Source organism: Micropterus salmoides, unplaced genomic scaffold (genome assembly GCF_014851395.1).
Source record: "Micropterus salmoides isolate LMB-PRFRI ecotype aquatic unplaced genomic scaffold, ASM1485139v1 Ms_hic_scaffold_21, whole genome shotgun sequence".
Taxonomy (NCBI): domain Eukaryota; kingdom Metazoa; phylum Chordata; class Actinopteri; order Centrarchiformes; family Centrarchidae; genus Micropterus; species Micropterus salmoides.
The window spans coordinates 19730275-19837179 of NW_024041262.1; the positions used below are offsets into that span (position 1 = coordinate 19730275).

Below are 106905 nucleotides of genomic sequence, written 5' to 3' on the forward strand. Positions count from 1 at the left end.
AATACATCTGTGTTTTATCAGAGGAAACAGACACAGATTTCAGAGAGGATGTGGTTCAAAATATACCTCATAACCACAAAAAAAAGATTTTTTGGACCCTGTATTTAACTGTCAACTTATATTTGATATCTGAAAATGTATTCCAAAAATGTTTTGTGAATGTTTAACTGTACATTTAATGTAGGAATATACATTTAATTTTGTAACATATCTCTTAGCAAGCAAAATATATATTTAGTATGTTGTATTATAAAGACACTGGCCTACTTTCATTAGAAAAGTGTATTTTATTGATAGGGTTAGAGTGGCATGAGACTTGGCACAGGAATTAATTTCAAAAAGGTGATGGAAGAAATTACACAAAAATACATCTACATCAAAAGGTCATCTTCATTGGAAAAAAGCAGTGATTAGAAACACATTCAGGATGGGGGAAAAAACATTTACATATACGGAGATAAACCTGAATATTATTTACATGGCAACAGATTACAGTATGTACACAAAGCCAGAACTGGAAGCAAACTGAAGCTCACGGGAGCTTTATTTTTAGGGGAAATACTACTAGACGTTCGATGTGAACAGTCCCAGGAAAGAATGGGGTGATTTGGCAGAGAAATAAATTTGAACAGTGCCTGGAAGTTGTCCTTGAACAAAAGATTACCCCCCTACAGTCTCTGACAAAAGTATTCCAGTAGCCTTTTTGTTAAATTTTTCCTACAATTTCAAAATATATTTTTAAAAGGGAAGTCCTAAACAGCACAAGATTGAGTTTTCAGAGACTGCTAACACAGATATTCCCACATGACAGGTTACATCTGTATCTTACCATAACAATATTGGTTACAGTATATTCAGACGATCCAGAGCAAACATCTGTACATCTATTAACAGACATTCATTATTCAGGCAAACAGAGGAGGTCTGTCCCTTTACAAGACATCCAATAACAGATGAAAACAGAGAGAGAGAGAGAGAGAGAGGGGGATTTTGGGTCAATGTTCAGGGGTCAAAGCCAGGAGGATACAGTACCAAATCCCACCCAGCTAACTGTACTGAGGCCTGTCTGAGTCTCACTGCTCTGTCACCAAGATAAAAATGAGATTATTCAGTAAATTCACCAACAATGACATCAGCATTAATGCTGGTTTTGATTCAACCCTGAGAAAACAGTGGACTGCATGTTCACTTGCGGGCACACCTGCCTAATGTGCCAATGAAGGTAATTTTCTTTAAACAACCAAAAATATAGGACAACTTGCACGGAAACTTACTTATTTGTTTAAGACAGCTAAGACTTTAATTCTACAGATAAACAGGCACAAACGCAGGATTTAAACAGTGATTAGGTCTCCTTAAGACAAATGAAAAGGCATTACAGGTTCAGTCTCGCATTTTTCTAACATTTTTCCATAGGAGAGGTGCCAGTGCTGGAGCCACTTTCTACATCAAATATTTAACCGTTCCGAGTGTTTTGCATCATCAAAGAACTGGACCTTGTCGCGGCAAAAACTGGCTCTACGTCGGCACTGTCAACCTGACTAGGACGGGAAGAGGGAGGAACGGTGCTGCAATATGAAAAGGAAATAAAAAAGAACAATTGTGCAGTCTCCAGATCATCAGCAAGTTGACAAAACCTTCTATAAACTACAGGGGCTTCGAAACAACGTTCACAAAGCAGCACTGGAGAGTGCAACACAAATAATGGAGTGATTTTGGACTAAATTAATTCAGTGCTTGGACACAAGACAAATCAACTCTTGCACAGCTTATCTTGATGCATTTTCACCATCTAACTGTCATCTGCTTACATGTTAAAAAGTACTTATTTCACCATTTCTGTATGTGTTGAGTGGTAAGTTGGATATCTGGTTCAGAGACCATATGCCCGATTTGTAAAATGTTTTGCTGGTTTCCACAGCCAGGCACTGACATCGGCGCCAGCACCGGCACCTTGTGAGTTGAAAAGGCCCAGACAGTCTTGTGCTGTAAGGCAGCGCTCAGGTCAGAGGAGAGTCTCAAGACGAAGCTGCAAAGATCAGATGCTGTCAACAGCTGTTATTTTTTTTAAATCACCACAGTCTCTCCTACTGACTCGTTCCCCTACCAAACCCTGTACTAACAAGAAGGCCAACTCTTCAAAGAGGAGAGTAAAAACTAATATAAAAACGGCTGAAGAAGAATGCTGACGTCTATCGGATTCTTCTAGGGCTGGTCTCTCCCGTCGTCAGGAGCGAGGGGGTGGTTTGTCCCCATTCAGGTCCTCTATTTTCACAGGTTTACAGGGGTCATTGGAGCATGAGCTGTTTGAGGTTGTCATGGAGGATGGTGTCCTTGACGTCCCGGAACACCAGCCTGATGTTCTCCGTGTTGATGGCCGTGGTGAAGTGGTGGTACAGGGGCTTCTGGGTGGCGTCGCGTCTCTTGGTTCGGAAGCACTCCACCATGAACCCCTGGATGTCCGGCAGACTGTGCTCCGGCCCGGTGTATTCAGGAAAGTAGTCCTTGAGCGGAACGCTCTTCACCTTCTCCTCCAGCAGGTCCGTCTTGTTGAGGAAGAGGATGATGGAAACGTTGACGAAGACGCGGTTGTTCACAATGGTCTCGAAGATGTTGAGCGATTCACGCAGCCGGTTGGTCTGCCTGTCCTCCATTAGCACCTGTTAAAGACAACACATTGATTTAATACAATTTCTACTGATAGTTTTAGTGCTAGATGTAATTAAAGTAGTAATTAAAATTTAAGTAGCTGCAGGCAGACTGTCCGTTGCACGGCTCAGCGTGTCCAATCCAATAGCCCTTCTATAAAATAGCTGTGTTACGCTATGAATACTAGTTACAAACTGTGTGGTACAAGATATTCAGTCAGGTTTGCAATTTTTAGTCCCTAGCGGGTCAACTGTTGTTTGTTAGCTGAACCATGCTAGTCAGGTTACCCTGTTGATGTATAGCCCATGTAGTGAGTTAGTACAGTGAACACAAATCATAAAATGACACATTTAATCCTACTGTAAAGATTATATACAATACAGTGGCCAATGATCTATTTCCATTTAAATGTAAAGATTCCTGTAATGGTACCATCTTTTAATAATAAAAAAAAAAAACACTTAAATAACATTTATTCATTTATGTAATTTGTACCATAGAGCACAACTTGCACATGTACACAAAACAGTTTTATTTGTGTATAAATTTACAACTCCTCCAAAGAATAAGAGTGCTTATATAGACACAGCAAAGACGACTTATCAGAAAGTCACCAAACATTATCTGCTAGAAAAAATTGATTAATGCTCCACTTATCAGGCTGTTACAAGTGTGTGTGCGCTTGCTTGTGTATGAGACGGAAGTTAGCCGGCGTGTTTTCACCTGGTCGTATTCGGAGGAAGAGACGAGGAAGAGGATGGAGGTGACCGAGTCGAAGCATTCAAACCAGCGCCTCCGCTCCGACCGCTGCCCTCCCACGTCCACCATCTTGAAGGGAACGTTCTTGATCTCAAAGTCATACTCGTGGATGCCCTTGGTGGGTTTACGGGCCAGCAGGATGTCCTGTTGAGAGGGAAGATAATCCTGGAGGAGGGACGGAAAGACACGGTGAATGTACATGTAGAGAAGATGAGTGTTCGATAAAATAGAATTTGTCAACAATCACAAGATGACGATGGAAATTTAGCTTGTAGACAAACAGAATAGAAACAACACAAACATATGAAAGCTAAAAGTAGCATTTGCATGAAATTAGTAGGCGTATAATCAGGTGATCTGTCTTTACCAAAACATTACTTCAGGTCCTCAGGTAATCTTTTGTGCAAACTTTATTTAAACTATAAATAGGTGGATATTGGTTAAATAAATACATGAATATGGACAACCAATTACGGTCTTAATCCAAGTCTAAGGCTTTCAAGCGTGATCAAGACAAAGAGCTTAAAAAAGTTTGTGATTGTTGAGAAAAATCACAGTATAACATTACAAGGAAACACTTTTTAATATTTGCACTTTGATCTTTTGAAAACTATCATTATCATTATGAAGTGCACTCGTAAAAGGTACAATATCATTCGTTTATAACTGGCTTATCTCAAATCTGGTTCCACTGAAACCTCAGAGTCTTAAATGGAAGCTTAAAGTCGAATGTAAATGTTAGGAAATGTCTGCTGGAGATTGGAGGGAAGCTTGACTTAAGGCTCAGACATAAACATTATTATGTTCCACTGCTTCAGTACTACTGGATGAACTCTTGTTAAATTTAAATAAATATAATGACAATATTTCCTCAAGGTACTCTCAGTCACTGTTTGTGGGTTAAAATAAAGAGTTACTCCAAAAATATGTTATATACAATATATATAATATTCACAGGGAACCGGTTTCACTCAAAATCCTCTGGATCTTAACGTAAGAGTGCAAAAGAGTGCACATTTATAGACATGTGTATACATATAACAGGCAAAGCTACTTAAAGTGAAAGTAAAGGAAAAAGTCATGAGCCAAATAATCTAAGGGATTGGAAAATGTAACATGTATAATCTCGAAACCATTACATCTGAAGGTACGGTGATGCTGGGAATGTAATGAATGTAATGGTATAAAAAGGATCAAAGATAGGCTCTTATTTATTTGGTGGTTGGTGGTCTAAGTTTTTTTTTGTTGTACATGTCAATGTTGTTAAAAATCTCTTAAATAATTTGGATGACTGTAAGGGATGGCATGTATGTTTGTTGGAAAAACTGATAAAATTATTCTTCAAAAAGTAGGTGGATATTTGGCAGCAATTTGAGGAAAAAAAAAAATCTGCCCTTTCTGCTAATTCTGCTAATATGTAAGCAGGTTTCTGCAGGGTTCACCAAGTTAAATGTAAGACTTTTACAGTTTGAAGAAAATCGGAGGGGATGGTGTGGCCACGAATTATGTTTTTACTGTACATGTTGTACTGCAGCTAGCAGTAGCAACAGTGTAGGTCTGACAATACTGACTGAAACCGCACTAAAAAAAAAAATGATTGAATGGCCTCCTGCATCAATCCCACGTTTTACAGGCGTATAACATCTTCTCACAGCCTGCAATCAAATACAAAAACCCTTTTAAAACTAACATTATTGCCTTTGAAAATATAAAGAAAGAAAATATTTAAGACTTTTATAAAAAAAAAAATAGAAGGACTTTTTAAGACCTTGTAAGGCCTTTTATTGAGGAAACTAAATCAAATTTGTAAGACCTGCAGATACCCTGTTATAATATCCACTGACTTACTATGTACTTCTACTAACAATACTGAGGTGATGCCAGTTTTCTCACGGCAAAGCGGCCAGCTAATTGGAGCTTTCCTTGCCCAAATGTCAGCATTATCTTTGGTGAACAACCATTTTAGCTTTTGGCAGCTAACCTTAAATTGTCTAGACATGTTGCAATATTAACTATAACATGTACACATCTGATTATAACAATCAGTGCAGGCAGAAACAACTTACCGGCTCGCCAAGCTTATCCAGATTATCCAAGAAATACTTCACTGACTCACCCTGCGACAGGACAGAGGGAGGAATTTCTGTTAATTCTACACAATTTATGATATTCAGTCATTTTAATCAGAAACAGCACCGTTTTACGTGCATTACTCATTTAAGAACTGCTGTTATTGCATTCAATAGTATACATTTGTTGCTGAGGCATGGAGCCACCACAGGACAAAATCTGCCTTTAGCCACCACACACACCCACACAAACAAACAGGTAATTTGTTTGTGTGGGTGTGTGTAATCTGTTTGTTTTCTCCTCCAAAACTGTGTCTGCCCGAGAGCTGAGTCTGCTCTGAGCAGCAGGATGCAAAGTGTCTGGTATTGCAGTAGACACGTGTTTGTAAGTGTGCCTTTGATGTATACAGAAGTGTGGCTAGATCTGTGTCTGTAGGTATTCTTTTCGAGACTGTTCTGACGCTGTTCATGCGCAATTAGTGCAAGCCCGAACATGAGGCTGCCAAGACCGTGATGCATTCCTTTATCTCTGCGCGTGTGTGTGTCTCCTGTACTCAACATAAACCCAAAAACTGACTGCAAAAAGCAAAAGAGATTATAGCTGGGACCCGCAGTGTCTCTACTGTCACCCACCACGCCATTATCAGGTGATGGTTTTGCATGTATTTTGCATCACTGACACCGTAAACTAACCACCCTTGCGTCAGTCGTAGTTATTGTTAGGGCTGTATTTGTGAGTGCCATTTCCCCCCACTATAAGTTTCTGTTTGTAACCTTTGATCTTTCAAAAAAACTAGCTTGACCTGAAAAACCTGTGTGTGTGTGTGTGTGTGCGCACACACGTGGGAAGTGCGCGCAAGGCTAAGATTACACAAGGGAGGGGTAAAATGGCGTGGCGCTAAGCTAAACCCATAGAAAGAAGAGCTGCCTTTCTGTGAGGGTGATTTCAATTCTGGCTGCCCTCAAGTAAATGAGCTCAAATCTGAGGGGACTGGTGGTTTTGAAATCGTCAAAAAAAAAAAAAAAAAAAAATCAGTCAGATAACAAAAGGAGAAGAGAAACAGGAAGATTTCTCTGAGCTTTTTATATTCATTACAAAGCATGACAACCCCTGCTGCTTAAAGGAGTGGCTGTAAAAGCAAAACTGAAACATAACATTACATAATGTCAGTATTTCAATTGTAGCCACATGACACTTAAGATATAGGATGAAAACTGTGATTTGTCAGCGTGTGTTGCGACATTGATAAAAACCAATCTCATGTGAGAAGAGATGAAAATGTTTATGGCTGATTTAAAAGAGCCAGTTTGTGAACTTTTTACTACGCAAAGTGCTTCAGTCTGTACATGTGCTTTTTTAATGACAATTGCAAGCAAGCCTGATGTCGCGTGTGATTTGTGATGCAAATACATAAAGGGCGTGGTCAGATAACAATGGATTGTATCTGCCAAAAGCAGAAAAACTAATTAGCCCTCGCTAACAGGAGCTGGGAAAATTTAAACAGCTCCCAAAACAACAGCTCTTCAGCTGCTGCGTCTGGTTTTTCTGTGTTTATATTTCAAAGGGATAGCGCAGAGAGCTGCAGGTCTAAGATTAAATATCAAGGTTTTATATACTACAAAGGGCTGCAATAAAGGATTCTTTGAACAGTTTGAAATGTCCAACTATTCAACGTACTATAACTCAAGACAAGGAAAAGCAGAAAATTCTCACATTTGAGAAGCTGCGACCATGAAATGTTTGGAAATTTTTGCCAAAATAGCTGCTGATTCATTTCCTGTTGATTGACTAACTAATTAATCGACAAATTAGTTCAGCTGTAGAGTAATCTGTGTAGTCCGGTGTCGTGTCACGCATACACGGACTGTAAAAAAGGAAGTAGATTAAAATCACCAAATACGAAAAACTTGTAAGGTGAACCAACAAACCAACAGTAAAATATTATATAACTAAATATAAATATTTAAAAATTCTATTAATATAAAAACAGAGAAAAGCAGCAAATTCACATTTGACAGACTGAAATCACCAAATGTTTAGTATCTGTGCTTGATAATTACTACATTACTGCTTAATTATCCCCATTTCTATATATTTTTGTACAAACCAATTGCTTAAGTGACAAATTGTTTCTGCACTAACATTAATGATCAGCAATAGGACAGATTTAGAGGGCACAGTACGGATATATTGACCAAAACATGCAATAAACCAGCAACGATTTTGATTATCAGTTAATCGTTTGTCATTTTTCAGCCAAAAAAATTCACTTTGATGATGGTCATTTGAATATTTTTGTTGGTCTGACAAAACACGCTATTTCAAGATATCAGCTTGTATGAGACATTCTTCACACCAAAATATAAGAAAATAATGTTGTAGCAGCCCTACATGCACACCGAATGTACGTTTGTCCTTGTGCTCGAGGTGTGAGTGTTTGTGCACCAACAACGTTGAGTGGGAGAGCTGGGGCTCTGTTTGTAAGCATAAAGCTGTTTAACTACAGATCAACATTCCAGCTCTGATCACTCTTATTCCCAGTTCTGTCTGCACAGCCAGCTCACACCGACAAGCTGAGTGTGAGGCTAACAAAACGCCATTGAGAACAGTTCAGCCTTATGCAACTCACAGGAACATTTAAATTTTCTGCTTTTGTCTCATTACTGAAAGCAACTTTGAGAAGTGTGTCCCCTACGCTCTCCTCAGTGAGGGTTCCTCAACTGCAGGACAATGTGTAAAGTTCACCACATGACCTGACAGCTTGCAGAGAATTAAACAAACGCAAGGCAACACAATTTTTTTGTTGTTTGGTTTATCGCAGCAGGTTGTGAAAGTAATACCAAGAAGCACAGAAAAGTCCCAGTAAGGACTCCTGAATTTGCTGCCAACCACAGCTCTTATTCTGGTGTAAACGGCAGTGTGATAAGAACATGCATGCTGACAGCCAAGACATAAGGAGCAGGGAGAGGTGTAAACAGGAAGCTAACTCAATCACATGTCTGACCGCTCAACAGAAAGAGAGAGAGAGCGCGAGCGAGCCAGAGCAATAGATACAGGGAGAGAGGAAAGGAGGATGAATTAAATAGAAAAATGGTTTCACTTTCCATTTTCACTGCCGTTTCCCCGCCTTTCAACTCACTAACCCATTTCGAAAAATTTGGTGATTGAGAGCTGGGTACCAGAGCCACATGAAGAAAAAATTCTTATCAATTGTGTGGGCTTGTACAAAAACTGGGGCACCATCATCTTTCAGGAAAGTGTGTGTGTGTGTGTACATCCACTTACCAGCTGAAACTCCCTGCGGCGGTCGTATGCATTCTGTATACCTGAGTCCTCCCACAGAGCTTTGATGGCAGGCATGTACTGCAGGAAGACGGACTGCTCCAGCTGCCCGCTGGTCACCTTAGCCGACCGGGTGTCGAACGCCATCATGGTGTCCCCATGCCGGCTGTTATCCGGGTCACCCCATGGGATGTGCAGCTTCTCCCGGGCGTCCACCAACACACGTACACCTGGAGAGGAAGTGAAAGGATCAAGAGTGAGAGAGAAAGAGGCCCAATTGTGGTTACTTAAAAATCTAGCAGGCCAGATACGAATGAACCAAAGGGGAAGAGACACAATACGAGCAGCCTACCAAAAATAACACAACACCGGTGTCTGACAAACCTGAGTGATGTAGCAGGATGTAAAAAAAAGAAGCTTATTTAAAAAACAAACAAATATTTGTACAAGAGGACTGATTAAAAAATGTGACCACGTTACTGTGATTAAAACTTCTGGGACACACACACACACCATATTACCCTGACCTTGCAAATAAATACATTTTTTGAAGCTTTTAATATTTTATATTAAATTTTTGTGTGTCTGTGAGAGAGTATTAACTTGACTTTTTATGTCGTTTTTAAGTCCCTGTTTACCTAGTATACTCCCTGTACATACAAAGAGTGGACAAACAGGAACACATCATAACGCACACTGGTTGGTGGGTTTACCCTCCATTAGCTACATCACTAGGTTAGCTGTTCAGCCACAAAACTTGCCTCTAGCTATTTGATACTGCTGGCTTGCATGTATGACTGTGAGACAAATTAAAACGTTAAACATATAAGGGCTATAAAGTGTTAAAAATGAGATCTAAGAAGAAAACGGTTCGTATGGGTGTGCCGACAGGACTAACGTTAACGTTAAACTGTTTATGTGTGTCCTCTCACACGGCGCTGTGCTGAACAGATGTGGTAACTTTCCCATCCATTTTAAACGCCTTTCAGTCGCCCTCTACTCTCATAATGCACCTGCACTCAGCAGCGAGGTTACCTTTGATTACGTTGCTGTAAATTGTGCCTTTGAAGTCCTCACGGGCTTGCTGGTCGAAGTCCTGGCCGTGGATGATCCGCATTTGTTTGAGGAAAGTCGACTTGCCGCTCTCGCCAGCGCCGAGCAGCAGGATCTTCACCAGCCGTTTCACGTACGTTTTCTCCCGGGAGAGACATCTGTCGATCTCTTTGGACTTTCGGACCTGTTCTACCTCGCCGGTGTTGAGCAGGCAGACAGGTAGACAAACTTTTAACACGGACCTGGTCGGCAGGAAATCCGCCATGTTCGCACAAACTTCATCGATGCTAATTTGATGCGCGTTCACGGGGGCGCAGGCACGGGACCAAGCCCCTTCCCTAAACTCAGGAAGTAGCGCTGCAGAGTGTTTACCATCAATCTCAAGTGGCTTTAAGCTTAGCTGTTTGTACCATGTTGACTCACACAAACATAACGTCTAATCCTTAGCTATGTATTATCATGACACATCAATACAACTATATGACTTTCAAACAGAAATATGTCAGTTGAAGTATGCATATAGGTAATTATCAGTCTTAACGGTCTTAACGACGCAATTATACAACGACAACTACAACTAAAACGCTCAGATTTATGGACACGTCTAACTCTCTACACTGTTTTTAAATGACAAGACAATCTAAAATGTCTGAGTTCGCTAAATTTATAAAACAAATCGGACTTGACTGGTGGCCACACTGGTGATACCATGTCGCGCCCTGCTGGTTCAGCTTGGTGTTTTGCCTGATAGAAAAAGTAGCTCTCTGATTGGTTGATTCCCCTTTCCCATTACGTGTGCTGCTTTCAAAGGCTGTTGGAAGTGTGAAAATTTGTACCTGAACGCAAGAAAGGTGCAGTCAGGAAATCCTCTTTTTTTCCACAAGTAGACCTCTTTATGAGTCTTTGGGTATTTATGAAGGGAATATAACAGAATTTTTGTGACTATTTTAAGAATAAAGCGTTTAATTTTTTATTATTTCGGGCTTTTATTTATAATGTTATGCCATTGATTGATTTTGTGCATTCGTATGGTTGTTTTTTAAATAATAGAAAAGGCATGATCAAATTTGATTGTAACGTCCACATGTTTGCGAAAAATGAAAATGTAACAGCATAATCATGATTTCCAACCTTCCAAGTAGGAGCTTATGGGGAACACTTGAATGCAGCATCAATATCTATCATTGCACTTCCCTCCTAGCATCCCCACACGACACAGGTCTCACAGGCGACAGTAGCAATTTATATTTGTGTATATGTGTGTGAGACAGTGAAAAGCATCAGATACCATGACTATTAGAAACACTCTCCGGGATCATGGACAGAGGTATCGACCACGGATGGCTTGCCTCAAGAAGGTAGGCTATATCCTTTTACATCAGAGGTGATGATCACAGCCCTGCTCAGGCTTGTAGACTATACATGCAGACGCACCTATAGATAGGTATCTGATGTGAGTTATCTAAGGCAATGCTTTGGTTGTAGGGGTCTGCTGTAACCTCATAAAACCTGGTTGTATTGGCATTTGCTCTTATAAACTGCATTTGCCTCTAAAACTGTCTGTATGCTCCACAGGTCCTCAGAGGAATCCTTGTTTCCTGATGTTTTTAAATGTATTTCGGTTAGACATTTTTTGTAAAACAAAAAACCTCACAGGTACCATTCGGCCTACAGAATTCTTTGAATAAAACAGATCACAAACATGCCGTGTTTCAATTAAGCATGCAGACTATACATTTTAGTTACCAGACTGATTCAAATTAGTGAGAAAATTTTATAAGAACCAAGCATTCATGTTGTAACAGAATTTCAAGACATTAAAATAACAAACAAATGTCATCTTGGTTTCAGTGCATGCTCTATCTGTCTGTCATACTAAATGTTGAGTGTAAGACTGTGTTTTGTTTCGACCATTTCACAGTGATAAGGTCATTCACTTTAATAAGCATTAAGCCTGGATCAGTATCAGCGCCTCCATCTACACCTAGCAGCCGCTGGTAAGAAGTTAATCCAGGGACTGTAGTATTGGAAAACAACAGCCCGGTTCTTTGGCCAGAGAGAGGCTCCATTCATCATCTCACATTTCAAATTCATACACTTCAGGAGCTGGACATTTATCAAAGTGGAATAATTTTTTGCATTGGAAAGAAATGTGCAGGAAGTAATTAAGACAAAAGCTTTTCCATTAGAAAAATATTTTATTTGGCCCAGATGCAGCACTCACAATGTCTCTCCAGGGGAATACTTTCATTTCCAGGAAAACTTCGTGTTTTGGTCCATGAAAGCCCACTTTGGTCCAGCTTAGCCTGGGGCTTACAGCCTCTCCAAGATGACTTCAAAGCACAAAGCCACTTCAAACAGGCCCAGGAGTCATCTCTCTCTCTCTCTCTCTCTCTCTCTCTCTTCACACACACACTTTCACACAAACAAACTGAATGAATGTACTACATGATTTGTTGCTTTCCTGTACACACCTGAGCTGTGGTTTCAGATGATATGATAACTAATAAACTGTTTAGAGGGCAGTGACTCACCGCAAAACCTCCCACACAAGCCAAACAAAAGCCATGAGATCAGGGCATGAAACAAACTCTCTCATCTCACCTCTCGCCACGTTTCAGTGCAGCGGTAGGGTTCAGACTGACTTAATAAAACTACTAATGTAGTTTTTGGACTAAGAATCTGAATTGTATTGTTGAGAGAGCTGGTTAATAGCACTAAATCATAGAGGATTTGTCTGATAGGAAGTATTAATTATAAGCTTTGAGCCTTAATATCACAGGGGTGCAATTTACCTCAAGTTCTCAAATGTTCGAGAGGCAATTCGATTTTTACAAATATTTAATCAAGCAGAAAACAGTTAACAGTGATGTTGTGCATGAGGAAGATAATACCATCGTGTCCTAGATAGTGAATTATTTTGGAGCAGATTTCATTCACAAATCCATCCAACCTGCTTTTTTTCCTCCACCCCACACAGACACACACTCACAATTAGTTGTCGTGGTAACCTCTTCTCACCCCTTATATAATATATTCCTTTGCAGGCGGAGAAGGTGATGCTGGAGATGCAGGACCCCAAAACAGGAGTGAAGTCGCAGCCTCAGAGACTTGTTATCACAACAATACCGCATGCTATTACTGGTAAAGAGGATACATATATACATGAACAGGAGTACACACCTGATGTTATTCAGCAGCTGGCTGAGTGATTGCCTGCATAGTCTTACTGGAGGAGACCAGAGCTCTGGGCTCAAACTCGAGAGCTACAGATTTAATCTCCATGACAACCCCTGCGGTCTCGGAGTCAGGGAGAGGGAAAAAAAAGAAGGAGGTGAAGGAGGAGGATGATGATTGAGCGGGTGAGAGGAAAAGTGCAAATAACAGGGAGAGAAATAGGAGAAAAACAAGACAGAGAGACAGCAAGGACGAGGAGGAGGCGGAGGAGGAGGAGAAGAGAGAAAACCTTAACTTATACGTCATTTGTGAGCTTTGACTACAGGCAGGTTCGCTGCTGAAATAGTGAAACAAGCAAACATGCAAACTGCTTCTCTTTTCTGTTCCTTTGCTTTCTTCTTGTCTCCTTACATTTTCTTTCCTTCTCTCCTCTCCTTTCCTCTTTACTTTCCTTACCTTCCCCTTTTTGACTTTGCTTTCCCCATCTTGCCTCGGTTTTCCTTTCCTTTCCTTTTCTCTCCTCTTTTGTTTCCTTTGTTTCCTACCCTTTCCTCTACTCGTATTTATTTTGCTTTCTCTCCTGTCCTCTGTGTCTATTTTCTTTCCTTTCTCTCCTGTCCTTTCCTCTCCTCTTGTATCCTTTCCCTTTCTTTCCTTTCTCTCCTCTGCTTTCCTCCTTCCTTTCTTTTCCTCTCCCTCTGTTCACTTTCCTTTCCTCATCTTGCCTCTGTTTTCCTTGTCTCTCCTCCTTTGTTTCTTTCTCTCCTGTCCTTTCTTCTCCTCTTGTATCCTTTCCTTTCTCTCCTCGCCTCCTTGTTTCTTGCTGTGCTTCCTTCACAGACCCCCGCTCTTCCTCCTCTTCCTCCTCCCATCTGTCTCCCCATATTAGCTGTCGAGGCTTTCGAGATTCGGCCGTGGTGTATCAGAGAGGGGTCTGGCATTTAGAGTCACACACCAGCCTACCTATGGACACACAGAGAAAACACGTATTTCTTGATGTTTGCTGTGAGAGCTGCTTTTGTAACCGGTGGTGCATATGTTGTTACTTCTGACTTCCACCTTTTCTCCTCAGGTGAAGACATAATTGCGTGGTTAGCAGACAGATTCCAGATAGATACACAAGGTGAGAGATGAGGCAGATGACGTCTTTCACATATGTACATGATTTATAGAGTATGGTAATTAAAAATGTCTTTTTTTATTAAAAATCTTGTTTTTATGATCGTGTAAGGTGTTAATGAATGTGATTTCAAGTTAATATCAGCAGAAATGCCACAGCTGCTGTTAAAGTCCCACTTTCTCTGTATCTGTTGTCTTCAGAGGCGAAGAACTTTGGCTCTATGCTCGTGGCGTTAGGATACATCTACCCTCTACAAGACCACAAACGCTTAGTGATCAAACCAGATGCATCCCTCTACCGCTTCCAGGTAAATGCTCCACATTTCTTCAGAGTTTTTATTTGCTATTAGCGCTATTGAGCAATGTTTCTACAAGTGGCTCTCCAGTTTGTTTTTGTAAGAGGATGCACAACAGTTGAACAACTAAGTTGGTGGTGGTGACGTGTAAAAAAACATAGAAATGGGCCAACAAAGGCAGTGCAAGGTAACTTTTGTTTGTTAACCCTTACCCTAAAACTCACTGACTGTTAAAATATGGGCTGTTATAATAGGGTATTGATGCACCGATTTTCTTTTAGCACATTTAAATCTTAATCATGCCCAGTTTATTAATGAGGTGCAAGGACTGAAGTTTTGATACAATGTGCGTATTCAATCAAAGCTGGATGTTGATGAGTAAGTCAACATTTGTTGGCTTTGAATGACTTGACCATTAGCAGTTAGGGACCATGGTACTCTCTCTTTGTAGCTTCTAATAATATCATTAAGGCTGTAACTAATGATAATTTTCATTATTGATTAATCTGTTTATTATTGCTTATGTCTTTAAAATGTCAAGCAATTGTGCAAAATTGCCCAACCAACAACCCAAAGAAATTCATTTCATGATGATACAAAACAGATCAAAGCAGCAAATCCCCACATTAGAGAAGCAAGTACCAGTAAATGTTTGGCAATTTATCTTGATCAATTACTTAAAAAGTGAATCACATGTCAAAGATTTTTTGTTGTTTGCAAATATCTGCATAACTGATCTGCCGGTAAAATATTTTATTACCATTAAAGGATGGAAAAAAAGGCAGAAGCAAGGAGAAGAGTGTTTGCTATTGTTCACTACTCATTTTGTGACGTAAAACCCCAGACTGGTCTGGTTTTGGTTTCCTGAGCAATGACATATTAACCTAATTTAGCTTCTGATCTGTAACAAACAAATCCAACTTTTGTCTTTTGTTCTTTCCAGACACCGTATTTCTGGCCCACACAGCAGTGGCCTGTAGATGATACAGATTATGGTGAGCGTGACTGGTGATGTACACATTTTATTTCACATCCTGTTACCAACAGGTAACATTCTGTATTTCTGTTTCCTTACTGAAGCAATTTACTTGGCGAAAAGAAACATACGTAAGAAAGGCATCCTGGAGCTGCATGAGCAGGTGAGAATGAGACTGAGTGACCCACAAGTGTTTTTGTTTGCTGGCATTTACTGAGGTGTTATGTTATGTCCTCAGGAGCAGTATAACCGCCTTCACAAGTGGATGAATCATAAATGGGATTTCATAGTGATGCAAGCTAAAGAACAGTACAGGTGGGCGTGAAAGAAACTCAGATACACCCTTCGGTTTTAAGATCAAGGAGGTGTTACGATTCTGTGTGTTTTTGTGTGGTTTTAGAGCTGCAAAGGAGAGAAAGAAACCGGACCGTGTGGTGTTTGAGTGCCAGGAGAGGGCCTACTGGGTGGTTCACAGACCTCCGGTGAGAATATAGACACACACACACACAGATTGTTATCAGACTTGTACTGCACACAGAGGATACAGCTTCCGCATATCTGAGTCTGAGAATAAATTGCGCTCACCTCTTTACTTCCCAGGGTATCTAATTATCTCTACCCATGATGCCTCATTAACATTAAATGTCCAGTCAGAGGAAAAGGGCATGACTGATTAATATTTCACACTGCGTCAGAGAATGTGGTGCAGCGGTTAGCACCTTGTCCTTGCGACGGTGAGTTCAGCCTGTTTCGTGAGGCTGGATTACTGACCAGGCAAGTGGGCAGCTGCTTCCTAGATCTCAGAAGACCCCAGGTTGACCACCATTTGGAAGAATGTGTTTGGGATGACATTCCACTAAAGCAAAGATCAACTGACACAGTAAGGACCTTAATGCAGGTCCTGAATTTCTTGAAGCCCAGACGTTTATTATTTCAGGTTATATTGTGTTAATGTATTGCATATTCCTAAATAAATTTGTCTAAACTATTTGACACACAGGGAACATTTGTTGGTTTCTGCTGTTGCAGGCAAAATATAATGCAGCTGCCATGAGTCGTCTGCTGTTTGCACTGTACTTAATGGGCACTTTTAATAGGTACTTAAAGCGAGCTTGTGCAAAACTGAATTGCGACCAGCAAAAGACAATAAGTGACAATTACAGGATCATGGTACATTCTGAAAACATAGTTTTACAGAAGCAAAAGTAGAGAATAGTCATAAAGCCAGTTTACTTACCAAGACATATCAGTTACAGCTACCTATCTAATGTTTGCTAACATTGGCTAACTGGTCATACCAGACTTAAGGCTGTAGCAGCAAAACCCCTGAGTTTATTGAACTGAACAAAAGGCTTATGAAACAAGATACAACATGTTAAACTTGGCGCTTGGTGTCTGGTGCCGGTAGGTGTATTTTTGAACTTTGCAGACAATGAGGCTAGCTGTTTCGTCTTGCTTCAAGTTCAGCTAATTGTCTTGTGGCTCTGCTTCTGTACTAAACATGCAGAAACAGAAACTTGCTTTTAAGCACTTAATTTTTCTTTCCGAGAAAGAAAAGGGCACTTCTTATAACATTTGTTTGTTACAAAACAAAAAACCTTGCACAAATGGTGTTTGCATTCAAACTATATAGAAATGTGGATGTATGTTACACTTGACAGAGACTGTCAATACTGTATACGGATTCATCCTTTAGTTCTCAAAACGTCAAAGTCAGCTTTCTATCTAAGATGACAACATAATCCAGGGACAGACTTATCCTGCATATTGTCATAGTGGTTTCAAGTCACAAAATCTTTAAAGCCTCTGCTGGAAACAAACAAATTACTCAAAGCTGTGTTTGTAATGTCATACAGTGAATCACTTTTTACACGTGACTGGCCTCTTGATGTGTGAAGTGGTCAGGAAAAGTGCTACACATTAGCAGCCTATGATTAGCATAATAAAACGGCCATCTGCTTTAATTAATTAGTGATTTGGTAAACACACATTGTGAAATCTTTTTGTTGTTGTTGATGTGTGTGTGTGTGTGTGTGTGTGTGTAGCCAGGGACAGTGAGTGCCATGGACTATGGACTGGACCGACGAATAGATCCAAACGCAGATGAGGTAACAGGTGAGTCTCTGCATGACCTGTATGAACATAATTCCTGCCAATCGGCTTATATTCAATAAGAGGCTTTAATGCTTGGATCCAGGTGCAGTAAAGTCAACTCATCTTCCCTTTCCTTTTCTTGTCTGCTGTTTCAAATCATTTAAAAACTTAACAAAAATCTCTTATCTTCTCTTCTGCAGGCATTTCCCATGGCTCTCTTTTTGTATTCAGAATTTGAAAGGGGTTACACCTACACACACACACACACACACACACACACACACACATTTATATTTGACATAATGCAATTTTACAACATTTTACAACTCTTTTATTGAGGTTTTCAGAGTTGAAAATAGGACACATTTGGAGGTGCAAGATTTTGACAAGGAAGAAGAATGCTTGGAATAAAAAATATCTCTGGTTCTGCTGCGAAGACGAACTGTCCATTGTGAATCTGACATTGTTGTAGTGCAATGCTAAGAGTACTCTTTTAACCATAAAACCAACTCTTAACCCCTTAAACAGCCCTTTGAGGAAGTAAGAATTACCCAAAAATTTTCTCACTTTCAATGTCTAAAACTCACAATGGTCCTCAGAAAGATAGTACAAGATCACATACACAAACACACAGACACCCACTGCATGTCCCTCTTTGTACATGTAGATTTTGTATTTATTAGATTTTTTTGTGAAATGACATATAATCTGTAACATTTTATGAAATGTATAATATATTTTTGCAGGAAAAAACACCCGACGTTTACGAGAGAATCGTGAGTGAGATTTTATTCTCTACCCTTTCTCTGACTTTTCCAATATTTTCTTTCTCTCATCCTGTTTGTTTCTAAACCAACATTTGTGTTGTTAGTGATCCATAGAGATAGATCTGTTTTTCTGACATTTTTATTTTTTATTTTGTTTCCTGTCATCTCTCTTCTGCCTCCTGTAGATGATCTTTACTCAGCAGTCCATCATGAGGCCCAGAGTGAAGTCATCTGTATCCATTGGCGCGTAAGCTACTCCATCATATTCCCACTCTGTTTATATCTGTGTCAGTCACTTCGATCGGTTGCGTCATATAGCGTATATCTGAAAATAGCATGCACACGCTTCACTTTATCTCCACTGACCTGCAAATGTTCGACAGGTGAAAGTCATGCACAGGTGAGATTTGATGAGCAAATGTGACACAGATACAGCAACTGTAGGTTCTGTGACTTGTTATCAGCCGGCTAGCATCTGGCAAGCAATAAAGGCTGCAAAACCCAGTGACAATATAACAAAAGATATGATAAGACAAGCCTTTATTGATCCCCAGAGGGGAATTCCAGTTGTTACAGCAGCCAAGGACAGAAAAAAGTACAGATAAATAGAGAAAGTAAAAAAAATAAAAGTATATAAAACAAAAATAAAACCTGAAAGAAAAATTGAAGTATTGTCTATACAAGAGCAATTAAACTCAAAATTACAAGGCAAGAGTGACATAGTGGTGTTATTAGGTAATGATACTTAGTGTTTGTGTGTATTAATATAGAAATGTAATATAGTACATAATGGCATAAAACGGTATAACATATTAACATAATATAGTAAAATATAGTATGGATTATTTAAAATATAATATAAGGTGAAATGTAGTAATATAAATATAAAAAATGTAGTATAGTATAATGTATAATATATAATAAATAATTAATATACAACTAAATATATAGTGCCAGACACTGTGGAAATTGTGTGTGTGGTTTGGGGAGGGAGTGAGGGAGGAACAGGGTGATTGGCATAGTCCGTGGTCTCCACCGCTGTGGTACAGTCTGTCATCCAGGATGGCTTTGATCTTGTCCCTCTCCATCCTCCTCATCACCACTGCCTTCACACTCTCCAGTTCCAGCCCAACCACAGAGCTGGCCTTCCTTACTAGCTTGTTAGGTATACCATGTGTACATGTTTTTAATTCGGTGAAAGAAAAAAAAAATCCTGGATTGACACCTCAAAAAAGATCCCTTATCCATTGACCCGTGTCTTAACTTTCTGCTAAATTTCAATAAAATTATGTTGGTATCCTGCTAGGTAACAAATCATTACATCAAACCCCAAACTGGTCTGGTCACTAATTTACCACTGCTTGATCAATTGGTAATCCAATGATGCCTGCAAGGTTACTCTTGTGCACAACATGCTGCTAACATTTATTAGTGTGTACTTAGTTGGTTAAACTCCTGGTTTAACTCCTGAGTATACAGACATAACTAGACATTATTAAAAAAATGATATGGACAGTTGTCTTTTTGGCTGCATCATTGCCTGTAATCTAAATTATTTTCCTCTGTTCTTGCAGATTGGTGAAGTACTGTGCCACCTATATCAGCCATGACCCTTTCCTCTCCAAGTGTCTTCCCAGCAACCCCTGGCTCACTGATGACATCACATACTGGACTTTGAACATGCCCAAGTGAGTCCACCGAGGAAGATACATAATTTATATTATATTCATTGTGATTCAACTGACTGTTAATTGTATAATTTAAAAGTACTCATTCATTTTGTTCAGTTTGATGAATGTCTTCCTCTGTGTGTGTAAAAGTGTGGAAATACCAACTAAAATGCGTGTGGAGAGGTGGACGTTCAGCTTTGGAGAGCTGCTGTCAGACCCTCGAGGACGAGATGATTTCAGACTCTTCCTTAAGAAAGAATTCAGCGGTACGATGTTATAACTAGATCACGTAAAAAAAATATATAAGTGGAACAGCACTGATTGCAGAAGTGTTATTGTTGCAAACTTGCTGTAATGTAGATTTATTTTTGGTCACACAATGTACATTTCTCAGCCATTTGAAGGGGCTAAGAATAGTGTGGCAACTCTGTTTTCTTTTCTATTGTTTTCTATTCTATTCTTAGGTGAGAACTTGGCATTCTGGGAGGGGTGCGAAGATCTGAAGTGGGGTACTGCTGCGACGATGAGAGAGAAAGCAGAGCAGATCTACAAGTAATGTCTTAATTTATTCTCTGTGTAGAATATATTACTCTTCTCTGATGAATGTTGATAACAGTTCAATCAGGAGAGCCTTAATTTGAGTGAATGATAATAATTTATTGACATGTGTACAATGAATATGAGAAATGTGAAAAGCCTTTGGCAATTAGTGCTATTAAAGGGGAAGGTGAACTCCAATCATCTGATGAAGGACTGTGAATGAAGCATGAATATAGTCTTCCTCGTTTATCTCACACTGAGCTTCCATAGAGGGTGGAGCAGAAAAAATGAGCAACTATTGTGATAAGTTATTAATCGTGTCTGTGACTTTTTTAAGCAGAAGCAGTGGAATACATTTTACATCATTATAAACTGAATATCTTTGTGTTTTGGGCTCTTGTTCAGGACATTTGAGAAGCTTTAACATTTAATCGACTAATCAATTAATCAAAAGATGAACTTATAATGATTGTTAGTTTTAGCCCTACTTGGAAATAATTTGGCCTCATATTAATCGCAATTTTAATTTTAAAAAAAACAGTGTCCATAGTGAACTGCAGCTGTCAAATTGGTGTTTTTGATTGCCGATTAAATGATAAAATATAAATAATATAAATTATAATATTATAATATAGATGTCATTTTACATTTTTTATCAGTTGTGGGAATAATTTTGCCCTTAATTGCATACAAGACAAGCATGCTACAGAAGCTGCTTTGAGCCACTTTATGTATGCAATATCAGTAGTGAAGGAAGTATTCAGATCCTTTACTAAAGTAAAAGTTTTAATCTCACAATGTAAAAATACTCTTTTGAAAATGTTACATACGTACAAGAATACAAGTGTAATCAGGAAAATGTCCCCCGTGAGTGTTATAATATTATATAATTTGATTAACTACTCATTAAGTAAGCATTTTATTGTTGCAGCTGGTTGAGGTGGAGCTCTTCAACAACATTAAATAGAGCTGTAACTATTGGTTATTTTAATTATTTAATAATCTGCATCATTTTCTTGATTTATTAATTGAGTGATTGGTCAGTTTGGTAAACTTCAGACAAAGGACGATGAATCAGCCAATTTCTTCAACTATAATTTATAATTAGTACACTTTAGATTCATCTATAATAAAACATATTTTATAAGCTCTTCATATGTTCATTATTTGTAAACCAACTAGTAACTAAAGATATTTTTAGTAGAGAGAAAAAAAGCACAATATTACTCTCTGAAATATAGTGGGACATAAGTATAAAGTGGCATGAATGGCACCTCAATTTATCCAAATAATAATTACGTGAACGTACTTCCAGCATGGATGCTAGTGTTAACAGTGTTTCCTCCACTTTCCTGATCTCAGGACATTCTTGGCACGTGGTGCACCCCGATGGATCAACATCGATGGAAAGACCATGGAAATTACTGTGAAAGGCCTGAAACACCCACACAGATATGTCCTGGACGCAGCCCAAACTCACATCTACATGCTCATGAAGAAGGTCAGTAAACACACCAGTAGGTGGGTTTAAACATAGTGGCGGTGTTATAATTCCTGCAAGCTTGTACTCACCATCACTATCACCAAATGCTACTGATTCATGAGTTTGTGTGTTTTTTCCAGGACTCATACGGCCGGTACATGAAATCTCCAGTGTTCAAGGATACAATGAAAAAGGCCATCTGTCCTGAAGAGCACAAGTTCTCGTAAGTGACAGTTTTTAATTCGCACATTTTTGCTTTTAATTGATGGGACAGACGATGCAAAGCTTTTATGTTCTGCTTTTATTTGGAAAAATAAAGTACAGCACTTACACTTACTGACAAAAGTCAGTCTGAATTTGTTTATTTCAACCAGCCTGATAAGAACAAGCGCACAGTCAGTAATGACACATCATAGAGGAAAAGAAAGCACTGACTATTCACTGCAAAGGATGACCTAGGAGTGACATTGGTCTGAAGAATCTAAGTTTATGTCATCATTCTGGCTGATATTAGTGTCCCTGTAGCTTCCTAAAACTTAATTTTCACCTTGTCTTTCCATTCTCTTCTCTGTGCTGCTCCATCTCACTATCCTTCACTTCCCTCTTTGTCATCTCTCTTCTTTTTCCACACACTCTTTCTTTTCTCCATCCTTCCTCTCTTTTTGTGGTCTCTCAGTGATTCCCAGTTGGAGCAGAATGCAAAGAACAGACGGCCCAGTCTCAGCCCCATCATCCTACGGCAGCAGGAGCAGGAGCAGAGGGCCAAGATGGCCGCCAATGTTGACATCACACAGGTCATGAGCAAACTCAGCAAGCAGGGCAAGGAGGCGCCTCCTCCTCCTGGTCCTAATAAGAAATGAACACAAACATTATGTTCAGTTATCTTTCAGATAAATCGGGATTAGGATTTTTATTTTATTTTGTTTTATTAAATTATTTAGTGGATTAATTTAGACACCAGAGTTTATTTGTTAATGATAATGTTTACATTTTAATGCCATTTTAATTTAGGTTTAAAGCTGCTAAAATCAATGTTTTTAAAATAACATTAGATCAAATGAGTTTATGTTGTTATGTTTATGCTGAAAGGGGTTGCTGACAAGCCCATTATTATAGGATTATAACCTTAGGGAGGTTAAGGAGCTTAATAGCATCTTTCAGCTCATTCTTTTGGTTTTAATGCCTGCAACTTTACTGTTTGCTCATTCTCTCTGCTTTTATAATATTGTTTTTGGCTGCACCAGGCAGCTGTTTTCTGTGGAAAAGTCCTAAAAACCCATTATACACTACATTCTCACACAGCAGACACGGTGTGCAACTAGCTGGTGAATACAGTGCAGCATTTAGCAGCTAAAGCCACATATTTTTCTCAGATGTTGGTAGAGGCCTAACACAGAGCTAAAAGGAGAGTGTATATTGGAGCTACATTCAGCAGGCATTCAGAAACATGACTCCAAATAATAGCTAGTGTTGTCTCATGTCTGCTGGATGTGTAAATAAGAAACTGTTCATTATCTGAAAGGGTGATAACATGTTAGCTTGTTATTGGCCATAAGTGGCCAAAAGTGGAACTGTTGCAGGTTTAATGATATTCAAACATCCACAGACACACATATCCATACTAATGTCAAAGACTCATACAGATCTATTTCCAATGTGATGTTCAGTGGAAGAAAATTCTTTGTTGGCTGTTGTTTCTGCCTCAAATTGCCACAAAAAAGATCTACCAAACCTGACCCTTTAAACCGCTGTCATGTTGATGTTTGTATTGCTTAAGAAAGCACAAAAAAAATAAATAAACTTGAGTCATTGGGAATGGGAACGTGCAAAACTGAATATGCAGTCGTAATTTATTTACATGGCAGTAAAGCCATTGCTAAATATGCACATTATGCAGTAGAAGCTTAAAGAGTAAACTAATATGAGAGTATTTTAAATGGTCACACAACTTAAAAAAAACAATGCACAAACATTTTCCCACTTACCTGTCATAGCCATGCTGCACACACTGTCATTTTGGTTTCCATGCACTCGCCCAGGTTTTGAAAAATTTGCCACGAATAAAATGTTTTTACCTGGCAAATGTCTCCAAACCCTGGACTAATAAAATCACTATGAGAAGTAGTGGTTTTGTCATTTAGATGAAGTGAGCCTTTAAACACATACTCAGTTACACAGGTGTCCAAGTCATGTTCAGAACTGCCTACAGGCATTAAACAAATGGCCATGTTTGGGACATCTGTTACCAACTGTTACATTTCTGTCCATACGTTGAAGCTGGTGTCTGTCATGTTATTTATCAAAATACACGTGTTGTCCATCTTCACTCATAGACTGTATGTTTATATGTGTATTAGTATACTACTGTATCTTTTCTTTGTCATCAGTCATAAGCTAATAAAACATCCACAAAGCACCTCATGTTTATGTGTTTGTTTTAAGTTGTCATTTATTCACGGTTTGCATGCCGTTTGGTTGTCATGCCGCCCGTTCATCTGGACTTTCCTTAGGCTGTTGGCCTCATCTGTTTGAAATGATTGATGATGAGTCTGTCCTGATTATTGCCAATGATACTGGACAAATCTTTAGAGACAGTTTGTTCCTTCCTTCCTTCTTTTTCCTGCACTTCTTTCTGTCATATCTTTTAATGTTTTCTTTTGCTTTTCCCCCTGGATTCTTTTGTCCTATGTTTCTTCCTTTTCACCATATTTTTCTTTTTTTACATGTCTTTCATACCCTATTCCCACACCCCCGCTACATTAAAAAAAAAATTCTCCATATTTATTTATTTCATAACATGTCTGCGTCACACCCATACAAAATGCTAGCTGGTTATCAGTACAAGTTTTCTTTGGCAAACAGTGAGCTTTCATCAAGGCTTTACTATGAACCGCGCTCTTTACCCTTAATTGTGGTTATAAGAAGCCCCATGATGTTCATAAACACAATAAGAGCAGTTTTGAGCAACTGTGATACTTAACCTTGAAAATGTAATTTTGCGAGACTTATGTCTTATGACTATTATAATGAGCGGTAATACTGTTATAAGGTTTACGGCAACAATTATGATACATAACCTTTGTTCTTGCCTCGCTTCATCGGCTTCCAGTAAAACACAGTTGATTTCACATTGTTCCTAATTACATAGAGGTCCTTGCACGGTCTGAACCCCGCATATATAGCTGAATTGGTGAGCCCCAATACCAGCTCTCAACCACTCCAATCATCTAATGAAGGCTTTTTATTGGTTGATATTTTAAATCCAGAGGTGACGATGCTTATTTGGTTGTAGCTCTTAAACTCTGGAACAGTCTTCTGCACTCTATCAGTTCTGCTGAATCTGTGCTTTGTTTTAAGTGGCTGCTGAAAACTCATTTTCTATAAGTTAGCCTTTTTACAACCATTCTCTGCGTTTTGTTTATTTTGGTCATATGCTTTAATCTTTGTCTGTGTATCATGTATTTGTATGTGTAAGTTTTATCCTATATGTGAAGCACTTTGTAACTGTGTCTTTTAAAAAGTGCTATATAAATAAAAGTATTATTATTATGCATGTGATGTAGGTTTTTAAGTTATATTAGATTACAAAATAGTCTATATTATATATATATAGTCTATATCTATAGAGGGAACCATCTGCTGACAATTTTCCACAACGCATTTTTTTGGAGTGAAACCCTTCTCCTGATGCCCTCTGACTTGTGTGTGACCCTTTAACCTCACAGCTGTGCCGCTTCACCACACCTGTCCCCCACCTCGTCGTTTACTCTGGCATCTCTGACTTCCCCTCGGCCAACGCCTCACCCTCTCTCCCTTTCCTGGCACAAGCCCCGGCTTGTCCGTCCCCCATCAGCATGGCCTTGGACAGCACCTCAGCCTCTGAGCGGCGAGCGGAGGCCAGTGAAGGAGAAAGCGAGGGGAACCCTGAGGCTAGAGCTCCAGCTGGTGGAAATGTGTCTAAGTCTCGTATGGCCCTGTCTCTGCGTCGCCTCCTGAAGCGTGGCTGCACCCCCTCCACCATGTTTGCCAGCTTCTCGCCTAAATGCCACTCTTCTGCCGGGACAAGTAGCCGCATACAGCCAATCAGCCCGGATCAACCTAGTCAGGCTCCACCCAGACGGATTGCCAAGTGAGTGTGGGACAAACAAAAACAGTCCTGAATGAAAAATCTACAACATTCTCTCTCTTACTGCCTGTCAGAAAGTTGTGTTTTTACAGTTGTCATTGTTTCAGGCCTAATCCAGCATTTTAAACTGAACAAAACATGCTGACTTTCAGCTTGAAGATTGTTAAGGGTTTTCACATCCATATGGGGCTTGAGTGTAGGAATAGTAGTGTTTTTTTTACATACTCCCAGCATTTTATCATAATGTAGCAGGACAGTGATTCTGAACACAGAAAAAAGGCAACCAAAAGTTGTTTTTTTGTCAAGTTAGTCCAGTAACCTCAATGCAACAGCAGTCAAGGAGAAAGGAAAAAGTGAAGATGGCTGAACTTTGAAAATAACATATTCATTAAAAAAATGTTTCTCCATGTGCTGGATGTATAAATAGACAACTGCCTACTAAATAGTTAGCCAATCAACTTTATTAGGTGATAATGTGTCCATGTTGTGTTTTCAGCTTGGTTCACTGCCCCCAGTGTCCAGTAAATAAACAATAATAAATGAATACTTTTTAAATGTGATGACGTTATTTAAGTTCATATGTGAAATGGTCCAGTTACGTTCTGTCCATTTAAAATGGGGGAGTATAAAACACACCATTTATCTAATGTGGATGTAAACACCCTCAAATTAGTTGAGCACTTTCACCTAAAAGCCCGTTGTTGTTGCTGGATTAGAGCTAACAACAGAAAAGTGTCACCATCCTATTGCTTTCTGACAGTATTTTAACTGACTATGGATATCAGACATGCGTCTCACTAAGTCCTTTCTGCAACCATGCGCAGTTTTTTCCAGATTAAAGTGGATATTCCTCCTGAGTGCCGCATCTATCCCATAGAGTCTGAGGATGAGGAGGACGAGAACAGGGCTGCCTCTCGGGGAGAAGTGGGAGCCAAAGAGATCATCTGCCCCTGGGAGAGCCTCACTCCACAGAACGGGACTGGCTAATAGGCGGCACTTACACAGGTATACAAAGGTGGGGTTTTGAAATCTGTGTCTGAGCAGGCAGATTCTTCCTGTGTTCTGACAGAGATAGAAGATCTCATACAGAGCATAACAGGGTCAAATATCAGTGATTATCCTGTGGCCATATTCTCACCACCAGGCCACAAAAAAAACAATATAAAAGGACTGACACAAAACATTGACACACAAGATGGAACTAGGTCTACATCAACTTACCGGGAACTCCTTAAAGGGAACCTATGTTTTTAGTGTCAAACACTGACTGCCTGTAGGCCTGAAAGGACCCAGTTTCATGTCTGCTGCAGCATAATCCTCTTCTCCACTGTCTACACTTGTTTTTTCAAAACAATCTAAACAATACAAAATATATGGCTGAATACACAGGGTTTGTACTTTCACAGATTAATATTTTTATAAACAAATTCTTTGATTTTACTCATAATCATGACAGTTACATAAAGTTACTTAAAATTAAAAAGATTGCTGAGATCCCCTGATTACCTTCTTGATGACAGACTTGATGCTTATTCAGCTTCTAAAAACTATTCCCTGCTGCTGTCATGCTGTGTCCTCCTGCTCTGCTCTTCTCTCCAACAACAAAAATAAACACATGGATCGTCAAGAAGTCAAGGTTAATGTTACATTAAGTAGAATAAAATCAGAACAGGATTAGAATTTAATATTTTAAATATATCTAAATGTTGTTTCGAGAGCAGCAGCATAATGTTTACAACAGCAAAGTCACTACATACTATAGGCCTACTCAGTGAACTGCCAACAGGCCTCCCTGGCTTTGTTGGATTTGGCCGTTTATGTTTCTTTACACTCCACATACTCTGACATTATTACTGTGCATTCTTCTGGATAAAATCCTCTGCATGTGCCATTATGAAAAAACTCTGCCTGTGTTGCCTAACGCGCCCCTTTTATGTTAATGTGCACAAACTCCAATTAAGTTGACATAGAATCAACTATATAAAACATTTTATTCACTGTCGTAAAACCGTTTAACACCAATGTAGGCAGTCAGAGTTTGTCAACGTTGACTTTCCTTGATAACCCCGAGTTTAATCGAAGTAGGTTAAATCCTTTTTGTAGTACAGGGATCAGGAGTAGCCTATTTAAGCAGGAGGCTTGATGAGCAGTTTGCCAGCAGATGTGGAGGAGGAACAGGTGCCTGGACATGTAAACCACACCCACACAAGGAAGGGGGGAAACAATGGAAAAACACAGGAGAACACAGAACATGTCCTGCCTGCAGAGCCAAAAAACGGATGAACGGTGACATTTATCAGAGCCAACAAACTCTTCCTCTGGTAGTCAAAACCCTAAAACAAACACTGAGGACATGATCTTGGTGGCACTGCAGTTGTATTCAACCATAGTTTGACATATTTAGTATTTGGAACAAACCTACATATTACAAGCCTAAAGGCAGTTAAGTGTTTGATACCCAAACTAGTTTTAGTGGAGTGTTCCTTTAATTACAGCCTTATTGACACTAACCCTCACTGATGTGAGCACCAGCTGAGACAGCTGTTTAGACTGGATGTTTGGTTTTGTCAGGGTGTACGAACATCTAAGAGCATTTGAAACTTGAGCTCTAATAGCTTTCAGTTTCAAACCTCAATCTGTTTTTACTAATGAACAGTGACCCAACAGCAGCCCTCACACACCTGAAATTTTTTGTTTTATTTGGCCTTAGACGTTTCTACAAAGCAGGCATATAGACATTTTTCCACATTCCACAAGATAACAAAAATTATAAATGAAAAGAAATATACAAACTAAAGTATTTTTGTGATTGCCAATGAGTGTTAATAAAAGTAATGATCATAAATTTATTGTACGAAATGAATGTTTACATTAGTTTAAAAGTGATACGCCAAAGCAGACAGACATATCTGGACTGTGCACATGTCTGCTACAAATATAGATAATGTATTTACATCTGTTTTCCGAAGTAGAGAAGTGTTTCTTGTGCTGCTAAAATAGACTTAGATGCCTCAACCCCAATTTACTTACCTCTTACACACATTATGTGAAATGACTGAATGGATGTGGTTCAGGTCAAATGAGAGCAGCTTGTCTACATGTTGCTTACATGTGAACTCCTCGTGAACAAAGAGCTACTGTAATGAGGATCAGCTAAAAGTTTTGTATTTGGCTCCACTTACACTGTTATGTACACTCAGTGTAGAGGTTGTATACTGCCCTGAGCGAGGTGTTGATATTTTTCTCACGTGTCTCTCCATTGAGGTGTGTACAACATGAATTAATTGTCAGAATGTATTATCTTTACTATGTTTACAGATGCAAGAATGTGAAAAATACCTTAAATTTGTTGTATTTGATTTGTACATTTCATGGCTTGTGTCAAGTGCCTCAATAAATGACTGTCTTAACAAAACAGCTCACTCTTCTTAATGAGATGTTGGTACATGTTAAAGGGCCAGTTCACCCAAAGTACATTCTCACTTATCTGGACATAAAGATAGTTTTGGTTGTATTTGTTGGTCTTTGGGATTCCTGCCTCCAGTTTGTGGCATTCAAAGTATAAAATAAAATCAGTTTAACAAATTCAACAGCAGAAAAATCTCTTTCCAGAAACACACACGCTGTAAATTAATCAGCGCAGTACACTTATTGTGGAAAGACACGTTGAATTAAAATGTCAACCAAAACTATCCAAATGGCTACATAGAGGTAAGTGAGAAATTAAGTTGTTGTTTTCATTTTGGTGAACAACCCCTTTAATGTCAATTTATTCTCTATGTAGTCTAAGTGTATCAGTTCTATACCACATAATTGCACACATGATGTACTATACTTATTGGTTATTGAGTTTACTCTTTTGCTGTTAGCATACAAAGAAATCTACATAGCGATTTGATTAACATGCTTAGTATGTAGTATGTTCACAATAAAAATGTTACAATATACATTTAGTGTATATAAACTCAAAAGAGACAATATGCAGACTAATGCAGTCAATTATTGAGTGTGCTGTTGATGCACAAAAGAAATGGAGGAGCTGCTCAAAAAAGCAAAAACAATGTTAGGAAAAACATTTTTATGTTTATTTGTGAAGTTTTATTGGCAGTAACATTCAAAAGTCACAATGAGTCACACATATTGTATAATTTCCTGAACATTTTTTGGCTTCTGATAGGTGGCATGGCAGAAAAAGTCTGAGAACCATTGCTGTATAGAATTATTATTGTACTTGGGACATTGTGTGACTTTGGATTTCCACTGACAATTAAACTCCATAAAGAGAAAACAAATTGTTTGTCTGAAGATTTCATAGTTACACATACATAACCAACTCATGGGTGGTTAGGCGCTTTAATTATTTCTTCTTCAACTGAAATAAATTTCTTGATTTGCAAAAACATTCCTCTCTAGCCTCAGTATGTGGTGATGACAGTAATTAACCAGTAGGTGGTGCTATAGCAATGGCAATGGGATCAATTGTAACACAAGCTGGCTGAATCAAAGATCCAGGTGGTTAGTTCACAGAAACTTGAAAATTTAAAAGAAACAAACTGGATTTACTATTTATCAGAACATTTTTATACATTCTATCCTATTATTATTTAGATTATGTGGAATATTAATAAACAGAGGCCATTATGCTGATGGAACAGAAACATGTTTGAGTGAATTTGACTAGCTCCCCTGATATCAAATTTCAGCATAAACCTAACCATGGTCAAAATTTTGCCAAAGGTGTGAACAGGACCGTATTACAATCTGACGTTTTTGTATATATAAAAAAAGCATGTCTGACTGTAGTCAACATTTCTACCATTACACATCTCAAAAACTGAGAAACACCCTCAATGAGGTTACTGTACTGAGGCAGGAGCAGAGCTTTGATCTGTGTGAGTGTGTCTTTGGTGTCTCTGAACAGAACCATCCGATCGCCATCTCACAATACCCACACAGGGAGATCCAAACACAGTCCATTCATACATTAGCTACCAAGGAGGAGGGATTTTATGCAACACACTTAACATTCACCTGAGCTGTGCATATATTAAATACATTTGTGTGGAAGCATCTTTTAATTAAGCCCTTGGTGTTTCATGTTACACCTGAATGAGCTTCTTATGTACACCCTTATCATGGCTTTTTTTTTTTTAAATCAGTATTTTTCTGTCACGCAGCCTCAGTTTGAGAACATTTGTACATTTTGTCTATTACCTGTTTTCTGCCTATGACTCTTTGATTTCCCAGTTATCTTTGGCTGGAATTATTGGACACCTCAGGAGCCTGTGTGTGCTCCATTGGATTCAAATCAGCATTTTAGAAGGATATTGCAGCCAAACTTAAAAATATCAGATTCTATGATCAAAATTGCTGCTTAGATACTAAAAAGACAAGTGTCAAAAAGGTAGCTGTTTACCTGTGCTAGACGTGAGAATAAATATTAGTATAGCTATAACACCAGTAAGATGTCTTTGATACATACCTGTAGGGTGGGTGTCCTATAAGGATTGTTGGGTTACACATTACTTCTTAATTCATTCTGTAAGTTTACAAATAAGGTTGTTTTATTCTGCTGTCAAACAGAACTCAGAAGATCACCACCTGATGAATTTTATGTCCAGTATTTACTTCTCTATCTCTATATCTGATTCCTCATATTGTACATGTAGAACCTAAACTCCCCCCCCACCTGCCCGTCTTTGATTTGTGTCGAACAAGCGTAGTACCACTTCCTCTTTGCCTGACTTGAAACAGGAAAACAAAGCCATGTAGCCTTTCATGCCAACACAAACACACGCATGCGCGCACACACACACACACACACACACACTTACAGGCACACACATAGTCTCCGCAGACATAAACATGTGTCAGCCGCCGTGTATGACCTCGCTGTGACATGATGAATGACCAAATCAGACGCTTAATGAAACACAGTACCATCACCTGCTGCTGCTGTTTTCTATGTATGCATTTGTGTGTGTGTGATCATGTGTGCCCAGGACCTCAATCAGAATCACAGGTGACCTGGTATCTCACTGAGCCTCCTAGGTTTGACAAGAGCAGATAATTACCAGTGACCCCCCACCTTGTAAAATGAACCAGGGAGAGAAAGCGAGTGGTGATGAAGAGGAAGACAAGAAATGACCTTGAAGTTTCAACTATATTTATGTCACCTCTTATGGCCTTCTCTTCTAACCTCCTTACGTTTCTCCCTCTGTGTTAACCTTTATCCTCCTCACACCTTCTTTACCTCCTCTAATTCTTCTTCCCTTACTCCGTACCTGGGGGACTTTAATCACACTCTGCTGATTCAACGCAGTCATAAACCTGCCAGCAAGCCTGTGAGGGTTTCACATGCTTGTGAGACTCACACAACATGTGTGAGACTTAGCTGAGTTAATTCCTCATATACAGCATTATTTTTTTTGAATTAGGTAACACCCAGTGAGACTGAGATCTCATTTTCAAGGGAATCCTGAGTACATAAAAATATACATTTTATGTACATATGGACCAATGCCACATCTCACAACATTCATAGCAACACCTGAACTTTGATGGACACTTAAACAAACACACAAGACTGTCCTTACTGGAGAAATGACAGCATTGGCTGTTTGGTCAAACACTTAAAATCACTTGTGTTTAAAAGCCATGAGTGGGGTTTAATTTCCTAACAAATAGTAAGACTTAATATTTTCATTCTTTTTTTGCTATTTTAGGGAGAGGTATCTTTAAGCAGGAATATATTGCACTGTAAACTTTTGTAATGGATTACCGTGTAATTCTGTCACTGAGTAAATGTCTAGTTGACACAAATAACCACTTTTTCAGATTCAGAACAAAGATTTATGCTTGATAATATGGCTTGTAAATATTATGTTAATATTTTTAGGCTTTTTTATGCAATATATATTTTATGTTTTCTCTAAAATAGCATATTGTACATTCTCAAATACTGAAAAAATAGGATGATCTTGTAGAATATGATGAATTGCTGTAGATTAAACTACTCAACAGTATGTAATGTAGTTAAAAATCTTTCCCATGTTTAAATATCTACATCAGTAAAATGTAACATACACATTAATGCAGCAGTAATGTTAATCCGAAAACATTAAATGCAATAGTAAAAGGCTGACAGGGACCATTTTACTGTATAATCACTACTTTAAGTAAATGCTGCAATAATACTTGCATACTTTTACCTTAGTAAGGTTTAGGAAGTTATTGTAATAAACTTATGGTTTTGGAAGGGAATAATAAGAGGGTAACTGTCCAACAACAAAAAGGCTTTCTTTTATACCATATCAAAAACGAAGGAAGAAGGAGTATGATGTTGTTATAGCGCCACAAAATCTCTAACAGTGGTCACAGGTCAAGGTCAAAGGACGTCCTTTAAGAAAAACCTACCCAAAACCTTACATGTGAAAAAGAGACACTCTGTCTGATTGTCTGACTTTTACACATCCTGCATCCTGTCTCCATCCAACAGCAAACATTGCTTTTGTTTAACATTGACCTTGATCTTAACTTCAAACAAGTAGTTTTTGTGGATTAACCTTACCAATCATAACCTGGTTAAATAAAGGTTAAATTAAAAAACATAGTTAACAGATGAGAAAAAGCTCATTTGGGTTGCATGACAAATGAATATTGTTGTTTCTGAAATGCACACAGCCATAAACACACACAACAAACTGTAATCCAATAATAATACCATTAAAGCCTAATGAAAGGCATCTGAATGATCACCAGTGACTAAATGTCACATTCATTATCCATTTTGAGTTCACTGGGTGAGGAGTTCCACATATTGATTCCTTGAACAGACATAGACAGCTATCCAAAGGCAATTTTACAAAAGGACACCATCTTGTTCATAGATACACCCAAAGTTACTGAGCCTGGAGAGGTTTCACCATGTCACTGAGAGCCTCAGAAGCCTGGTTATGTAAGCTTTTATGCATAAGTTTAAGATATCCTTTAACCTGCACGTGCATTTACATTTATTCATTTAGCTGACGCTTTTACCCAAAGCGACTTAAAATTGCTTTATATGTCAGAGGTCGCACTCCCTTTAATTCTTCTTCTGTTTCCTCAAACCTGGGGGACTTTGAGCCCCAAAGAGAGAAAGATGTCTGTCCAAAAGAGATTTATGCTTAAGGTTTATGCTCCTTGTAGATGCAGCCTGTGTTACTGAGCCAGTAACTGCCGCTGACCTGGTTATGTTTTTAAGATAGAAGTCAAATGTTAAACTTTTGTTTGACAAATGCAAACCATTTCAAGATACAGTCACCACAGTGGGTACAATCAGTGCCTCAGACTAAGCAGTACAATCAAAATTGACGCGACTCACCTATGATGCATCATAGTAATACACCGATCGATTATATTGAAACAAAAATGGTCTTGTTACGTTGTCAAAGGTTCGGCCGATCCATCCATCGTCAACTGCTTACAGGGTTGCGGGGAGCCAATACAAGCTGACATCGGGCGCCAATCCATCTAAGGGCCACACATAGACAAACCAGTCACTCTCAAACTCACACCTAAGGACAATTTAGGATAACCAAACCGCCCCCAGACGATCTAATCCAGTAAAAATATTTAGTTCAAAACACATTATTCCATCAATAAATCCCCAAGGACTGCTGCGGTATCGTTTCATATTTGCCGGCAGACATGGCTCGTATGTCATTATAACCGTAAGAACTCCAATTTGAATGTAAACAACTAAGATATCTTGTATTCAAATTAGCCGCTGAACTCTGACCTTTCGAGTGACACCAAGTTCGACCCAATAGGAGCTCAGATGTCCGTTTCACAGCCTACAACAGCCAACAAGAGCCCCTATTATTTCCTGGGTAGGCTGAGCCAGTTGCAACCAATTGTGCCGATGACTGGCACTTCGTGTAGCCAATAAAATTCTGAAAATAACGATATCCAGCTTTAAGTAGGAAGTTCATTATCTACCAGCAATAAAACACATCTGCGTCGAGCTACCGGCTAATATAATAATATGGAGCTATGCAGCAGCAGCCGCCTGCCGCCAAGGGGAGGTGCTGTTTTAGAAAAAATGCTAAGACATACACTTAGAAAAACCTGTGTAAAATATTCATTTTTCATGGTATTGGTTTGAAATTTAACTTGGACTAGGTAAGGCGTTATGCTGTGGCCCTACAATGTTTTCCAGCTAATAGTTGTCTGCACTCATGTGTTAGCAAGCATTTTCAAGCGGAAATGAAAAATATATTAGTTTAAGTGTGTTTAAACTTATATTAATCAATTCCAGTAGTACTTACAGTCATTCTGACTTTTGGGTTAGACACTTTCAGAGAATCCCAAAACATGCATATACTCAAAATTGTTCAAGAACTACATTCAGTTTACTTTGATGTGCCTTGAATAGGCGTTTTGCATGAATTTTACAGGAATGTTAGTTTACTTAAATAAATAAAAGAGTGTATGTAGCTTCATAGAATGCATAATGAAGGATAGGCAATAAAACTATGATTTACAAATGTATACATAAATTACCTTAAATATCTGCTGTATCTAATTTAATACACACATTTTCAACTCTATTTTACTATAAAATAAGTTTAAATATTAAGTAACTATGCAGTACTTCAATCCAGTAAATATTCATATTGAAGTATCCAAAACAATTGTGAATTGAATATTTTTCTCACCTTAATGCCTTCAAAACTGGCAAAAGTTTCCTTGCAAAGCCACCTGTAGGACAATCTCCATTTTTGCTGTCTCAATTGAAGAACCTATGTTAGATGAATTTCCCCCTTGGTGGATTATCCGTGCATTCCATGTATCAGGTTTTTTGGGGGGAAAAATATCACACTAATGATGTAGAGGTCTCTACACTCTAAAACAGGGTTAAAAACAAGAACCCAGTAAACTATGTATGGTAGATTAAAAATGCTTACATAAAAACAAACCAAACAAAGACATAAAGTGAAATACAAAGCACATTGTATATGTACTTTCTTTGTATGTATGCATTTACTGTCATAATTAAATGGAAAACAACACAATTTAAGCTTTCATCAGTTGTAGTAATGTTAAGGCACTGCAAACTTCATTCCTCCAGTAGTCTCACATTTAGTCCCTCAAGTAAATCTAACTATCTACCTTGCGGACATCTTTAAGCATTAGCTTTCCCCCTTCTATTAAACCAGTTCCCATAAACAAATGCTAGCTATGTATCACAAATTAGCATAGCAGTCAAAACTTACTGTACAGCTTCCCACAGTCAATCATCAAAGCAACTAAATGTACAGTCATGTCATGGCTGCCATCAGCTTGTGCCAGCAATTATAAGCTCCACCCATGGTTCAAACAAGCCCAAGCTCTAATTGGACAGTTGATTGGTTTTCATTTAGGCATCGACCATGAGGGTCCAAATCAAAAAAGCTCCATTGCACCTCCTCATGAATCAATATATAATATATAATACCAATACCAATATCCGTCACAACCTGAGCGAAATGACTCGTTTCACTATCAGAATGTGATCCACTCAGTCGATAACATTTGAAACGGCTTTACCAGCCGCACGTATACAGTTTTACCTCCATTGACGTTAGTGGAGGGCTAAACGCTGCAGCGCTAGTGCTGACTAGCGTTTGGGGGTGTAATTGCAGATTGACGGACACACAGACGCACAAGTATAAATGCCTGGCTACGGCGTAGCTACGCATGTAGACCCTACGCAGGAGTATAAATCAAGCTTGACTGGTAGGGAAACTCAGCTACTTAACCTCTGTGGGATTGTTTGCCAGGATCATCAATACCGCTGGTTTGTTAGTGCTCCTAGCTGTGGACAGTCACCATGGTCGTTAGAGCCACCCGTGGCCAAGTCTGTACGACAATCGTTGGCATCTTCACCTGAGGCCAAGGGGAAATGCTTGTTCAGTTTCCTGGGAAGTGATGAAAGGACAGCATTGTTAGTGGGGGATAAGTGGTGGTGTAGACCCGCTCCTCTGTTCAATGACGGCTTAACCCAGGTGTAGATGGCTTCCCTGACACCTCTTTTAAAACCTCCATCTTCTCTGTCTAAAATGTGCTCCTGGTGATCCTCAAACGAGTGTCCTCTGTCCTTCGGATGTAAGTAAACTGCTGAGTCTTGACCTGAGGATTTAGCCCTTCTGTGTTGAGCCATGTGTTTGTGTAGTGGTTGTTTAGTCTCCCCAATGTACAGTTCTATGCATTCCTCACTGCATTGGACCGCATACACTAGATTGCTTTTTTTGTGTTTGGGTGTGCGGTCTTTGGGGTGTACCAGCATCTGTCTTAGTGTGTTCTTGGGTTTAAAAAACACAGGGATGTTATGTTTGTTGAAAATAAATCCTCCTGAGTTTCTCTGATATGCAGACACTCAAATTTGCAGACTCCTTTCAAGTGTGAACTTGATGTTACTGTCCACAGAGTTGATGTGTTCCGTGAAGACTTGCACTTCTTACCACAGCCAGGAGCACTAACGAACCAACGGTATCAACTATTCTAGCTAACGATCCCAGAGGTTAAATAGCTGAGTTTCCCTACCAGTCAGTCGGAACTGAAGAAGTCTCTTGGAGGAGGGACGAAACGTCTAGTATCTTCAACCAAGTCCAGTTACCCTTGACCTCAACCTTCGTTGGATAACTATGACCTGGATGACTGAGAACCTTCACAGACACAATGTATTTCACTTTATTTATTTGGTTGATTTGAGTGTGTGTGTGTTTAAAGGTTCAGTGTACACCTTTTAGTGGTATCTAGTGGTGAGGGTTGTGAATTGAAACCAGCAGTTCATGGTGCAGTAACGTGCTCCTCAGACTGTCCCATTTCCCGAGTTGTGAAGTCGTTCTTCCAACTTCAGTGTGTGTTCATGTGCCCTTAAGTCGGAATGTGGAAATCATCATAAACGCTACTAAAAAGATGCGCTGGATTAGCATTATCAGAGCATATAAACAACTCGCAGATATCTAGTTCACTCCACATGGACATGAACCATTATAACCATATTACTTGTTTGCAAAATATGTATATGCAATATGTGATTTTTCACGAATCAAAGTTCTATGTACTTCTTTCCATGCCAATAAAGCTTAATTGAATTGGAAATTTTAGAGAGAGAGAAGAGAGAGAGAGAGAGAGAGAGAGAGAGAGAGAGAGAGAGAGAGGCAAGGCAATTTGGTCATGATCATGACTGGATGTGGTGAATTTCAGGCAGATTAAAACTGTAAAATCTCAGCAAAGCCTAAGGGTAAAGTTTCTCAACAATAACAAACCAACCAACCACTGTCTCTTTCCTCTCACACACACACACACACACACACACACACACACACACACACACACATCATAATATGCACAGACATGAACATGCATTGTACACATATGCACACACACAGGCACATTTATTCACGTCCACGCTTACAATCTTTGCCTCATGAGAAATAATATTAATACCTTGCAAGCTTTAAAATGTCAGCTAGTCTCAAACAAGGTGCACAAGACCCAATTTATTTATGGATCTGACACTTCTCATGTCTTTCTGCTCTTGAGCTATTTTTGCTTTCAAAGTGTGTTTTTATAAGGAGCAGGTGGAGGAGGGATGGGAATGAAGATGTGGACAGACAGACTGACCGAGTGCTGGGAAAGAAGTGTGGGCCAGCGGCCAAAGAAATCAGCCAGTGAAGCCCTGAGGAGTTGGTATTTTAACCCACACTTGGGGTAAAATGTCCCTTAGGATTATTCTTCCATTTCTGACACATGGCTGTGATCAAAGAGTTGCACTGGATGATAAAAATACCACAAATGTGGGCTAATCACAAATCTGCATTCAGCCCTGATGGCTGCTTTCTAATATGAGCTGATGGAGTTTATTCACTCGCTCTTCTGTCTACTCCCTTTGTATTTTCTTTCTCACCCTCTGTCCTCCTCTCTTAGTATTCAGCTCCACAGTCACACACACATTAGTTCAATCTCCAGAGCTGTTTACTCATTGAATGATGATTGCCTGTTTAAATATCTGTCCACACCAGTGTACACAGCTACACACACATACACACACACACACACACACACACAGTTCCATGTCTGATTGTATCCCAGACAGCCAGTAACATCAGTGTCCACCTGGCTTTAACATCTAGATAAACGAGAAAGAACTGATGATGCACTAATTCTCACACATTTACAATTAACCTTAGAATAGTGTACTGGAATAGTGGAATTACATCCATCCATCCATCATCAACTGCTTATCTTGCGTACAGGGTCGCGGGGGGCTGGAACCAATTTACAGCTCGTGGTACACACTAGACAGGTCGCCAATTAATGAAATTTCATATTTGTCGGATTAATAGTAGGTTTAAAATGTTTGTGTTAAACACGTGTCTTAATGTATTCTGAATCAAATGTGATTTTATTATAGTGCCTTCATGCTGCCTTAAATGGAACTTGTTATATTGTAATTCTGACTGGATATTCAATTTCATTATGTGAATTACTATATATTATGCAAGTGAAGTGCCCCTAACAACAACCACCACATTACCTTAAGTGTCATTTTAGGAATGACAAATAATTTCAACAAAAAACAAATGATTTAAAGCTGCTCTAATCTGTACTCAACCTACACGGCACCAAACAGCAGACAAAGTCTGTGATTAGCTGTTGAACATAGTGAAGCATCCAGCTGCTAAAGAGCCAGATATGTTTCTCAGAAAACACTTCTGTTAACTCTGAGCCATGAGAAAATTTCCATGTATTTTTTTTTTTTTTGCAATTACTAACAAAATCCTAAAAAAGATGGTTATGGAGACAAGTAGTGAAATAGTATTGATTGAAATTACAGAAATTATACCAACAACAGCTCATTCCCATTCCTTGGAGCCTGCAAGAGAAGGAGGAGGAAGAGTGTTATGGAGAGGAAGAGGATTCTGCATGCGTGGTGGTGTAAGACAACAACAGAGATGACCGAGAACTGTAGTCTCTGATGACATGAGGGCTACTGTGATTGACCAGGTAATCAAGCATGAGCTGTCATTGAAAGAGACTGGTCTCAGTGAGCAGCCATGTGGCCCGCTCAACAGTCAATTGTCAGAATCTTCCAGTGAACCAAGAGGTAAAATATGTATTCTGAAAAGGCATAACTGCATATTACCAAAATAAAAATCTATTGCTTGTGTGTAATTCTTGTATTTCGACTATTTCTTTTAGAAAGTCATGGAGCTGATGTTACCGTGTGTGCAGTGATATCCTCTGATGGAGTGCTGCTACACAGATGCAAGAGACCAACCAACTATCTTTGTTTTGTTTTTTTGAGCAAGCATTTACAGAGCTGACTTTTGTTTTCCTTGCAATTGTCATTTAGCCTACTGTAGTTTATTTTTGAGTTACTTAATGGCAAAGATAAAGCACAATGAATCTTTTCATGTTTACCTGTTGCATTTCGATAACTTCCTGTTGTATACTGTTGTAGATTCTATAAAGACTGTATTTCATAATAGGAACTTTATTTACTATAAAATCAGACAATGTACACATTCCTTATACTATCAACAATTATATATATATACACATACACATTTATTTACCTTTACCTTTTATCTAGCTTGTTAAAACAAGTAAAAGTCCAGAGCCACAATCATATCATCATAAAAGGCACCTTCTGAGCAACAGGTTAACATATATAAATCAGTTTTTTTGTTTTTTTCTGAACAGGTATCAGTAGGTTTCTTTTATCAGGGAGCAGCATAAACAGTCTATGTTCAGTAGCAAGTGTCCTGTTCGAGTGAGGTGAAGTGCTCGCCTCACGCACACGCCCGCCTGCTGTCGAAGTTGAACTGTCTTGAACTTTTCGTATGCGATGCGAAGCACAAATCAATGGAAGAGAAACTGATCCTCGCTGTTTGTGAGTTTCCAGAATCTCTTACTGTTTACTAAATAGTTATCAGGACACCAACAGGAGGTAATTCACGTGGCAGACTCAGCATCCCTGCAAAACTAGAGGTACTATAGCCTATAATTTTAACTTAAGTTAAATAGGCTATTCATAGTTTTCACGTGACGTCACATTCCAAGGAAAACGCTCCCATGGAGGGCAAAAAAAATGTTATTTACACTGCCTGCCAACCAATAAGCAAGTAATACACTGTTACTTTGAGTTGCTGGAAATGCTGGATAGTTGTTGTACTTTCCGATGCACTAATTGAGGAGGAGACAAGCCTGAGCTGTGCTAGGTGAGGGATTCCCCACAAGGTAGCCTAAACGTAAACATTACCGCTGCCCGAGCGGCGGCAGGGACCTGGCGGTTTTTAAGGCTATCCTAGGATATGCCCAACACTCGCAGTTTGTGTTCATATCTTTCTTTTTCATAAGTTGAAAGGGGATCCAAATAAAATTTGACTGCTTTTCCGGCTTCTCTGTGGGGATACCGCTATGTTATGTTGGTCTGTTGTTTTGCCCTCCACGTCACGCATGTCACGTGACTAAAAACTATGAATAGCTGTGCAGCACACACAAGCCTTTGCCATGGTTACTCTCCGTAGAGCGCCTGCCATTAATTCGCGGAGCGCTTGTCTCCCTTTCTGATCACTGGAGCAAAGCTCAACCCCGCAGGGCCAAGCGACTACGCTGGGATTTTAAGAACGTTCTTCCCCAATACTAATCAGCATGCAGTGTGTAGCTTTCCACTTCACTATGGCATTTGATCGCTTATCCTGCTTTTGTTTATCTACTTCTCCCACACGCTGCATCCAACTTAGTCTGCCAACGCCTCCCTCCTCTGCTTGTTGGGGTCAGTGATTTGCAGGCTGATCAACACCCCACCCCTCCCGTGACCCATGGTTCGACTGTAGGCCTATGTGTATTCAGAGCCAGTCAGCAACGGACTTTCAAAATAATAATAATAATAATAATAATAAATACTGCATTAACGTGAGCTAAAATAATTGCCTAATTAATGCCTTGTCACGATAATAACGTGATAATGTAAGTCATCAATGTCACATCATCAGCATTTCTTATAAACATGGTAAATTACGATCCCACTTGAAAGCACCATTATGATCATTTCTCAGAGGCCCCAAAATCTTAATGTTTACTGACGACTAGGCATTTGAAAATTAAATCGCTAAATTCAGTCTGCTGCGCAACAGCCACAGTGGGACGGCTGTGAATGTATTTGTAAATGGGTAAGTGGCACATTATAAAGTGCTTGATAAAAATACTTTGTAGGCTGTATGCAATCCATATACTATTTCATTTAGCTTTGAGGTTAAGACTCCTGGTAATCTGAAAGAAGTCCTAGTTCTACCAGTCCTGCTGAAAATCAACATCCCAATCTGCAGCTCTTTAATGTGAAATGAGAGCCAAAATAAACTAGTGCCTAGAAAATCTAACATGTAGCAACCCAAAGAGACCCAGATATTTTTCTCAGGAGCTTGCAGACCAAACCAGAGCCAACACCAGAGTAAACATTGGATTTCAATGCTAATATAGAATGACAGTCTTTCTGTTTTAATGGTTTAAAGTCACTTAATGCAGCTTTAATAGTTGCTTGTAGTAGGGTTGCCCCCTAAATGGTGATCATTTGTTGAATCACTGCACCTTTTTAGTTGTTTAGTTGCATCACCGTACAATGCAGAATAACAGCATGGCTGGCTGTAAACTGGTTGTTGATACTGCTGCCCACTGAGACTGACTCTTCAGCCGTGGCACTCTCAGATTTTGTAACTGAACTCAAAAGTCAATCCCAGTATCTTTTTTAAAATAACTTAATTGATAAATTCCACTCAGACAGCTCTTTGCACTTCTGAAACAGCTCTCATTAAGGTTTCAAATTATCTTCTGTAATGCAGGTGAACATTTGATTTTAAATGCTACTAGACCATAGCTATGCTTTCAACACAGCTGACATTACAATCCTAATCAACTGGAAAGAAAATATCTAGTGGATATGTTCCTGTAATAAAAAGTCTGAGTCTGGCTCTCTTCGCTTGATTTTTGGATGCATTGTTTTTGCATTCTTCATTTGGGGAACATAATATTTAAGGATCATCGCTTTTAAGTATAAAACTGTTTCTAATTGCTATGCAGATGACAAAGCTTTGTGCCTAACTGAAACAAAGCGATGCGGGCAACCTCACTCACTCTGTGGCTTGTTGTTTCTCAGAGAATAATTACACATACACTGTTGACGCGTGCTTATGAGCTTGCCCAAGGCTTGTGTTCAGAAAAGACAAAAATACAGAGAAAGTTCTACAGTTTCAAGACAATTATTCATTATTTAGTTAGAGTAAATGTAATAGCTACACAGTGTACTCCAAATATTATATATAGATACCAACCTGTTCAAGAGCTCTTTCCAATTAACCTTTTCTTTTCTTTCTTTTTTTTTTTTTTTTTTTTTTACAGCAATGGGGGATCGTGGAGCTCTATACATGGCTCTGGATTACCCCTGTCAAACCAATCATTGCTGGCTGACATAAAATACATGATTACCAGTGTCGCCACAGACATCAGATTTCAAAACTCTATGTATTGTAAATACAGGGAGATTTACCTGGTCGTGATAGGTTTAACATCATGTGAACTTGTTTGGTAAGGGTTTGAATGTAATTGATGTTAATTTAGTTTCACACTCTAACTTTAACCTAAAAGACAATTTATTCTTCATCTTTTAGTTGTCTTGTTTTGTTCTGTGAATTCACTTTTAATATTTACTCATCTTTAATACTTGTTACTTCTTTTATTTTTGTTTTAGTCCTTAATTTCAGTGATGTTGCTTTGCACCACTTCACTGGATTTATAGGTACAATTTTTTTATTGTGAAAAATGATGGTCCATTAGCTCCCATGCTTGAGGTTGAACTCAATTCTTAAGGTTATTTTTGTCTGTTTATAGACTGAGTCAGAAACGATTGTTGATATGAGACTACAGCACAGCAGTATAGTTAATGTTGGGGTGTCTTGGCTCTGACCTCATTACTCCCTGCAGCATGGATGTGAGCCTATACAGAGAGAGATTGGGGAGTGATGATTGCAGACAGATTCCCCCAGAAGGCTAGAGTCAGAGTGTACAGGTGGATGCTGGGTGGAGGTGGGGCTGATTAAAAGCTAAGCGGCAGAGATACTTGCAGAGAGCAATGAAGCAGAGGCAGCAGTGGCAGAGGAGAATGAGAACAGAGCATTTTGGAAGTAAAACCAACAGCATTACTTGTTTGCTGTTTTTTATTTTATATTTGCCTGACAAGGACCTCTAGTGGACAATTGTGACTCTTGACTGTCTGGAGCAAAGGAAGTAGCGAGGTGTTGTTTAGGAAATGTACAAGGTCGGGACCCAACAGGGTGTATGATTTTCACACAAAAGACAACTGTTTACATTCTTGTTTATGTAGTGTTTAGCTTAACCATGACCACAATCTTTCTGTAACCATTTTGAAAAACTAAATCACAATCTTTGCCTCACCTCAAGTAGTTTGTGTCTAAACTTAACCTTATCTTAGATAAGCACGAAGACTGGGAACGGGGGGAAACAGCTAGCCTGACTCTGTAACACAATCAGCCTACCAACACCTCCAAATCTCACTAATTAACACGTCATGTCTAGTTTGTTTAATCTGTACAAAACCCAAAGTGTAGAGATGACAAGTTTTTTATATTTTGTCACAGATATGAGATATGTCATGTTAATCAGTGAGCTTTAGAAGTGCTAGTATTTATTTTTTACCTTTGGACCAAGCCAGGCTTGCTGTTCCTCCTGTTTCCAGTCTTTATACTAAGATAGCTGCATATTTACTGTACAGATATGAGAGTGCTGTTAATCTTCTCATCTAACTCTTTAAATAGACCCCCATATGGTAAAGTGTGCATTGGATATGTGTTGCAGAGATTGGAGTATGTCACAATTCAGCAGCAACACTTGAGCTGACTGCCTTAAGGTAAGCCATTGAAGAAAAAGCTGCACAACTAACCCTAAAAACTGCCTGACCTCCGGCACAAAAACAGTTGTCACAATTGTCAACTAGGAGGATGATTCACCCAACATGCCAAGCCCTTGAGGAATGTTCTCTTGCCTGCGGTCTGAATGGCCACAATGTGAAGCGCTGTCCATGGTGCTGAATCCTTTGCCAGTTGGATCGGGGCTGCAAATAAAGATTATTTTCATAATGGGGTCATCTGTTGATGATTTCTGTTCCAATAAACTAATTGTAAACTATGACATGTCCAACAAGTGACTCAAATATATAATAATTTATATATATATATATATATATATATATATATATATATATAAAACCTCCTTGACAAAACTGAAAAGTCAGTCAGCAAGCTTATCCCAGTAAACATAATTTTGTTTCTCACCGAATCAATCTGAGTTAATCTGTGGATCGGGCTGCTGGCCGGAGAACATATGTTCCCTGCTGGCTGGTTTACATTTACTTTCCAGCTGCTAAAAGAGATCCTTTGAAACATCTGTCCGCTTTTGTCTGTTTCCATTCATCAGAGGTATCACTGTATCTACTACACACATCCCAAACAGATATAGACTCCTCAGTCACACATCTCACATCTCAAACACTCTATTTTAACACTCGTCTGTATTTATAGCGCTGTGTTAAAAGGCCTGTCACCTGACCAAGCTGCATGGTGAGGAAAAAGAAGAAAACAGCTTTTATTAGGAGTGATGGTAACAGAGCTCTTTAAAACTATGAAACGCCTGTCCGACAATGTGAGTGAAAGAGGGGAGGAGAGCAAAGTGAAATTGTTTGCCTCTCCTTCGCAAAATAACTGTCACAAGTAAGCCATGAAGAAAGGGAAAAAAATGAGAGGTAATCAGACTTTCTTTCTTTCTCTCTCTCTCTCTCTCTCTCTCTCTTTCGCACTCACTCTTATGCATGTCAACACGATTCCAGTCAACATTACTTAAAAACCATGTGTTTTCTGCAGAACGAAAGGAGTGAGAATTATGATTTGCTTTTCTCTCCTGCTTTTCAGCTTACTCACAGGCAGATGATTGCCTTCCCAATGAGCACTCTGATCCGTGAATGACATGGACAGCTTGCAATACTGAGAGACACATAGGGGTGTAGCACTTCCAAGTTCATTGTCACATTTACTCTGTCTCTTTGGCTTTACTGGCTCGTGTGTTTACCCTGTCAATAGCCCAAGGCAAATGTGGTGTTTGTGGGCTTGACTTTGCGGCTGCAACCAAAGATTATTTCTTTATCGATACACTCCCTTGCTGCAAATAAATAAAACACAAAGCACAGTTTCCAGGGGACACTAAACATGGATAAACATTCCAATAATTGGTTCAAAGCTAATGCTAATAATATCACCATAAATACAAGAATCATGAGAAGATGTGTTCAAAATAATCTTAAATCATTTTCCAACACCACTTGGCTAGACGTTAGAAAGTTGCATGTTTTTTTCCATTTTCACGCAGCGCATTTATTTATGCATTTAATGTATTGTCAAATTGATGAATGTGTTTTTTTAAATTTGCTTGTGCTGCATACATAAGTACGTATTAACATACCCAAAGATACTCATTTTGCAATGATCTAAAAAACAAAAACAGCTAATTCTCACATTTGTGAAGTGGGAACCAGTAAATGTTTGGAATTGCAAAGAAGTTGGGAAACTTGTGAAATAAATCCTACATTTCCCATAATGCAAATCGATTCAGACACGGATCATGAAGCACATTTTAGATGTGGCATGATTGCATACAAAAGTCACTGGAAAGATGTAAATGAGCACATTGCTAGGCGATGCTAACTGAAGTGAAGAAAACGTTTCAACTTGACAGAAGAAAATTCATGCTTATCCTGGGACTCTATGAATACATTTTATAAATGTGGTTACACAAGAGGATGAAAAGGAGAGAGACCTGAGGTAAACAATAGAAAGAATTGATCTTCACACAAACGCACTCCAAACACAGGTATGGTGCTAGCCATAGCTAATGTCTGTACAGCTGGTTCAGCAATTTGGTTGAACAAACATAGTCTATATGCAAATAACACAAGGCATACATTTCTAAATAAAATCTGGAATGCTAAGCTGAGATAACCCTGATGATGTTATTTTCTGACCTCTTTCTGAACCACAGGAAACATTAAAGCTGAGTAGTGCTTCTTATGATGAGTAAGCTGAACTTCCTGTGTAAAACTGGTGGAATTCCCCTTTGATGGATTGTTTCAGCACCAAGTTCATTGCAATATTTGTTTTGTTTGTTGGTTAGGCTACGGCATGTGTGTCTTCTGTCAATAGTCCAAAGTAAATGTGATGTTTGTTCCATATTGACTTGGTAAAAATGTATTCACAGTGATAAACAATGGGCAGACCCTGGGGGGTGGGTCCTGACTGGAAAAAACAATACTATTAATGGGATTCATTCATGTAACAACTGGTAAAGTGAAAGAGAAGAAACAGGGCAGCAATGGGGAATGAAACAGCACAGCAATACAGTGAGGTGATTTAAGGAAATGAAGGCAGGATATGTGACAGGATGAAGGTGAATAATACCGAGAAAACGGGAGCAAAAGTGGGCTGGGAGAGGAGGAGGGGTTGTGCTGAAGTGAGTGAGAGGGAGGAGAGGAAGGGAGGCAGGCTAAATCCTCACACCATTATTATCAGGACTCACATGCAGCCCTTTCTGTGATGGAGTGAAAGGAGATAGAGAGAGATAAAGAAAAGATGGAGTTAAAGAGGAAATGGAAAGCAGGATTACTGGTGTGACAGCACCGGCAGATGAACGGCAGCGCAACGGTGAGGGAGAGAGAGAAACTCTGGTGGGAAAAAAAAACAAATCAGTGCAACAGGATAAGGACCTGCTAGTGCACAGCCGGCCCGACCCCGCAGACCTGCCATCTGTCTCGCTGTTCTCTCCGTGTTCCCGACACTCCGACCATCAACCAACATCTGGATCACCTCACATCCATATGGGAAAGAGGGCGAGGGGGGCCAAAAAAAACAAATCTTACTGTCCCCTCATCCTTTTTGATCACACAGGACCTGAGAAGGCACATCATCACCAGGGGGATCCCTTGCTGCGGAGTACCATCACCACGGGGGCTGATAACTGGACCGAAGGAGGGAAAAACTTTTGCTTCAACGATGCAGAGGCGTGCGCAGGACCCCTCTTTATCTGTCTGTGAGATTTTCTAACTTCCCATGGATCTGTTGTGTCTCTTACCCCCGAGCAGGGTGAGGGAAAAGGAGACAGAGGAGGTGGAGAGGGGGAGGAAGGAGGAGACGGCGGGGAAGTGTCATCGCCGCTGCTGCTGAAGTGTTACCGGCATTTGTGCTCCTCTGCTGAAGAGGCATTTTATCAATCTTCCTCCCCCTCATTCCCTCCTCTCCTCATCCACCCAGCAGGGAGTCTGAGGGATACAGACAGAGAGCTAAACACTGTGGCTTAATGCACACAAACACACACGTTCAACGGCTGGCTGCCTGTCTAGGGGCTCCTGCACCTCTCGTCTGCTGTCACCCTCGTTTTCCCTCACTTTCCGTTTCCTCTCCTTTTCCATTTTGATGTCCTGTCTTCACCTTCATGACCACTTGTAAATGCGCTCACTGTGACACACAAAAATAGAGAGAAGTGAGAGAAGGGTGAAGAAAGTGAGGAGTTAGAAAGAGAGATTTTTGGAGGAACAGGGAGATCACATATGCTCTCTGTCACGTTGTGAAGTCCTCCAGGGGAGTGTGCAGACATCCAAAGCTGCCAAACACACATCACACACACACACACACACACACACACACACACACAGTCACTGATAACTCACACACACTCACTGTCACACAGAGACATGGTCTAAATGCGTACTCCTACAGGTGCTGAGAGGGGTGATAGGCAGATGAAAACCGGGTGAATAGGAAAGAAACAGAAATAGAGAAAAAGACATTTGGAGGATAGCAGCCGGTGGTGGAACGATGGAGCAGCAGGAGTTCAAGTTGGATGAAGGCAGAAAGCTCAGGTAAGTGTGTCACACACACTCTCTCACTCTCACACACACAAATACACATTCCTTCACAATCTTATTCTGTCAGTTAACCTGATCTGTCAGGAATTCATAGTTTTCATATATAAGTGAGGGTGGCAGAGCAATGGACAGAGACATAATAGATAGATATTAGAATAAGAAGCTCAGGGGGAGTGTGAGCATAGACACAGTATGAGTGCAGTCATACTTTCTGTTTTCATAAGTGAAGAGTTTCCTCAAGAGAAAGCTCCCATCTGCTGCTGACAGAAACAGAACAGCCAGTTGTTACTATAACAGGAACTACTGTAAGAGGACACATTAGCATTTTTCACTCTGAGGTTTAGGTTTAGGCAGTTAGCTGCTTGTTTGGAGTGTGCATGTGTGTGTGTCCACAATCCCTCCATACCTGCACACACGCTTACTCAATATGACTCATTTACCTGTGGGTAATGGATGTTACAGTTGCAGTGTATTGCTGTCGCATCAGTTACGTGGTGATGCTGATTGATTTGTCCCATAAGCTGTACATAGGTCTCGTTTTTCTCCATTAGTGACTGAAGCTTTCTGCTCCAGTTTACATATATCATGTTGCAGCAGCATGGACCACAGTTTCATTAACATAGACCAGTGGTTCCCAATGTAGGGTGTTTGGCCCTCCCAAAGGGTCCCAAGATGACTCAAAGGGGCCTCAAGATGATTAAAGGGACAGTAGAAGAATAAAAAAAAACATTTAATCTCTAATGAATTTTGTCTAATTCCTGTGTCCTCTTCTCTTTATGGCTTCTGAAATGTTCTTCTGAGGTTGCAAACTGTTGCAGTTTAAATATACCATGCAATATGATATACGTTGCAATATCGTAGTTACATAGGGACATCCCACCATGGGTGAAAAAAAAAATCTTTCTGTCTACAACACAGACAATCGGGAATATGTGTGAGTGAATGCATACTTGCACCATTTCATGTATGGATTTGTAAGTGTTTCAATGTCTGTTTTAAGCAGGTGAGGCAGCAGATTGGGTGTCACTGAGATTTTGCTTTACGTTTGATTGGAAAGGAGCCAAGCCCCCTGTCCCGTCAACGTCACTCATATTGGCTGATACATCCAGCCTGCAACGATTTCCTGTAAAGCTGTCAAATCTTTATGTGTGAGAGCGGGAACCCACAGAGAGATGGAGCTGCAGTGTTAGTGGCTAAAACCCCAATTATGATCAATTTTGTGGCAGACGCAATGTGATATGATTCATAATAAGCTCAGGGGTTAAGTATGACACACTCATTTATTAATATTGAGAGTTTAATTTGTATGTTTATTAGCTGTGTGTGTGTGTGTCTGTCTCTCTGTGTGTGTGTGAGAGTTGGGGCACAAATGCATAGCCTACATTAGCATGTACTTGAGAGAGCGCGATACACCCAGAACTCAACTTGTCTTCCACAATTAATCCATAAGGAGGAGAAGAACAGAAAAACAGGAAGAGAGGATGGAGCTGCTCCTAGTTCAGGCTCTGTGGTGTGTTTAATGTCATACACAACTGTTAATGTAAGTGTTTTAATGATGGCTTCATTGGGATGGGTGATCGAAGTTGAGTAGTCTCATTTATCCAAAGTGTGACTGAAGTCAGGAGTTTTTTCCTAGAGTACTGACACGTATTAAAGTTCATTAAATTTTTGTAACTGTACTAGACAGTGTCGCCCTGATCTATGCCCGTAGTGGTATGTGAAGGAACATACAGTTTACACATCCATTACTCATAAAGTTTGTTAGTGCAAGGAAGTTGAAAACGCGAACACACCAATAAGAAGGTGAAGTCTGATAATCCATGCTATGTTAACCTGCTAGTTTGCTAACTTAGGGTAAAATTTTTGTATCAGAGTGTTTAAGCATATTTAGCTGCAAATCCTTTTTTTGAATGCATGACTCATACTTGTAACAGTTGATTAAAATATCTTCCACTGCTGGTGACTAGTGACTTATATCAAAAGTGAGCATACTGGTGAAGCCTCCTGGCACTTGAAATGCTTAAAATCAAACATTAATTAGGAATTTCCAACATTAGTCAGTATAACAGTTTCAGAAAATAAAATCGCTGCTCTAGAATAAGTTTTCAGACTGGAATTTGTTGGACTGATTTAAAGTCCATTATAAATGAGGCTCTAGAGAATCCTGATGTTTCAAGCAGCTGTCAGAGCGCTGCGCCTGCAGTATGTTCATGAGAGGAAGGCCGTCTACTACATTAATACTAGCCCTCTAATTCAAGCCCCCTAATTAATGCAATCAAATCACTTTCATAGGTGCTGTGAAAAAACAAGGTTCAAGGCAGACGTTGATAATTCTCTGGAGATGATGCTCATCCCATCAACTAGATCCTCTCTGCACATTTCCTCTCCACCCCCCGGGGACTCAGCATAGGGACTCCATCATATCCCAGCTAAGTAGTTAAATGATTGAGCATTCACTACTGTATACGTAGTGTATGTCCCAGGAGGTATATGATAATTCAACAGTGGACAGACTTAAGCATCAGCTGAATATGTGGGAACAGGTTTTCTCATAATGGACCTAATGGTATTGTTTAATAGTGGCATATATGGTAGACAGTGTGTTTGTTCTACAAATGAGAACTCAATTATTAATCAATGTTTTTCTTTTAAAAGAGTTTGAGGAAAACTATTTTTTTATTCTCTTTGTAGGTACCTGAAAGTGCAACAATAATGAACAAACAAGAGTTTGGGTTTATTCATATGCTTCCACTTTAAAGCACTGGATGCTTTTGTCAATGTTTTTGGCTAGTGAACACTTAAATCAAGGCTTGCTACAGGTTGCACAAGCAGAGAAATGAAAGAATAATGAGGATGTTTTGTTGGATAAACCTTCAGAAGCTAAGAGGCTGAAAATATTCAGTATTACTTGAGTAAAAGCTCAAAAACGAGGATGAATTTGTGTAGCATTTCTTCGTTTTCTGATTTGATGCCCCTATCTGCAGGACAACATAATTTGTGCTTTCCAAAAATGTTACAAATTACTGTTTTAGGTGAGAAATCAATATTTAAGGTCTGGTTATGTTTAGGGAAAGATCATAGTTTGGGTAGAAATAAGTACATAATTAAGGTTAGGGAAGCATCCGGGTTTGATTTAAACTTGCTTATTGAAAGGGTAGGGGAGCTTTATCATCATGGTTTCAATTATAAACTTGGTAAAAGTTATAGATCGATCATGATCATGCTTAATAAACAACATTGACCGTCAGTCGGAACCAGGGCATGAACAGTTGTTTCCAGAGTTAAACATCACCTGACCTCCTCATTTGCTCCTGATGGATAGGAGTCATAGTTACTAAGATTAGGCTTTCCCGCTTGAATGTAAACATTTTGGCCATCTGCTGAAACAGCTGATTCTGTTGTTTTTCTAGGGCAGACAGTCTCCAATTATGAATCAATGTTGTTCTTTTTTCCCATTGTTATGAATTAATTACATGGGGGAAAAAATCATATTTTTACTTTTTGGAAAGTGCCACATATTAATTGGCTTTATACTTCTTTCAAAGTCTACTTTCTAGCAGGGTACACCAATGTTTTGGGCTCATAAACACTTAAATCAATGCTACACAGAGTTCAATGGTTCAATGATTTTGCATTTTTAGGATGTTATGTTTGATACAGGGGTGGCGGGGTGGTGCAGTGGTTAGCACTGTAGTATGCATGTTCGCCCCGTGTACGTGTGGGTTTTCTCCGGGTGCTCAGGCTTCCTCCCACCATCCAAAGACATGCAGGCTAGGTTAATTGGTGTCTCTAAATTGTCCTTAGGTGTGAGTGGTTGTCTGTCTATGTGTGGCCCTGCGATGGACTGGCAACCTGTCCAGGGTGTACCCCGCCTTTTGCCCAATGTCAGCTGGGATTGGCTCCAGCCCCCCTGCAACCCTGTACACAGGATAAGCAGTTGATGATGGATGGATGTTTGATAAATTTTCAACGTTTATCCCAACATGGCAGAGCTGTACTCCATCTGTAAATCTCCATAATAATAGGAAACCGGGTGCACGCACTACCACACTCAATCACGTGATCGCACACGTGAATGTAATTTAGGAAAATAAGTGCATATGTGATTACAACATTTTAAAAAAATTTAGTGTGATGTTTTCCCTTATATCCCTCTCTGTCTGTCTTGTATTTTTTCCTTTATTTAGTTTTTAAAATTCTGTTAAAAAAGATAACATGATAGTCAGCTTACTGTTGTGTGCTGTGTTTGTGTGTGTGATTGCAATTTAGATACAACACATTGTGGTCTGTCCCCTGTGTTCACGACGTCCTTTCTATGTCGTAATCACACTCTGTTATATTGCTGCTAATCTGGAGCAGACACGCCCACTCTGTCACCACACACACACACTGCTAATCTGAGGCCCCATTATGGTCCCCTTTTTCAGAGATTACACTGTTAAATTAACACTTGACCTTCTCTCCAGTCATATTCATCTGTTTTTATGTATTGCAATTGTCCTCCTGTTTCCACAATTACCATTTTCCTCCACCACTTACTTACCCTGGCCACTTTGTGTGTGCTTGTACAAATCACCCATACTTAAAACTCATTGCTTTTCCCGCATTACTGTCACTTGCGTAGTACCGTCTGCAAATGCAGAGAGCTTAAATTCATAGTAACACATCACAAACAAGTAAAATTCAATAAAGATATTGGAAACTGTTCCCTGTTTCCTCTGGCAGATGAAAAAGAAGCAGTAATTTACAAAATGATTTGAGTCAACAAATTATACTTCATAAAGGAATTGTGGTAGCGCAGCAGTAATTTATATGCACATACTTATTGCTGCATAAACCACTAATTTACAATCAAACCTAGATGTAAAAATTCTCTTCATGATCTTCTTTTTTAGACAGTAAGTGTAATTATTCTGTGTAAGTTTGCAGCTCAGTTATAAATCCATCTCAAAATATAAACATATTCTAGTCCATATCCAGACTTTAATCATGTGAAGATACACTATCTCTCTCTCTCTACAATATTAATCAAACTCTATAACTCGCAGATTGTAAAATTAGCTATGTACATGCCCGTGGTTGGTAAATAAAACAGTGGGTTGAGGATTATATGTGTTACATGTTTTATCTGCTTTAGCTGTATATATAGGTAAGATATCTATCGTGCGATTTCTTTTGTCTTTTATTCCGCAGATTATTTAAAATACAATTGTGTGAATAGTGTGTAAAATACAATTGTCTCACATCTGCCACTTACAATCTGTGCCTTTCAAAGTTTTTCTACGTGGGTGTGGGTTTGTTTTTAATCTCCACCTAGGACAAGTGGGTGGCGGGTTAACGGCCGCTCTGTGCAAGAATCATATAATGATTCATTGGAGACTGATCAAATTATCTTGGGGAGTCAGAACAAGCAATCACAGGATTTACAAGAGAAAAAGTGTTCTGCTATGAGGAAAATCTGCATGACCTCCCTGGGGAATCTGTGTAAATCATATTTCAGATTTTGAGATGTGGTTTTACATGTACCCTCCAAATAACCCCTGTCTATATGAACTTGATAATACAACTAAAATGGCCAAAGGTTAAAAATGTCACTATGCAGACGACACTGCTCAATACAATTCTAATACACAAGTTGTTAACTAAAAATAAAATGTGACTTTTGAAAATGCAGTTATCTTAAAGAAAATGGAATCAAAATGTCTTTGAATTGTGGAACCAAACATCTCCTAAAAGCTTAACAAAAACACAAACATATCAATGAAGTTATCCTTCATAAAGCCTGCTCCATGTTTTGACTTAAGGTTGATCTATCAGCAGCATCTAATGACAAAGACAGATTGTCTTTCAAAGGTTTAAACTGTATATTTATTGCTATGTGCACCCAAAGCCCAGCAGCTTAAAACCTTATTAAGGTGAATGATTGATATGCCGGGAGCATGAACAGTGAGGAGGGGTGGGACACATTTAACCCAGTGTTGCTTTGAAAGGAGCTTTGATTCAAAGCTGGGAGGTGCTGTTAATTATCAGGGTGTCTCAGATGAGACCGACACTCTGTATAAAACTCCCCACTATATATGTGTGTGTATGTGGAAATTTTTATTTGCCATAAGAAAGCTCACTTGCTTTTATCAAAGGTTTAGGTCGATCTTCAAACAACAAATTTGCTTGAAGTGGCTAGCTGCATATGCAAATGTTGATGGTATACTTAGTGCTATGAGTTATATGGCCCATTTTAAGTGATCCAACACTATGCTCCTGTAATTTTATCGTATCCAATGTTTCTAAATTTTTTTTAGATTACAATAGAATACAACCTGCTATGTAGTCTCAGAGGACTGTCAGAGTCTACCCAAACCAGAGATGCTCACAAGTCTTTGAGCTAGAGTCCAAGTCATGTCTCAAGTCTCTGAGCTAGAGTCCAAGTCAAGTCTCAAGTCTCTCATGGTTATTACGAATGATGTATCACCTGCTGCGTTCAATCCAGGTTGCGTATAAAACTGCATAGCTATAAGGAATACTGTAACTGTAACCTGTTTTTCATTTACAGAGCACAACCATGTAATGCGCAATGCAATTATTGACGGCTTATTAAATACTGTAAGTCAACACACTTCCCAGACACTTAAACCCAGTGTAACGTCAACTAAATAAAACTGTGATGTTGCATAATCAACAATAAACCAGTAACCTGTTTTTAACTTACAGAGCACAAGCATGTAGCCTAATGTACAATGCGTCTACAATTAATGACTTATTATAAGCTTAATTATAAACTACTGTAAGTCAACAAACCCTGTTGACTCTCAAACCCAGTGTAAAGCAACAATAAAGCTGTAACCTGTTTTTAACTTACAGAGCACAACCATGTAATGTGCAATGCAATCAATGACAGCTTAAACTACTGTAAGTCAACACATCCCCCAGACTCTCAAACCAGTGTAACGTTATAACTAAATAAAACTATAATGAACAATAAACAATTTAATCAACAATAAACCTGTAACGTCTTTCTAGCCAACGGTAATAATTAACGTGATGGCAGCCAGCAGGGCCTAAATGATTACGTTAATCGACTACCACAAGTTTGGCAAGTAAACCAACGCTCATTCATCTTTTCATAACGAACGACAGTCGGAGTAAACCTCTAGTAGGTCGTAAATGAAGTAAGAAGCAAGCTAACATTAGATTGCCAATGCTGAGCTGGTGGTGTGTACTCACCACAGGTTACTAACCTATTTGCGTTCAGCATTTCTTTGTTTGGGTCTTGTTTTATGAAGTTTTAACGCCAAAGTTTATAATGAATGGCACAGCAGCTGTTTGTTGTCCTCTCTCACGCAGCAGATGCTATGTGTTACGTAGGCAGGTTATAGATAACGGAGGGAGGGAATAACTAACCAATCCATGGTGAAGTAAATAATAATAAAAAAAAACCTTATATAAAAACACACAACTCAGACGGTTACATCCCGGGGGCATCCAGGGGATGTGGGACTAACAATTTTTCAAATTAACAAATTTGAATTCCCAGGGTGGAAAGTCAAGCAGGTGACACAGGCTCACATTTTAACAGAAAGTTATTAAAATCAGACAGCAAAACGGAACAACAACCCGTAGGGACTTTAATAATCACAACAAAAGTTATGGGGGGTGTCATAATGTCACTGAGACTAGGGCTGTTGTGGTGAAGTAATTTCCCCCGTGGTAATATGTTGGGGCTCAACAGCGCGGTTTTTGGTATTATCGCATTTTTCATCAATTAAGTAATTTGGTGCCATATAGCATAGTGAGAGGATCTCGCATCACTGCACAGTGAGCCGTAACAGCAGCTTTATGGTCGGAGCATGCTAGCTGCTGTGTGCCAAGCAAACTCATTTTTGTGGTTTGACTGTGGCTTTTTCACACGTACCATTAGCTATATTATTAGCTTCAGGGTATGTTTATCAAGTCAATTTACATACCGCAGCAACACACACACACACACACACCGTCCGACGTAAACCGTCCTTGAACCATTACAGAGCTTGTTACGGTTGTGGACCTGAACATTGCGGTAGTTGCGGTGCTTGCCATCCTCCACGGTAGGCTTGACCAGTAGCACGGTAACATTATTTAAATTTTGAGGTTATCGTGACAGCCCTAACTGAGACCAATGAAGATGAGGAGCAAAGGAGGAATTTCAGTGACACAAACACAAAATCTGTAGTAGGTCACAGAGCTGTTAATGCATGATACAATCTTGGAAAATGTATGTAAATTTCTGGGTCTTTCATGTTGCGATGTGTTGTTTCGACAAATGTTTCTAATACTGAATATTTGTACTGACTGTAATCACTGATGGAAAAGTAACATCTAGTACTGTACTTGAAGCAACATTATGTAAGATTTGGTGTGATTTTACACCTCTACTGTTTCATATTGTAATTTACTGTTGTTATAAATAAGGACAGCTGTATGCGTGGATTTATTGTTTGTACATTTCTTGATCGAATTACATGATATAAAAAACTAGAAAGTTGGAAACTATGCTTACACAGCCAAACATCAAGCAAGTGCGACACAAGACATTGAGATATTACTTATTAATCCAACAAAAAGAATGCCACCTTGGCATCTGTCTTGCAGCCTTTTTATTTCACGAAGCTCTCACAAATTTCCGGGAGCCTCTTGCTCAGTCACTCTCTTTTCTTAGCTTCCTCCTTCCTCTTTGGTCTCTTCGCCTCTGCCATTAGCTAACGTTATGCCTGCTTGCCCCGCTCCAGCACGACACCAGTGCCGCTCTCCACCAGCAGCAGCATAATGTTGCTTGAAACTAATACGTTTGCTAACATCAACACAAGATTTGTCGGATAAACCTCTGTTTGTGAAACCACTGGCTGATTTTGCTTGATTTGACAACTTTGCTAACACAGGCAAACACAGATTGATCCCCCTAGGGGATATTCACAAGGCCACCCATCACTATATAAAATAATCAAAATTAGCTACCTGCTGTAACATAAAAGTTATGTACACGTGATGGCATCAAAAATGTGAATCCAAAAATATAACAAATTATTAAGTTTGTTTGGTGTACACTTTTGTACTTTTACTTTACTTTATATTTTTTTTATAGTGAGGTACTGCTACTTTTACCTAAGTAAAAGATCTAAATGCTTCTTTCAACACTGTTTGTAGTGAACGTAAATGTATTAAACTTATGTACACAACATACCGATAACACCAGATGGTGTATGTATATTTAAGGCAGTACCATAAAACTGTGTTAAACTTGCCTTGAAGTGCAGTCACAACGTCTGTGATTGGTTTGCGGTATCCTATCTTCTAAGGAAAAGTGGTCAGTGGTTCAGTAATTACAAAATAGTCATCCAATTGGCTATGACAAGATGTGAGCATGTAATTAAATTTAAATGAAAGTCACCAAAACTAGAGCTTTACATTTACACAACTAATTAATTTGCAGATTTCAAAAGCAATTAGTGTAGCATCTTTTTCACTTCTTGTATTTCTGTGGGTAGGTCGATGACATCACAGCATGTGGTACGAGGCTGGCTGAAGTAATGCAATTCCAGCGATGAGGGTCGAGGACCTGTGTGACATTTTTGGCATCCTGCTTGCACTGTGTGTGTGTGTATGTGTGTGTGTGCTGAATCAGCCATGCGTAGAGATAGAGAGGTGATTACAGTCATGACACTGGGGGTTGGATTATGGAGGATTACATGCACGCAAACTTGCACACACATACACACACAGTTTTCCTCATGACACAAAAGTCTAAATGCAGGTCTAATACTATCATACAAAAGGGTCAGAGAGAGAGACAGACAGACCAGGAGAGAGAAATAAGGGATGGATATGTACTACCGGATTATGATGAATTATGTCAAAAACATCATGAAAGTAAAGCAGCTTGTATGTTTGACTGTTCTCCCTTCCTCCCTCTCCCTTTTCTACCCTTCTTTCCAGGCAGTAGGCTGCCAACATGGCCGTTCCCAGGGGACATCGTCCTCACTCTCCTTGGCCTCCTCTCTTCCACCTCCTCCTCTTCCTCCTCCTCCTCACACCCTCCCCCATCCCCCTGCTGGCCCGGCCGCTCCTCATCCACCCATCCATTAATGTGGCAGTGGTATTCAGCGGCTCCAGCTACCAGAATGAGGTCAGAGGTCGTCTCAGCGGGGAAAACTTCGTGGACCTGCCTGTGGTGGTCAGCCCAGTCACCGTGCTGGTCAACGACACCAACCCCCGTGACCTTCTGACACGCCTCTGCGATACCATGGCAACAGAGAGACTGCATGGCGTGGTCTTTGAGGATGATGTGGGCTCGGGTGCCGGCGCTCAGGTAAAAATGATTTATTCATTTTTTGGTTTTCTGATAAAACATCCTCTCCAGAGTCACGGTGTTCAGTCGCCCACAAACGTGTTTCCTAAAGCTGCACATGGCAACATTTTTATGTAAAAAAGGACTTGTCCTGTCAGGTTGAATCACAAAGTGGGTCTGCAGAAAAGAAGAACTAATTAAGATGCCAAGCATGTACTATCTTTGTTCAAATTGAATTACGGTGTTGGTATGGTTTAGGATCATAAAGGGAGAAGAAGTGACATCAGAATGTAAAAGGAAAATGCAAACAGTGTCCTAAACAAAAGACCTACCAGGAAAGGTTTGCTCAAAGTACTGTTAAATATTACTTAACTGTAAAATTACTTTTGTAAAAATGCACCACACTGATTTGTAACATTCTACCCCTACCCCAATCCCAGCTGGCATCGGGCGAAAGGCGGGGTACACCCTGGACAGGTCGCCAGTCCATCGCAGGGCGACACATAGACGAACAACCACTCACGCTCACACTCACACCTAAGGACAATTTAGGGTCACCAATTAACCTAGCCCGCATGTCTTTGGACAGTGGGAGGAAGCTGGAGCACCCGGAGAGAACCCACACAGACATGGGGAGAACATGCAAACTCCACACAGAAAGGCCGGGGCAACTGGGATTTGAACCCACAACCTTCTTGCTGTGAGGCGACACTGTACCACCGTGCCGCCCACAAAATGGGCCCCCACTAATAAAAATATTGCTTCGTTGCGCTGCAAGTGAACTAAAAACTCCACAGGGTTAAGATACCAGTGCAGTCCTATCACTGGTGCTTTCAACTTCTTTATGCAAACACAGAATCTGTCTGTTTTGTTTTCAGGTGGCAGAAGTGGCACAGATCCTGGACTTCCTGTCCACTCAGACAACTCTGCCAATTGTGGGCATCAGTGGCGGCTCTGCAGTTGTCATACCATACAAGGTATTGTCAAAATAATGTGTTGGTCATTTCTGCATTGATCCAGCACCACCCTGCAGCTTGAACCAGGGCTAGAGTCGTGTGCCTTGTTGCCATGCCACAGGGATGACACACACACACAAAAATGATTTAACATTTGTCACAAACACTATAATGAGCAATTAAGGAAGCAAGAAAAAACAGTAGTAAAAAGATGAATAGCAACCTGTAATGTAAACCCTGTCAGCAGCAGCACCCGCACATCACAGCCTCCTGTCTTAGTCAGAACTCTTCCACACCGGCGTCATTCAGCTTAAAACAACTTAAGTAGGTCAGAGCAGTGAAACCTACTTTGGCAGGCAGCTTGCATGCAAATATTTGGATGTGAGCAATACAGATGGGTGAATTATCAGCGATGACTGCAGCCATCGACCCTCATCAGCTCCTTTAATCCCTGACTGAAAAAGTCTGAGTTGTAGGAAGGGAAACTTTGCAAGGCGAGACAAGTGCTATGGGCGATCTGTGCCTCAATCAATCATCCCGGTGCACTTGAAGAGCAGCAGGGTTTTCCTGCTATGATTTAGCATGTATCTCATTGATGAATGGAGATGGAGCACAGTGAGCTGTGTAGTTAGATTGTAAAGAGGAGATTGATGACACTAGACGGATTAATCTGTACCTTTTTTTCTCCTTTTGAGTCACAAAATGGCTCCATGCCTTCTTCCTCTCATTCTCTTCCCTTCCTTCCTTTAATTGCTTTACTGCCATCATCAACACCTTGTATTTATAGAACCAACTCTCACACATAGAAACACACATGTAAATGAACACCCTCACATATTAGAGCACACACAGCTAAATGTGTGCATTGCTACACCTATCCACCGCAAGAAGCATCCATACTGAGCTGAAAAGTGTGGTTATATAGCTGCAAGTGGATTTCATCACCAGGCAACATTTTGTAAACTAAAGCATGTTGTATTTATCAGCTTCCTGTTAATCAAAAGGTATCAGCAGATGTCACGTCATAGATGGGTATTAAACAGGAGGAGTTGTAGCTGCAGGAGGGTGATTGATTTGCTGTATTTTGATAGCAGAACGGGAAAGGCAGAGCGAGTGCGTAAGAGACAGAGGGAGGAGAAAGATGCTTCGATGAAGCTTGCCTGACAGCTGCCTGAAGGCAGTGTTTTACTGTCACAGAAAAGTCACCCTTTCCTCTGTCACGAGTGAGATAGTTATTCTTGTTTCTCCGCTTCTTTCTTTCCCATTCCTTTTCCATGTTTCTTCCTCTTTGTCCTATTCTCACCATGTCTCATTTCCCCCTCATTTCCATATTTACGTTTAGTCTCTATCCCTCCAAGTTTACCATCTTTCCCTCCATCACCTTTAGTCCTTGACACGTTTGAATACAGATTCTTGGCCCTGTTGTGCGTCGTCTGAATCCATTGAGGCCGTGGCTAGACACGAGAGGCCAGTGCTCTCTTGGAGCTCCAGACCCCATTAAATTGTTAATTAGACTTTGCAGGAGGCTGAAACACCCCTACAGCTTTCATCGTTCACCCCAAAATCTAGTCTATTTTTCTGTTTTGATCCATATTCATTGCATAACCTCACCCTTCCCCCTTCCCGTCGCTGCTTTAACTTAAATTGGCAAAGAGGTGGTTCATATTTTCTCAAGATGTGCTTTTGATACTTGTCCCAGGCAGTTTTTCCACAGTGTAAAGTCACTCTGAGAATATTTGGGGCAAAGTGTGTCAGTTATCAACAATCTCTGGTTTGTAATTTGCAGAGACGATCACGGCTGGCTCAGTCTTAGTTATTTAACCTCTCTACTTGATAGAGGCAAAAGACAAGCGGAGGGGATGTTATCTATTGTACTGACTGTTTGTCTGACGAGCCCAGTGTTGAGTGACAGTTCTCTATATAGCACAAAGAGTAAATCACTCTCCTCTGAGGTCTGCCTGTCGAAGGCCTCATTCAGCCCTCCTCCTTACACTCCCCCTCAATCTCTTTCTCTCTCTTGTACTCTTCTTTGTTGTCAGCAAGGCAAAAAAAAACCTTGTCAGAGGTGTCTTGCACAATGGGACAGGTGGATTGGATGGAGAAAGACATATGTGTGAGCGCATGATTCTCTTAGGGGATAAAAGAACTCAATAGTGCTTGATTATCAATAGCCTGACGATGATGAATTTCTTTGATGGCTGGTTTAAAAAGAAGCAGCAACCGCCCGGGCCGCCTATTTATGGTTCCTGTCTCAGTGATCTCTCTATGGCAAACAACAAGGAAGGAGGGAGTGAGACAAAGATGAAAAGATTGAAGGGAGGAGAGGAAGCGTGTCTTTTGTCAGATGGCACACACATCAAGCGAAGGCAAAGAGGAGGAAATGAAAGAGCGTGAAGAACAGCTGAGAAAAGGCATAAAGACTGTTCAATAGGGCCTGCGAGGGACAGAGAAAAAATATTACAACGTGTCTCTCTGAGGAGTTGGAGATGTTGAGTGTGTTTTGTCTTTGTGTGTGTTCTTGGCTGGCTGGCTGTGAGTCATTGGATTGTGCTAGGTGATCATTAGAGGGTGCTGCATCCAGATGTCGAGTCATGGGAGTAACATAGCAGGAGACAAAGGGAGGAGAAGAAGAGGGAGGAAACTGCCCATAGAAACAACAAGAAACTTTACTGACAGCAAAACTTTAACTTATTCCACTGTTTGAAAAACAAGTATTCCAATTATGAGGTAAAACAAGTATCTCTACATTTGAGAAACATTACATGGCCAAAGTTGAAGGGATCCAAGGAGCCTAGTCCAAACAATGTAAAAGTCCATGTGGGCAGGGGTGTCAACATTCTTAAATGTTTATATTCTTCTTATTGTCAACAAATCTAAACTAGACCAAAGACCCAAACCAACAATGAACTGAGCCTACTAACAAGTGTAGACATGATATTAACTTCTCAAAAACACACCCATGAGTCCTACTGTTGCACTGTGTGATATGTTCCTTCATTACAATGAACACACAATGTGCTTTATTTTGAGTCATTTACATCAGCCTGTTGCTGTACATACTAGAGCACCAAACATTTGCCTAAAACTACAGTGCAGTAAAGTTTTAGGGGGATTATTTTGCCTTTTTATAAAAGCAAAAGTATATTTGTGACCTATTTTAAGGATTTAGCACGCATTTGGGCCCATTGCTCTGGAAGCTGGAAAGTATTGACCATGGATATATGTAACAAATTTCATGGCAATTTATCAAATATCATAGTTCTAGGGAGTTTAAACCTGCACTCTGATGGAAGCAAACTGAAAGCTCTGTTTAAAGGCTGTCCCATATAATAACTTGACCTCACTGTGTTGTTCTGACTCGATACAAATGGCACCAGTGACTGTGACTATGGTTAAATTCACCTGCCTCCTCTGCTTGATGATTCATAAAAAACTCGCAAAACACACTGGACTATCTCAAAGTAAACACCAAACTTCAAATGTGTTTTTGAAAAGGTGACATTTTTGGTGAAAAATTATTTTCAAAGGACATAAATACTGGCTTTTGTAAAACTTTTTGTAGTTTACTCGTTAGTACTTGTTAAATAATGAGGGTGTAGTAGAACATGTTGTTGTGGCTGCTGTGAAACATTGTGGGAGAGAGCAGATTAATTAACTACAAATGACAACTCTTGTCTATTATCGTGAAGCACTATTTAATGTTGTCTGTTTCTGAGGGAAAACATAGTGAATGTTTGATCACACAAACCAGTTTTAATTCTTTAGAGTCAAATAATAAGTGATCAGGGTTGTAGATGATGACAAAGTCCGGAATAAACAAAGCTGGCAGGTAAACTTGCCTTTTAAGTGTGCACAAGAAACTGTTGAGCTTGAGTATTCAAGCGTATAACATCATTTATTACTATTCAAAGCTGTCAGTAGAAGATCATATTTCAGGAGTTGCAGTCTCAGTCTAAGGCTGCAGTCTAAGGTCACACTCTGTGTTATTGGACCAAAGTGATGCAATGAAACAGACGCCTCTTAATGGATCACTGTGCAAGTTTCTTTTTTTGGCATTTGTTTCTGTGGCCAGACTGACCCGCTTTCTCCGTTTGTCCTTCTGTAGTTCTGTCTCTTCTCTCTCCATCCCCTCACGTCTGTCTCTCTCCTGGCCTCATGGTCTAGAAACAAGAAACTCCATAAACAGGTCATGATCACTGGGAGTGAAAGTACGTTAATGGCTAGGCCACGTCCAAGCTTAACAGCGTGGCACCATAATTTCAGTAAGGTAGTCATTCAAGCTGATAATGCAATGGCTTTGCGTGGCAAAATTGAAGTAAATTGATTTGGGAGTGTTTGATTATATATCCAGGGATGCTGGAAAGGCAGGAAAGTTTCCCTCCACAATTGAAAATTAATCAGTTTAGCACTTCTGCAAAAATAACGAGGTCAAGAAATGTTCACTTTACCACGGTAGAGCGTAATTATCTGTTAAAACAAACTGGGTTGACATGTAACAAGCGTACTCATCCACACTACTGCTGGGATTGTTTCTATTTAAAGGGTCAGTACACCTGACATCTGTCTCTGAGAAAAAATAATACCTATCCTCATATACCTACACTTTACATTTATACTCATGTGTCCATATATCGGATAGCCAAGTATATATCTTTATATATATTTTACTTTTGCATTGTACCGACAGAACAACTGTAGTTGCCGAAGATTATCACATAACTGCTTGAAGAGAGAGGACAAGCTGGTACATATATTTTGTATTTACTTGTAATTATTCATTCCAGTTTTACATCATCTAGAGTCCATCTTTTTTCAAATGCATTTTCCACATTTCTTATTTTGTGAGTCAGTTTCTCCATATGTTATGCTTCAATGTGATTCCCAGGATTTTAACAAAATGACTTTCTACAGAAGAAATAGTCCCATTCAGGGCCATAACTAAGGTTTAGGACACCAAAAAAACAAGTAAGTTATTATAAAAATGATTTTGTTTTTACCGGAATTACATGAATACAGTAGTGTAGCTTTGGAACCAAATTTAAAGTTGGGTAAACCTATAGCTAACCCATCACTAATGTTTAACTCCACAAAAGCTCAGTGTAACCACAGTTTTGTCTGCTGGTGGAGCTTTAGATATATTCAGATTCTTTTAGCGTCTTACTCATTCTGTGAAAACTGTGGCTCCGGGAAGGAGCTTTCAAAAGTCTGGGAAAATCAAACTCAATCTGGGTTTAGGTTTGGAGACATTTTTAACAAGAGAGCCTGTGTTACACCTGTAGTGGAGTTGAAAGATCGGTGTGTTTAGCAGGCAGAGAGGATATTTCAAGTTGCACTATTGGAAGAGTAAGATCCAGTGTTTTGTATATCCAAAACATAGATTTGCAAAGTAATTATGGCCATCAGATACGTTTAGTGGTGTCAAAAGTATGGCTGCAGCTATCAATTATTTTAGTAATTGAGTGTACTACTGATTATTCCATAGATTCATCGAGTAATCGGATAAGAAATACTTTTGCTCTGCGTCATCAGTACCAGGGGCAGTTGTGTAACTCACATCACTGTACGACCCAAACTCACGGACTAACCAGTCCGAGAATAACAACAAACGCACGTTTATACACTTAAAACTAAGAATTGTGCCTTACCTTTGTTAGCCTTCATCTCAACTAACACTCAGAATTTACATTAAATAAGTTTGTTTTACAGTAGACACGCTGTGTCCAAGTAGAGGCTGACCATGCAACTATATCATCCTGAAAACCAGCCTTTGATCAAAACCATGGACGGCAGCTGCCTGAACCAGCAGCGTAACATGTGATTGGCCCTGGTGAAATTATTTTTCTTGTGTGGCTCACCGCAAAAAGCGAGTTCCTGTACTCACAGGCATACAGACCGTAGGTACAGACACAGAATGATTCCACCCAATTGAAAACTTGCAGCCTTTGATCAGCACCACGGACAGCAGCCAAAGTGCCAAACGCAAATCTTACAGCCTGCCCTCAACTCAAACCTGCTGTCTCCAACAGCAAAGCACAGCAACTCATTAGGCCTTCACAGTATGGCTGAATAGATGACGACATGATCATCACGATCCACGTGGCAATTATCGCTGTCCATTGTGGGTCTTTGTAATCAGTTGGGCCCGGTTGCACCGTCACTACTTACGCCACTGGCACTGCATATAGTTATGTTACAGAGTTATTTGAGTTTCTCGAAGAATCGTTTCAGCTCTAGTAAAAAGTACAATATTTATAACAGATGTGTAGTTTAGAAGTATTAAGTAAAGGTTAATAATGATTAACAGGCACCTTCAAATGATACTAAAGCGTAGTTTTTGTGTCAACATACTGGAGATGGAAACTTGCATATGTACAAGCTTTACAAAAGAAGTGTAAAATGACATATACCGGACATGCGTAGATGTGTCTGAGTCCATATGTGAGTGAGCATCTTTGCGTGCAACCTTCTTCTTGCTTGACCCACACCAGTCCTTCCGCCGAGGGGAGGTACAGTGCAGAGCTCTCCCCGTGGGAGGAGAGGAGTGTGTGAGCAACCACCATGTCCACTGTCTTCCTGTCACATTACCATACGCTCCTGCAGTAGGACTACTAATTACGTCTGTGTGTGACAGCCGCACTGCCAAGGTGGTGTGAACAAGATGGCTGGGAAGGTGGAGGACGAGGGAGGCGGGTGAACTCTGTCTTCACATGTGAGTGTATGAGTCTGAGAGTTGAACATGGAAAAGGAGGTAACTCGGTTGTAATTTTTGCTTGATTTTACTGTAACGAGAAAATTTGATAATTGGATAGTGATGAAACACTCATCGGCCCAATGGGAGTTCACCACATTATTTGATTGTTTAATAGCTCAGACAGAACTAATTGGATTTAGATGACACTTTTTCAAATGAAGCACCTCACCACTCCTCCGTCATATCAGAAGAAGTGGGACACTATAGCTGGCCAGGACTGCCAATACAGAGCCATTTTTTATTTATTCAGTGACAGCCTGACATGGTTGTGTACTGCTATTTTTAAAGCCATTCTGGTGAGCAGCCCAGTGGGTGGTCTGCTGGACTTTCAACAAGCTCAGACAGAGATAAAACTAGTAAAATTGAGTGAAGGAGGCCCTAGCTGTGATATTCCTGTGGTATTCCTCGGGCTGCACAGCTCTCTGGAGCTTTGCAGAGTCTCTGAGCTGTGGGAGAAGGAAGATCAACAGGAAGGAGAAATGACAGTTAAGTCACCTCTGAGACGAGACCAGACTGAGAAGATCTGAGACCTGGTCCCAATGGCACTTGACAGTTTAACACTATCTGCTCTCTGTCTCTCCTGCAGTCTCTTTCCGCCTCACTCTCTCATGCATTACTTCTCTATCTGCATAGGTGTTGATGTACATTATACATATTACCCTGATATTTGCGTTCTTGCACCAGCTCCCTGCCTGTTATCGAATCAAATTCAGAATATTGCTACTTGTGCTAAACCTCTGCATGCTCTTGCACCTGCTTACATCACAGGTCTAGTTAGGCCCTTCAGCACCTTTAGGCCCCTTTGATCTTCCATCCAAGCACTGTCATTACACAGTCCCTCCCAAAAAGGGACAGGGCAGACTATTTCAATGATTTGGTTGAATCTGTAAAAATGATTTTCTAGTTTTACTGTTAGATTACACCTGCTTACTCCTGCTTCACATTGGAATTTAATAATTTAAAGACAACAATTTATATAAAACAACAATTATATGTAACTGAATGTCTAAAAAACTTTCAGTTTCAACCAAATTTGACCCAATTTTGTCACAAATGTCTACACATCTTTTGACCTGCAGATCACCAAATCATCGCTGTGTATATATACCATACTTGTGATTCTTGATACATTTCTTTTATTGTTAGTGTTGCTTGCTGACCTCTCAGATAAGGTTAAACATTACGTCTAACTTACTTCTTTATCAGTTGATGAATTCTGCTCTTTCTGTCTATATCCAATCCCTTTCACAGTCTTTAAAAGTCCCCCTCCTCTCATCCCTATAGTCTAGTTTATTTGTATGCAATTTAAAGCACATTGGTTCAGCAGGCTCTAATAATGTCCATCATATCTGTCAACACACAAACACAGCAAAATCTTATGCAAATGTATGTTAACACACACAGACACAACGTTGGACCACCGCTTCTTGACAGAAAGAGAGCAGCAGGACTGAGTGTTTGCAGTTTGCAGGCACTGAATATGGAAAATCAAAGCTCTATCGTTAAATGTGAGCAACATTAGAGGTGCAAATTGTAATGTAAATATTTATAATTATCATTCCTGTGGTATGGTATGATGCTGTGGGGTGCATGTGTGTATTTGACAGCTGTTTCCATCACTCCCAAGTAAACCAGGTTTATATTTATTTAACCAGACAGATATTTTTAAAGATTTTTTTAAACATTTCATAAAGCCAATTAATAAATTAATAAAGCCAATAAAGTGCCATTGTCTCACATAACCCCCCCCCCCTTGTCACTTCTCATCAATTTAATTGGTTTAGGAAGGACGTTCCACTGTGTTGCTTATGTGACATTTAACGGACATGTTTTTACAAGTGGTAGTATGCTTTTTGAACAAGAGGACAAATTATTAAAATGCACTGTCTCCTAGTAGTGGCAAAGTTTCATCCAAATGTAAATGTTCTGCAGCAGTAAAAATGTTAAAGGTGCTGCTAAAATGAGGAGCAGCAGACCAGTTAATTTGAAAACCTTTCGTCAGTTTGCTTCTGTTGTGGCAGAAAGTTCAACACCGTACTCAGAAAAAATTGTCAAGAAACTGCTTTAAACCCAAGTGACAGCAAACATCCATCCTGCTGAAGGGCCTCTGAGTAAAACCAGTTCCGGTGATGCTATTGCGTCATTCACCTTTCACCCCTAAGAAACATTTCCCTCACCTGAATCCTTAAATGAGATTCTCCCACTCCTTACAGGCTGAGGGATCCTCCTTCTTGCAGATGGGAGCGTCTCTGGAGCAGCAGATTGTCTGCATGTTCAAGGTACAGAAACATGTTTCAGAGTTAGCCATAGTAAGTTACAATCAAACCTCATTTAAACAGTATTTGGGAAATAATCTGGGTTGTCATACCAAATGAGAGGAAAGAGCTTGACAACTGGGACCTCTCAGGCTGATTAATAACACCCTGTAGGGACATCCTAACAATCAGTGAGGGAATCCCTGATCCAAAGTTCTGGCCGATTTCCTCAATCCAGTACAATCTGTATTTATCGTAGATTATATAAATTCTCATGAGACTGGAGGGCTTGATGTCACTGATGTTTTGGGAGAGATAATCTCTTCTTTAAATCTGTGATACCCTAACTTTTCCTCATCACCTAGTCAGAGCATTTCCTGAGAAACCTCCCTTGTGAAATTGACAGGTATGTTTGTAATGAAAATCAATTAGGATTTTAAAACTTTTAGTTTGAGTGTGTAAAAACAACACTTATTATGAGGGGTTATATCCTGGACACACATTTACAGTACAGATGTGAGAGTATTGATCTTGTCATCATCAGTCTTCACAAATTTATATTTGCTTCTTATATTATGAATATATAATTCTTTATTACCACATATTTTTACCTGTTATTATTTTCCTTCTTCGTTTCCATATATCCCCGTTTCAGCTCATGGAGGAGTATGACTGGGGCGAGTTTGCTGTGATCACCAGCTTGCTGCCGGGCTACGACACCTTTGTGGATATAGTTCAGTCCTACACAGATACCTCCTATTTCCTGTGGAATCTACAGGATATCTTGTCTCTGGAAATGTCTGTTGGGGCTAATGATGCAAGGACCAAGCGCATGCTGCAGCAGGTACAATGAGCCATAAGAATCCTGCATGGGCTTGCACAAGCTATTCTTAAATCCACATGTTTGTGTGTAAAATTCTGAAATTCTTAATATCTACTAGTTTCAAACTAGCTCTTTACACACCCTGAAGGAGGCTATTTGTGCCGCTACGAATGGGTGGTTACCCAGCTCCATTTTCCATGCTACAACCATTGTCTATGTTTTTAGAGTTTCACCATGAAATTGCATGAAGTTGGCGTTGAATCTTTCTTTTTTTAGCACTTTACTAAATTGGGTTGCACCATTAAAACTAAAAAAATGTAGTAGTTTTGAAATCTGTTGCTAGGAGACATTGTTAGTGCTGTCCAATCTAAAGCAATCAACTTTGGCAAATTTAGCATAACTACCAAAAACTTTTTAGGGTTGGCAAACAATATATTGAACTTAACTGTCAATACATTTTAAATGTAGGTACAAGTTTATTATATTTATATCTGCATACATGAATAAATGTGTTTTAAAGTTAGTAGCATTTAGTCTAACGTTATTGACATAGTCTATTATTTTGTGAAAAGTCATTTAAAATATTTACTTACTTTATATAATTTATTTTTAAAAAAGCATTTTGATAAAGTGTCAGGTCAGATGTGTGGACCATATTCCATACTTTTTATAGTATTCAATTGGGTAATATGTTATGAAGTTAACGTTAGCTGTGTCATTGTTCAGTTACAGTAACGTTAGCTACGCAACACCACTTGCAGTTCTATGTGTACATATTTAGTTACAACTTGTTTGTGTGAGACAATCTTCTGTCTTTTTAAATTGGTGAAGCTTAAATCTCCACAAAAACATTATAACTAGGCTTAAGTTTGAACTGAGGAACAGCTGGTGCTAACAGCTCCCAAAGACCTACAGTAGAGCTGCATGTTCAGGCTGTGTATTCTCTCTTTTCTGTGAGTTACCACTGAAAGACTTCTGTCTGCAGGTGGACTCTCAAGTCCTGCTGGCGTATTGCTCCTATGAGGAAGCGCAGTACTTGTTTCATCACGCAGCTGAGGTGGGTCTGCTGGGGCCTGGCTACATCTGGATCCTCCCCAGTCCAGCCGTGGGCAACCCCGACAGCCCTCCACCTGTCAGCTTCCCTGTTGGTGTTATTGGTGTGATTACGGACCAGTGGAGGAAGAGCTTGCGGCAGAGGGTGAGGGAGGGTGTCGCCATTGTAGCCAAGGGGGCTGAGAGCTTCAAGAAGCAGTATGGTTTTATTCCTGAGGGACACGGTGACTGCAACAAACCAGCTAAACACTCAGACAACAATACTCTGTTCAGGTGAGGCGTGCTTTTGTCAGCGAAAACACAATCTGTATAAATTGTTCCAGACAATTCCTATTAGAGTGATCATTACTAATACATGGACAGAAGTGCACAACTTTAGCTTTAACACTTTTCATATGACTTCACCAGTACAGTTAAAGTATTTTGCACTTCATTTACTTGTGGTCTGAAATGCAAATTAATCTTGATTAATTATTCATAGGCCAGTCTGTCATGGATGTATACCTCAACAGACAGCAAAATCACTCAGTAGGAACACACTGCCCTCCACCAATCAACTGCCTCTATCATCCCTTAATGAGCTACTTCCAGTCTCCTACGTTAGATTAAGACCTCTCAGGAGAGTTTTAGGTTTAATTAAGAGGTGATCATTGTGTGTGTTTATCTCTGTAAATGAATATGCAAATTCACGTGTTATGTAGACTCAAAGTCCTTGATTGCATACTGCGGAACTTCATACGACTATTTTCTGTGGGTCGTAGGCACATGCTGAATGTGACGTTCGAAAGGAGAGATCTGTCATTCAACAACCGAGGCTTCCTCTCCAACCCTTCAATGGTCATCATCGCTCTGGACCGGGAGAGACTCTGGGATAAGGTACTGGGTGCCAGAAACGGAACAATAAAAATATACTGGCTCTGATAGCATTGAACCAATGAGGTGTTTGTCCTGTTATGTGCTCACATACTGCATGGCATAGAGTGCAGTGTAATTACAACTGTACCGAGGACCGGCATGAGTTGGCACAGTAAGCTGTGACATAACAAATCTGATAAGGAAAAAATACATCAAATACATTATGAACATTATGAAGATTACTGAGGCTGGAGAGTTTTATAGATAATAAAGATAACTTTAATTTTAGGGTCCAGGTTATTTTAAGGGGAACAGGTTTAAAAGAGCACACCTTCCCCCTCCCTATTATTATATTGAGTTGGTTAACAATAGCTATTGGCCATGTCGTTTTTACCGCCACTTTTTTTGTGTATTGTTGTAAAGACCCATATAAATACAGTCCATTCACAGCACTGACCACAAAGAGGTTACAATGGCAGGGCAATTTCAGTTATCTACAATTTCAATTTAAAAACATCTTGTCAGTCACTCAGAAACAAAGAGCAAAAACACCTACAATATTTTTCAATCTGAGTTCTGCACAGGCCTGACATTTTGACCCAAAATGAACCAGAACTGTTTTAAAGATCTATTTTAGAGGCCCTGAAATCCTCTTTATTCACCCAGCTTCTTACTAAAGGCAACATGACAACACACTGTTTTTTTGCAAAAGTTGGAATACATTTGGTTATTTCACATGAGAGATTCAGTCAGAAAACACTGATGTCAAGCAATATATTTCAGGCAATATTTCAGTCTAAATGTAATGACACTTGTGATGTTGTTTGCTTATGTTACCTGGCCACTGTCAGTCAAATGTGATCAAATCACTCTCACACAATCCTGATAATGATTGTTTGATGAGATTAATAATGAGATTCAGCTTTTGAGCGCTAATGAACAATATCTAAGGGTGTTTTTTTCCAAACTTCAAATTAAAATGCTGCTTATTTAATCATTAATATTTAACATTGCAGAGAAATATGCTCAAGTTGAAGCCAAGTTTTCAGGGGCTTTAAAAAATTAAGCTTATGTCCATACATATACAGAGACACACAAGCGATGGGTAGACTGTCAATACTTCAACAGCGCAATAAAGACACGGTCTGCTGTTGTCAGCCTTTCTATTACGAAGTTACGTGGCGGAATGGTGGGGGAAGGGGATTACGGTAGTAATCTTTACTCATTATCATTGATGGCAACGTTGCCCTGCACGATTGCTCTAAATGTTTCTCCGTGTATCATCAGCTTCAGGCTCAATTAGTAAGCAACATCTGCACTGACTCAAACTTTGTCTTGATGTGTGGAGAACACGATGACAAAAAGTTCAAATATATTCCCTGAATCTTTAATTCCGAAACAACAGAACTACTACTAACAGTGATTCTCAAAGTCTACAATTGTGTACCTCCCCAAGACAACGATTTTACCATTTAAAATCTGCAGAATTAGCTAACAGAAGTTCATGTTTACAATGCAGCCATGGATTTACAAACAACAATCACTGGATTACTATGATACTGAAGTACTTTAAAAATATGATGATTCTCTGCAAGTTCTAAATCACAAGAAGCATCTTTTTTTTCTATGATCTCTAAATGGATTCATGAACTTTCTGTCTGATATACATCAGATAATGATATCCTCAGAAAGTATAAGTCACACTGAATCAAAAAATATGTGTATCATGCCTGTGTGTTCAGATTTAACTGTTTAACTGAGTTATGACTTTAAGGAGAGGGTACAGTTTTGGGCACATTATGACAATCTGTTTTAAAGAGGTTATATTTTGCTTTTTCCTTTTCCTTTATTGTGTTATGTACCCATATTTGTGCATGTAATAGGTTTGAAAAAGCCCAAAGTTGACCCAAAAGTGTGTTACCGTCTCCCGTAGAAAAAAACTGCTCCTGAACTGCCTGAAAACAGCTCTTTTTTTCCATTATCATGTTGCGTCACGTCTTTAAACGCGTCAAAATGCTCGCTTAGCGTCTAGTCAGACACACCCTCAAAAACACCAGTGAGCTACAGCACACACTGTGACAAGACGTCCGCCTGCTGCCTACCTTCAGACCCACACTTTACTGGCTTTTCAGGAACCGTCCTACTCTGCTTCTGATTGGCTAGTAGTAGTAGTCCTTAAATAGGTACTGTGCATGTGCAACTCGGTCAACACACAGGGTGAATAGAGGTGCTGCAGCATGACAAAAAATATGGTGTTTTTGAAAATGAAACCATGTAAACCTATTCTGGTACAACCCCTAAATAAAATAATGAACCTGAAAATAAACATAATATTACCACTTTAAACTTCCTTAATTGTCTCTGTGCGCTGTGTGCATAGGTGTCAGTCACACTGGGGACGCTGGGGACATGGCCCCACCACATTTTGAAATGGCTGATTTTGTCCCCATCACTTTATGAAAGCATTTGTTAAAAATGTTCTGGAAAAATAGCTTGCACAAAGAAATGTTAACTAACAAATGAAAATGCTTTGAGAAAGGTTTATTTGCACAATAAGAATGCAATGTAGTTTTAATATAGAAGAAACAAATGTGCATTGTCCAAAAAAATTTTAAATTTTAAAATTTTATTTTTTTATTTATGAATTGTCACATGCCAGCTGAATTTTTTGTTTACCTTTATATAAAAAAAGACATTTCCACCGTAAATTTGAGCAGAAAATGTCTCCAAAATGCAGGAAATTATGTGTTTAATGATCCAGTTTTCTGAGGGAGAACCCCCAGACCCCATGTTCATATATTTCAGCATTTCATATTTCTTCAAAATAGTGTGAAAAATCTTCTTGTCTTGTTCTCGTGCGTCGTCTCATGACGACGTTTTTCTAACGTGGACAGGTGTGTGAAACAGTGTTCACGAGAGAGAGAGAGGGAAATCAATACAGCTCCTTAATAAAAATGATTTTAAATACGAATAGTAAAAATTTGGAAAATCAATATGTGGCACGTTGATAATTATCCAAATTATAGACTAATTATGGGAAACACTGCTTTCCCTGCCACCCCCCTTCACCCCCAAACAAAGCAGTCTCCCCCGACTTTTTAACTAACATCATATTCATAACAGCAGCAGGAGTGTAGTTTTTACAAAGCATATAGCCTAACACAAGTGGCTGAAATAAAAAATAAAGCAAGTAAATCCGGACTTTTAAACTGTTTTTCTACACATGTAGCCTATTTATAAGAGCAGTAGCCTATTCAATAGTTAAAAAACGTTACGTTAACACCGCTCTAGCTCTCCTGATGAGTCCAAGCATCAGTGACAGAAGCTGCTGGAGTTTCTTTCTCTAAGTTTCACGCTGCTGTGCTGCTTCAGCAGATGCTTCAATAAATCAGATGTAGAAATGTTCGCGGTTGAAAGCTTTTTGCTGGTCGCACAGAGTTTACACTCGATGACTATGTTCTTTGCATCTTAGACTGTGACACAATAATGGCAGCAGCTACTTACAGCTGTGGACAGAACGCCTCTCCTCTCTCGTTCTCCTTTCTTCATTTAGTGTTTGGCTATCAGCGGACATGAACAATAAAGTCCGGTGGATTTACATCAAGGATGGTGCGTTCAGTAACGAGTAACACAGCATTACATGCCTTAGTAACTAGTAATAATATTACCATTTTAGAAAAGTAATTATTTACACTACTAGTTACTGGGAAAAGTAATATTATTACAGTAACGCTTTACTAGTAACGCGTTACTGCCCAACACTGTGCATTGGAGATGTCAAGATGCATTTTGGAAAAAGCAAGAAATTAAAAGCTGATGGGGGATAGTGGATTCATTAAAAATCTAAACTCAAACAATGGAAGGCAAAATAACTCGTAGCATTCCCTGAACCTCACCAATAAGTGCTTTTTGAAGGTACAAGTGTAGATGTAATTTCACATCAATAATGTGTCTGTTTCCTGTTGAAGCCATATCACTCCCTTCATGGTCACCAGTATTTTCCACACACACACACACACACACACACGCACACACACACTTTTCAAAGCACAAGGGGTGTATTGGAAAAGTGCAAATAAAAAGAGAGAGAGACCTGAATGTAATCTCACTGCTACAGTTGAACTCATTTATTTCTACCCCGGCAAGACCAACCTACTTTATCAATGTCACCTCCTGGCTGGTGTGTATGTATGGTGTGTGTGTGTGTGTGTGTGTGTATGAACATGGACGACATGTAATTGTGCTGAAGTGGTGTTTCGCTTGTATGTGTGTGTAGATCTGAAAGTCGCACACAATGTCCCTGTGTTCAGGTGGGATGTGGATATACTACTGCTGTTCACACACACTATTGACAACAAGAAGTTGACACCCCTTAAAACAACCGTGATTCTGTTAATCTCTCCTTTTCACTCTGTCCTTATTACAGCCTGATCTCTCACTACAAGTTCTTCTCCTCCTCTTTGTGTCATGTAGCTCAGCTGTAATTACGGCAGGTTGTGGTGTACTTGCTCTTCTCAAGTCTCTGTCCTCCATCGTGACACCCCGACAGTTTAACATTATGTTCTTCCTCTTCTTCTTCTGATGGGTGCTGCTGGGTGACATTTTTGGCAGGAACGCCCCCTTTCTCTGCAGGGCCCCTCTAGTTCTTCCTCTCTCCACCCATTTTCCTCTTCTTCCCACCTCTACTATTCCACCAGTAGAATCAACATGGATAATAATAATAATTTAAAGGCTTAAGCTGCCATTATTATGTAAAAAAAAAAGTTACTTGCAAAGAATAATCACCTGACTTTACAGTTCCTCTCATGTATACGCTGCTTTTTAACACCTTCCAGCTCAGTGTTCAGCTGTCTGTCCTGCAACAATTTTGTTTTGGTTCACTCTCACTGCTCTCATCAACCTAATTTCTAGCAGGAACAGGCAGCTGTTGTCAGCTGTAAACCCGATCAGCACCAGACAAGAGGGTGACATGGGAGTGGGTTGTCCCATCCTGCTCCCACAAACATAATCCTTTCCTGTCCGAATCCCATGACAAAGTAAAAGAAAAATTCCTGTCTCCTCCCAATCCAAGAAGAATGATTCCCATCCCATCCCAACCCAGATAAAAATACAAGACAACAGTATTTTATAATAGTGTTACTCATATTGGAAATGCATATTTATATAAAAACAGATGTATGATTCCCGTCCAGGCTCCCATTGACTTTTTTCCCCGTGACCCACATAACTCCCGAAAAAATGCCAACCTCTATACCAAACGGCAGATAGAGTTAGGGACTAGCTGGTGAATTTAGGAGCTAAAGAGACAGATATTTGTCTTAGGAGTTGGCAAAGACCAAAAACAGAAGAAGAAGAAGAGTGGATCAAAAAGTGTATAGGTTTTTAAAAGAGACAACACACCACTTATGGCAATAATACAACCAAATATTTTATAGCCAAAAACAGAAAAAAACCTGCATTTCATCTGCAGCAGATATCTAAAAATGTCACCAAATAAAACTGAAACTATCTGCTCAGCCACATACAGCTAGGGATAAACAGGGTTCTTTTGGGGCAAACTAGCACTTTAAATGGGACTTAAGACCAACAAACAGAAGATGCTGTGTTGATGGGGACATGTTGCTTTAGGTATCAGTGAGACAATAAAACAATTTATATATTCAAAAACATGATTTTTATAAAATTAGCTTAGGTCTGTAAATCTTTTGGTTTCAAACATTTTAAAAGGACAACAGCTGTATATTTTCAGGTACATTACTTTGAATTGGCTTGTGTTGTGAAGACGTATCACATCTATAAAAATAAAAAATACATTTAACAATGCATTTAATTTGATTTCTAACATGGAGTGAATGTGAGAAGGACAGGTTGATGACAGAGCTTCTGCTTTAGATGCTCGATTGAAAAAAAAGACAGATTGAAATGATTGATCTTCACAACTGGCATCTCTGCGATTCTGTGATTCACAGATGGCGCAGAGAAACAAATCACCGTCCTGCACATCATACTGTACCTTCATGCAGATTTGTAAATCATCCATGTATGATGAAGGAAGAGTTCTAGTATCAGTGAGCAGGAAAACAAATCAAGAGTTGGTATGAAAAAGACTCATTAAAGCTGTGAGGGAGTGAGTTTCACATGCAGTAAGTTCAGCGCTGGCTGAGCTCAGCACGGTTCATTAGGTTGGGTTGATGTGACAAACAGCCCTGGCTCTCACAGAGAGGGTTTCACTGAGCTTAGTGCAGACATCGATAGGATTATTCATTGTGTGATGTGACATTTTACATCTACTGCTTTTTATTCAATAGTTACCTTTCTACCATCATTGTCTGTCAGCATGTCTGTTTGTTTGGTTTATTAGCACAAAACATTTTTTTTTCCATTTTAGATGCACAAAGACATAAAAAACTAATAATAATCAGCACTAATCACATGAACAGTTCCCATTTATAAACAGTGACAGTTCAATTTGTTTGTTCAGTTGAAAATTAATAATTGAATAATCAGTCAACAAAATGAACACAGATTGAACGCAACACATGCTTAAATGTATTATTAATGTGATGCGGCCAGTTTTCTCTTTGTTTTAGTTTCTGGCTTTTTTTCTTCGAACTCAAAGACTTTTAAGTCTCCTCAGTATGCATTAATGAACTCTACTCCTCTTTCATCTTCTAATCTTCTTCCTCCAGGTCAGCACATGCAAATTTTCTTTCATATATATATAAATAAAAAAAAAATCATTCATCCTGTGAAGCAGGGAAAGAAAAGACAGGTGAAGAGAGAAGGGGTTGACATGCAGAGAAGGTCACGGCTGAGATTCAAACACACATGCAGTAGTGGAAGAAGTATTTAGATATTTTACTTAAGTAAAAGTAGTAATACCACGGAGTACAAATATACCATTTCAGAAAAATATTTAATTATATTATTAGACTTAATTTGTGATGCATTAATGTGTAAGCATCGCTAATGTTGGTAAAGGTGGAGCTAATACCAGCTACTATTTACTGGGTAGCTTAATCTGTAGCAGTATCATAATGTATTAGTTGATTTATATTTTTTATCAACAATGTGAATCTGAAGTGAATGGTGATTGCCTCAGAACTGTACTTGAGTAAATGTTTTTAGTTACACATGTACATGATAACAATTCGTTTTTTTCTCTCTTACCCTTGCTCTCTAGGTGGGTACGTACGCTCGAGGGATCCTTCAGGTTCGCTACCCGGTCTGGCCTCGATATGGCAGCTTCCTGGAGCAAGTGTCTGATGACCGTCACCTGACCGTGGCCACGTTGGAGGAGCATCCCTTCGTAATGGTCGAGAACGTGGACCCGGGCACTGGCACATGCGTCCGCAACACAGTGCCCTGCAGGCACCAGTCCAATCGCACAGAAAGGTACACACAGCAAGAAAAAAGAACGCTCAGAGGTTGTTACGTTTTCACAAATATGTAGATGTCAGCATACGCATGTGATTGACACGTAAACACAAACATGCAGACAACATATAAGGCTGGGGATTGGACACCAATACTTTTTTGGTACCTACAGGTAAGGTTTGTAATTTTGTTGACTCACTGGCTGCAAGATGGGTCTAATAAAACCTTGGTCATTATCTTTGGTCTCTGGTCATCAACTGTACAACATCAGTTTTAGAACCACCTACTGTGAAGCCGGTCTTCAAAAGAGACGTAGTAGAATCACGGTAACGTGCCACTGTATTGTGTGTCATGTTGTGTTCTGACTGGTTGGTTTGTAAAGCAACAACAGTTACATTGACACATTTCTGAAATGGTGGGCGTGTCTCACAGTACGATCTCGGATTGCCGTTTTTGATTGACGACCAAAGATTTCACCATGTTTCACTCACACTATAAACTCTTGGCTTGGACAGCCCTAAATTGCCTTTGCTCACTTGTACTGGAGCTTTCAACCATATCACAGTGTCCTCATCAGCAGATTCAGTTTGCTCTGTTGCCATGGAACTGTGGTTCAAACATCCCATGATTCCCAAGCATCCCTTCATGCATGTCGACCTAAAAGTTGAGCTTGACAGTTCATTCTTGACTTTGGAAACAGCAGCTGACAACTAACGGTCCATTTATACCAGAAGTTCCAGAACGAGACAGTGAGTGCACCTAGAGTTGAGATTGTTTTGTAAGCTGCTGTTTTTAAGGTGAAGAATGAAGTGCGTCGAGCTCAATTGTTTATTCTTTGATGAGAAAGTTCCTGCTTTGAATAGAAACTTAGCTAATTTTAGACAGTTTTGTTGAGGCAAAGTTGTCGTTTGGTTGCCAACATTTAACATTTGAGGGCTTTAGCTTCTTTAATAAAAGTTTCAGAACAACATATTATATGTTTTTCAAAGTAAAGTAAAGGATGATTTTGGTATTAGGAGTATAGAAACCTTTTAAATGATACCTCGTCCAACACTAGGGATAGGTATCTCTTCTCGATACCTTTATGGTATCGACCGAAACAGCCCAGTATTGAGTAGAATCAAAATGTCTCCAGTCAAACCAGTACTTCAATCGATACCTAGTCCTACTTTTTGTAACCAGATAGCAGCAAAAATGTACATTGTTACATGCAAGCAACACACCGAAAGAAAGAGAAGAGCACGCCTTTTTTTTGTCTTATGTGCTTGCACAATAGACTGTATAAAAAAATGCCTGCATGCGCCAAGATCATGTGAGATTTTAACAGCCGCTCACCTTATGTTGCAGTCTCAGGCATGTTAGACACTGTTGCAAGTTTATCACCAAAAGCTTGGCTTTCTGTTGGTTTCATCTTCTGGTATCATTTAACACTCTGTACATTTTTATTTGCTATTCACATCACTTGTCACTGATCGATCGCTGCGTTCCATCACATCAATTAAACACTTTTGTGGCGCAGCAGCCATCAGCTGATTTTACTCACGGAGCCTCCGGCTGCGGCTGCTTCAGGTGTAATTGGTTTGATCGGCTGGATGTGCAGCCTCTCTTTTCCTCTGTTTGTGTCTTTAGTGTAGTTTAGTGACTTGTTTAAACAGACTCCTTTTTCGTTTACTTGTGACTGTTGTTTTTGGAGGAGGTCTGCGACTCACCAATAAAGGAAAAAGCACTCGCAGAGAGTTTATTGATCGAGAGTTAACAAAATAATTTTCAATTGTCTACTTTCAACACACGTATCCAAAGAATACCTTAAATTCGTTTCCCACAACTTATTTGGTCACTAAACTATTTCACTCCTCCTCCCTCATTCAAATATAAAAAAACTCACAAGCTGTGTCTTTCCCCATATAATACTACCCGTTACCTACTTAGCATGAGGAGTGATCTGATACAATTTCCCAATACTTTTTATTGTAACAGTTATTTTAAACAAGAAAAAAAATAGATAAACTAGCTTGTCTATAACAACACTAAAAATAATATTAGGCTAACGATCAACTACTATGGCTTCAACAGGTGGCATTTTATGCAAGGTATCGAATGAAGTACTCAATTGGTATCGGAATCACTTTGAGGGTACTGGTTTTGGTACTGGTATAAAATTTTAAACAATACTCAACCCTATCCGACACACAGATATCTGCACCCTTCCTCTCCCTCTCTGTTTATCTGCCCCAGTTTAGTTCTGAGTAGACACTGCAAACCTCCACTCTTCATTAAACACAGCGTAATTGTGTGTGCTGAGTGTCTGAGTACTTTAAAAACACACCTCCGGTGTCAAATACAGATCGCAGCATGGCAGGATACAGCCATTAAACAGCTATTACCTCTGACTACCTAAAACCACTCGCCATGAATACACAATGTCTTCATTATGTTCCAACAACCACAGACAACAGAAGTACAAGTGTGTTATAAATGTGATTGCAATCTGTTGTAAAACTAGTGTCAACCACTTCGTCAGCTCAGCTTTATTGTTTCCATACAGGGATGTTTAACCGCAGGAGACTAAACACATAATATTTTACAACTAATGGGGAAACGTGATTCTTATCTAAAATTTATGGTCGTTTTTAGTCTGGCCTGAAATCACAGTTTAGCTGATCACTAAGTTAACACAAATAAGACTATTTGCTGGAGTCATTACCATACCCCGGTAAAATAGTGGATGTCCTTTGAGATGAAAAATGGGAACTCAAAATACAACTGCCTGAACAATTTCAGTGACTGAAAACAATGTGGCTTAAATGTTTAGCGAGCCAACGTGAAACCCTAAAACAACTCATTCTAAATCCCATTGACATTGATTGCATATATAACTGAAAATTCAACTGGAACATAATCTTACTCAACAGTAGTGGTTCACTCCATATGTCCACATAAGGATGGTATTTTATTTAATTTAAAAAAACAACAACAAACATCTGATACTGGTGTTTATTCAATACTTCTGTGGCTCATGGTAAACACCATTCCCCATTAGCCCTGGACCATCATGGGTTAAATGTCACAGCTTGACTGAATAAGTGAGTTAAAGCCCAGTAGCATGCTTTATTTTTCAACAAGTCTGTCATTTGTCCATGGAACGACACGTTTTCTAAACAGATGCCCCTACCAACAGGACGACACCATCTCTCTGTGCTTTCAAGCAAGCATTACAAATCACTGTTGAAAATAACAAATCTGTTTTATTATGTGACAGCTTCATATAACGTTCCATTAAGGTTTAGGGGAAAAAAATCATGGTTTGTGTTAAAATGATTCCATTAATGTTAGGGAAGCTTCATCGTCTTGGTTACAATAATAAATTCGAGGCTAAGGTTGTGCAATGATCGTGGTCATGCTTAAATAAGAAAGAACGTTAGCTGTCGCATGATGGGTTTGTTTATTTGTTTATATATGTAACTCATTTGTGATTTTACTTACTTCACTTAAAGATACGTTTCTCACTTTTTTAAATGATTATCATAAATTTTCATAAAAATATTCCAAAAGGATTTATAAGAAGTACTGCCCAGTAACGCTGCAGGATCATTTGAGGGTTGATATGAAGTGATATTTGAGATAAGTGTGGTCTATAAAACTTTCTCCTCTTCCTTAATGTTGGTATAATGAATGAGAAGTGGCACACATGTTTCTGATCACAGACATATTAGCGTCTTTTCTTCCTGGATCTGCCAAGATGGTGTTAATGAATAATAACTTCTTACCTATTTCAAGTAGTTTTCATATGTTGTGTGTTCATCATCATCTACTGAAATGCTAATAGTATGTTATGAAACCTTCTTACGGTTTTCTTTATGATGTATATCCATATATTAACACATTTATTGAGACCAGATTAGGTTTCTAAAAGCTTTTTGCTGCATTTTCTGTGGACAAGATTTGAATCTCCCGACCAGCAGCTGGAAAAGGTAACAGCCCACAAACAAAATATTCAACTGCAACTGTTTTTTGGTTTGTGAACATCAGCAGAGAATTACTTCTTTCAAGAATCTGTTAATCATCTGTGACTGTGACCAGAGGACACACATATTTGTTCAGCATACAATATATAGAGATGCAGGGATCAGATGCAGGGATGAACAGACACAACTTTAAATTCCTGCACCTGTTAATGCAAACTGACCTCTCAAAAACAAGAAAAAAAAAAAAAAAAAGCAATAAAATGGGGGCAATATTACTTAAAATAAGCAAAATTATCTGCCAACAGAACAAGAACATTTCACTTGCTACTTAAGGACACACAAAAATTGGAAACAAGTGAAATTCTCTAACATAAAAGCCGCCTGGTAAGAAGAAATATCTTGTCAGACAAAAAACAAGTATATTTTGCCTTCAATTAAAGATAATTAATCTTTCTTAGATTTTAGTTTTTGCAGTGTGTAATGTTAGTAAGCTGGCAGCTAACCTGCCATACCAACCACATCTCACTGAACTGATTTGGTCATTTATTTAACGACCTTTAGGCTCACATTTGCTCAGTATGCTGGTGTTTTCTTGTTGTTGACTCCTTCACCTCAGACTTCACCTACAGTAGATCTACTCTGGATGTTTGTTATTTCTGACTTAATTCTCACTGGATGATTTTCTCTCTGCCTGTTATTGATTATGTTTCTATGTATTTATGTTGTTTACCTGCAGCAGGGAGTGTACTCAAGTGTAGAACCATGCCAGCACTGGCACAACAAGACCCCTTTTCCACAGCTTCCAACAAAATACTCAACTAATCAATCCAGTGGCACATGCACATGAAGCCTTCATGCTTCTATTTTAAGTTCTTTTAATTACCTTTTTTATGGAAAAATATGAACCATCAGCAGCTGAACAGAGGTGTTTCTTTTCATATTTTAAGCCCAAATGTTTAATAGCCAAAAGCAGAAATAAATGAAAATGCATTGATTTATGTCAAAATAGCCCTGAGTATATTGTATTCTGAAGGAAGAGAGTTAGATAAGAACAATGATACCACTGTCATGTCTGTACACTAAACATGAAGCTACATCAAGCAGCCTGTTAGCTTAGCTTGGCATAAAGACTTGAAATGGGAAACAGCTAGCCTGGTTTAGTCCAAAGGTAAAAGAAACTTTTCTTTAATCCGCACAAAAACCAAAGAGGTTCTGGTAGGAGGATTTATTTTTACCTTTGGACAGACAAAGCTAGCTGTTTCCCACTTTTTCCACTTTCCAGACATGAGAGTGGTATACATTTTCTCATCTAGCTCTCTGCAAGAAAGTGAATAAACATATTTAGCAAAATGTCAAACTACTTATTTAATTTAAGTATTGATGCAGGATGTGATGTTATGGATTGTATGGTAGCCACCAAGCCTCACATGTGCCACCACAACTTTCTCTAAAATTATTATTAGACATATGTTTTATATGCACAGATTGATTACCTTTTAATCACCTGATTAAAAATTCAGCCTATAAATGCCATGTTCATGTTCACTTCAGTGACTCTTCGTGTGTGTGTTTGTCTGCGGGTATGTGGCGGTTATGCAGATTGCAGAGTTGACCATGGCTGGCACATTAATTATAGAGAGAGATATGTAGCGGCTGTTGTTGGGCGCGATGGCACATTGATTGCCAGTAAAGAAGATTTATCTATCCAACATGGGGACATCTGTCATAGCATGGGACAGTGTTATCCCTTCCTACCCTCTTTCTGTTTCTCTTTCACCATTTCTCTCTAGCTGGCATGTCCCATTTGGACAGCAACCAACAAACAAGGAGAAGGAAAGAGAGGGAGAGAAGACTGCTGCTATATAAATCAGTTAATCTTGCTGTGTGGTCTGAGCAGCTTCCACGCAGAGCAGATGTTTAGCATGATTAAAACTTTTTGTCTTGTTCATTAAAAATCCTTTCTTTGGACAGATGATGGCTTCTTTTGCCAGAAAGCTGAGCCTACCTCTTTGGCCTGATTAAGAGCAGGAATACCACGCTATATTCCAACTTTAAAATCGTGGCTATGTGATGTAGTGGGATGTAGACCAGCTGCCAAAGGTAAAGCAGTGCTGAAACAAGTAGTTTATCATTAGTTGAATTTTGATTATTGATAAATTGTTTAAGTCAGCTACATCCCAATTTACCACCCTGACCTCCACACTTGAGTAGGTTACACAACTTCCTCTGTTAGCACTGAACATTGGCACTAGAACTAAATTGTGTAGCCTACTGCAGATTCGTCCAATATGAAGGTATTTCGGAGTCATACTGGGCTGCTTATACCTTTGTGTGCTTTTGTCTTGATGCTCTTTTTAATGGTTTGAAGTGGTCTTGAGGAGGGAGGAGCATGCTCAAACTGCAGCTTTCAATCAAGCCTTCCTTGGCATGCTGAGCCAGCTTGTGCAGGCGATGACTGGCCAGCGTGACCCGCTTCCTCTGCCCCTGAACCCCTCTGACTACATGCATTATGTATATAGTTTGTTTTTGCACTACATTTACACATAACTTATGTATGTAGTTTGCTGTGATGCACTGATTTGTTTGCATTTGAACATTTACATTGATCTATTTGTTGATAGTTTCTTTTGTATTTACACGTTTGTAGATAAACTGTTTTGTAACACATGTATTTTCAGAGCTTTAGCATTTAATTTACCAAATAACCTTTACAAAAAACCTGTTTGACAAATACAAAGGGAAGACATTTTTACGTGGAAAGATAGTACTAAAGATTTATTTATGTTGAATATAATTTACAATTTGTGTTCAATACACATGACGGGAAAAACAAAAACTATATTTAGCTTTTCAAGTGACATATCAGGGCCGGTCTTACATCCCTGCACTTCTCTTCCACACCCTCCACCACAGGCTCTTCTGCAGCAGGTGCATCCCATTCATTCTCATAGGCCTCTCCATGAATCTCACAAAGGTTATGCAGAGCACAGCATGTCAGTACCATTCAAGATTTCACCAGTTTGACGTATTTCTTTTCATGAGGCAACGGCGCCTTCCCTTCAATGTACCAAAAGCATTTTCAACCACCACCTGTGCTGTGCAGATTTTTTTGTTGTAGATCTTCCGTTTCAGCTGGCGGCTGTAGTGGTGTTAGGGAATGATTTTAAGAGCCAATACTGCAAGAGATAGGAGTTTCCTAGGATGCAGCCAGCATTCACCCAATGTTCCTGGTGTAAGCTGGGAAGTTATTGTCATGGCTGGCAACTTCCCACAATGTGGACAGACAGTCCTGCAAACCAGTTCCAGAAAAGTCCCTTTCCATCTACAACAGCTTAATGGATGTTGGAATGCCAGCCTTTTTTGTGGTTGAAATAGTCATAGTGGTACTCCTGTGGTGCCAAGACAGGTATGTGCGATCCATCAATAGCACCAATATACTGCAACTGTTTTCAATGTAGGAAGCCATTTCTTTAAACTTCTTCGAGCACGCACTCGACCCTTCCTTGAGTCCCCAGCAATACACCCTCCAAGGGTGATGTGGTGGGTATGAACAGATGTACATACATACAGAGAGACAGACAAAGACTCCTTCCATTTTATTTTGATTATTAAAAAAATTCCCCTCCTTCTCCTCTTCTTTCTCCTCCTCCATCTGTCCTCCTTTGCTGTTGCCCTCCTTTCCCTCTGAACTGAAGCTGCACCCCTGTCAGGCCTCCTTTGGTTGTTCGCTGTGTGTTTCCTGTCTACTGTTCACTTGAGAATCCTCCTCTCTCTCTCTCACTCTCCCTCTCTCTCTCTCTCTGGTCTAACTCCCTCATGGTACTTCCCTCCATGCTGCACTAGTTCCTGGGCGTTTTGTGAAGAACGCACTACACAACACAACACAACCTCTGCTTATCCTCAGAGGATACTGTACTATATGCGTGCATGTGCTTGTTGGTGTGATAGAGAGAGAGGCGGCCCAATTTAAGTGTGTTTCTGTGTGTGAGTGCATTGTCAGTGGAGTGTGCATAATGACGACAGGTGGCCAGCTCCTGCAGCAATTAATTAACTGCGTTTATCAGAACTATTGACTCCTGTGAAAGAAGCGAGGCTTTCAAAACACTTAAAATGTGTCTAAAATGATCTCTTACGCTGTTGAAAATAATCAACTTGAATGTTAATTACTCGCTTGACTTTTTCTTCATTCAGTGTCTTGCTCATTTATTCACTCACATGCTCTCGTTTTTATCACTCGTCTGACATGCGTAGGTTATCAATCAATCACATACACACACACACACACACACACAGGTGTCAGTCACACTGTCACTGCATGTTCTGGTGGACCTAATAGTGCGTATTGTGATGTCTCGCGAGCTAAGTGTCTCTTCACACCCCTAATCTGGGCCCCTATGTCCCCACCACTTTTCAACACAAAGGGACGTCCTTGGACACACACCACATCGTGATTCAGTCTTCTTAGATTTTAGGCCTCTCTCTTTGGCAGCTGGAAAGTTTTTTCTCTCAGAAGTTTGTTGACTCTGCTTTTAACTTCTCATTGTCCTCTGCTGCTGTTACTGGCTCCATGTAATTTTTTATTCTATTACTTTTTTTGGAGCATTTTCTGTCCTTCTCTTTTTCTACACCCCATTAAGTAGCAAGACCACAGAGAGGAAGTGAATGTCTCTCACATGCTACACACCTTAATGGCCTTTGATTAGAGGCCATCACAGTCACTCAACCATCCACTGTGTGCTCTGTCACACTGCCTGTGTGTGTGTGTGTGTGTGTGTGTGTTTGCAATTTTTAGGCTTCTCCTCTGTCTATTTGAAAGACACTCTGTTAACAGACATTGATTTTAGCTAATGAACCAGCCATCGTCTGCCCTTCATTTTGCTGCCTTAAGACGATCATGACGACTCACTCTCTGAAACAGAACAAACAGCTTTAGTCTTCGAAGCTAAAGATAACAACAGTCCCAGCTGCCAGTGAGGGTTTTTGATCACAATATGTTAAAAACAAATCTTTATTTACTGCTTCTTCTCATCTTTTCTACAGTATTATTGGCCACTCAGAGTCCTACACCAAATTGTGCTGTAAAGGATTCTGCATAGACATCCTGAAGAAGTTGTCCCGCACCATCAAGTTCTCCTACGACCTCTACCTAGTCACTAATGGAAAACACGGCAAGCTGGTCCGTGGGACTTGGAATGGCATGATTGGGGAGGTGAGACTGAGGGCTGAGTTATTTAAAGAAGGCTAAATCCCTGAATACAGTAGCTGGTATAGCTGTGTTGAGTTGCCCAGTGGCCATCTACACACTGTTATTAGAGCAAGGTGTTTTAAAATGAAAACAGATATAACTAAAACAAATGTAGCCTTGAGCAATGGTGTGCCCTAATTACATTAAAAGTAAGTTATTTGTGTGTAGCATGCTAGATACCATAAACAGAGGTAAATGTTGACCATAGTTTTAGGAACAATGCATACAGTAATAGTAACTATTCCTTATCTTTTTAATCCCATTGTGGTCAAGAATAACATTTAATTTCATGAAATCAAAATACAAAGTCACATGACATTATTTTCCTTTTTTGCATCTCTTGGGTACAGCACAGTAAACTTTAACACACAACACAGACAAATCACCTAAAGCATCCAGTTCTGTATGAAACTTAAATAACAACACAATTGCTGCCAAATCTCTTAACCAAGAGAGACCAGCTTTCAAATCTTTAAATTATCTTTAAATCACGAGTCCCATCAAGAGGGACCAGGATAAAGTGTGAAAACCAGTATCGGGATTTGTTTTGTGCATTCAGACTAGTTGAAAATATTACACGCCTCTCTACTAACTGAGAAATCTAAAACTATTTAAATAAATGCACTATGTTATGTATCTAAAACAAGGCTGCTTTTCTGTTTGAGTTCCTGAAAAGTCTAAATGTTGCTTTTACAAGGTTTTTCTCCAATAACAAATGTGTGCAGCTGTCACCCAGATGTAGTGGTGCAAGTAACTCAAACCTTTACAGAAGAACAGTTCTTGAGTAGATGTATGCAGTGACTCCTCTGCACTCCAGTACAGTTTGTTGACGGTAGTAATGATGCACTGTATCTTCAGTGACACTAGCATTGCATGGCAGATAGAGTTTTTTTGATGTTTTTTATCTAGGTCAGTGGTGTGAGGCCATGCATATACATATGGAGTTTATACTTTTCTCCTGCACATCAAGCCACATCAAACACAGCTGCATCTGACAGTAAAACGCACTGAACAGGTGTTCCTCAGGAGAGCCTTCTTGCTTGTGTTTCTGTGCCTGCAGGCACTATGCTCTGGGTCTGTATCTATATATGTGTGTGTGTGCTACATTTATAAAAACAGATGTCTCTCTCCAAAAATCCTCCTTTTCAGAAAAGCAAGTTTGGATGTAAGCACTCCTGAGATGCAGCATTCTCTTATCTGCAGACAGCCATTATTAGAGTCATGCCTTGCTGTAGAACATGAAGTGTTTGCTGCATTGTGACTTCCATGTTTATAAAATCATTCCTCATAAAATTCAGAATTTGCAGCCTGTCCTTTCGGACAGTGGAAAACAGATTTTGCTATGATAAAAAATACTAATTCACATCTGTTTTACAGAATTGTACAGTAGCTAAAAATAGTTTGGTACAAATGCAGATTAAATACAGGAAAGCATGTTTTTACACTGGCCGACCACTGGCGGCAATGCCTCACTGTGCCTCTACAGTGCTTTATTTATTGTTTATGTCTTCTCACAGGTTGTGTATAGACGAGCTGACATGGCCATTGGCTCGCTCACTATCAATGAGGAGCGCTCGGAAATCATTGACTTCTCCGTGCCATTTGTTGAGACAGGCATCAGCGTCATGGTAGCCCGCAGCAACGGGACAGTTTCCCCATCTGCCTTTCTTGGTAAATAAAAAAACAAGTGCTTCTTCTACGTCCATTTTGATTTGATTGTGCAAATCGGTCATAACATCCCTTATCCTAGAATGTGATTTACATTATGTGTCAGCCATGTTGCTGCCACATTCTTTCTCACCACTTTTTCCAAGGATGGCCTACTTATACAAGTTTTGCCTCTGCACACGCTTCAGGAAACTTCCTATTAAGCTTTTATCCCGCCGATAACTGTAGCCTACTACTAAATCCCCTTACGTACTGCACACACACCTAAATCCCTTTTCCAAACCCCAAACAACAAAATTCAGCACAAAATCCTGAACAGTATATTTCTTATATCAGTGTAGTCTTCTCGTTTTCTCATCAGCTATCCTCCTACCACATATGGTGACCCCATCACAGGCTGGGGTTTAGAAACAGGAAGTACAAAAGAGACTTACTTTAATCCCTCATGTTTGTTCCTTCCCTCCTCCTCCTCCTCCTCCTCCTCCTCCTCCTCTTCCTCCTCCTCCTCCAGAGCCCTACAGCCCAGCAGTTTGGGTCATGATGTTTGTGATGTGCCTGACCGTGGTGGCGGTGACAGTTTTTGTGTTCGAATACTTCAGTCCAGTCGGTTACAACCGCAGTCTGGTCAGCGCCAAAAGTGAGTTTTCCCCCTCTTTGTTTCACTTTTACTGGTAGAATTTATTCTTCCTGAATACAGGAAGGAGTGAATGATCACTAAAGCGTCATCACTACAGAGGTAAGCAGGAGAAAAACTTAAGTAAAGCCCATATTTATCCCACGGATCCCCTCGTACATTTTGTTAATCTCACAATTTGCAATACCTGCTGTTTTCTGAGTATAATATGGCCAGAATAAAAGTAATTATATATTTACTAGATCAAAAAATATTCAGAAAATAGCCAGAAGCTTTGAAATAAAAAACTGATCCATGAAATGTACTTAATTTACATCTTAGAAACCATTTCACAGTAAGCTTGTGTGCATGGCGCTAAATCTAGCCCCGTCTGCACGTTCTGCAGCGTTTAAGAGTTCCTCAACAGAATTTTGGGGAGAGGGCTAATCAATCCCATAATGCTGCGCTGACAAAGCGTGCCCCGTCTCCAGGTCCGAAAGGTCATTTTCCTGTTTTAATTAGCATTTGTCGCTGCGCTAATCGAAGTGTGATTGATAGCGGTGGCACCCTCTGTTGCGGCACATGAGCAACGGTGGCAGAGAGCGATGGAAACGGACTGAGGCTGTGAAATTGTTCTGTTGTTTGCAGAAGGGCATGAGATGGCTCATGAATACAGACATATTTTGCTTGATGAGAGAACGTGTAGAAACATATATCAAACGCTTAGACTTAAATGGTCGTTTCACACAAATTACAAAAAAGTTTTCTCACTTACCTGTAGAGGTATCTGGCCATGAAGATAGGTTTAGGTTATATTTCTTTCTACTACAATTTTAGTCTAAGAACCAGACGAATCAGCAAGTTCATGTTTTATATGCTCTGGCAGATGCATCTGGCCCCCTACCTACTGAGACAGATTTCCACTTGTTTGATATGATGACTGTCCGGTGGCGCATGACCTTACTGGCGCGTAAACAACCAAGATGGCTGCCACTGATGTAGAACTATTTTGCTTGAATCTGCAATCACGTCAATATTAAACAAACTGGACGGTATATTTTTCCTAAAAGAAGAACAAACAACTGCACTTAAAGCTGTTACTGATAAGAAAGATGTGTTTGCCATACTTCTGAAAGAATTTGCTTAGATTAATTTGCCAACTAAGAAGCATTAGGTTTTTGGGTTGTCTGTCCGGCCGTTCCGTTCTTGTGAACGCAATATCTCAGCAACTCTGGAAGGAATTTCTTCAAATTTGGCACAAACATCCACTTGGACACAAGGTGAACTGATTAGATTTTGGTTGTCAAAGGTCAGCTTCACTGTGACATCATAATGTCCTGGAAAAACACTTTTATGGCCATAATTCAAAACCAGAACTCAAAAACAGGAGGGGAGATTAGGGTGGCTCTGGCTCAGGTTGCCTGCTAATTGGATGCTTGGTGGATTCGATTCCCCAGCTCTTCCAGTCTACATGTTGAAGTGTCCTTGGCAAGGTACTGAACCCCATATTGCTGGTTGCCCAAAATCAGTGCATGAATGTATAAGAATGTTAATTCCTGTTCTGATGAGCAGTTTGTATGGGTGAATGTAAAAGCGCTTTAGGAAGGTGCTATGAAGTACACACCATTTTTTCCACAGTTGGTCACACTTTTGACTTAAAGGTCAAAGGTCATTGTGAGTAAGTAGTAAGTAAGTACATATGTACCTACATGGTTAGCCAATACATCTATGATAATCCTTAATTAATCAGTTCAAGTATTTACTACATATGTTATATATTATATACATATACAGTAAAACCTGACTAGTTGGCTGATGCATACAACTGTGGTGCGGTAATTCTAGTTGGACATGATTCTTGGAATTCAGGTGAACCAGAATCTTTTCTCACTCTCGGCTAGAGATGTTTCCGAATTGAATACAGGGCCTTGTAATGTGGAAACAGCCTCTCTGACTCTCTCCTCCCTCTGTTTCCTCAGCTCCCGGAGGTCCGACGTTCACCATTGGGAAGTCAGTGTGGCTGTTGTGGGGCATTGTTTTCAACAACTCAGTCCCCATTGAAAACCCTAAAGGAACAACCAGTAAGATCATGGTTCTGGTCTGGGCCTTCTTTGCTGTCATCTTCCTGGCCTCTTACACTGCCAACCTGGCTGCCTTCATGATCCAGGAACAATATATTGACACAGTGTCTGGGCTCTCTGACAAGAAGGTAAGAGACTGAATAAAAAAGTTTCACTTGGAATAATAACCTCAGAGTAATTATGAGGCAGGACGGTTATTGAAGGTCCACTCAGACATACAGAGAGCAGGCTGCTTTGTGGAGCCATGAGATATGGAGCAAACCACGTCTTTGTTTTTGTGTTTAAACGCAGCTCATGCCACATCATCTCCTCTTTTCTCTGTTCATCACTCTGCATCGACTAATAAACCGTGAATGGAAGAGAGACAAAAGACTCACCGAAAGCCTTTAAGATGAAGTCAAGTAAAAGGACTTTGTTGTGAATGTCTCTGTCCTTTTCCTATCAGTGGGGAGCACAGTGGCATGAGTGACTAATCAATTACTGCCTTCTGTCAATACAGATGGTGTCTGAGTCTTGACTTGTCCTGTCAGAATTTCGTCCATCAATATTCCCCCTGTGCTGTCTCCATGTCTCGTCTCTCTCACGCTGTTAAAACAAGATCAAGAAATGTCAAATGATTAAAAACAGTCAATCCATATAAGAAAACAGCACCTACGCACTTTCTCTACCACACACACACATACACCAAACACACACACCTGGGGCCTCAGAGGAGCTTCACAAGAAAGCATTTCATTCTTAAGTGAAAACAACTCCCCAGCAGGGATCAGCAGAGCCACCTCAATGATCTATGGTTGAATTAAGTGACTATATTAACTTTATGTAGATGTATTATGTCCCACAGCACAAGGGACCAATATAAATTACCCTACACAGCACAACCTCAGCTGCCCCTTTAATTTAAGATCCTACACTATAGAGGATTAGGCCGGTTTAGGCCGCAGGTTGGCTGGATTCACATCTCACATCCAAGGCAAGTGTTAGTCTCACTATACTTTCCAGCTTCCCGACCCTGTCTAACATAACTGTGTTAAACCTACCCCAGACGTGACGAGCATACATCATTTTTGTCAAAATGGAGATCTGGTTGGTTAAGGGACCTGATCAGATGATCATTCATTATTTATTTATAAATCAAAACTGAATTCTTCATATATGTTTAATTGTAAAGAACACAGAAAAAGACACATTTTTGCATGTTCAGACTCTCCAGCTTACTCTAAGTTTTAGTTGTGTCTGAGCTACAGGTGCAACCTGGCACATTTACATAGCAATGTTGATTATTGTGTACTGTCCGCTATAAATTCTACAATTAATTGGCATTAATTAATTGGAAGAGTGCCAATTAACATAGGATTTTGATCCCCACCACTTATATTGAAATTGCTTTTGGATGGAATCTATTGCCAATTACAGTATAATTACAGCAACAAATAATGCTTTCAATGTATGTGAGCATTGTTTTAAGATAGACTTGAAAAAATGAGAACCCATCCTTTAATTTCTAATGTCTCAGTGACAGGGCTTTTGTTTGACCATCTAATTATTTAAAAAAAAACAGCATCTCACTGAATCCATTGCAGTTTCAGCTGAATAGTTATTATATTAACACACATACCCGCTCACACGCTCTCATTTTGATTGGCCCATTCATTTGAGCTCGGCTCAAAAGGTCAATGCTGTAGCCAGTATGTATAGATCTTTCCTGTTTACAGTCTTACTGAGCTCTAACAGACATATTTCTGCTTCATCCTGCATTAATACGTCAGCTCGTGAAATGTGAACTTCGATCGGGCCGGATTGAACTGAATTGGGATTTAGTTTAGGATTAGATTTAATCAAATCCTGTCCATTTATACAGCATTGAGTTTGGCTGCTGATTAAATCATTCTTGGAATGACTCTAAAAGGGATTTCATTTAACTGAGTAGTCCCTTGTCCTCTTTATTACTTTCTACCCCTTCTTAATTCTGGTCCCCTTTTTTTCCCTCTTTTCACATATATTTCGACTCCCTCTTTCCTCCTTTTCTCTAATGTTTTATCGTCTATTCTCATCTATTCTTTCTTTTCCTTTTGTTTAATTTCTGCACTGCTCCCCTTTTTCCTCTTTTATTTTCCTCGTTCTTTCTTTCTGCCCTCCCTTTTTTTACTCTCCTTTCATTCCTTCCCCTTTCTGTCTTACCCAACTCTCTCTTCAATCTCCTCTTACCCTCTTTTCCTCCAACTCACATCTTTGTCTTTATCTCTTTCTACTAATCATTTCCCTCTCTACTTTAAATCTCTTCCCTCCCTCTTTTACTTTTCCTAATATTTCTTCTTCCTCCCCTCTCTTCCGTTGTGTCTCCTCCCCACTTCTCTGTCACCTCTTCCCTCTTCTTTCCTCATCACCTCCCATCCCTTTTATTTCTTACCTTTTTCTTTCTTTCTCCTCTCAACCACCGGCCCTACTCTGCTCTCGCTCCCTCCAGTCTCTCTCCTCTCCGTACATTTTCTTCTCACTCCCATTTTCTTCTCACTCCCTTCCCGCCCCTTCTCGTTATCAAAACTCTGCTCTTTTCTCAATTTTCTTGTCTCCTTCTCCTCATTTCTCATATCTTACCCCCCCCCCTCTCCTCTCATCCTCTGTCTCCCTACAGTTCCAGAAACCACATGAGCATTACCCTCCTTTTCGCTTCGGGACGGTCCCAAACGGGAGCACAGAGAGGAACATCCGCAGCAACTACCCCGACATGCACACACACATGATGAAGTACAACCAGAAGGGGGTGGAAGAAGCTCTACAAAGCCTCAAAACCGGGTACAGTTTTACTGAAATTTTAAATATATTAAACAATTAGGTTAAATTTAACAGATTCTCATGCGAGTGAAGACATAAGACACCACAATAATGATGATCATAATTTGGATTATACATCATAGATTTTTATGCTTTTTGTGTTTTAGCACCTATTTGTGAATTAGGCCAAAGTGATGGGTGTATTTTTAGATGAAAGAATCACGTCTAGTGCAACTTAATTTGTATAGAAAAGTGCTGTCAAATATCCAGTCTTCACAAAGACCAAGCTCAAAACACTTGAAGTGATTTTGCACATATTGGGCCCATTATCTACAATTTGTCTTGTGCCACTGGGGAATGGCACAAGTAAAGAGAAACATTTCTTGAATAGTTTATTCATCTGTGTTAATATTATGTCACCTTTACAGTATTTCTTTTGCCACGCTAGCAGTGTGAGTGACTTTCAGGGTGGCAACATCAGTCAGTTGATCCAGACAGAAATATCTTAGCAACTATTTGATTGATTGCCATACAGTTTGGTGAAGATATTCATTGCCACCAGAGGATGAATCCTAAGGACTTCTGACTTTTAATCTAATGCCACCAGCAGGTCAAAGTTTTAACTTTTTACTTATCTATTAAAATATCTCTACATCCACAAGACGGAAATTTTGATACCGTTTTTGCTAAATAGCAAATATAGGCATGCTAATATTCTAAACTAAGATGGTGAACATGATAAACATGGTAACCCGCTGAACATAATTTTGTTGTCTGTTGTCATTGTGCACATTTTAGCAACTTTGCCTCAAATAAACTGAAAGCAATTGATCAATCTAAAACCTATGGGATGCTTTTGAAAGTTGTTGGCAATAATGTGAAGTATACACCGTTTGTATTAAATGGGCTAAAACATGTAAAACCACTGGTACTTCAGGATTCTATAATACAAACATAGAGAATCATAACTTGTACCGTAGGTATATCTTACTGAACTTTATAAGAGCTGAAATTCTCTCAGACGAAGATGATCTATTTGCATGCAGGAAGCTGGATGCCTTCATCTACGACGCTGCTGTTTTGAACTACATGGCCGGGAAAGATGAAGGCTGCAAGCTGGTGACTATCGGCAGTGGGAAAGTGTTTGCCACCACAGGGTATGGCATCGCTTTGCAGAAGGACTCCAGCTGGAAACGGCCTATTGACCTGGCCCTGCTGCAGTTCCTCGGAGACGGTGGGCACTCAAACCTTACATGATATCGTACGCAACATTCACACACAAACCATTACACTTTCCTCTGTTTTCCCTATGTTTATTTCTGTCTCAGTGTGCCACACTGTATGTGAACCACGGAAGTGGCACCAGTCCAGTTCAGTGTGTGCTGTGTCAGCAGGGAAGTGGGCTTACAGGGAAGAGTTAATATCCTGCAGAACAGCAGGGAGTGTTAGGGATATGATTATCTCCATTACACACTCACACACAAACATATCCTTCCTACCTATATACACACAAACACACCCACTATGACAGCCGCCGGTGTGGAGTTAATATCCTCCCTCCTCTGAGAGCTTAAGAGAGCACCCCCTACACATACACACACACACACACACACACACACTCTGAGCTTTCCATAATGATGTAAGAAATAGTGTGTTTGTGGTCAACATACTGACAACTGAGTGATAAAAATGGGCCATGCTCCCTGGAGGCCACTGAGGAGAAGGCAGATCAAGAGGTGACCACCTGTTCAGGGACCTGGAGGAGTAGTTTCTGTAGTAATGACAGCTAATGTTGATGTGTTTAAGCACTGTAAAATCTTCTCATTCCAAAGGTGCATTGTTGGCATGCTGAAATGCATTTACAACCTCAAAGCATAAATGCATGCATACTGCAGCCAGAAAGTACAAGAGAGGTGATATGATTTCATTGTTTTGGCTTGGTGCATTACTGGATTTAAAAAAGAATAATGCCATGACTATAACATATAAACGCAGTATATATACATTGGTCATAATTATGACTTGGATGTTGATATGATTGGCACAAGTCATTAACTGGAACCCATATGACACAGTATGAATGGTCCAAAAGCCCATGAAGGAAGTGAAGATGTCTGTAGTAGAGACTGGCAGAGCATTATCCACAAAGATACCATGTCTGCGGATGTCTGTAGGTCTTAAACTAGAGCCACTGCAAAGACATTGGCATCAAACATCCCGATGTTATTTACATCTGCAGTGTAGAACTTTCATTTAGAAGTCCCACACTCCAGTTCATAATCAGCACTTTACCCTGATAATCATTTCAAATCCTATTAAAATAACAGAGATTGTCATGCATACATGGTTATCTTCGGGTTATTATAAGATATCATATCTATTTGTCTTTTTCACTCTGTCAAGTCACGTCATAGTCTCTCTTTCTCCCCTCCCCCCTTTCTCCTATAAACATCCGTCATCCAGGAGACACCCAGCGCTTGGAGACGGTGTGGTTGTCAGGCATCTGCCAGAACGAGAAGAATGAAGTGATGAGCAGCAAGCTGGACATTGACAACATGGCAGGCGTCTTCTATATGCTCCTAGTGGCCATGGGCCTCAGCCTGCTTGTCTTTGCCTGGGAACACCTGCTTTATTGGAAACTACGACACTCCCTCCACAAGTCTCAGAAACTTGACTTCTTGTTGGCCATCAGTAGGGTGAGATTTCCAAATTAGTCTGTAGATTGATTAGTTGTTGTTTATGGATCCTCTGCTGGTTTAATTGCTGATTGCTTGGTTTAAGAAAGTGGGGTAGGGATGTTGCTTCACTGATTTTTACATTGATTATTTAGTTAAGTGACTGATTGGCTGACTGTAATTGGATTAGTTGAGTAACAGCTTGGTTGAATGATTGAAATATTGGCTGGTTGATTATTTTGACTCTTAAGTGGTTTGTTGGTTGCTTTTCCTGTGTAATATGCTGTTTTACATGAAGTGGGTTTTATGTGATGATAAATTTGTGCAAATGGATGTGTATTTGCATGTAATTACATGGTATCGTTGGAGGGCCTTGTTAAAATATTAGCTAAAATGGCACTGCATTCTTATTAAGAATGATTGGGGAGGGGAGAGAGGAGAGCTAAAAGGAAAGAAAAACAGCACAAATTCTGGTGTTTACTCAGCATTTAACTTTGATTGCTTCAAGTTTTTAAACTAAAATTGCAATTAGCCTAATCATTACCTGGTGATGCCATTGTTTGGGAATGTGGTTATTGAGGCAAAAAGCTCTGGCTGAAGTTACAGCCAAGGAAATGTCTATGGACTCCAGCCTCTGTTCTCCTCTGCCGTGTAATTACACCATTGTGCCTGGATCCGGGTTTTATCAGATTAACGGCTAAATGACTATCTGATCATTAATCCGTATGGGGCAGCCCCAAGGGCCAAATTAAATTTGTCTCTTTCAGGATGTCTCAGCCAACTGTAAGCAGAGAGCAGTCATGGGATTTGGCTCTGTGTTTGTCCATGCAGTTAGAGACTGTTTGTTCTGTAGGGGACATTAAGTGTACGTGTGCCCATTTGCATTTATTGGGGCAATCCTCTCAGCTTAAACTGTTTTTCTTTGAGTCCTGGGAGAATGCATAATGAATTTGTGACTAAGTCTTGCCTCAGTGATAAAATGAGATATTAATGAAATAAGTTTTTTTTATTTTACTGCCAGTGGGATTTTTATTAGTTAGGAGGTGGATTGTCACTTTGAGATGCACAAATTGGTTGAAATCCCGTCTGTGAAATTGTCCCCTTAGGACCACCAGGTTGATTCAAGGTTAAACAGTTTGTGGCTAGCTATTGATTTAATTGCAAATGATTACGTGATTTATTCTCTACTTCTATTTTCCCCTGCCTCTTTTACCACTTTCTCTTTTCTCACTGTTCTCTCTTCATTCTTTCTTTATCTTTTTCATTCCTTGTCACTCTCTTTCATCTCTCAGGGTATTTACAGTTGTTTCAATGGAGTGGAGGACCCCGGGCGTTCTTCTGGTTTGGCCAAACCTGACCTGACCTCCAACTACGCTCAAGCAAATATGCTGAAGATGCTTCGCACCGCCAAGGACCTGGTCTCCACTGCCAATGTTGAGACGTCACTGGACAACGCCACCAAGACCATAGAGCAGTTGAGTCGACATGGCGGTAGCTTGCCTGTTCGTATTCCACAAGTCGCCACAGAGGCCGTACCAGGAGGATTTGCTTATATTACAGAGAATCACTGCTCCCTTCCCCAGCGCTCCCTAACCCCACCTCTGAAACAACAGAGGGGTGTGACCAGGCCCACGCCACTGCGCTACACGCTTCCGACTCACTCTTCTTCATGTCTGTATGACCGGCCACTACCTGTGTCCAGCCTCAGCAGCCCACACCTGGCTGTGGGTGAGCCACTCCCTCATCAGCACCCGCACCACTACCAGACCACTGGGAGACTCTACGTAGACACCCATGCTCACTCTCCCTTCATCCCTTACACTGATCTCCAACTACCTGACATCTACGCCTCTCACCCGGTGTCCTCGCCTCAAAACCAGCACGTCCAGGCAGGCTTCTCCCGACGGAAACGGAGGTCCAAGAGTTTCCAGTGTGAGGATGGGGAGGTAGAGAGGAGAAAACACAGGGATCAGGAAAAGAATGACAAAAGTCCTGTCTGTCTGAGTGAGCTCAAAGCCAACCACCTCCAAGACAACCACATCTCCGCCGCCAGCGTTGACAGCATCTACTCAGGGGAGGTAATGTGTCCTCGGGTAGAGAACTACAGCTCTTGGCCCCCGGAGGATCTCGCACTGAGAGGGAGACGCAGGCACCGCCGACCCTCTTTCCTTAAAGCAACTTGGGGCAACGAGCAGATGCGCCAGCTTGACGAGTCCCAGTCATCCCTGTCCAGCCAGTCACCTTCCACCTTGCCAGACCTGTTCCCATGCATTCTTACACCGACCACACCTGCAAAGGCCTACAATCCTGCCCACCTTCGAAACAACCTGTGCCTCCCACGGAACCAGACCTACCTCCACATAAGGGAGGACCAGAGGAGACCCAATGGGCGTAAGGGCCAGAGGCTGCGCTACTCCCACTCCACGCACCTCCCCACGTATGGAGAGGCAGTACGACATGGGACTGGGTTAGGGAGGGGGATGGTACGGAGAGCCACCAGTTTGCTCAGCAGACAGTACACTCACTACCTGAACTCGTACCCTGGACTACCACTCTACCATGGCCCCCTAGATCTGCAGCACCACATCCAGGCCTCCAGCAACCACCCGAGCCCCAGCCCAGTGTGCCAGCTGCTGGCTTGTGGTGGTGGGAGATGTGGAAGCCAGCGGGCTCTGCTATACCAGGACAGCGTGTATGGGGCCTATGGGGTCTATCAGGGATCCCAGACTGGATCAGAGGTCCAGGTGGGTCAGGGAGCAGGGGGCCAACCCACGGGGAGCCCCTGCGTACTTCGTCCATGGCGACGGGTGTCCAGTCTGGAGTCTGAGGTCTGATGGGAAACCAAAAGGACCGACTGTAGGATAAAATGGATACTGTGGAGAAACAGAAGACAAGACTGTGGAGAGGGAGTAGTAGTTAGATTAATGTAAGAGGGGGGAGTTGTGACTTGAAGTAATTGTGGATTTTCTATGTGACTTTGTGTGGTAAAGAATAGAAGTTTGGTTCTGTACATTTTACAGATGTTAGGATTTGATGTATGCTGCAGTAAGATAAGAAGACTGCACTGTTACCGATCTATCCTCGAGAAAGCGGTGGAAAGCTGAAGTTGGCAGGTTTTTCTCACTTGCTACTTTACTACGACAACGCTTGTGTGCTTTCTGTGCTTTAATGTGCACTAAGATTTACAGCAGTCCACAGTGTTGGCGCATGGTTAAACTATAACCAGAGTTTTCATGCTGTGTGTGTGTCATGTATATTATATTGTGGAGGGTTGGGATACATGTCTTGGTTGTTGCCGAGTAGATGAACTGTTTACAGTTGGTGAGAAATGGTGGAGGAATAAGGGATTGTCTCTTCAAATACAGCCGCCAAAAACAAGCAGCCACTGTAGCAAGATTTATGAAGACAGCTGCGATGTACACATGAAGAGTTTTATTCAAAAATTAAATATTATACCATTTTGATTCATAAAAAGCAGCAGTTTTATAGAATCAAATAATCATTTTGAGACATCTGTTAAAGAATTTCAGGTAACTTCTTTAAAGATGTATAATGTTTTTGTGGAGCTAAGCCCTTCAAGTCTTCATTTAGTGATGAGTCAGAGGAAGCGGCGACTTTGTGAAAAGCAGTCCATTTGAACACAATCAAAATGATGAAGTACTGGGACAGCACTGACCAGCACTAGGTGTCTTAAACCATGGATTTTTGTTCCTCACTGGGTCTCAGTATGAGGCCGCAGTACAGCACATCACACAAGGCCTCACAATAAATAAATTCTGCATCTAAATACTATATCGATATAGAGAAAATGTGTTATTTGAGACTGGTTAGTGTCATATTCATGTATTCTACATATGATAGGAATTTATAGTCACTCTTAAAAATTTTCTAATCACACTTCTGGCACATTCTGAGTTTTACTTTTTGTAAAGCTGTTGCTGATTTACTGGAATACTTGTTATTACTGTATTAACTCTATCAGTTGGCCTATATTAAGATTTTCATCACTTTCTCTTTTCCACTCTTTTATATTCCCTCATCATCCCTCTTTTCCCCATCCCCTCTAACTGTTAAATGATGAATTTTAAATGAGGTAATTGAAAGCTATTCTAGTATCTATATTACCTGGTTCCCTCACCCTGTAGTTAATCACTTAGACCAATTAAAGAGCCTTTTTGGATGAACATGCTTGTATGCCTCTTCTTTGTAGAGCCTTTATCTTTCTCTCCAAGCCTGCTTTGTAAAGGGTAGTAGTACTTTTAGTACTTTTTAAGGAACAGTTTGACATTTTAGGAAAAACTTTATTTAATTTCTTACCAAGTTAGATGAGAAAATGTATACCACTGTCATGTATGTAAGGTAAGTATTCTGTACAGCCATGACGTGACATGGTTAGCCAGTTAGCTTAGCCTGGCATAAAGATTGAAAATGAGGAAAAGGCTGGCTTGGCTCTCTCCGGAGGTAACAAAATCTGCCTACCAGCACTTCTAAAGCTCATTATATCAGCTGTAACCAAAGTGTAAAAATGACAAGTTGCGGGGTTATGTGTGTCCAGGTGCAGATTCCTCTTTTTTGGTACAGGATACAAAAGGTTTGCTTAAACAAACAAGATATAACATGTTACTGAGTGAGCTTTCGAAGTGCTTGTAGATGGATTTTGGTACCTTTGGGTAGGGAAAGGCTAGCTTTTTCCCCTTGTTTCTAGTCTTTTTGCTAAGCTAAACTTGCTGTAGCTTCATTTTTACAGCACAGATCAGGGTGACCAGACGTCCCAGTTTTCCGGGGACAGTCCCCAGTTTTGGTGACTTGATTTCATTCAGAAGTTATATTTGACAGAATATAACTCAACTAGTAGGCCTACTTTTTACCTCTTAAAATACCTTTAAATGGCCAAAACAACATAAAATGCAGTTTATTTGCCAGAAAGTGATTTCAGCCTCTACTTATTGACTGAAAGGTAGTTTCTGCCTCAAAATGACTTGATTCATTCAGAAGAGTTATATTTGACAGATTATAAAACCGAAATCCCCCTTTTTTATTTCATATATAATAACATTATATTTTTGATGACATACTGACCACCAAACCAAAAATGTCCCCGGTTTTCATTTGAGAAATCTGGTCACCTTAGCACAGATGTGGAAGTGGTATCATATCTAAATCTTGACAAAAAAGCATATTTCCCACATTGTTTAACTTTTCTTTTAAGGTAGAAACATGGGATGGCAAAAGAGGAGGTAGAAAGGAAAGAAACAGGCGGCACAGAGATGAAAAAGACGATCTGGTCGCTGATCAAAGCCTCCTCCTCTGATCTTGTCATATGGAGGTCAGTCATCTGCTGCAGCATCCTGGAGGAATATCCTTCTGGTGTTTGGGTCACATGTCAGCTGGTGACTGACACAAATACACAGCAGAAAAGAGACTGCACCGAGTGGCATTTAGTTATGCTTTGGATCAAATCTACTGTCAAACTTTTTTGTCAGGTTTGGTTTTAACACATCTTAAAATCTCCAGCATCACTCACCTAAAGCAAACTTAGGTAATGATAAGCTACTCTAACTCAAGGTGACCTGTTGCCATGGCAATTACTTTTCTCTGTGCTGTTTTCATGACGAGATAAGACTCCATTCAGGAGGGTAGATGAGTAATGTTGGAGAGTCCAAACACAGGAGCGCTTTGATTTTTCCATTACTCTGTGCTTTGTTACTGGAGCATTACCTTAGATTGGACCATAATATTGATTTAATCCTGCTACTGATCCCATATATTTAAAGTTCAAGGTAATTGGGCTTCTTTTCATCCCTGAAGAGCACAAAGAGGCTCAGTATGCCTTGGTAATTATGTAATTAAGACATATTTTTTAGCCTAATATAAAGCCTGGATTTACTCAGGTACACAGGTGGATTTAATCTTTTTCAAATATCTGATAGTAAGGAAGGAAAGTTAAGAAGGAGCTGTCTCCATCTACAATACAAAGCTTTTTAAGTTAAATGGGTCATCGTTATTAGCAATTTCTGTTTTTAGTGTTAAAGACTAAACTGAGTTCAAATGAAACGTTCTGAATGTTTTTAAACCTTATTTATAGAGCGGTACAATTTAAATATAACAAACCCAAGGTTATCAGAGTAAATTAATGTGATGCTAAACTAAAAAATATTTCTTGTACACAATCTGTACTCAATGTACTACACGTAGTATATGAAGAATTATGCATGAAGGCTTTCGTCACAAAACACGATCTATTTTAAATGTTTAATGGAATAGAATTCTGTATTATCATTGTACTGGTGAATACAGTGAAATCAGGTGCACTACCTGAGCGGGCTTTCTTTCAATAAAATAAGTTAATAATAATAATGATACAAAAGAAAATATTAATAGGATACACATTTAAGTAAGAACTATAAAAACTGTACATACCAATTCACACACGTGCACCCAACCACAAATACATACACACCTGTTAAGTACTTATTGTTTTTTGGTAAAGGTGTTGGTTGTCATTTTGTTTACGAATAAGTAAAAAACAGTAGGCAGTCATCACATGGTATTTAGCGATAAAGCTTGTTTTTGCACTTCCCAGAATTCCTTCAAGACAAGGCTAAAAAAGCAACTTAACTGTTGCATGTGCTGTCCAGATTTTCATCCATAGCTGGATATACTAACCCACTGTGGGACTAAATATCCATAATTGCAAATTAAAAATGTTGGGTAACGCTTTAGATTTCAGTCCAGAAGTAACTTTGAGTAGTAAATAAAGGCCAGCAAAGCGCATGCATGTGAACGCATGATGTGCATAACAGTCGTGCGCGTGAATACATTTTTGTTTAAAAAAAATTAGTATTAAAAAACGAATTAATCAAAAATTAATAAAAATTATATAAAAAATAATTAAAAAAATAAAAATAAAAATAAAAAAAAAATATTAATGAAAAAAAAATTATGAAAAAAAAAAAAGATTGGGGTCATAGCAAGGTTGAACAACAAAGACATGGGGGTGTGAAATTGGGTGTTTGTATTAGGGCGTGTCCGGCCTCATCCTCTTTTAGCGGGGGTGGGTGTCGAAGACAGGTGTGAAAAGGGGGGTTTGTGTATATGGGATGTCCGGTGTTATCCTCTAAAAGCGGATGTTTGGGAGTGGCTTTAGCAATCGGTTGTATATATAGCGGGCTAGTTTTTTGACTTACATCTGACCGAGAGCGTGGAACAGTGTGACTGATTTTTGGGTAAATCTGTATCGGAAAGAGCTCGTTCAGAACAACAGCGCCATCTTTGCAGCATCACAATCATGGACGTCACAGGTAATCAATTAGGAGTAACGACTCCAAAACGACGTATAATTGTAGATCCTGTTGCAATGAGTATGGCTCCTAGAAAGAAGACTCTCCCAACAACATTGGCTGATTTTCTGGACGAAAGGCATGGGCACCTCAGTTTGAATGAGCGGTGGAAGATTTTAGAATGTGGGGTTCTTGTTTGAGTACGGATCGTTTCATCTTTATACAAGAGAGCTTGATGAAATTTTTCTTTGTGAAAGCACCGCACATTAGTTTCTTAGCCAAAGACTGGAATTACTTCAGAAACAAAGTCTGTAAAGATATGAGTGCTTCAAAAGGAGTTTATACCGCACAATGGTGCGGCTGTGTGCCAGGAGAGCTCTACCGTGTAGAGACAGACCTTGAAGTCTACGACCCAGAATCCTACATCTTTTTTAGATCGTGCAACGACGATTCTATCATTCAAAAGGCAAGGATGGGAACCCCAGAGCAACAAAAAGGCTACCCCATCACGTCTAAAGAGTGGGTGATGTGGTTCAGCACCGGCTTTGTGGTCTAATGGGGAGAATGGCATAGAACCCTTGAAATCTTCTCACACATTGATAAATTTTTCAGATGGTATAAACCTTATGTTAGCTATATAGGGATTAAAAGAAAATTTTTTGGTCCTGAGGTCAAGCAAGATGAATAACAAACAACACCGCATACAACCTCAAAGACCTCCACGACGGGGCTGACGGTGACATTGTTCTAATTAAAATGTTTTGTGCAGGTACGAAGATATGTGCAGCGGGTGAGGATCTATCGAGCAGCCCTAAATATTTTCCAATACTACGGGACGATGATAACTCATGGGTGGATGACTATGGCAAAGAACTGGGGAAAAGAAATTTAACATTTCTCGTTCCTGAAGAAAAAGCAGAAGAGGACAAGAGCAGGGTCAAGCCGTTTAAGGGTGCCTGTTTGGACACTCTGGATTGTTGCGACAAGGACACATCTCCTAACACTACTGCTAGCGGTATTATACAGGTAACTGTAGCTTATTATTTATACGATAAACTGCAGCAAAAAGCTATACAAACAGGTGTGTACTGCGCTTATACAGACGAATGGAGCAACATAAGAGAGAAATTATGCAAAAGCTTT

General features: G+C 39.8%; 3 protein-coding genes across 4 annotated transcripts; 2 read left to right on the forward strand and 1 right to left on the reverse strand.

Annotated features, from left to right (window-relative positions):
- Window positions 1–267: 267 nt before the first annotated feature.
- LOC119915709 (guanine nucleotide-binding protein subunit alpha-13-like) lies at window positions 268–10492 on the reverse strand. The gene is made up of 5 exons (XM_038735416.1): window positions 9796–10492; window positions 8764–8990; window positions 5475–5525; window positions 3373–3573; window positions 268–2660 (listed from the first exon to the last, which is right to left on the reverse strand). The coding sequence occupies exons 1-5, from the start codon at window positions 10076–10078 to the stop codon at window positions 2289–2291; spliced, it is 1134 nt and encodes a 377-aa protein (XP_038591344.1). The 5' UTR covers window positions 10079–10492; the 3' UTR covers window positions 268–2288.
- A 610-nt stretch (window positions 10493–11102) lies between these two features.
- On the forward strand, window positions 11103–27048 carry LOC119915708 (regulator of G-protein signaling 9-like). 2 transcript variants are annotated; one of them, XM_038735414.1, is made up of 19 exons: window positions 11103–11171; window positions 12861–12957; window positions 14063–14113; window positions 14311–14417; window positions 15349–15400; window positions 15486–15544; window positions 15620–15696; window positions 15782–15863; window positions 17427–17489; window positions 18222–18251; window positions 18428–18489; window positions 19817–19930; window positions 20063–20178; window positions 20377–20464; window positions 21815–21953; window positions 22076–22158; window positions 22612–22729; window positions 25661–26064; window positions 26886–27048. In XM_038735414.1, the coding sequence occupies exons 1-19, from the start codon at window positions 11103–11105 to the stop codon at window positions 27046–27048; spliced, it is 1974 nt and encodes a 657-aa protein (XP_038591342.1). The 2 variants fall into 2 exon arrangements, with proteins under 2 accessions (XP_038591342.1, XP_038591343.1); XM_038735415.1 differs by lacking the exons at window positions 25661–26064; window positions 26886–27048 and having other exon boundaries at window positions 22612–24783.
- A 20675-nt stretch (window positions 27049–47723) lies between these two features.
- LOC119915424 (glutamate receptor ionotropic, NMDA 2C-like) lies at window positions 47724–102649 on the forward strand. Its single transcript, XM_038734955.1, has 16 exons — window positions 47724–49066; window positions 59039–59411; window positions 60269–60367; window positions 69311–69376; window positions 70008–70196; window positions 71161–71501; window positions 71990–72104; window positions 79267–79478; window positions 88466–88634; window positions 90188–90341; window positions 90850–90975; window positions 92931–93160; window positions 95668–95828; window positions 96854–97041; window positions 98271–98503; window positions 99775–102649. The coding sequence occupies exons 2-16, from the start codon at window positions 59055–59057 to the stop codon at window positions 101314–101316; spliced, it is 4182 nt and encodes a 1393-aa protein (XP_038590883.1). The 5' UTR covers window positions 47724–49066; window positions 59039–59054; the 3' UTR covers window positions 101317–102649.
- Window positions 102650–106905: the final 4256 nt, after the last annotated feature.

Excerpts from the sequence above, each read along its gene's own strand:
- LOC119915709 (XM_038735416.1), bottom strand. The coding sequence starts at position 10,078 with ATGGCGGATTTCCTGCCGACCAGGTCCGTGTTAAAAGTTTGTCTACCT. Across the intron at positions 8,991-9,795 it reads TTACAGCAACGTAATCAAAG|GTGTACGTGTGTTGGTGGAC; the intron begins GTAACCTCGCTG and ends CTTCCTCTCCAG. Across the intron at positions 3,574-5,474 it reads TGGATAAGCTTGGCGAGCCG|GATTATCTTCCCTCTCAACA; the intron begins GTAAGTTGTTTC and ends TCCCTCCTCCAG.
- LOC119915708 (XM_038735414.1), top strand. The coding sequence starts at position 11,103 with ATGACTATTAGAAACACTCTCCGGGATCATGGACAGAGGTATCGACCA. Across the intron at positions 15,401-15,485 it reads TGTAGATGATACAGATTATG|CAATTTACTTGGCGAAAAGA; the intron begins GTGAGCGTGACT and ends TCCTTACTGAAG. Across the intron at positions 20,465-21,814 it reads AAAGCAGAGCAGATCTACAA|GACATTCTTGGCACGTGGTG; the intron begins GTAATGTCTTAA and ends TCCTGATCTCAG.
- LOC119915424 (XM_038734955.1), top strand. The coding sequence starts at position 59,055 with ATGGCCGTTCCCAGGGGACATCGTCCTCACTCTCCTTGGCCTCCTCTC. Across the intron at positions 97,042-98,270 it reads GCTGCAGTTCCTCGGAGACG|GAGACACCCAGCGCTTGGAG; the intron begins GTGGGCACTCAA and ends TCCGTCATCCAG. Across the intron at positions 98,504-99,774 it reads TCTTGTTGGCCATCAGTAGG|GGTATTTACAGTTGTTTCAA; the intron begins GTGAGATTTCCA and ends TTCATCTCTCAG.